Source organism: Lucilia sericata, unplaced genomic scaffold (assembly GCF_015586225.1).
Source record: "Lucilia sericata isolate MDLA Ls3-8-SP2 unplaced genomic scaffold, ASM1558622v1 Contig001339F_arrow, whole genome shotgun sequence".
NCBI lineage: Eukaryota > Metazoa > Arthropoda > Insecta > Diptera > Calliphoridae > Lucilia > Lucilia sericata.
In genome coordinates this window covers 1-137,875 of record NW_023995283.1, presented here as the reverse complement: position 1 = coordinate 137,875, position 137,875 = coordinate 1, and the positions used below count along the sequence as shown (strand labels likewise).

At 28.5% G+C, this 137,875-nt stretch overlaps 3 protein-coding genes across 4 annotated transcripts; 1 reads left to right on the top strand and 2 right to left on the bottom strand.

Annotated features, from left to right (window-relative positions):
* Window positions 1–58,398: 58,398 nt before the first annotated feature.
* LOC119611014 (nucleolysin TIA-1) lies at window positions 58,399–115,990 on the bottom strand (the record flags this gene model as incomplete). Its single annotated transcript, XM_037966460.1, has 7 exons — window positions 58,399–58,560; window positions 70,198–70,357; window positions 72,081–72,458; window positions 72,532–72,721; window positions 105,670–105,766; window positions 105,953–106,028; window positions 115,903–115,990. Coding segments are annotated over 7 exons (1,031 nt in total), but the record flags the coding sequence as incomplete, so codon positions are not given.
* On the top strand, window positions 91,884–92,956 carry LOC119611017. Its single transcript, XM_037966463.1, has 2 exons — window positions 91,884–92,521; window positions 92,584–92,956. The coding sequence occupies exons 1-2, from the start codon at window positions 92,089–92,091 to the stop codon at window positions 92,883–92,885; spliced, it is 735 nt and encodes a 244-aa protein (XP_037822391.1). The 5' UTR covers window positions 91,884–92,088; the 3' UTR covers window positions 92,886–92,956.
* On the bottom strand, window positions 94,809–96,735 carry LOC119611016. Of its 2 annotated transcripts, XM_037966462.1 has the most exons (5): window positions 96,269–96,735; window positions 96,111–96,213; window positions 95,995–96,047; window positions 95,789–95,936; window positions 94,809–95,724 (listed from the first exon to the last, which is right to left on the bottom strand). In XM_037966462.1, exons 1-5 carry the CDS (start codon window positions 96,488–96,490, stop codon window positions 95,066–95,068), a joined length of 1,185 nt encoding a protein of 394 aa, XP_037822390.1. In that variant the 5' UTR covers window positions 96,491–96,735; the 3' UTR covers window positions 94,809–95,065. The 2 variants fall into 2 exon arrangements, with proteins under 2 accessions (XP_037822390.1, XP_037822389.1); XM_037966461.1 differs by having other exon boundaries at window positions 94,815–95,724; window positions 95,995–96,213.
* Window positions 115,991–137,875: the final 21,885 nt, after the last annotated feature.

Sequence of the window (137,875 nt, the reverse complement as noted above, 5' to 3'; positions counted from 1 at the left end):
TAGTTAGTAGTTAGTTAGTTAGTTAGTTGTTACGTTAGTTAGTTAGTTAGTTAGGTTAGTTAGTTCGTTAGTTTAGTTAGTTAGTTAGTAGTTAGTTGTAGTTTAGTAGTAGTTAGTTAGTTCAGTTAGGTAGTTAGTTAGTAGTAGTTAGTTAGTAGTAGTTTATTAGTTAACCAAATATAACCTGAATTATGTAATAATACGTTTAAAAATATGTATTTTTGTCTATTATAATAACAAATTATTGTGATTTCGACCCTCCCACATAGGCTTCTGTAGTCGCAATTTTTTGCAAAATATACATACATATATATATATTAAATGTATGTAATCTTATACATGCAAAAGATTCATAACTTTCATAATTGATGTATGCATATGAATATACATAGTAAGTATATAGGAAAGTGTGATTGTTCTAACAAATTATTGTTTAGAATTTTAGTTTCTGCAGTCGTTCATCCAAATAATATGCAAACACTTAGACAGAATCATGTACAGTGGAATAAAAGCTGTAATTTAGCATTAAAAGTAAAACATTACTAATTATGTTTCATTCCAGTATACTGCAATCACAAGTAAAATTATTTTAGTTACGTTTATATGAATAAATGTATGAATGTATATGTACATGTACATAAATCGGCAGTAACATGTAGACTATGCAAAACAGTTCCCATTTTTTGTAGTGATATTATAAATTTTACATAAATTTGAGTTCAAGTGTTCCATTCGGTTGGTAAGGTTGTATGGGCGACAGGTGAAATAATGGACCGATTTCAAAAATGTTTGGGCTTTCGTGCAACAAAAGATCATTTTGTTGAATTATCTTCAAAAATGTAAAAGTAAACAATTATATTAAATATTTTTATATAAAATTTGTCAACCCACTGTGTTTTTTGTTCATTTAGTTGTCAGTATATACATACATAGTCACATATATGTATGTATGTGCTTATATACATTTGTTGGTCATAAAAAGTTTTCTGTATACTTTCTCTATACATATTCTTGCTATGGCTACTATGAATGTTGCACAGTGGTATAGGAAAAAAAAAAGAGGGAAATAATTCGGTAACTTCTAAACGGTTAATCCGATTTTAATGAAATTTGGTGTGCACAAAGAGGAGGTGTTGTCGAGTTTAGGTTTTGAATTTGGACCTTATAGGCCAACCAGGGGCCCGGCGGGGGGTCCTCAAATTAGGACACCTCGGCTATGTTAAATTTTTAAAACGATCCTATTTCTTCATTTGAGTTCCGATTTAAAAAAAATTTCGTATATAGAATCTCCTCATCGAGCACTATAAAAAATGTTGTCATAGCAGTAAATTATCTCTTATAGTTTAGGAGATATTCGCATTTGAAAATTAAAATTTTACAATTTTTACCGTCCTTACTTTAGTTTTTTTTGATAATAGCAGGTCCAAATATTCCCGATTTTCGCCATTTTGTTTTATTCGCTTAACAACAAGTTTATATATCAAGCAGTGAAAGAATTATGTAAAAATCATGACTGAGTCCAAAGTTATAGGCATTTTAATTTAAAAAATTAAAAAAAGGCGATTTTATGTCATTTTTTTGGGAAAAAAGTATCTTTTTCTTTTTAAGTTATCTAAAAAGTTTCTAAGAAGATGTATATAGAATTTATACTTTTTGGAAAGCTGACTTTACATAAAGTACGATAAATGAAACAAAACCTAAAAATTTTTGATACCGAGGGGACCAGGTCCATCCAAAAAAAACCCTATTTTTTATGGAAAATTAAATTTTGAGCAAAAATTCTCAAATCACATAGTCGATATCAAATTATAGTGACCTGTTTTATATGACCCAATAAGTTCTTAATCATTTTGTAACGGGTTTCGATAACCCCGCCCCTGGTATGGATATAATAGGCAAAAAACCAAAAAATCCCATTTTTGGGATTTTTTAAAACTTTTTTGGGAATTCCGGGATTTCTAATAAGAAAATTCGAAATTTTTATTTAATTTTGGATTTTGAGTAAAAAAATCTACCTAACTGTAAAATTTCATCAAAAAATATTCATAAATAAAATTTTTATTGCAATTTGAAAAATTTGTATCTTCGCAAAAACTGAATAAAAAACATTTTTTAATTTTTTTTAAAAAAGTATTCCGCGAATTTTTTAATTTTCAAAAATTATATACAGTTTTGAAAAATAGACAAAATTACCTTTCCATTGATATATAACATGCCTACCTAATGTTTTTTAAGTGACAAATTAATTAGGGAAAACTCAACATCTTTTAGAAAATTTACCTAGCACTATTATTTTCATCCATATATGTAACAAATTTAAGAGTTAACCTTATGGATGAAAATAATAGTGCTAGGCAAATTTTCTAAAAGATGTTGAGTTTTCCCTAATTAATTTGTCACTTAAAAAACATTAGGTAGGCATGTTATATATCAATGGAAAGGTAATTTTGTCTATTTTTCAAAACTGTATATAATTTTTGAAAATTAAAAAATTCGCGGAATACTTTTTTAAAAAAAAATTAAAAAATGTTTTTTATTCAGTTTTTGCGAAGATACAAATTTTTCAAATTGCAATAAAAATTTTATTTATGAATATTTTTTGATGAAATTTTACAGTTAGGTAGATTTTTTTACTCAAAATCCAAAATTAAATAAAAATTTCGAATTTTCTTATTAGAAATCCCGGAATTCCCAAAAAAGTTTTAAAAAATCCCAAAAATGGGATTTTTTGGTTTTTTGCCTATTATATCCATACCAGGGGCGGGGTTATCGAAACCCGTTACAAAATGATTAAGAACTTATTGGGTCATATAAAACAGGTCACTATAATTTGATATCGACTATGTGATTTGAGAATTTTTGCTCAAAATTTAATTTTCCATAAAAAATAGGGTTTTTTTGGATGGACCTGGTCCCCTCGGTATCAAAAATTTTTAGGTTTTGTTTCATTTATCGTACTTTATGTAAAGTCAGCTTTCCAAAAAGTATAAATTCTATATACATCTTCTTAGAAACTTTTTAGATAACTTAAAAAGAAAAAGATACTTTTTTCCCAAAAAAATGACATAAAATCGCCTTTTTTTAATTTTTTAAATTAAAATGCCTATAACTTTGGACTCAGTCATGATTTTTACATAATTCTTTCACTGCTTGATATATAAACTTGTTGTTAAGCGAATAAAACAAAATGGCGAAAATCGGGAATATTTGGACCTGCTATTATCAAAAAAAACTAAAGTAAGGACGGTAAAAATTGTAAAATTTTAATTTTCAAATGCGAATATCTCCTAAACTATAAGAGATAATTTACTGCTATGACAACATTTTTTATAGTGCTCGATGAGGAGATTCTATATACGAAATTTTTTTTAAATCGGAACTCAAATGAAGAAATAGGATCGTTTTAAAAATTTAACATAGCCGAGGTGTCCTAATTTGAGGACCCCCCGCCGGGCCCCTGGTTGGCCTATAAGGTCCAAATTCAAAACCTAAACTCGACAACACCTCCTCTTTGTGCATACCAAATTTCATTAAAATCGGATTAACCGTTTAGAAGTTACCGAATTATTTCCCTCTTTTTTTTTCCTATACCACTGTGTGTTGTTAAAAATACCGAAATGACAAAACTGCTTTAAAATCAGTCTGAATTTCATTTGGTTTATCCTTCCGTTTCCTTTTCGTATGCAACTAACAACAACAATTCATCTCTATCAAAAATTTGCCACTTCAAATAGCAAAATAACATCAGAATTTATTCACAGTGACTATTACTACTACTCATATCATGATGATAGTTCTGTTTTTTTTTTTTTTTTTTTGTTCTTTATTTTTTTTTTTTTGGCCACAATAAGTTAAGGAAATTTTGACAGGTACCATTATTAGTTTGGCAGGGAAATTTCCGTTTTTTTTATCTCTACATTTTGATGATTTCTACAATCACCACTAATGGTGTGTGGCAAAAGGGAATATGAGTAAAAGTGTAAGAATCTTATAGAGGTTTGTTGGTTGTCATAGTGATAGTTTTGATGTTAAAATTAAAACTAACATCAATAGACATGAATTAGCTGTCAAGAAGTTTTGTCAGAGTTACTATCTTGGCTTGACATTTTGGAGCTTTTCCCCCTGTAGGACATTTATTACTTGGACAAATGAATGAGGCAGAGTATATTGCAAAATCTTTCTTTGTTTGTTTTTTGAATGTTGATGATAAATACAAAATAAGGATTATTGTTATCTCATTTGTATCATTGTTCATTTTACTGAAAATGGTTGTAGATTCTATTCATGTGGCAACCTTTTGGAGAGACTAATAAAAAAATTTAGAAAAATTAAAAATTAAATTTTTTATAAATGTACTTAGTTTATTTCATTCAGAACTAAACACACTAACTTCGGTTGAAAAAAGTCTCTAACAACTAGGATTATGGAAATAGATGGCATAGACAATTTTCTTGTTACTTGTTCTATTTAACTGGCGTGGAGTGTACATTTGTCTTGCCTCATGCATTCTCATAATACTCTTCCTTAAACTTACAATTTCTTTCGGTGTAAAAAAAAATGTTCAATTTAATTTTTAATACAATCCGTTAAAGAAAATTACACATACATTTTAATTTGGCAAATAGAATTTCTACAGTCTACATATTATAAGCCGTATACGTAAATAAGTCTAATACATACTTTATTATTATCATCATTAAATTTTATTGTGTATTAAAGCGCATTAGAATACAGGTCGTCAATGTCAAAAATACAACATTCAGTTATCACCGACATCATTATCCATATCGTCTTCATCTTCATCAGCAACAGCAGCAAACTAGAAGCGACAAGGTGGTGGCAGTTAGACAGTAGAGGTGGTGGTAAAGGTGTGGTAAACAGTAGCAAAAGCATGTAACTTAACGTCTTCGTTGTTGTTGTTGTTGTTCTTTTTATTATTGTATGTTGCGCCTTAAAGTCAGATGTGTAATTATAATATTTTTATTAGCTTATCTGATCCTTAAAAAAGGAAATAACATAAATTTCAAAATTTTCTTTATTTTTACTTCGCTTTAATATTTTTTATTTATTTTTGCCAGAGTAACATCAACCTACTACCAACAAACACATCCATGTTATAGGTATGTATGTGAGTTTGTTTTTTTTAATGATTGTTGTTGGATGTTGTGTCTGTCCGGAATGGTCGTCTATATGGGTAAGAGGAGTATATTTAATACGATGCATGCATATAGACATTATATTCTCTACAGGATAATGTTGATGTTCGTTTTGGTTGCTGTTGTAGCTGTTTATGTTTTATTGTATAGCTACTGCTGCTGCTGGTAATGTTGTTGTATCGGTGCTTGTTGTGCTTTGTTGTTGCGGTTGTGTTTATTATAAACATCTTTTTTTTTTTTATTTAGATGATATGCGAAGTATATTTGACTTTGCTGGAACAACACGAGCAACAAACAAAAAATAACAACAAGAATACAAACATGGGTTACACAGCAGCAGGTACTTTATTTTGTGTCGTGGTTGTTTGGTCGGTGTCTGTTTCACAGTTGTAAGTGAAATGTAAGCAGCACATGAGATGTTTAGAAGCTACAATCCTTGTTATTAAAAATTATTATTTATGAAATGTTTCCTCAAATATTGTAGTTATGTACTTTGTTATCATCCAATTACTAAGGTACAGTAAATCTGTTTTTATATTAATCAATAAAACCAAAAGGATCAAAATGATTACTATTTTTATTTGCTGGAATGAAATTTTTAAAGTTAATTTTTGAATAGTATCTCATAAGCCCACCATCAAACCGTATGCCGTAAAAGGAATGCTCTCCTATAAACATCAGGGTGATATTTGGGATATGGATTAAGTCAATTATGGACCGAGCTCTTTTGAACTAACAAAATATTAATGTTTAAAAACAAAATATTTTTCTTGAATTTTTAAACCATGAGCGTATGAGTAATTTTCTGAAGAGGACCTTATATGCATCAATTATGAACCAATACTCATAAAATTTTGTACATAGGATTTGTTTTGTATATAACTTGTTTATGTCAAATTTCATTGTCATATTTTTAAATAAGGAAAACTCGTATTTTAATAAGAAAAACAATTTCCTGAAGATAACCTTTTATAGGGGCTAGGGTCAGTTATAGCTCAATCCTCATTTAATTCGGAATGAAGAATTATGTTCCTAAGTATAAATTTTTTTATTTAGATTTTTGTCGATGTACTCATAATTTACAGCATCCTCCTCTCCAAAATTTTCTGAAGAGGATCTTATATATATATCTTATATCCTCATAACTTTTTGTAGACCGATTTTGGTTCACATAAAACTTGTTCACATAGAGAGTTTTTGGATCGTACAAAACTTACGTGTGTCGAATTTCACCGCTTTATTCTTATTTCTAAGACAGTAATGGGAGTTAAACTCATTCGTATTTATATTAGGGTGAAAAGAGCCCCAGTTCCCCACCAGCGATTGAAAATTATAATCCCGAAATGTTTTAAAAAAGTTCCGTAATTTGAGCTTATCGCGTGAAAAATAATTAAAATTATTGTGAGAGTATTTTTGGTCCGCAAAACTACTCTTAGTACATTATAAGGGGCATATAAATTACAAAATATTCTAAAGAATTCGGAAATGGACCAAACAAAAGCTAAATATTTTTCTGTATATTTTGATATTGATATAATATGCCTTCCAAACCCATTAGAAATCATTTTATGGACCAATAACACTCTAAAAGAATTAAAATTATATTTTCCGACAAATAGAGAAAAAATTCGTTAGACGTAAACCGGATGATATAGTACGTCTGAAACTATAAATTTAATTTTGTGATCCTGTGTCCTTTTTAAAGGACTTCAAAGTTTTAAAGAAGTACATTTTTCAACAAATATTTAAAAATACTTCTACTGATTAAACAATTCCAAATCAAATGCCGAAAGAACAAGAACAGTTTGGATATATTTTATAGTTTAAGGATAAAAGGATGACAAAAGTTTCTTTTAAAATTTTTATCCTTTAATATCTATTTAGTTTTTCAATATTATTTTTGAAAAAATATTTTTAAGCACATTTTTTTTAACAGGTTAATAAGACAACAGAATTTCATTATTAAAAATTTTTTTGAGAAATAAAGTTTTTTTCGATGAACTTAAAATTTTAAAACAACGTTAATTGTTCTTAACAATTATGTGAGGATCGGAGCATTATTGAACTCGTTGCCATACTACAACTTTAAAATTTTGTATCAGTCTATAACATTTCATGATATTTTATTGCTATGCTAACGATCTATCCTCTATTGTACTTAGTGTTAATACTAAAAGAAGATAGTGTAAGAAGTGTGGAGGCTGGATTCGACCACCTAATTGTACTAACTAGTCTCAACAAAAAATACATAAACACAAAAAATTCACTATTTATAGGCGGCGGGACATTGGTTGTTGTTTATGTATATTTGGTTTTATTGTACTTGTAGTTGTTCTTGTTGAACTACAACGTCCAACGTGTAGTGTTTGCCGGTAGCAGGAGTGTGCTTGTGTTTAAGTATTAAATATAATGTATTTCAAATGTTTATGAGTATAAATTTTTACATGAGTATGAGTCCACTGTGTGTGTTTGTTAGTGTCTGTGTATTATTATAATAATATAAATGGAAAAACGAAAGGTCGACATTTATTATGAGGTTTATCAGCAAAGGACATTTGTCCTGTTTTGTGTTAAAAAATGCTATGCTGTTGATGCTGTCTATATACTATATTTATTTTATTTGTTCTACTTTTACCTTTCCTATGGCATTTTTACCTTCTTTTTCTTCTTTTTTGTCATCCCTGTTGTTTGCTTTTGTTGGTTTGTGTCTGCTTTGTCTATTTTTTTTGTTTTCGTATCATATTTTAAGAAGTTTTTGTTATTATATTATGTTTATATAGCTAATACGGTGTATTTGTATGTGGTTTATGTTGTTTTAGTTGTTGTCTTTCTGCTTATATTTGATATTGATGCTGTTTGTTGTTGTTACAACCGATCAGATGTTATATATTATTATGTACGTTTGTATTTTGTTATTACTATTCATATTTTTGTTGGGTTATTATTACCTTCATCTTTTCTTATTAAGAAAGTTGCTTGTATATGTGTGCACGTTGTAGTTATGTATCTTTAAATACATAACATCTGTAGTAGTGGTATTGCATCCTCGCAGTTCTTGGTGACGGTACCTTTTATATATGATAAATTAATTTAACATTTGTTGGTTCTTGCAAATAGTATCTTAAATTTTGTACATCATTGCAATTAAAAATGGAGAGAAATTAAAGTGGGAGAAATAAGTACGTTTTTTTCTAAGCAAAATAAAGAAAATAAAGTTTAATATATCTTCTCTTTAGCACTTAAACTGCTGGGTAATAGTGTTATTGAGTGTGTGTGTGAGACTGCGGAGTTGTGGTAGTAGTTGATGCAGGGTAGTTATTTGTGTTAAATAAAGTCAACTACAAAAATGCTCTTTACCTCAGTTGCTTGTACATGTATGTAAGTTATGTAAATGTAAATGTGTAAATACAGTGAAGCTGAAATCTTCATTGATTTGCGATATTACCATATCAATATTATTTTATATTTCGAGGGATAGGTGAAATGATTGATCGATATTGCAAATGTTCAAGAAACGACATATTTGTGGAAATTTTCACCCTCTGCTGCCATTCGAACGCTACAGTGGTTACAACGGACGGACGGACGGACAGACAGACGGATTAACAGACAATGCCAGATCGCCTTTACATTTGTTTTACGCTAATATTTATATTTATTACAAACAGAACATATACTTTAAACATTCAATCTTGAATTGAATATGCCTATAAAATTATTTTTATAAAACCCGGGCAACTGCGTTTTTAAACATCTGATATTCATATTTTACCATATTTTGTCTTTCACTGTATTTACGCCTTAAACGCAAAATAAACTTACGTACAAATGTATATGAATATAAATGTCAGTTATAGGCAATTTTATAATAAACCCACAATTCTACTGCAAGCACGTGTCCTTCTTATTAACAAAAATGCTATCAGTAAACAATGTGGGAGACAGACAGAAGTGTATGCTATAAAAACCAAAAAAGGACAAATATTTTATTTACATTTAAAGTCAAAAAATATTTTCTTTATGTATGATCTTATCATAATTTTTATTTTATATAATTTTTTTTTTGCCATATATAAGTAATATAAGAAAAGCATTTTGTATTTTCTTTAAAATATGTATAACAAAATTTATTCCTGTAAAGACATGTACATACGTACCTGATGTAAATTCATCTGTAAGTCAATAAATTTAAATGAAATCAAAATTTATAGATCTGCTTTATATGTTTATAAATTGTTGATTTTTATGTTGCGGTTTATATAGAAAGGGTTAAGAGAATTCGTCAAGTTATTGTAAACTGAAACTATCAACATACGATTTAATATTTATCTATGTTTTCTTGCAACCACAGAAATACTTATGTATATAAGTAAGGGTTGTAATCTTGCCTTGTAGTTTGGTTGAGAAATTTATTACCGTAATTATAAATTATTACTTGCAAAATAAAGAGGGTAGTTTAAATATATTAAGAGGGTTTACAATATTAATGCTATTTTATCAGTGAAATGTTTATTAAAAAATCCATAAAGACATGCTCACATGCTCAAAAAAACATTTGATTAAAAGGCATGATCAGTTTTAGATGTAACTCTCCGAAGAAGACTTCTTAGCGGAACATGTCGTCTGGTAATTTTTTCAAATTCGGCCCCTTTAGGGAATAAACGGGTAAAAACTGTATTTTAGTACTTTTTTCACCGTATGTATCTTTTAAATTAGTGAACATTCAAACAATATTTTTGGCTCCTTCATAAATTGATGAAAAAAATAAAAATATGAATTTAGTACTTTTTGGATATTCGGACGTTTAAGGGGTGAAAATTGTACCTATTTTTGGTACTTTTTTCATAAAACATTGTTTTTGGTTTATTAACTTATACATACATATGAATATATAATAACGGGCTCCCACTACAATGTTGCAACTTTTTGGAATAGAATTATTGTTTCGTTAATGGGGAGAAAAATACCAAAAGGAATAAAAACGGGATATTTGTTTTCATTCAAACACAATGATCCAATTTAGATAAAATTTTAGATCTAGAGACACTAAATATATATATGCTAATGGGATGTTATTTTCAACCCCGGTACCAAGTGATATTTTTGGTACTTTTTCATTCTCCAACTGGTACTTTTTGAGTTTTCTATGATATTGAAATCGAAACATGAAATTAATGATACCTTTCGTTCTACACTGGTACTTTTTTGAGTTTTCTGTAAAATTAAACCTAGAAACATGAAATTAAGTATGTAGAGCTCGGAGTAAATAAGAATCTATAAAAGGGGACTTTTTGGTACTTTTTCGTCCTTCGATTGGTACTTTTTGAGTTTTCTATAAAATTTAACCTAGAAACATGAAGTTAAATTTGTAGAACCCGGAGTAAATGAGAACTTATAAAAGTGGACTTTTTGGTACTTTTCGTTCCTCAAAAGGTACTTTTTGAATTTTCTATAATATTGATCCTAGAAACATGAAATTAAGCACGTGGAGCCCGGAATTAATGAGAATCTATAAAAGGGTGCCCTTTGGAAATTTTTCGTTCTTCAAATGGTACTTTTTGAGTTTTCTATTATAATGGACCTAGAAACATAAAACTAAACAAAATTTAAAAAGGATACTTTCAGGTACTTATTGAAATCGAAACATGAAATTAATGATAAAGAGACTTTTCGGTACCTTTTCGTTCTATACAGGTACTTTATTGAGTTTTCTGTAAAATTAAACCTAGAAACATGAAATTAAGCATGTAGAGCTCGGAATAAATAAGAATCTATAAATGGGAACTTTTTGGTACTTTTTCGTCCTTCGATTGGTACTTTTCGAATTTTCTATAATATTGAACCTAAAATTGGACACGCAGCTTTCTGATTGTATAAAAATCTGTATGCGAGGAATTTCTGATTTAATGAAAATCTATAAAAAGGCACTGTCTGGTCCTTTATCATTCCTCAAAGTTTTTTTTTAATTTTCTGTAATATTGAGATTACAATCATAAACTCAAACTTATAGAGTTCTCTAAAAGGGGACTTTTTGATATTGCAGATATATATACATTTACAATAATGATATTTAGTTTGTTCCATTACGATGAGGGTAGCGTAGCACACTGGGTATAGCTAGTGATATTATAAATTTCGAAAATAAAATTGTAAAATTAATTCATTACAATTTATCCAGGGTAAAACAAATTTTTATACAAAATGGCGTTGTAAAGCTAAATAAAAAAAAAAAGTTTTAAGTAGTTAATCGTTTTTATATAAGTAATTTGCAAAAAGCGGCAATTATTTTAAATAAATTTATCTTTTTGATATTTTAAATGATTTCTATACAAGTCATATTCTGCCATATACATAGTAATTAAATGTCTATTGAACCCAAATATTAAAATTTAAAGAATATTATTAGAAAAGATTTGTATGTATGTATGTATATTGTTGGACTTTTGCGTAATTGGTTTTTTAAATTGATAACGGATGCATACACAAATTCTTGGATATGTTATGTTAAGTTACAATTAAATGGTAAGAATACTTGATGTAATATAAACCAACAACATATTTAACTTACACATAAATACGTACAGTATCAAACAGCGATATTTGTCGGAATTATGTCTGATATGAAAGCGGAAGGATATTTTTAGATTTAGTGATTTTGCTATATGTAACATGTTTTATTACAGATAAAATATTTCCCCGAACAATATTAACCCATAAACTGTGAAGATAATAAAATTTTGCAGTATTTAGGATTTTCTTTCTGTTTTAAGTGTTTATAAAATGTTCAATGTAAGAGCTTATTTTTCTCGATGATTGCTGAGAAACGATAATATAAATGTACGATTTTGAATTGAATTGATCCCTGAATTGTTATGTCATGTTGTTGGCAATAAAATGCAACAATAAGAATGAATAGCCGTATCCAAGAATATTCACTTATCTGACATTTTCACCGCTTTTAGAAACTACAATCCCAACTTTGATGATTTTTGACATACGGAAGACTTACAATATCATACAGCGATATTTGTCGGAATTAGGTCTGATATGTTTTCTCGCAGAAACTGTGAAGATATTAAAATGTTGACGAGATTTGAACAGTGAAAAAGCACTTCAGAACATATTGTGATCGTATGCTGCTTGATAAACTGATTTCAGCATAAATCATGTAATGATTCCAAGCATTTTTAATACCACATGAATATGAATTTATATTTTATATCAAAATATTTTAATTAAGAAAAAAATGGTTTACTGGGTTATCAAAGATTTTTTATTTCTGTCCTCTCGACTTATATAGTATAAAAATATCTGCCTGGTCAGCTTTTCATACTTTTAGGCATACTTGCGTTTGCTTTTTTATTTCTGTCAGTAATGAAAGTTACTGTTACTACGATACATACTCAACATGCTGTTACATCTTTTATTTACAAGATAAAAAAAAGAAAAGAAGAAAAATTGACTAGTTTTTATTTTTACAACGAATTGAAATGTAACATGTCCATTAATATATTTTATTGCATTTTTCAAATATCAGCATAATACAAATCGTATAGACTTTTTTTGTGCAAAGATAACACATGTGTGGGGTTGACAAATACATATGTACAAACATACATACATATTTATGTATGTACATTAGGGTGACCCTAAAATCGAAACACCGACTTTATTGACATAAAATTTTAAAGGGTGTGACAACAAATTAGTAATTGCAATAACCCTGTAGCTCAATGAACTGGTTCCACAACGGCTATATCAGCCACTAAGAACTGTTCTAGTTCAAATACTCCAACAAAGACGAAAAAAAAGAAAACTTTAATTCTGAAACTGGAGTTAAACTTGAAGTCTTTCGATTTGTAGCTAAAAGCTCTCATCATATGAACAGATCTCTTGTTCTCATGAGAGTGTTATATTTGGCTGTGCCGAATCTCATATACCCACCATCAAACCGTATGCCCTAAAAGGAATGCTCTTCCATAAACATCAAGTTGATATTAGTAATATGGCTTAAGTCTCCATAATATGGCTTAAATCTCCATAATTGACATAATTTACCGAGCTATTTTGAACTAACAAAATATTCATTTTTAAAACCAATATATTTTTGTTCTATTTTTAAGCTGTGAGCGTATGAGTAATTTTCTGAAGAGAACCTTATATGGGACAATTATGAACCGATACTGATAAAATTTTGTACATAGATTTTGTTTCATATAGAAATTGTTTATGTCAAATTTCATCCAGAAGGGAACCCTTTATAGGGGCTAGGGTCAGTTATAGATCAATCCTCATTAAATTCGGAATAAAGAGTTATGATCCTACCCATAAAATTTATGTAAATTTTCATCGCTGTACTCGCAATTTTCTGAACACTCCTCATTAAATTTTCTGAAGGGGACCTTATATAAGGGATACGGTCAATTATTGACCGATTCTCATAACTTTTTGTAGACTGATTTTGGTTCTTATAAAACTTGTTTACATTGAATATCATCGCTGTACTCGCATTTTTATGCCAGTTATTAGCGTTAAAGTAATTTTCTGAAGGCGGCTTATATGGGGGGTAGGATGAGTTACCGACACATTTCGTATGAAATTCGGTAGCAATATTAACGTTTGTATAAAAGTTTTTTATGTCGAATTTCATAACTCGTATTTTTAAGCCAGCAATGATCGTTAAAGTCATTTCCTGAAGGGGACCTGGGGGGTAGGGTCAATTATGGACCGATCCTCAAAAGATTTGGTAGATAGATTTTAGTTCATATGAAACTTATTTATGTCTAATTTCATAGCTATACTCGTATTTCTAAAACAGTTATGCACGTTAAAGCTGTTTTTGGGGGTCCACTTGATAGGGGCTATTCGAAAACGTGGGCCGATATTACCCATTTTCAATATCAAACAAACTTTATTAATATTTATGCAAAATTTCAACAGTCTAGCTCCTCCCTTGTGGCCCCTATCGGATTTCAACAGACAGACGAACGGACATGGCTTGATAGTCTTAAAATTTAATAAGGACCCAGAACATATCGATGTATTACAAACGGAATGACAAAATCAATATACCCCCATCATTTTTGATTGTGGGTATAAAAATTCCCGGAAAATTATAAAATGAAAATACAATTTTTAAAGGCCTTTCGCGTGATATAAATACTATTGATATTTATACCATTCCTCTGCATGAGACATTAAACAAATTGGAAACCCCTTAAAAAGGTTAATTTTTCGAAATTGTATCTTAGAATGAACCAATCTTTTGTTTCCGGTGGGAGCATCAGGACCTTATTTTTCTCCATACAAACGGGGCCACTCTAATGTACATACATACCTCCATATGTCGTATATTTACACATGTATTTGTAAAATATGGTTTACAGCAATCGAATACAAAAAGAAGTAGGTATGTAAAAGTTTACAGATGTATGTATGTGCTAGCATACGCACATAAAGGGTGATACATTTTTAATTATGAATAAAAAAAAATTTTCTAGATATAGAAAGTACTAGTACCTCAATTACTAGTACTTCAATTATAAACAATTGATGAATATATTGACGGTTTCCGTTTGTAAATAGGATCGACGATATTTGTTATAAGGCACTAATAGTTTATTTTTAAATATCTATTTATGGTCCACCCTTTATATATAAAATATACCACATTTTGGTAATATACATTTCATAAATTTTATGTTGCAGTATTGCAGTTTCTATATTACATTTGATTTTTCTAAGTTCTTAAAAGAATGAAATATATTTTACACCTAAACATATACATGTTTGTATTTTTGATGCATACAAGAACGTGTGTATTTCAATTCCTTTACTTATTTATAATTTCATTTAGCTCGTATCTGTTCATTTAAATTTTTGTGATATTTTAATAATTCCCATGCATGAGTTGTCAGTGTATTATTCAGGAATAAACATACTTTTCTAAACAGGATATTCACATGCATTGACTAAATTATTCGTATTCTACTTGCACATGTATAAGTAAACTTTAAAAGAATATTGAGAAATTTTTAACATACACATATACTTACAATATAAACGAGGATCACTATTTATTTTACAAGCATAATTTTTAAGTAACATATTTATTTTATTTGTGTGTTTATAGTGCAAATATTCAACCTCGTATGTTTGCATATAAAATTTATTTAGTTAAATCAAGCTGTTTGATGGGTTTATGCTGCAGCAAAAGGATAAAACGGAAACAGGAAATGCACAAATAGCTACTTAAGATCTTACATACATATATTTAAAATGCAATGTAGCTTCTTACTAAAGTACAATAAGAATGTACCTATCTGCCAGAGCCGGTAATAATAGATATTTTTGATATTTTTTCTTATTTCTTAGCTCTGTTTTCATTCATCTTCTACGACTTAGAGAAATCTCCGTAAAGGAAACAAAATATCTAATATATTTTTATTATATTAATAAAAAAAATAAATAACTAGTAGTGATAAAAAAATGTTGGAAGAATAGAGGGAAATTTTAGAAAATATTTTTGAAATGGTAATGTAGTATTAGAGATCCTATTAGGGATATTTTCTTCTGGTTTTGCTATTGTGAAGATTTTATAAATCTGTATTTTATAAATCTGTATTTAGATTATTTCAACATTTTAGCTATTTTCTTCCTAAAAAAAGACCTTTTTCGTAAAAGTATTTAGTACTTAGAAAGTAAAAAGTTATAAACCATCGAATATTAATCAACATTCTTTTCGGAAAAGTGCACTAATACTGCCAAATATGATCGCAGACAAGTTATGTCGTTTTAGAAGAGAAAGTTGTTTACATTATCATATTTGCATATTTCTAAACTTAGTACTAAACCTTTTATATTCACTACTAGTATACCCTAAGTGCTTCGCTACCCTAACCAAAATAAAATACATATAAATTTTTTTTTTACTTTTATAGAAAAAAATTAAAATTGATAAAATTTTTTTTAATGTTTTTGTTTTTTACGTTCAATATCACTTGAATAAATTCGCATTCAGGAAGAAGCTTGTATAATGAGTTTCATTCGTTAGATTCCACATTATAGAAAATTTTGAAAGTACTATTTGAAAAAAAGTACTATAGAATACCTCTTATAGATTCTCATTTAATAAAAAATTGTATGTTTCTGTGTTCAATATTATATACAATTCCAAAAAATATAATTTGATAAATGAAAAAGTACCAAAAGTCCCTTCCAGTAGATTCTCATTCACTAAGATCCCTACATTTTATATTTTCATGATTAATATCGTAAAAATATCAAAAAGTACCATCGGAAAAACAAAAAAGTACAAATATCCCTCTCAATAAATTTTCTTTTAATAAGGGCCGTGTGTCATGTATTCCGGTTAACCATTATAAAGAATCCAAAAGGTAACATTTGAAGATTGGAAAAGTGCCAAAGAGCTCCCACTTACAGAATATTATTCAGTCAAGACCATGTATGTTAAAATTTATGTTCCTAGGTTGAATATTTTAGAAAATTCAAAAAGTACCATTTATGAGAAAAAAAAAGTACTAAAAAGTTCTCTCTTAAAGAATCTTATTCAATGAAGAGCGTGTATGTTTAATAATCATGTATATGTTTAATAATTTTATAGAACATACAAAGAGTATCATTTGAAAAAAGAAAAAGTACCAAAGTGGAATAAATTCTACCTTAGTAGAAAGTACTAATAAAAAGAGTACAATTTTTGAATTAAGTTTACAAAACAAATATCACAGATACAACTCAAAGGATTCAAATCTTCATTCATTTGGTCCAGAAAAAATCAGCTTTCAAAAATTACCAAACAATTTTCTCGAATTTGGTCCTATATATAGATAGCCCTTAGTACTCGAATTCCAAAATAATATACCAATAGCTTATTATGTGTGAGTAAAAAAACTACTTTTTCAAATGTTATAAAAATTGGCTCAATGAGTTTGAATAAAAGTAAATTTCCCGTTTTTCCCTTTTTGGTACTTTTTTCCCAGTGAAATAGCAAAAATTTTGTTTCAATAAATATTACAGAGTTAGGCCGTAATTTAATAGGAATACTTAAATAAATCGTAAAAGTTTTCTTAATGTGCTAAAAAAAGTACCAAAAATACAGTTTTCTCCGTTTTATACCTAAAAAGGACTGAATTATAAAAAAGTACGAAACAGGTGTCTCCTAATTTTGGGAGATATATTCAAAATATTTACAAAAATGTTTTTTTTTTTTTTTGTTTATTAGTTAAAAAGTTATAAAGGGCTAAAATCAAAGGGCCAAAGTCACCTTTGTTACACATTTTCATCTCTTAAAAGTACGAATTTCAAAAAAGTACCAGACACCCGACTGCTTATTTTAAGAGTAGATATAAGTGCATTTAAAATTTTTCTTGTATCACTAATTAAGAAAACCTGTTTTACCCGTTTTTCCCCTTTTTTATCCGTAAATGTACAAATTTCCAAAAATCCCTGCTTAGTGGATCTATATAACCAAAAATACATCTACTGTCAAAATTTCGTAATTCTAGATTCAGCCGTTTGGACTGTGCGATGATGATTCAGTCAGTCAGTAACACTACTCTTTTATATATATAGATAACATACATCTCATATTGAGCTTTCAAAAATCACTGGAGTGTGGTATTATATTATCGGAAATTTACTTACTTATTTCTAGAAATTTTTGTAAGAACTACCTACGTATATTGAAAGCGTCACAGCATACATACATACGTGATGAACCCATTGTCACCAGTCATAAGTCCATCTTAGCCCCTCAAGAAAATTTCTTTTTCAAAATAGCTTAATAAGAAAAGCAATATATTATTATATTTGCACAAGTTTAAGAGATAATACATAGTTTTTCTTCATTGACGCCATAAAAAACGTGAAGCAGCTAGTTATGAAGAGTAATATGTAAATACATTTCCATTCACTTTTCCATTTAACTTGATTTTTAATTAAATATTTCCTTTTTTAAATAACAAAATAACAAATGTTTAAAAAATATTATATACTTATATTCCATTCTTTAAAAGACAATTATTTAATATTTTGAAGAAGAAAAAAAAAAATAAAGTATATTTTGAGTGGCAGGATATGGTGTAGATAAGCTTCAAGAGTAGCATAATTTAAAACAATAACATGACATTAAACATGCACCAAAGTGTATGATACATTTTTTTATGCAAAAAAACACACTCCAATATATTTGTGTATTGTTTTTTTATAAAACACAAAAAATATACAAAAATAACATACAGACATACACATGTATGCATAAACATGCCTTACATGTATTTATATTCATGTTTTATGCATACTCCTTCATATATGAATATGTATGTATGTAAGCACATTTTAATATAAACATATATAACTATTTTTGTATATAGTACTACGTTTATTTCAACTTTTTTACCCTTTTTCCTGCTTTCCCATTGTTTTTATCCATTCTTCCCCATGAGAAGTACAAGTAAATAAGCACAAGTAGAAAACATTAAGGATTACAAGATCACGACAGGTAGTAAAATACGAACTTTGGTCTAATATACTTGTAGTATAATATAAAATATAGAAAAAATATACATACATGCACTCAAAACATAGATTTAAACCATCACACATACATATACATATTTTTATATAAATATTATACATGCATGTTTGAATGCAGTAACAGTCATTTAAGGAGAGATTTCCACTTGTATATTTTGTATGCATTTCCATTTTTTGCTTTGTTAATTTTCATCGCCTTATTAGATACTGAGTACTGCAGTAAACAAAAACTTTAAAAAATGATGCCAATGTTGTGTATTTTATTTTAATGCATTTCATTATTGTTTGCATATATTTCTTTCATTATTTAGAAAATTTAAAGATTAAATTTAATGATTTTTTAAGCATATTTTTTATATTTTGGATTTTTATTATTCTTTTTATACCCACCATCAAAAAAGATGGGGGGTATATTGATTTTGTCATTCCGTTTGTAACACATCGAAATATTGGTCATAGACCCATAAAAGTATATATATATTCTGGGTCCTTAAATTAAAGACGATTAAATTCTAAGACGATATAGCCATGTCCGTCCGTCCGTCTGTCTGGTGAAATCACGATAGGGACCACACGGGAGGAGCTAGACAGTTAAAATGTTGCATAAATATTTTCTATTGCTAAGGTTTGTTTGGTATTGAAAGCAATATCGGTCCACGTTTTCGGATGCCCCCCATACAAGTGGACCTCCAAAAAACAGCTTTAACGGGCATAACTGTTTTATAAGTATAAGCTTAATGTGAGCCAAAATTTTTCTACCAAATTTTTCTAGGGTCGGTCCATAATTGACCCTACTCCCCATATACTGTCCCCTTCAGAAAATGACTGTAATACTCATTACTGGACTAAACATTCGAGTATAGCAATGAAATTCGACAAAAATTAGTTTCATATGAGCCAAAATCTTTCTACAAATTTTTTTAAGGGTCGGTCCATAATTGACCCTACCCCCATATAAGGTCCCCTTCAGAAAATGACTTTAACAATCATTTCTGGCCTAAACATTCAAGTATGGCGATGAAATTCGGTATAAGTAAGTTTCATATGAGCCAAAATCTTCCAACCAATTTTTTTGAGGCTCGGTCCATAATTAACTCTACCCCCCATATAAGGTCCCCTTCAGAAAGTGACTTTAGCACTCATCACTGAACAACCACTCGAGTATAGCGATGAAATTCTGTATAAGTAAGTTTCTTACGGACCGAAACCTCTCTACCAACTTTTTTTAGGATCGGCCCATAAATGACCCTACCCCCCATATAAGGTCCCCTTCTGAAAATGACTTTAACGCTCATTAATCGCTTTAAAATATGAATATAGTGACGAAATTCGACACACATAAATTTTATGCGAGCTAAAATCTCTCTACCAAATTTAGTGGGGATCGGTCCATAATTCACCATACAAGATCCCCTTCAGAAAATGAATTAAACGCTCATTACTGGTTAAGAAATACGAGTATAGCGATAAAATTTGTAAGTAAGTTCCTCGCGAGCCAAAATCGCTTTAACAAATTGTATGTAGATCGGTCCATAATTGACCCTACCCCCCATATAAGGTCCCCTTCAGAAAACTGGCTTAAAAATACGAGTTATGAAATACGGTTATGAAATTCGACATAAGAAACGTTTAAACGAGCGTTAATCTTACTGCCGAATTTCATCCGGAATGTGGCGGTAATTAACCCTACCCCGCATACATATAAGCCCTTTTAGAAAATTGCATTAACGCTAATTACTGGCTTAAAAATGCGAGTACATCGATGACATACAATGTAAACAAGTTGTATATGAACAAAAATCGGTCTACAAAAAGTTATGAAAAATCGCTTTTTGAAGGAAAATATGAGTGATAATAAGCTTATTTTTTCATTTCAACGTGTTTTAACGAAGTTATAAGCGATTTTAGTTTTCTTAACATTTTTGCTGAATAAATGGGTTTTTGAAGGGAAATATAAGTGATCACAAAATAAGCTTATTTTTCAATTTAAACGTATTTTAACGAAGTTATAAGCGATTTTCGCTTTCTTAAGAACTATGCTAAAAGATCTATTTTTGAAGGAAAATATGAGTGATAATATAATTAGCTTATTTTTTAATTTCAACGTGTTTTAACGAAGTTATAAGCGATTTTAGTTTACTTAAGTTTTTTACCCAAAAAATCGACTTAAAAGAAAAACAAAATAAGCTTATTTATCCATTTAAACGTGTTTCAACGAAGTTATAAGCCATATTAGTTTTCGTAAGATTTTTGGCAAACAAATCGATTTTTAAAAGAAAATATGAGTGATCACAAAATAAGCTTATTTTTCCAATTAAACGTGTTTTAACGAAGTTATAAGCGATTTTAGTTTTCTTAAGTTTTTTCACCAAAAATTCGATTTTTGATGGAAAATATGAGTGTTCACAATATTAGCTTATTTTTCAATTTCAACGTGTTTTAACGAAGTTATAAGCGATTTTAGTTTTCTAAAGTTTTTTCACCAAAAAATCTATTTTTGAAGGAAAATATGAGTGATCACAAAATAAGCTTATTTTTCCATTTAAACGTGTTCTAAAGAAGTTATAATCGATTTTAGTTTTCTTAATTTTTTTTGACCAAAAAATCGATTTTTAAAAGTTTATTCTCCAATAAAACGTGTTTTAACGAAATTATATGCGATTATAGTTTTCTTAAGCTTTTTTTACAAAAAAATCGATTTTTGAAGGAAAATATGAGTGATCACAAAATAAGCTTATTATTCCATTTAAATGTGTTTTAAAGAAGTTATAAGCGATTTTAGTTTTCTTAAGTTTTTTCACCAAAAAAATCGATTTTTGAAGGAATATATGAGTGATCACAAAATAAGCTTATTTTTCCATTTAAACGTGTTTTAACGATGTTATAAGCGATTTTAGTTTTCTTAAAAAAAATCTATTTTTAAAAGAGTGATCACAAAATAAGCTTATTTTTCCAATTAAACGTGTTTTAACGAAGTTACATGCGATTATAGTTTTCGTAAGATTTTTGGCAAAAAAATCGATTTTTAAAAGAGTGATCACAAAATAAGCTTATTTTTCCAATTAGACGTGTTTTAACGAAGTTATATGCGATTATAGTTTTCTTTAGTTTTTTACCACAAAATCTATTTTTGAAGGAAAATATGAGTGATCACAAAATTAGCTTATTTTTCAATTTAAACGTGTTTTAACGAAGTTGTAAGCGATTTTAGTTTTCTTAAGTTTTTTGACCAAAAAATCGATTTTTGAAGGAAAATATGAGTGATCACAAAATTAGCATATTTTTCCATTTGAACGTGTTTTAACGATGTTAGAGGCTATTTTAGTATTCTCATGTTGTTTGACCAAAATATCGATTTTAGAAGGAAAATATGAGTGATCACAAAATTAGCTTATTTTTCCATTTAAACGTGTTTTAACGATGTTATAAGCGATTTTCGTTTTCTTAAGAATTATGCTAAAAAATCGATTTTTGAAGGAAAATATGAGTGATCACAAAATAAGCTTATTTTTCCGTTTAAACGTGTTTTGACGAAGTTATAAGCGATTTTAGTTTTCGTAAGATTTTTGGCAAAAAATCGATTTTTAAAAGAAAATATGAGTGATCACCAAATAAACTTATTTTTCAATTTAAACGTGTTTTAACGAAGTTATAAGTGATTTTAGTTTTCTTAAATCGATTTTTGAAGGAAAATATGAGTGATCACAAAATAAGCTTATTTTTCCATTTAAACGTGTTTTAAAGAAGTTATAAGCGATTTTAGTTTTCTTAAGTTTTTTGACCAAAAAATCGATTTTTGAAGGAAAATATGAGTGATCACAAAATTAGCTTATTTTTCCATTTAAACGTGTTTTAACGATGTTAGAGGCGATTTTAGTTTTCTCATGTTGTTTGACAAAAAAATTGATTTTTGAAGGAAAATATGAGTGATCACAAAATAAGCTTATTTTTCCATTTAAACGTGTTTTAAAGAAGTTATAAGCGATTTTAGTTTTCTTAAGTTTTTTGACCAAAAAATCGATTTTTAAAAGCTTATTCTCCAATAAAACGTGTTTTAACGAAATTATATGCGATTATAGTTTTCTTAAGCTTTTTTTACAAAAAAATCGATTTTTGAAGGAAAATATGAGTGATCACAAAATAAGCTTATTATTCCATTTAAATGTGTTTTAAAGAAGTTATAAGCGATTTTAGTTTTCTTAAGTTTTTTCACCAAAAAATTCGATTTTTGAAGGAAAATATGAGTGATCACCAAATAAACTTATTTTTCAATTTAAACGTGTTTTAACGATGTTAGAGGCGATTTTAGTTTTCTCATGTTGTTTGACCAAAATATCGATTTTTGAAGGCAAATACGAGTGATCACAAAATAAGCTTATTTTGCCATGTAAACGTGCTTTAACGAAGTTATAAGCGATTTTAGTTTTCGTAAGATTTTTGCCAAAAAAATCGATTTTTAAAAGAAAATATGAGTGATCACAAAATAAGCTTATTTTTTCAATTAAACGTGTTTTAACGAAGTTATATGCGATTATAGCTTTTTAATTTTTTTCACCAAAAAATCGATTTTTGAAAGAAAATATGAGTGATCGCAAAATAAGCTTATTTTTCCATTTCAACGTGTTTTAACGAAGTTATAAGCGATTTTAGTTTTCTAAAGTTTTTTGACCAAAAAGTCGACTTTTAAGGAAAAACATGAGTGACAACAAAATAAGCTTATTTTTCCATTTAAACGTGTTTCAATGAAGATATAAGCGATTTTGGTTTGCGTAATATTTTTAAAAGAAAGTATGAGTGATTACAAAATAAGCTTATTTTTCCAATTAAACATGTTTTAACGAAGTTATATGCGATTTTCTTTTTCTTAAGATTTATGCTAAAAAATCGATTTTTGAAGGAAAATATGAGTGATCGCAAAATAAGCTTATTTTTATACCCACCATCAAAAAATATGGGGGTATATTATTTTTGTCATTCCGTTTGTAATACATCGAAATATTGGTCACAGACCCACAAAAGTATATATATTTTGCGTCCTTGTTAAATTCTAAGACGATCTAGCCATGTCCGTCCATCTGTCTGTTGAAAGCACAATAGAGTCGGAACGAGAAGAGCGAAGGAGCTGAAATTTTGCATAAATATTTTTTATTGATGCAGTTTATTTCATATTGAAAATGGGTCATATCGGTCCATGTTTTCGCATAGCCCCCATACATGTGGCCCCCCGAAAAGCATAATACGTATTTCAATGAAATTTTACATAATTAAGTTTTATATGAGCCAAAATCTTCCTACCAAATTTTATGAGAATCGTTCCATAATTGACCCTACCCCCCATATAAGGTCCCTCTCAGAAAACAACTATAACGGTCATAACTTGCTTCAAAATTATAGCAATATAACGAAATTCGACACATACAAGTTTTAGGGGAACAGAAATTACTTTGCTAAATTTTTTGGAAATCGGCCCATAATTGACCTTACCATCCATATAAGCTCCCCTTCAGAAAATGACTTTAACTCTTATAACTTACTTCAAAATGATAGTTATGCAACGAAATTAAACGTTAACAAGTTTTTGGGGAACGAAAATATCTCCCCCATATATTATTGATCCTACCCCCATATAAGGTTCCCCTCAGAAAATTACTTTAAAGCTCATAATTTTGTTAACAACCCCAGTAAATCAACGAAAGACGACATAAATAAGTTTTAGAGGAACTAAAATCTATCTGCCAAATTATATAAAGATTGGTTCATAATTGACCTACCCCCGATAAAAGGTTCCCTCATAAAATAGCAATAACGCTCATCACATGCTGTATTTTTTTTTTATTTTTATAGAAAATTACTTTAAAATTCATAACTTGCTTTAAAATTTTATGGAAACCACGAAATTCAGGATCGGTTCAAAATTGACCATTAGTAAATTTACAGGAAATCAAATCTTTAAAAAAATTTATTAAAAAAATAAGTACTACCATCACCCTAACTATATTACTATGTATTTATATATGATAAAACAGTTCAGAAAAAATCCAATAGATGTTTTAATTGTGGTAGCAAAAACATCGATTTATACAGTATAGGTAGGTCCATTTTCCGAAATTCACTTTAAATTTAAGACACATGACTGATGGTGGGTATATAAGATTCGGCACGGCCGAATATAGCACTCTTACTTGTTTTAAATATACTTTGTTTAAATCTAGCGATGTTTTATATAAGGTTTGTAATTAAAATAGGCTACGCAACGTATGAGTGATTTAATAATCATACGTCAACCTGTGGTTTGTCATATTACTTATGTTTAATGTTTTTAAAATAATATGTTATCACATTACTAATATTTTTAAGTGATTTGTGATCTTAATTAATCAAAAACATTTTGGGATTTCATAGATAATTTAGAGCAAGTAAGAAAGTAGAGTCGACCATGACTTGTTGTGAATATATTTAAAATGTGATTTATTACACCCGTCACCTTCGTGAAAAGGGTATGAGTTAAAATCCGGGATAACCTCTGAAAATTTCATCGAAAAATTATCATTTTATGCATTCTTCGGCAAAAAGGAATAAAAACAACAACACATGGTCAATTTTGTTCTTGTACTTAATTTGCTTGTTTATAAAAACAAAACATAACTGAATGAAACTGTATGTTGTTATTGTCTAGAAACATGAAATTGAGCATGTATAGGTCGGAGAAAGTCTGAATCTATAAAAGGAGACTTTTTTAGTACTTCAAAATGTACTTTTTGGATGAACCTAGAAACATGAATTTAAGCATGTAAAGCCCGGACTTCATGACATCCTATAAATGGGAAAATACCATTTTCGTTCTACAAAAAGAACTTTTCTATAGCATTGAAACATGAAATTAAAACCCCCCCCCCCAATATTATAAAACAAAACTACAAACGTTCAAAACATTTTTTATGAAAAAAAGTAAATTTTTCTTCGTACAAATTTTTTACTTCAACGAAAGTTTAGTTTTATAAAATGAGGGGTAAGTATATAGGGCTCGGAGTAAATGGTAACCTATAAAATGGGAAATTTTGGTACTTTTTCGATCTTCAATTGATGCGGGTATATTGTTTTTGTCATTCCGTTTGTAACACATCGAAATATTCATCTAATACCCATAAAAGTATATATATTCTGGGTCCTTATTACATTCTAAGACGATATAGTCATGTCCGTCTGTTGTCTGTCCTTCTGTCTGTTGAAAACACGATAGAGTCCAAATGGAAGTAGCTAGCGAGCTGAAATTTTGAATAGATATTTTATATTTATGTAGTTTGCTTAGTAGTGAAAATAGGGAATATCGGTCCACGATTTCGCCTAGACTCTATATAAAGTGTCCTCAAAAAAGACTTTAACGCTCATAACTGGCTAAAAGAAGCATCTATAACGATAATATTCGGCACAAGCATGTCGTATAGGAACCTTTATTTTTTCGTAAAATTTTAAAAGGATCCGCCCATAACTGACCCTACATCCCATATAAGGTCTCCCTCAGAAAATGACTTAAACGCACATAACAGTCTAATAGAACCACCTATAGCGATGAAATTCGAAATTTTATGTGAGCCAAAATTTCTCTACCAAATTCTATGAGGATCGGTTCATAATTGACCCTACCCCTCATAAAAGGTCCCCTTCAGGAAATTACTTTAACGCTTATTTATGGCTTAAATATGCGAGTAAGTATAGCGATGAATCTCGACATCAATAAGTTTTGTGCGAGAAATCCGTCCATAAATATCGGAGATATGAGCAAATATCCAAGACAACTTCTGAAAATTTCATTAAAAAAAATACATGCTTTGAAAAAAAAAAAACAACAACAACATAATATTAAAAAAATGTATCTTTGGATGTGTGTTGGTTTCAGTGCCTTGTGTATTTTGTTTTATTGTTTTGTGTGTTTTATTTCGTTTAGCGTTCTTGTTGTTGTTTCTTTTGTTTTGCTATTGCTAAAGTAATGATAGAGTCGGGAAAAATTAAATAATTTGAAATTTTATAAATTTAATCTGTTTTTAAACCTAGTTATATAAATAGTTTTATTCAACAAATTCTAAGAAATTCCTGTAATAGAGTCCAGTATTAAATCTAAATAAATTTTTAATTATTTAATATGTTTTATTATTAAATAAAAACATTAAAATTTTAGCCAAATGTGCTTATATTTATTTTTATTAGAATTTAAATACAATTTGTTAAAGTCTGAAAAAGCATGAATCAATTCTAGTCATGTCAAAATCATATAAACTTTCTAAATCTCTTTGAAAACAGCCCTTTTGGCAAATAAAGCGAATATTATTTTGGTAATTTTTAATGTTCTTACATTTAAACTCGTTTATTTTATTAAACCATTAAGGCGAAAATATATGAGAGGAGAAAAAAAAAACCTTTAATACTTGTAATTACCAACATTTTTGAACTAAATTTTGTTAAAATTCAACCCTCTCAATTTCGTTTTGTTTTGTTTTGCTGTGCTTTGTTTTTTTTACGATGATTCCCAATTGCAATTGTTGTTATTTTCTTTTTGATTTTTTCCATCTTTCACTCAGCTTTTTACGAGTATTATGGCAATTTTCTTATAAAGAAAAAAACTTCTTTTGTTTCCCAGACTTTTGTTTTGTTTTTGCTTTAACATTTTTACATTCGTGTTAAGTATCAAAATGTTATTTATGAAAATTGAAAAAATATTTTTTTTGCAGCTCCTCTTCGCTTTTATTAGATTTAGTTTATAAAGTAAGTGTGTGAGTATATACTTTCGTATGTTTGAGTATGAGTTTTTTTATTTAAAATTACTATAAAATTGCATGTGTTGTATTTTACAACATTTTTTTATGGCTGAAAAGAGAAACATGGGGATTTTCATCTATAATTTATAATATTTTATATACAATATACAAATATGTATGTATATTCATTTACTCATATAGAAATACTAACAATATAGCGTTTCCAAATGTATTTTAAAAAATTACCTTATCTTGATACTAGCCCAGCAAAAACTAGATAATGACTTTCAATTGTAATTACTAACCTAACAGCATACTTTTCATAATATCCAAAAGCAATGTGACAGAAAGTCCATGGATTTCAAAGGGTCCATTTATCAAAAAAGGCTTAAATTAGCGAAGCCGGTATTCGAAATACCCCAGAATTTAAAATTTCTGCGTCAGGCCGAAGGCCGGCAATCCAGGACACTTTTTAAAAGGAATCCAAAATGCAACATATACCAAATTTAGGAGCAATTCTTTGCGGAATAAGTGTGCCCCTTTCCTAAATTGTAAACAAATTTTCCTATACATTTCTGTTTTAAAAGTTTCACCATCTCCATGGACATTATGACATTTTAAAAAAGTGATATAATGTCCATGGACATTATGTCGCTTTATGGTGTGTCATAAGGTCTATGGACATTATAACACTGGACATTATGACACGCCACCTTCCTAAATTCTAAACAAATTTTCCTATACATTTCTGTTTCCATGGACATTATGTCTCTTTATGGTCTATGGACATTATGACACGCCATCTACTTATTGCCTGGATTACATAGAAGTGGTCTAATAATACGTTATAAAAATACTTTCTAATTTATCAGTCCTCTTGCCTGTGAAGTTATAGAAGCTGTACAAGTTTTTTCAATAGATTTATAACGACTAATTTTTCTAATTACTTGTAAGCGTTTGTTGTAAGTGCTTGCCTCCAATAACATCACCGTGTTATAATAATTACTTAAAATGCTATTGTGTAAGTATATTTTAGCATTTTAACCCCTTGCATGGTAGAGAGAGTTTTATAAGTAACTCAGTAAAAACTTTCACTACCAAGCAAGGGTAGCTAATGAATTAGAATTATTAGTAAGACCTTATTAGACTACTTCTATGTAATCCAGATGATATGTAGTAGTCATTGAAAAGTATGTTATTAGGTAAGTAATTACAATTGAAAGCCATTACTTAGTTTTTGCTGGGAAATTATTGACTTTCAAGTCCTTTTTTGAAGGAGACTTTGTTGGGCCGATTTAACATAATTTTGAGGTCAATAGCCCAATTTGGGAGTACGGACCGATTTCAAACATTTTCAATAGCCTTATCTTTGGGCCAAGAGAAATATTTTGAAATTTGCGAGCTGTAGCATGCGCACTAGGACACACACAGACGGACGGACATAGCTTAATCGATTCAGAAAGTGATTATGAGCCGTTTGGTATACCTTAAGATAGGATCTTTGGGTGTTGTAATCATCAGCACAAACGTATAATAGTGGTGTAGGGCATAATTAATTAGTTCTAGGCTTGTTCTAAAGCTCCAAAACTTCCCTTTAAACTCTTTCCGAGCGTGACAAATTCGAGCAAAATACTTGAAGAAAGAACTGGGTCATTCATAATTTCATATAACCAGTTCCGAAGGTGACAATTTCGAATAAAAATCATTGGTTTGAAGGCCAAAGTAGATCGAGTATAAGTTATATACATGAGTTTTAAAACTTGTTGTGCAACAAATAAAATTTTTCTTGTATTTATTATTGCAAATAGGAATTTTATTTAGAATTTAGAAGATTTCGTATGTACAAATGGATATGGTGTAGTATATGTATGTATGTAAGTATGTATTTAAAATATATCTCCATATAAATGTGTATATTAAATAAAAAGGAAATCAGGTTAGAAAATATTGTTACGGTATGTGTTAGTTTTTATCATTTCTAGCCATGTTACGTTGTGTATAAATAAATATTTATATTTTTGATTTGATCTGATGACATTGTTCTATATAACGTTGACATTGTATTTTATTAATACTAAATAAATACAACAAAAAAACAGTATGTATAAAATAAAACAAAAATTTAGAAAAAGCTCATTCGAGTGATGTTGTACAATAAAATATTGCGGTAATTGAAAAAACAAATACCCAGATCTTTATAAAATAGCATTTTTATGTGGTGTTCTAGGACGGAGACTTATAGGGAACTTTTCTCATTTGTGGGTAAAGACATGCTTATGTCTTTAAGGATCTACATACATCCAATTTTAAGAGATTTTTATGTGGAAAAAAAATATCAGCATCAATTTACAATTAATTCGATTAAATACATTTTAGTAAATATATTTGTGGCAAATAGCTTTTAGCTGATATTGCAACATTAATCTAAGATATGATTTCTTACTTTCTATACATTTTGAAAAATTCTTTGAAAAATCAGCAGCTGTAGTGAAAAAAATTATAATCTAATATTTTTGTTAATTATAAATATTTGAAATAAAACTACAAATTAAGTGCACTTATCAATTTTAATATAAAACATTTCTTATAATTATCCTTTAAAAATGCAAAAGAAATTCTAAACAACTCAAGCTAATTACATTTTATTTATTTCCTTTTTTAAGAAATAATAAAAACATATTCGAAAAAAGAAAACAGAATATTAATTTAACATTTTAACTAAAAATATCTTCAAACATACACACACATAAACATATTTACATACATAGGTATATATGTATGTGTAAGCGTACTTGTAGATCTTTAAAGTAGGCAACAACAACATCAGCATTTAGGCTTAAGAATTCATACCAAATTCTATGAATACAAAAATGCATACAAATACAGTTGGTGCTGACCTAATTTTTTGCTTGAATTACCAATCTACCAATTATAAGAGAAAATTAGTTTTGCTGTTTTTATTTTAAGTTTTTTTTTTGAGTTTTTATTTTCTTTTAATTCTGCACTCAACTTGTATTTTATTTTTCATTTTATTTTATTTAAAAGGGTACACTATGTATTTTAATTTTTTCCCAAAAAGAAATTGTACCCCATTTGCATTTGTTGTTGTGTGAAATTTTAACTAGAGTTTCATTCTATGTTGCTAGTGTCATCTTTAGAACAAAATTTTTCATTAGTTTTTAGATTTTTAGACCCTTAAAAAATGTTAAACAAATAAAAAGATTTAAAATTGACAACAACTTTTTGTTGTTTTTGCCAACGCTGTATGGATTAATGTTGCAGATGAAATTACATTTTTGATGTTACTGAAAAGCTACAACGAATAGCAAGTAGTCTTCAGTTATTACAGTTTTAATACAATATAAAATATTTATGTAAATATGAAACACTGAACAACTGCTTAACAAAATTATTTTCACATAATCAATAATCATTTTTAATAGGTAAATTTATTTTATTTTGTCAAAATTATATATAAGTAAATTGATTCATGTGGTTTGTTAAAATTTGAGTTGATCTAAATGATATGCATACGTAGATATCATAGGGTACACTTTGCAAACATTAAAAGGCTTTTTAATATTTTAATGCATCGTCATAAACGAAATGATGTTATTATTGGTGGCCAACCTTAATGCGTCGTTAGTCAGTTAGTTTGTTTGTTAGTTAGTTAGTTAGTTAGTTAGTTAGTTAGTTAGTTAGTTAGTTAGTTAGTTAGTTAGTTAGTTAGTTAGTTAGTTAGTTAGTAGTTAGTTAGTTAGTTAGTTAGTTAGTTAGTTAGTTAGTTAGTTAGCTAGCTAGTTAGTTAGTTAGTTAGTTAGTTAGTTAGTTAGTTAGTTAGTTAGTTAGTTAGTTAGTTAGTAGTTAGTTAGTTAGTTAGTTAGTTAGTTAGTTAGTTAGTTTAGTTAGTTAGTTAGTTAGTTAGTTAGTTAGTTAGTTAGTTAGTTAGTTAGTTAGTTAGTTAGTTAGTTAGTTAGTTAGTTAGTTAGTTAGTTAGTTAGTTAGTTAGTTAGTTAGTTAGTTAGTTAGTTAGTTAGTTAGTAGTTAGTTAGTTAGTTAGTTAGTTAGTTAGTTAGTTAGTTAGTTAGTTAGTTAGTTAGTTAGTTAGTTAGTTAGTTAGTTAGTTAGTTAGTTAGTTAGTTAGTTAGTTAGTTAGTTAGTTAGTTAGTTAGTTAGTTAGTTAGTTAGTTAGTTAGTTAGTTAGTTAGTTAGTTAGTTAGTTAGTTAGTTAGTTAGTAGTTAGTTAGTTAGTTAGTTAGTTAGTTAGTTAGTTAGTTAGTTAGTTAGTTAGTTAGTTAGTTAGTTAGTTAGTTAGTTAGTTAGTTAGTTAGTTAGTTAGTTAGTTAGTTAGTTAGTTAGTTAGTTAGTTATACTTTACACCCACCGACCATCAAAAAAATGCGGGTATATTGTTTTTGAAATTTCGTTTGGAATACATTGGAATATTGGTCGTAGACCACCATAACTATATTTGTATATTCCGAGTCCTTATTTAATTCTAAGACAGTTCGGACGAAGAGGGCTAGGGCGCTGTACACATATACATTTCTTATTAATGAAGATTGTTGAGTTTTGAAAATGGGACATATCGGTCGATAATTTCACATAGCTCTGGTTTAGAAAGAGCAGTATTGCGATGAATTTCCACATAAACAAGTTTCGTACGAGCCAAAAGTTTCATAACAAATTTTATGAGGACCGGTTCATAACTGACCCTACTTCCCATATAATATCCTCATCAAAGAATGGCTTCAGGGATCATGGCGTAAACATATGAGTATAGCAATGGAATTTGACATAAATGTGTTTTATACGGATCAAAATCTATCTAATAAATTTTATGACCATCGGTCAATAATTGACCCTACCACCCCTATAAGGTCCTCTTTAGAAAATGACTTTGTCGCTCATCACCGACTTACAAATTCCAGTACAGCGGTTAAATTCGATATACTAAACATGTTTTATACAAACATAAATCTCTCTTCAAAAAATTATAAGAATAGTTGACCCTATCCCCCTTAAGGAAATTACCTTAACGGCTTGGAAATACGATAACAACCAGGAAATTCAACATAAATAAGTTATAATATAAATTGAAATCGTCTTAAATAAATTTTATAGGAACCAAAATATTATTAACAATATTTATGTTGTCTACCGCAATATAGATGCTACCCCAATAGAAGTCACTATCCCGAAAAAAGCATTGGTGTTCATGTAACTATTAATACACATAATAAAATGCAGTATAATTCAGTATTAATGATTAAATCGTGGTCAAATAACTGAAGGCCCAAATTAAAATCGCCATATATAAGACTTACTTCCGAAAATCACTTACAATTTATGGCACATGTTTTGATGGTGGGTATATAAGATTCAGTATAGCCTTAACTTAATTTAAATTATTTATGTCTGAGTACAAAGAAAATTAATCCAGATAACTTTGTTGACATCGGGAATCACTAAGTTCATATATAAAAGTTTCAAAACTGAAATATACATGCTGTATTTTGTCTTTCTATTAACCACCTTTACAATCACAATTAAGGCAATCAATTAATTTTTAAATAGTTTGAGATTGTGTATATTTCAAAATTTGAGAAATGTTGTTTTGTTTGAAAAGTTGTTATGAACAAAATCATTGAAACGTAGAAAATGTAAACAAATGTAATGAAAACAATAGTAAATATTTACACATCTATATGTTTATGTATTTTATTATTTAAAAAGGAGAATAAACACAGAATATATAATTGCATAGTGTTGTTATTGTTCTTCTCAAATATTGTATTTTGTTTTGTCAATGATATTATTGTTACATGTACATATTATTAAATGAACATTGTAGGTATGTCGAAAGAAAGGACAACACAAATATGCAAATTATTATAACCAACACTACTATTGTAGAAAGAAATCACTTTGAATATACGCATTGATGAGTAGGTATATATAATAATAATAGTAGATAATGTGCTACTATAATTTTTTACTATTTTAATAATTAACGCAACTTTAATTGTAGAAAAAAATTGTTAATGCTCATGTATATTTTTGTAAGCTTTAAAACATTTTAGCAAAAACAAAAAATGATCGTATAAATCCTGCTAACAAACCTAAGTTTAATAGTTTGGACATTACAGTTTCAAATAACGTTGCATTCATCACATCATTCATCATCGGTGTTTCTTTTTCGTGCTAATTCTATTTTTTGTTTTATTATTTCTTAGCCTTTTAAAATTGCCTAAAATGAAAATTAAATTATAACTGGAACTTGTGCTTGTTAGCTTCGTTTTTTTTTCGAGAGCAAAAATAAAAGAATTAAATAAAAAAAAGCAAAGAAAATTAATTAATTTTACATAAAATAAAAATAACTCACCAAGTTGTATTTTATTTTTTTTTTTAATTTTTCTGTTCATTTCGATGCACCATTCTATGTGTTTATCCTTGATGTGAGAGTGCAGCAATTCGAGCAGAAAACGACTAAATGAATGTAGGGCAAGTGGGTTGCTTGCTTGATGCTTGTGGTCTTTTATGAACCAACCTCATTTGTATACTTCCGAAGAACCTCTTTCCCATCCAAAAGCTTTCTTTCTTTATTTCTTTTAATGTTAATTTAAGTGAAATTAGATTTTTCCTCTAGTTAATGATACAGCTGGCCTTTTCTGCAACGACTTTATGCATCTAGTCGTAGTGGTTTAACCAAAAAAGGGAAATATGAGTATAAACAAAAAATTATATAAAAAAGCAGAAAAAATATACCAAACATTTAAACAAAATAACTATAACAAATACCAATTAGTTTCAATATTTTAATATACAAGAGTTAAGAAAATTTTTTCCAGAGAACGAAAATTGTTACACTGATTTCAACTTTTTTTCTTAAAACCAACTGTCTTGTTTATATTTTAACTGAAAACAAGAAATCAAACTAGAACTCACTAGAACTGAACTAGAACTCACTAGAACTGAACTAGAACTGAACTAGAACTGAACTAGAACTGAACTAGAACTGAACTAGAACTGAACTAGAACTGAACTAGAACTGAACTAGAACTGAACTAGAACTGAACTAGAACTGAACTAGAACTGAACTAGAACTGAACTAGAACTGAACTAAACTGAACTAGAACTGAACTAGAACTGAACTAGAACTGAACTAGAACTGAACTAGAACTGAACTAGAACTGAACTAGAACTGAACTAGAACTGAACTAGAACTGAACTGAACTAGAACTGAACTAGAACTGAACTAGAACTGAACTAAACTGAACTAGAACTGAACTAGAACTGAACTAGAACTGAACTAGAACTGAACTAGAACTGAACTAGAACTGAACTAGAACGAACTAGAACTGAACTAGAACTGAACTAGAACTGAACTAGAACTGAACTAGAACTGAACTAGAATGAACTAGAACTGAACTAGAACTGAACTAGAACTGAACTAGAACTGAACTAGAACTGAACTAGAACTGAACTAGAACTGAACTAGAACTGAACTAGAACTGAACTAGAAATGAACTAGAACTGAACTAGAACTGAACTAGAACTGAACTAGAACTGAACTAGAACTGAACTAGAACTGAACTAGAACTGAACTAGAACTGAACTAGAACTGAACTAGAACTGAACTAGAACTGAACTAGAACTGAACTAGAACTGAACTAGAACTGAACTAGAACTGACTAGAACTGAACTAGAACTGAACTAAACTGAACTAGAACTGAACTAGAACTGAACTAGAACTGAACTAGAACTGAACTAGAACTGAACTAGAACTGAACTAGAACTGAACTAGAACTGAACTAGAACTGAACTAGAACTGAACTAGAACTGAACTAGAACTGAACTAGAACTGAACTAGAACTGAACTAGAACTGAACTAGAACTGAACTAGAACTGAACTAGAACTGAACTAGAACTGAACTAGAACTGAACTAGAACTGAACTAGAACTGAACTAGAACTGAACTAGAACTGAACTAGAACTGAACTAGACTAGAACTGATAGAACTGAACTAGAACTGAACTAGAACTGAACTAGAACTGAACTAGAACTGAACTAGAACTGAACTAACTGAACTAGAACTGAACTAGAACTGAACTAGAACTGAACTAGAACTGAACTAGAACTGAACTAGAACTGAACTAGAACTGAACTAGAACTCTAGAACTAGAACTGAACTAGAACTGAACTAGAACTGAACTAGAACTGAACTAGAACTGAACTAGAACTGAACTAGAACTGAACTAGAACTGAACTAGAACTGAACTAGAACTGAACTAGAACTGAACTAGAACTGAACTAGAACTGAACTAGAACTGAACTAGAACTGAACTAGAACTGAACTAGAACTGAACTAGAACTGAACTAGAACTGAACTAGAACTGAACTAGAACTGAACTAGAACTGAACTAGAACTGAACTAGAACTGAACTAGAACTGAACTAGAACTGAACTAGAACTGAACTAGAACTGAACTAGAACTGAACTAGAACTGAACTAGAACTGAACTAGAACTGAACTAGAACTGAACTAGAACTGAACTAGAACTGAACTAGAACTGAACTAGAACTGAACTAGAACTGAACTAGAACTGAACTAGAACTGAACTAGAACTGAACTAGAACTGAACTAGAACTGAACTAGAACTGAACTAGAACTGAACTAGAACTGAACTAGAACTGAACTAGAGGACTGAACTAGAACTCTCGAACTAGAACTGAACTAGAAACTGAACTAGAACTGAACTAGACTGAACTAGAACTGAACTAGAACTGTAACTAGAACTGAACTAGAACTGAACTAGAACTGTAACCTAGAATGAACTAGCACTGAACTAGAACTGAACTAACTGAACTCGAACTGAACTAGAACTGGAACTAGAAACTGAACTAGAACTGCACTAGACTGAACTAGAACTGAACTAGAAGCTGACTAGAACTGAACTAGAAACTGAACTAGGAACTGAACTAGACTGAACTAGAACTGAAGAACTGAACTAGAACTGAACTAGAAGCTGAACTAGAACTGAACTAGAATCTGAACGAGAACTTGAACTGAGAACTGAACTAGAACTGAAGAACTGAACTAGAACTGAACTAGAAATGACCTAGAACTGAACTAGAACTGAACTAGAACTGAACTAGAACCTGAAGAACTGAACTAGAACTGAACTAGAACTGAACTAGAACTGAACTAGAACTTGAACTAGAACTGAACTAGAACTGAACTAGAACTGACTAGAACTGAACTAGACTGAACTCGAATGACTAGAACTGAACTAGAACTGAACTAGAACTGAACTAGAACTGAACTAGAACTGAACTAGAACTGAACTAGAACTGAACTAGAACTGAACTAGAACTGAACTAGAACTGAACTAGAACTGAACTGAACTGAACTAGAAACTGAACTAGAACGACTAGAACTGAACTAGAACTGAACTAGAACCTGAACTAGAACTGAACTAGAACTGAACTAGAACTGAACTAGACTGAACTAGAACTGAACTAGAACTGAACTAGAAACTGAACTAGAACTGAACTAGAACTGAGAACTAGAACTAACTAGGAACTGCACTAGAACTGAACTAGAACTGAACTAGAACTGAACTAGAACTGAACTAGAACTGAACCTAGAACTGAACTAGACTGAACTAGAACTGAACTAGAACTGAACTAGAAATGAACTAGAACTGAACTAGAACTGAACTAGAACTGAACTAGAACTGAACTAGAACTGAACTAGAACTAACTAGAACTGAACTAGAACTGCACTAGAACTGAACTAGAACTGAACTAGAACTGAACTAGAACTGAACTAGAACTGAACTAGAACTGAACTAGAACTGAACTAGAACTGAACTAGAACTGAACTAGAACTGAACTAGAACTGAACTAGAACTGAACTAGAACTGAACTAGAACTGAACTAGAACTGAACTAGAACTGAACTAGAACTGAACTAGAACTGAACTAGAACTGAACTAGAACTGAACTAGAACTGAACTAGAACTGAACTAGAACTGAACTAGAACTGAACTAGAACTGAACTAGAACTGAACTAGAACTGAACTAGAACTGAACTAGAACTGAACTAGAACTGAACTAGAACTGAACTAGAACTGAACTAGAACTGAACTAGAACTGAACTAGAACTGAACTAGAACTGAACTAGAACTGAACTAGAACTGAACTAGAACTGAACTAAACTGAACTAGAACTGAACTAGAACTGAACTAGAATTGAACTAGAACTGAACTAAACTGAACTAGAACTGAACTAGAACTGAACTAGAACTGAACTGGAACTGAACTAGAACTGAACTAGAACTGAACTAGAACTGAACTAGAATGAACTAGAACTGAACTAGAACTGAACTAGAACTGAACTAGAAACTGAACTAGAACTGAACTAGAACTGAACTATAACTGAACTAGAACTAGAACTGAACTAGAACTGAACTAGAACTGAACTAGAACTGAACTAGAACTGAACTAGAACTGAACTAGAACTGAACTAGAACTGAACTAGAACTGAACTAGAACTGAACTAGAACTGAACTAGAACTGAACTATAACTAAACTATAACTGAACTAGAACTAAACTACAATATGGTCCAACATATTTGTTATTGTTTTCGGGGTAAAATTGGGCCAATCGAACTACTTTAATTGGTTGCACAGCGGTTTTGTATTATTTAAATGGAAACTTTAACTGTTGTTCTAATGTTAAATACTGTAAACAAAAATTGGTTCATAATTGTGTAAGTTCCCAGCAAAAACTCCGTAACTTTTTAATGATTAATACATACCGTCTGTATAACTTTTAAGTTCTCCTATAATGACTTTCTTATAATCAGATATGTAAGTACTTTATTTTGAGTTTTGCCGTTTTATTTGCACATTTCATTGGATCGCGCCCTATCAACTTTTTTTTAACATACAAACAAAGAAAATTTGTTTTTCTGTGTTAAAACCATTATTTGGTTTTAACAAAGAGTCAATCCATACGAAAAAGACAGTAATTTCCACTAATAGTTAACCACCTGGATGATCGTAATTCGTATGTTTTGGGTCATTCGTCACGAATGTACCCTTTGTAATCGAGAATGAAGACAGTCGTCACTTTGTCCTCTTTGTAAGCGGGAGCGGAGACAGTCGTCTCTTTACTGTCCTCAAGTAACCTAGAGATTATACTCTTAAAAGTTGTTTTTTTTTTTTTTTTTGTACTTCCGAAAGTAGTTATTTTAACCATCTTTTAGAGAAATGATTGTTACTTTCTACCAATGTGCCACCATCTGGTTGACTCAAATTTATACCTTTCGGGTCAATCGTCACATTATTGTCCCATAGTATTCTAGAGAGTAGACACTTGAAATTTTTAAATTTTAGTTCCATTAATATCTTACCACCTCCAATTCGTATGTTTTTGGTCTTTCGTCACAAATAAACTCTTTGTAAACGAGAATGAAGACAGTCGTCACTTTAGGGTCCCCTTTGTAAGCGAGAGCGGAGGCAATCGTCTCTTTACTGTATCTTTGTAGGGTGTAGAGTGACGATTGACTTCCTCGTAGGACAAGCCCATGTTAAAATGGTTGGTCACCTGGGTAGTCAGGTGGCTAGGGGCCACCACAAGTGGTAGGTTAAGTGGTCAGTTCGGGACTATCCCGTCGAACTGCTGGGTAAGCAGTGGTTTTTGTGTGTAAGACGATTGACTTCCTCGTAAGACAAGCCCATATTAAAATGGTTGGTCACCTGGGTAGTCAGGTGGCTAGGGGCCACCACAAGTGGTCAGTTCGGGACTATCCCGTCGAACTGCTGGGTAAGCAGTGGTTTTTGTGTGTGAGCAAAGGAACAAGAAGCCCAGGTTCGTACTCTGTGTGAGCTATATATTTGTTTAAACAAAACAACTTTTTAATTCCTTATTTGTAAGACCATACTTAAGTAGCGAGTGTGGTAAGTACTTGCCACCAATATCATCACCGTCTTAAAATAATAAGTTAAAATGCTATTTAATAAGTATTGAAATGAGTTGTTTAGCTTTTTAACTCATAAGTTTTAAATATAAGCTTTTGCTGGGTTATTAATAATTCTTTTGGAAAGGGGATTAAGTATAAAAACTTTCTCTGAAAATATCTGTACGATATTTACAACCATTAATTTTTTTTTACACAAAACAAAAATATGTTCCCTTCTGAAAAGTTTGTATTAATGGACAGTTATAATTGTATTAAAGTAGTCTAAAGCGTGTATTCACGTGTATGATATAGTCTCAATATACATATGTATGTATGTAGTATAAGTATAGTTTTTCTTCATTATCATACATATATATTTGTTTTTTGATACTTGAAGCGATTTTTCTAATTTCTAAAAAACCAAAACAAATAAGAGCTTTTTTCAAAATAAGATTTAATTTAAAATCATAGTACGTACTTGAAATACATTTCTAAAACAAATATTTATGTACATAATTTGCGTTTTTTATTGGTTTTGTTTTCAGAAGTGCTCATATCCAAGTATTTTGTAACAAAACAAAACAACAATTCCACCCTTGTTATTTCTACCATGTGTTTGCTTGAAACAAACTTCCCTCGCTGTCTCCAACCCCTTAGTAATATATTGTCTAAATACACATGCTTTCTTTTGTTTTCTTCATAAACATCTGGTGGTATGGTGTGGGGTTGTAAGTATAAATGAATTTGTGTGCGTGTTTTGGATTTGATTCAGGTTCGTGTAAACGTTTGTGTTTGTTTATTAACTGTTATGATTGTATATTAAAATGTTTACTTATGCAACAGGCACTCACTTCATTTTTGCTTACTTACATGAATATTTTGTTTAGCAAATGAAATCCTAAATAAAAACAATGCATACATATGTATGTATATATTTTTAAACTTACCTAACACAAAAACCTCTATGCACACGTTTTTCTTGAGGGGTAAAAATTTTCAGCTATTGATGTATGGTAGCACTTGTTATTAGGAATTGTGGCAGATGGTAATTATAAACACCAAATAAGTACTATATTGAATTCCCCCTGTTAATTATTTAACATTAACCAGGCGGTATTTATTGTACATACACCTGATCAATTACATACTGTATATTTTAAAAATAGGCAAATAATTTACTGGTTTGGTTTGTTTTGTATACTCTTTAACTACAAAACTAATGATGCTATGTACATTAAATTCAGATTTCTGCACACTTTTTGTAAAACAATAGTAATAACAAATTTGCATTAAAATATAAGTAAGCTATTAATAAGATTAAAATTAAATTTAGTTCTTAAAAAGTACAAAAAATATTAATTTATTCCGAAATTGCACTAATTTATACATTTTTAAAAGAGGTAAAATTTGAAAAACTGGCAAAAATAATTGTTCAAATTTGCGCAAACTTTTATCTAGATACTGAAAATAGAGTTTTTTATTGCGGAATAGAATAATTTGTGAACGCTTATTACTTTCAGTTTTAAAAATCTTATCTATTTTTTTGGGAAAAGAGTGATTTTTTAAATCTTTGAGCGAATTTTTCAACATAAATATATAAGTTATTGTTTGTACTTGAAACATTTAAAATAACATTTTATCACGATCTTAACCCATTAATGCCCACAGTTACATATACGTAACGCAAATTAATTCGAATTTGGACTCGAAATGCACAGAAATGGAAAATGCAAGATTACTTTTTTGTGATGGATAGGTTAACTTAAAATATTCTTAACGATTATAAATCGAATTTGAGTAATTTTTGCTTATAGAAATGTATTTTTGGGTTATTTTGTAAAGTGCCTATTTCGTAAACCTGCAAAAAGTCATATTTTTCGAGTAATGAATTCTTAGAATGTTAATAACTACTATGTAGTTAGTTTTTAAAAAAAGTTTTTGACGTAAACTTATAAAGAAATAATTAATGTTTATTACCTAATTGTTTATAAACATATACCATGTCTTTGCGGAGACTTATAAAGAGGATAATAAAGGTGTTACGTATATGTAACAGTGGGCAGTTCTCAGTACTTTTTGTCCCACTCTACATACGATATCAATAATGAACAACTTGCTTACTTTTTTATGAAATCTGCCTCAAAAATAGTTTTTTATCAGAAGAATGGGTTTTTAACGTAATAAAAAACAATATATTTTCTTGAAATATTGATATTTGATGACAAGCAATATATTTTTAATGTAAATGTTTCTATTAAATAGTTCTTTCGTGGATATTTTAAATTTTTTAAGAATTTCTGTAAAAAATATGCCATTTGACCGCATTAGAACTTGTTCAAGGCACAGTTGGCGAATATTAAATATATATTTTTACAAGAAAAACGGAATATAATTGCAATTATCCTTCAAAAATTAAACATGGGTTGAAAATTATGACCATTTTCTTGGATTATTAGGGAAATTGCAAGGATACAAGCGCCAAGGACCTTTGGTAAATGTATGCAAAATGTGTAACGTTAGTCAATATATCTGTTGCTGCAAGAAAATATACAAATTACTTTAAATTCATTACAGAAATTACAAAATTCTACAAATTAAAATTTTATACTTTTAAATAATTTTTTATTTTATATGAAAAAATTTTGTATGATACACCAAATTAGCTAATCCAAGCTTAAAACTTAATAATTAACCAGTTCTTTTACGATTTTTTGGTAAAAATATGTAACTTTTACTTAAAATACTTGAGGGACAAAAATTCGTGGGTAATGTCCACTGTTACGTATACGTAACGTCTTCTAAAATCCAAACAAGGCAAGATAGAAAAAATTTTTAAATTGAAATCGGTTTATATACACAAGTAAACTGTCATATCAAAATTTCACATTTCTACCTTCGTAGATCGCCGTGGGCATTAATGGGTTAAGGCAAAAGCAATTCAATCTGAAACCTCTGTTCGTTTAATTTAATTTTGTATTAATGTTTTAGGAATACGATATGTTTAAATCTTCAGTTCTAGTTCAGTCTAGTTCTTCTAGCAGTTCTAGTTCAGTTTCTAGTTCAGTTTTCTAGTTCAGTGCTAGTTCAGTTCCTAGTTCAGTTCTAGTTCAGTTCAGTTCTAGTTCAGTTTCTAGTTCTAGTTCAGTTCTAGTTCAGTTCTAGTTCAGTTCTAGTTCAGTTCTAGTTTCCGTTCTAGTTTCAGGTCTAGTTTCAGTTCTAGTTCAGTTCTAGTTGTCAGTTCTAGTTCAGTTCTAGTTCAGTTCTAGTCAGTTCTAGTTCAGTTCTAGTTCAGTTTCTAGTTCAGTTCTAGTTCTTTCAGTTCTAGTTCAGTTTCTAGTTCCGTTCTAGTTCAGTTCTAGTTCAGTTTCTAGTTCAGTTTCTAGTTCAGTTCTAGTTCAGTCTAGTTCAGTTCAGTTCTAGTTCAGTTCTAGTTCAGTTCTAGTTCAGTTCTAGTTTCAGTTCTAGTTCAGTTCTAGTTCAGTTCTAGTTCAGTTCTAGTTTCAGTTCTAGTTCAGTTCTAGTTCAGTTCTAGTTCAGTTCTAGTTCGTCAGTTCTAGTTCAGTCTAGTTCAGTTCTAGTTCAGTTCTAGTTCAGTTCTAGTTTCAGTTCTAGTTCAGTTCTAGTTCAGTTCTAGTTCAGTTCTAGTTCAGTTCTAGTTCAGTTCTAGTTCAGTTCTAGTTCAGTTCTAGTTCAGTTTCTAGTTCAGTTCTAGTTCAGTTTCTAGTTCAGTTCTAGTTCAGTTCTTTCAGTTCTAGTTCAGTTCTAGTTCAGTTCTAGTTCAGTTCTAGTTCAGTTCTAGTTCAGTTCTAGTTTCAGTTCTAGTTCAGTTCTAGTTCAGTTCTAGTTCAGTTCTAGTTTCAGTTCTAGTTCAGTTCTAGTTCAGTTCTAGTTCAGTTCTAGTTCAGTTCTAGTTCAGTTCTAGTTCAGTTCTAGTTCAGTTCTAGTCAGTTTCTAGTTCAGTTCTAGTTCAGTTCTAGTTCAGTTCTAGTTCAGTTCTAGTTCAGTTCTAGTTCAGTTCTAGTTCAGTTCTAGTTCAGTTCTAGTTCAGTTCTAGTTCAGTTCTAGTTCAGTTCTAGTTCAGTTCTAGTTTCAGTTAGTTCAGTTCTAGTTCAGTTTCTAGTTCAGTTTCTAGTTCAGTTCTAGTTCAGTTCTGTTCAGTTCTAGTTCAGTTCTAGGTCAATTCTAGTTCAGTTCTAGTTCAGTTCTATTCAGTTTTTTCTATTTTTTTCAGTTCTAGTTCGTTCTAGTTCAGTTCTAGTTCAGTTCTAGTTCAGTTTCTAGTTCAGTTTCTAGTTCAGTTCTAGTTCAGTTCTAGTTCAGTTTCTAGTTCAGTTCGAGTTACAGTTCTAGTTCAGTTCTAGTTCAGTTCTAGTTCAGTTCTAGTTCAGTTCTAGTTCAGTTCTAGTTCAGTTCTAGTTCGTTCTAGTTCAGTTCTAGTTCAGTTCTAGTTCAGTTTCTACTTCCTTTAATGTACATTATTATTACCAAATTTTTATAGTAGATTTACTCACTTTATATGTAGTAGTTTGACCAACCTTTATCATATTTATATGATACATTTCCATTTTAAATAATAAAACAATTTTATGCATAAATTTTATTTTTAAAAAAATTTTATTTGTGTCTTTTTTCATCATTTTTTGTTTTTTAATATTTCATTTTTATGTATATAATATAATATATTCTTTGCTGTTTTTTTTTTGACCTTACGTAATAATTCATATATATATTTTTTACTTTTTATGTTATTTTACTTTATATTTTATTTTTTTAATTACTTCAATTTGATCTCCTTTAAATCAATTGTGACATTTATATTTATGTTTTCTATTTGTTAATTCTTGCTTTTTATCATTTTTATTTTGTTTTGATTTTTATCATTTTGACATTCATAATTTAATGGGTGTGTTTTGTATGACTGTGAGTGTTTAGTTGTAAATGGGTATGTATTTTGAATTATGGGAGTGTGTGTATGTTGATGTTATTTTGCTGCATGCAACATACACAATTTTTGTTTTAATTTTTATTTTGATTTATTTTTTTTATATACAATTACATAAATATTTTTTAATTTATTTTATTTTCTACGAATTTCTAGGTTTTTCTGTTTTTGTTTTTCATGTCTGTATATATAAATGTAATTGTTGTTTTTATTTCATTTTTTTTTTTAATATTTTATCTAAATTAATGTTGTTGCCGTTGTTTTTGTGTATTTAGATAAACTTCATATTTTAATTCATTTTATTTTTTATTTCTGCTGCATTTTTTTCGGTTGTTGTAATTTTTTTCATAATATAATATAGACACATGGTTTTTGTTTTTTTGTTAAATATCTATTTTTTTTTATTTATATATATATTTTTTTATTATTTTTTATAAATTATATATAATTTTTTGTGTGTAAGTGTATATTGTTTGTATAGAACATTATTTTTTCTTGTTTGTTTTTAATTGTTTTAAATATATTTTATAACCATGCTTAAATCTCTACAAAATATTTGCAATACTGCAGTCATGTTTTTTGTTTGTTTTTATTTTAATTAAAATAGTTTTTGTATTTTTTTCTTCTTTAATTTTATTTTAGCTTTTAATATTTGCTGACATTTATGTGTAATTGTATTTTATTTTAATATTTTTATTTTTATTTTTCGAAAATTATAAGCAATTTTATTTAACAGTAGATGAGAAAAGAATAGATTAATACACGTATGAAAGAAGGTTTATTATTATACTTTTTTATCAGACATATCGGGAATATCATAAAATTAATTTCAAACTTTTCTTTAAAACTTGATTAGCTTTCATGATAACGTTGCACTCACTTTGAGCTTATTGGCATTTGGTAAATCTGGATCAATCAGAAAGTGCTTCTAGCCCTTGCAACAGTGATGGCTCAGATGGCTAAACTTGTTACGACAGTTGAAATCGGTGAAGCTATTACTCAGCGACTTCAACAAATTAATTAATCTTAACAGACTCATTCCTGGGCGTTATCAGAACATTATAAAGAGTATCAAGAGTCTCGTAAGTCCGAAATCCCTTACATAGTTTTTATAACAAAATAAATTATTTCCTTTCAATTTAAAACTTTTCAAAAGTATTTTTTTTTTAATGTTTATAAATTACTCACGAAACGTGATACCTGCAAAAATTATTGGAGTAGGATAATCCAAAACTTCTCGCTTTTAAACATTATTGCAGTACATGATCCGTTTAGTAGTCCTATGTAATGCAGGCATGGATCATGTTTATTATTTTTGAAAACAACATGGTCTATGGCCTGCATTACATAGGATCATGTTGCGGATCATATACTCAGCATGTGATTTAAATGTCGAATTAAATGTCGAATATTTGTTAAAATAGACTTAAATGTTGCTTGTAAGCAACTTTGATGACGAAATCTATCGTCCAAATTAATTGAAAAAAATCCTAATTTTATAGTTTGCTTTTCTATCTCATAAAACATACACTTCTGTAAAGGCAGAATGTTACTTTATAAGAGTAATATTGCTCATTTTGATTAATAAAGAGTAGGATTCTAGCACCTACAATACACATATGAAATACATAATTGTTCTATTCACAATCGACGTTGTATAGTGCTAAGAGTTGTAAGTCATCACAATCTGCAATAGTCATAACAATGTTGTTGGTATTTCAATGCAAAAGCTCTATAAAATAACTTCAAATTTTTTTCATATGTTTTTCTTAAGCATAGACTTATAACTTGATCGCAAAGTTGTGTTGACAATCACTATTGCTATATATTAACACTTATAACTTACAACTTGATAGTGAATTGAACAAATATTTTTAAAATAAACCACTGCATACCCATTCTTTTGATACCTACTGTTAAGGCTATTACAATATTATTTTTTTTATTGATTGTTTGCTGTAACTGCAGTTAAATTAAGGATGTTGATTTGATTTGTGTGTATCAATGTGTTTGTGAATTGTATTTTTAAGATTTTTTTATTTTTCATTTAGAAATTTATTATTTTTATTTTATCTGTAAAACTTTGTTATAATTGTTGTTTTTTAGGATATTTCATCTGTTTTTTCTTGTTATTATTTACCAGTGAAGGGTGTTTTTATGCCTTTTTTTCTTAATTTGCTTTTAATTTATTACATATTTATCTATTACATATACATTGAATTTTTCTTTATATACCTTTTTTTATATGTAAGTGTATATGTTTTTCAGTTTTCAATCATATTATATGCTGTCATTGTTTTTTTTTTTTTTTTTGTATTGCTATTTATTTTCATTTGTTATTTGTTTTTTTTTTATTACAATAATTTATTAACTATTTTAACTTAAATTTAATACTTTCATTTGATTGGTTTTGGTTTCAGAATTTGTATAAATTTGATTTGACATTTTTTGGGTTTATATTTGTTGTCTCTTTGTTTTATATATTTTTCTTCACATAATATGTGTGTTTGTTGTTGTATTTATTAATATTTTTCATATATATAAATTTAATATTTTTATTTTGTTATTTTTAAAATTGACTAATGCATTGTTTAAGTTCTTTTCATATATTTTTATTTACTTCTTTGTTATAAAAAAATTTTAACATAATTGAAAATTTGTTTCAAAAGAAATGTGAAAGTATGTTGCTTGAATCTTAGGAAATGTGTTGCAAAATCTGCAACTACTACTACTTATATTTCACAAAAATTATATTTGTTTAAAATAGAAAATTCAATAAAATTCAACATTATTTTTTTTTCTAATTTTTAGAAAGCAATCGAACTGGAGCAAAACATTTAAAACTAAAGAATAATCTTCCTAATTTTAGGATGAATTTATTAATAGCAGTATTTTAATAAATTTTTAGTTTTACCTTAATAAAATTCGTTCAATTCAATGGACCACTTTTGATGAAGTTTTTAAAATTTGGTAAAATATACATATTTCGTAAGTTCTTAACAAAAAATGGAAATTGCTGAATTAAGGAGTAAAAATGTTGAAATTAAAACTGATTCATTACCGAGCGAGCATTCGGAAATGAAATATAGTGTTGTATTTTCAATTGCCTGTAATGGTACCTTTTGTACAGATTTATTCAAGTATATGTCTTTTTTCGATTTTACATTGAAATATTAATTTTATTAATTAGGCACAAAAAGTGCTAATTTGAACGGTAGTTCAATTGCAAAGCTTTTGCTGGAATAGGATACAGAATAAATAATTCCCAGTAAATTAATTTACTGATTGATAAAACCTTTTGACTGTTTCCAAAACAATTTATGTAAGAACGATTTAAGACGTTTACAAAAAATATTCGGCTCATTATTAGGATTTACTCGAAAGTATAACGAGAAAAAAAGCTTTAATTTGTGTTAGCTTGCAATTTAGTGTAGGAGTCTATTTGGAAATATATGATTTCATATTTTGAGACTACCTAGATCACGAAATAGTCTATCGTAAACCCTTTTGACTGTTTTCAAAACAATTTATGTATGTAAGAACGATTTATAGAAAAAAATGTTGAGCCCATTATAAGGACTTACTCGAAAGTATAACGAGAGAAAAGCTTTAATTTTGAAAAGTTTGTGACACATAGACACATATGGCAACACTTTTGAGACTATCTAGATCACGAAATAGCCTATGCTATTACATATCGTCAGCTAAAATACAAAACAATGTATTATCAAAAAAGCTTAATTAGAATATCTGATTTGTAACGATCAATAACTTTAAAAAACTTAACTAGAAAGAAATAAAGTTAGAAAAATATATATGAGAAAATCAGGTTAAGTTCAAAAGTAGTTTTAATCGCTCAGCTATTTTTTCCTCTCACCTCTAAAATTTTTAAAATGATGATAGGTTATTTTGTAATTTATATGACGATATTTTAAAGAAGGTAAAGTTTGATTTGTCGAAGATGGTCGAAGAAAATTGTTCATAAAACAAACACAGTTATAAAATTAAATATACGCTAAGCTAATATAATACGTATATATATATAAATGAAAGCAAGTCTTCCATATTTAAAGTTTGTAAATCCAAGAGAAAATTATTTATAATTTTATTTAAACTGTCATTGTCATATAAATTATGAAAGCGAATTTATTCGAGGCCTTTGTAAGGTTTTTAGATGATTATGCTAATTTAGTACATTAGTCCATTTTAGCCTTAACAGAAGAATTCATTGGTTTAAAATTTGCATTCTCAATGGTCGCAGTAAAATTTAAAATTAAAAATTTTCTTAAAACCTAAATCGAATCACAATCGGCCCTCTTTCAGAAAACCAGCTTATTGTTAAGAAATAATCAGATAAGTAAAATTCTACTTTTTAAAAAAATGAAACATTTCATAAAATTCTGTCCATACTTGATTCAAGACTTCGTAGAAAGTTGTGTTCAGTAAATCACTTTGTTATTAATTAATTAATTAATTAATTAATTAGTTAATTAAGAGTCTTGCTTTTAAATAGCTAAGTGGCAGAGGTAGAAGATGATTTCTGTAATTTAATCCTGAAATCAGTTTTCCCAAAAACCATTATAACTCCAATCTTGACTAAAAATGGATATATTCTGATTCTGATAAATTGTAAATAGTTAAAATAGTTAGGACCGTTCCCTACACCTGTATGGGACACCTTTGCCTGAAGATTTTTCCCCAATGTAGATCGTAATGTAGAGTTAACTACCACAATAAATAGTTATTTCCAAATCAATATAAGAACATTTCTAAAATTTGATATCATTACATAGTAAAAAGGATAATATCCTTTAAAAACTTTATAGTCATAGTAAGCTGTGTAGTGCGTTCATATCAATTAAAAGTCTATCGGTTTAGTTTTGGCCGTGAAATATAACATTTTCTGCATCATTATTAAGGGACTAAAATTAACATATTAGAGGTCAAAGGTCACATTTTTTTAATATCCCTCTTTTATTGGATTCTGCAATTTGTTTTGATAATAGCATTACTAATGATTTCAAAATTGTCTTTCAGACAACACATAAGATATTTTATTTTCTTCCAAAAATATATTTTTTGACCTCCAATAACTACCGATCGAAAGCAGCATCTTAAGTCTTGTATACGCGGTTGTTAGATCTTACAACGTTGACTGTAAAATGTGCATAAAATGTCTAACAATAGTGTCAATTTATAAATTTTGTCTTGCAACATTGTCAGTAATGCTTTTTCTGACAACGTTGGAAAAGAAAAATTGTATGTTCACACAACGTTGTAAGATCTGACAACCTTGTATCACAGCTTTTAATATCAAAACTGACTTTTGACCAAGATAAATGACATTTCGTTCTCCTAGTGAAGATCTTTTGATTTCTAATAACTTACTCAGCATTCATGGAATTTAGCCCCTTTATTTGAACCAATGCTGTGTCAACTTTTATTTGGTTATCAGTTTGCACATTTTTTCGGCAAATTTATCAGGACTATAATTGAATAACTTAATACAAAATTCAACTTAACACAAAATTCTTAAATATAACAAAAAAAGGAACTGACAGAACAGATTTGGAAGCTATAAAAAGACTTACACAATTTTTGATTTGATTTTTAATCTCTTTTTCAGAATTTCTATTCTAAAAGTTTTCATTTTCTGTTGGATGTTTATCTCATTTGTTTAGATTTCATTAGGTCTTTGTTAAACAGGTTTTGAATCTCCTATAATCTTTGAAAATGCCTTTAAAATTATTGCAACACATTTTCACATTTCTTTACATTAAAAAAATTCTACAAAATTGAAAAAAATCTTAAAAAAGTTCTTCAAAATTATGAAAATATACTATTAATTAAACTACTAAATCCTTAAAGAACTTTTTGCAGAGAAGTTAAAAATACAAGTTAACCTCTGATGAACACTTTTCAAATCATTGAATAAAAAATATAGTCCTTTTCCGCGTACACATATCTGTAAAAAATTATATTAAACATGATCTTTTTTTCAATAAATATGCACCTTTTTTGTGCCGAATATAAAAAATACTAAATAAAGTTTAAATAAAAATGTTGTTTTCTATCATCAAGTGTATAAAAAATCCATCCAATTTAGTTTTGTTTTTTTCTCATTTATTTATACTTTATTTGTTTTATTCATTTATATATATAATTTTCTTAGTTTTTTTTTTGTATATGATAAAATATATAATATGTATAATATATATATATAGTATATAGTTTATGTATATATTATATATATTTTGCTAAATAATTGTAATAGTACTACAGCTTACATTTTGTTTTGGTTGTTTATTTTGTTATTATTTACTTTATATTTTAGATTTTTGTATGTATTTTGTTGTTTTGAATTCAGAAGTTCTCTTTTCAGATGTCATTTACACACATACAAAAAAAGTAAGAAAAAAAACATTGTTTTTTTTTTGTAAAGTTTTTTTTTTTCGTTTTAGATTTACTTTTGTATTTAATTTTTTTTTAATTTTACTTGTAACTTTACCTTTTTTATGTCATAATTTTAAATATTTTATATTTTACTTTATGTATAATTTTCATATTTTTTTAAGTTTTGTTTTAATACACCATATATAAATATGACTTCTTAAAATAGTTTTTTTTTATTTTTTTAATTTTCCTCTAGCTTTTTGGTTTTTTTCTTATTTAATTATTTTTTTTTTATTTTTTGTGTTCATACTTTACTGATATGTAGCTCAAACATCAACAAACAAATCAACTAGTTTTTTTATTTTTATCCATACTTTTTACTTAATTATTAAGTTATTTTATATTTTTATTATAGCTAATATTTTTGTTACTTATTTTCTAAATACTTTGTATGTATCTTATTCAGTGTAATTCTATTTATCGTTATCTTTAATTTTTTTTATATATTTTTTGTAGTTTTTTATTCAAATATATAATTTTATTAATTTTTTTTTTTTGGTCAACAATATTTTTTAGATTAATTTTCTTTTACACATGGCTAAAGTCAAAGAATTGTTGCAGATTATTTTTTGCATGCAAAATGGGGAAATGAAATGAAATACATTTTAAATTTTTACAGAATTTTTATGTAGAAAAAGGAGCTATTTTTAAATTAATAATATATCCTACCCCTGTAAATTAGTAGGCAGATTGTTTTATGTAAAACTTTCCATGTGTTCGTTAACGTATGTACATCGCTGGAAATCTTTAAATTTAATTAACATTTCAGCAAATCATTCGATTTTTGCATGTTAAACTGTTGTTTCAATACCCAGCAGTTATACAAAGAGTCAATTCGTCCGACAATGACAGTTATTTCTACTAACGTCTAACCACCTGGTTCACTCTAATTCGTCTTTCGTCACGGATTTACTCTTTGTAAACGAGGGTGAAGATAATCGTCACTTTAGTGTCCCCTTTGTAAGTGAGAGAGTTGTCACTTAAAAACAAACTTAAGCTTTTTGTCTGTGTCTTCGTTATCTGCGGGGTACCGATTGTCTTCCTCGTAGGACAAGCACATGTTTAAATATCTAGTCACCTGGGCAGTCGGTGGCTAGGGGTAACCCTAAGTAGTAGGTTAAATTGGTAGTTCGGGACTGTCAGACCAAACTGCTGAGTTACTAAACATACTATAGAATTTATTTGTGGTTAAGCTATCACTCTTAATTTTGTTGGGTTTTCAAAAGATCATGCCAGCATTAAGATAACGGAGAAGCCTCAAAACCATTTATTTTCCCTACTATTCAAATTCCAATTCATTCAATTTTCATAATTCTGCAGTATATAAGTTTCATTAGCATTCAATATTTGTATAATGGATCTGGTTTAAAGAAGTTGATATCAGAAGTTGATTACATAAAAGCCAAATTTATCGATTTATAATGTCGCAACTGCAGAACTATTTCAGAAGTTTTGTTTTTGGTATTCTAGTCTATTAGGACTTGTCACTTCATACCGAAATATAAGCCCTGATTTAGACTCGGCAATTTTACTTGTGCAAGATTTTTATTTTGTATGGACTAAAGCGCTCTGAAAGATCGATCCATTTCTATGATTACAATCATCTTTAAAATATTTAATATACTAATAGTAAACCCACCTTAATAGAGTCAAAGAGTTTTAAAATGTAATATTTTGAAACAAATTTCTCTAAATACAAAAAGTAAGAATTTATAGTCGAGCTTAGACGACCATATGTTACCCTACAACAGTAATCATGTTAAAAATGTTGATTTTTTAATAATAAAGTGTTTAATTTGATTTTCAGCTTAATTCAGAAATATTTTAACAATTTGTTGACAAACAAAGGATTTTCTAAATGAGGGGTTATTTGGGAGCAGAGGGTTAATATGGTATGGATATTTATGCAGTATATCATCATGATATTAGTGTTTATAAGTGAATTTTGACCATCAAGTCATTTTCTGGAGGGAACTTTGTATGGGGGATAGGGTCAAATGAAGCTCGATCATTACGAATTATATAATATAATTACGAATTATATAAAAATTATATAAAAAGTTTTGCCGATTTTTTAAGTGATACAAGAACATTAAACATATGAGCTCAAAAGCCCTATTCGGTTGCTATGGTTGTATGGGCGCTATATGAAACACTGGACCTATTTTAACCATTTTCAACAGCTTTCGTCCTTAGGTCAAAAGAAGAGTTTGTGTCAAATTTTTATCAAATTATCATTTGAAATAATTTTTTTAACAAGGTGATGTTATTGGAGGCAAGTACTTACCACAAACGATTACAAGTAATTAGAAAAAGTAATTATTGTAAATCGCATTAAAAAAACGTATACAGCTTCTATATATTTACTGGCAAGATTACTAATGAATTAGTAAATATTTATATAACATATTATTAGTAAGACATTATTAGACTACTTCTATGTAATTCAAACGATATGTAGTAGTCATTGAAAAGTATATTGATAGGTAAGTAATTACAACTCAAAGCCATTACCCAGTTTTTGCTAGGTAAGTGTAGGGCCAATATTTTTAGGTGTTACAAACATCAGTAAAAACGTATAATATCCTTCCCACTATAGTGGTGTAGGGTATAAAAATAATTCCTTAAGGAATTAGTTGAATGCTATACACAATTCAAAAGAAACCACACCTTATTATGAACTGAAATTATTCCTTATATATATTTTTCTTAAAAAAATCTTACTTTAAAATTGATCATTTGCAATTAAAGCACTGAAAATACTAAAAAGATTTTTACGAAAATTTCAAAAAACCTTGCATAGAGAAATAATATTGCTTTATCAAAAAGATTTTATCATTTCCATTAGACAGCTGGTCTACTTAAAGTAAAGTAAATTCTGTCCTTAATATCTACAACAAATTCTAGCCTTTCCTTCTGCATACATGTGTTAATTAAGCACATATAATAATTTAATTATTATTTTGTTTTTTTTATGTAAATAACATATTTTAGTTTTTCTTTTATATTAAATTTATATTTATAAACTAATGCTTGTTTCTTAATTTAAATTTAAGTTTTTTTTTAGAATTTCCCTTGTAACAAAAAATCAAAATCCTTTAACATAAAAATAAAAAGTCAGTTTTTGAATTTTGGTTTTTGTTTTTTTTTTAGCTTTCATATTTCATTTCACTTCTTTATATAAATTAACATTACAAAAATCTTAGTTTTACATTTAGTTTTTTATATATAAATATTTTTTATTTTTTTGTTAAAACACATTTAATTTTACTTTTGTTTTACTAAAACTACTTTATGATTAATTTTTATATACTTAATTTATTTTTATATTTATATAATAACATACACACACAAGTGTTAAAGTATTTTTTTTTTATTTTTTTTTTTTTTTTATTATTTAGCTCTTTTTTGCTTTTAGATATTTATACATATTTTATTTGCATTTTAATTTTGTTGTTGTATGTAACTAATATTTTATTGCACATATGCCTTTTTATGTTTTTATATATATTTTTTTTTTTTTTTGGTTAAAATAATTTATGTATATATTTTGTTTTATTTTTGTTTTAAAACTAATTTTTTTTCTTGAAGTATTTTTAACACATCTATGTATAGCACTCGTTAATTTTATGTTTTTTTTTTCATTACACTACAAATATATTTTGTTTATTTTCTTAGTTTAAATTTTCTTCACAATAAAACCTTTTATCTAAATATATTGTATGTTTTATAGTTGATTTGGCTTAAATATATAAAAAACTAAATCATTTGTGTGTGTTTTTTTTAATCTGAAATCAACAACAGTTTTAACAGTTTCAATACAAAATTCTTTTTTTTTCTAAAAAATGCTCAGATTTTCTTTTTTTTATATATATTAGAAATATATACGTAAAAAAGAAATTATAAAAAAGGTATAAAAGTAACAAAAATTTTTTATATAGTGGCAGTGAACTAAAAAAATAATAACATAATTAACACTACTACAATGCTTGCTTTAATGGAGAGAGGGAGAAAACAAATTAACAAGGATCATATATAATTTTGGAAATTATTTGTAAATAATTACGAAGTTGCAATATATGCCTTTTTAATGTAAACATTTTTTTAAGATTTTCTTTATACATAGTGAGCGTATGTGGAATATTTAATTCGGTATTTTAGCTAAATATGTATTAAGTATACGTAGTGTGGTTGCAGGTTTAATAACAAATAGTTAGAAGTCCTTTAAATTAATCTTTAAATTTTTATCTAAATTCATTTAAATCTTTCTGCATTCCAAAAACTTCTTCGAGGCGTATGTGGAATATTTAATTCCTTGTATTAATTAAATATCACCTATACGTTGTGTATGGAAAGCTTTAACTTATTACTTGTAAATTGTTAATATTTCATAATAATCGCATTGAATTTTCAAATTGCGAAGCTTTTAAATATAAATCCATTAATGTGGTTCTCGATAAGATTTTTTTTTAATCTTCATATCTTATTCTATTCTTTTACAGAATAAACTGTAAAATATGTCCATTTTATACAGCTGAAATTATAACGATATAAAGAATTGTTAAAAAAATGTAAAGGATAAACTAGAAATTTGCCCAAGAGCACGGTTTCATCATTAAATGAACTCTTTCTAAGAAAGCACAATTGGTGGTCTAAGACTGCAACAAAATAAGGGTTGAACAGAACACAAAACCTTTTCCACAACAGTTCAAGCGAATATAACAATTGCTTGAAAAAGATTTCTAACACTCCTTGTTTTTTTTTTCATGGCAACGGTCAATATTATAAAATGACTTGGCCCAGAAGCAATATTTTCATTAAACCATTTCCTAGAAATTACAATAACTTAATACTAGGAAATATTAAGATAAAGAAGGGTTGAAAAAATCTTTCTCTACATCACTTGAATAAGAATTGTTTTGATATATTACAATTGAGATTAATATCTATATAAATATACAGTTTAAAGTGACTCATAGGGTATTGCTGTAGTTTTTATAAAATTTATATATTTTATCGATCTTACACTGTGTATTTTTGAAAGGATCCTAATTGCTTCCGCCTGTTTGTTTAAACTAAAGGTCACAATTTTTAAAATAACTCGTCGAAATTGAATACACATATTAGTTAACCAAGGACGGGAGTAGTCAGTTTTGAATGACAATTGCTGTACTATTAGGTAATTGGGATTACTAGCTATATAAATACTTAAGCACCCTTCACTCATTTTACTTTTTCATTAGACTTTACGTAAAGTGTGATCGTGTGAAGCACCCTTCACACGATAACAAAGACATTGCAGAAGTATTAGTCTAGTCTTTGAAACAGTTATTATATAAGCCTATCTTTGACTACCTAATATATCAGCCATTCTCTAGAGTCGGAGACTTATAAAGTTTTCTTTACGATGTTTGTAACATTAAACGAGAGTTTATCAGACTATTCGTTCATCTGTCTCTTGGTCTGCCTATAGTAAAGTTCACAATTTCCACAATAATTGGACAAAACTTAAAACTAGTGTTACTTTTAGATCAAGGGAAAACCCAGTTAATTTTGGTTCAAATCTACTCTTTTTTCAAAATGAAAATTGGGGTAATATTCTGTAAACCTGCATTCTCGTAATAAAGTTTGGCATACTCATGTACACTAGGATTATAATTTTTATAAAATTTTTGGAAATTTCAAATCGGCCCTATCCATTCCACATAGAGCATAAAAATATACGTCGAAAAACTATATTACTTTTTCTCGAGCGTTAATAACGTTTCCGTGGCAATACTTTGAAGTTTTCGACATATACGGAGAAAATTCATGGATAGAGGCTGCAGGTTACCCCCCTTTCAAAATTAGCTTCAAAATATGCATAGTATACTATTAAAAATACATGAAAATATGTTTGTGAATGGTTTCAGAAAATCGATATGCCTCGGAAGGTTTTTGCACCAAAATGTCCTGAGAAACAGGTTTTCGTTTTCAGAACACTACTGGCTACTACGTAGTGATAGGGCCTAATTTTGGTTATAACCCTAATGTACACTTTAACAATTTTGTGATGATCAGTATATATGTATTTGACTAAAGCTTCCAAAGAGATTAATCACTTTTCCGTATCGAAATTTGACGGTTGTTCCATTACAAGACTAAGAAAATTTACTAATAAATAAATAAATTCTTTCGAAAAAACTTTTCATTTTCTATTTTTATATATTAAATAAATAAAAATCAATTTATCTTTAAATAATTATACATGATCCTTGGTAAGTAATTTTCTTAAGCTAAAGATTTTAGCTTAAATTTTTAGGAAAATAACGACATTGTTAATTTTTTTTTGTAGAAATATAAATATGTGTGTTGTTTTCATGCAACAGCAAGTAATTATATGTAAAAAGCCATACCTGTGTTTCTAAGGACATGTTGATGTAAATGTATGTAAGTACGTATGTGTTGTATTTTTGTTTTATGTCTGTATGTGTGTATACATTTGAAAATATGTATTTATGTATATTTAATATTCATGTCAATGTTGTTGATGTTGTCATTATTAATATTAATAATATTATTGTTATTTTCATTTGTTTTGTTATTAACATCTGTACAAATATCTAATGTGTGTGTTGATTTTGTATATATGTCACTTGAATTCTAGGTATATAAACGCTAGAGTTGTTGTAGGGTTTTTTTTATAATAAATGTATATATTTATATATATATAGCTATATTATGTATAAGTTATATTTATATATATTCTATAAGTGAATATTACTTATAAACTAAATTTAATTTATAATTATTATTTTTTTTTTCTTTGCATGGGTTTTTTTGCTGTTGTTGTTTTTATGTTGTTTGCCTTTAATTTGTTGGGGACATGGGGTTGCTGTTGTTTTAATTAATATTTTATTAATTTCTTGTTTTTTGTTTTGCTTACATTTTTGTTTAATATCATTATCAATTTTTAATATCATTCGATGGAATGTTGATTGTTTTAAAATATATTTTTTTTTAAATTGTCTTTATATGTAGTTATGTATGTTTGTCTGTTTATGTATGTTTATGATTTAAAATATTTTGTTATAATTCCTAAAGTATACATATCTATGTATATCATGTATAACTTTAATACATACTATATATATATTTTTTTTTCTTTTAGTATATGGGCTAAATAACTACATCTAAAATGTGGTTATTGGTTGCTGTTGTTGGTTGATTTTTTTTTTGTAATTTCTCTAACTTTAAATTTGTAAGTTGTTGTAATTTAAATTTATTTATATTTTTTGTTATATTTGCCATTATTTTTGCATGTGTATGTTTGTGATTTTTTTTGTTTAAAATACATTTTTCCCTATTTACTTTTGCATTTTCTAAATATTTTCATTTAATTTTCTATTAAATTGTAATTGTTGGTTTTCTGTAATATTTTGTATGTATTTATAAATATTGCAAATATTTTCTTTTCTGACTATTTTAAAATGTATTTTTCTGCTTTATTTTTTTTTTGTTGTAATTGTTGTTGTTGTTCTTTTAAACTATATCAATTTCCATTTTTTTTTTTTCAATATTTAAATTAAGTTTTAATTCTTTGTTGTTTTTTTGCTATCTTTTAAATATATATATGTATATATGTTTTTATATTATTTGTATGTCTGTCTGTCTGTGTTTTATTGTTTAACTTTAAAAATCTTTATTTAAAACTAACATAATAAATTTGCTGCTAACCATTCATCTTCTGGTAACTGAAATTAAGAAGAAGAAAAGAAAAAAATACATAAAAATTTTAATTATCTTAAATTTCACAAAATTTTTGTTTGTAGACAAAACATATACAATTTTTCAAAATATCAAGAATTTATACATTTTGTAAAGAAATGTTTTTTTAAAAAAATGTATGTTTATAAAAAAAATATATAAGAGAAATGGTGAAAAAATTTAAGTGATTGTTACTGGTTTGTCTGTATTTGATTTAAATATTTTATGGTGTTTAAAGCATTAAAAAAATCTTTATTACAAAGTGATACAAAAATAAATTTAAATATTTAGGAAAAATTTTAGTTTTTTTTTTTATTATTTATAAAATAAAGCAGAAAATTTATTTTGTTATTTTACAAGTAGTTTTTTGTTGTTGTTGCTTAAATTTTTGGTTTCAATTATAAGTTACGCATAAATGTAGGAAGGCAAACATTTTTTTTAAGTTTAGGAAGTTTATGTTAATGCTATTGAAAATTTTATAGGATTAAAATAAGTTATACATAAAAATCATTAATTTTGTTTAAAAATAAGAGAAATTAAAAAAATATACAAAAACACAGATTATAAATAGGCATTTTAAATCATTATACGTTTAACTTGACGTTTTGTAAGCAATTTCCTTATGTGTTGAACTGCATGACGTATAAGTGTTATTGAATTTTTAAATATAACGTATACGCAATGGTAGATAGAATGAAATTGTCTTATGAAAACACACACTTTTTATGAAGTGGGAGAATTTTTTTTAATTCAACTATTAGTTAAAGGCAGACATGGGGGATAATGACTATATTTTTAATTACAATTACATTGTAATTGAAGATTCACCAATTACAATTATTTGTAATTGTAGTTGAAGTTTCGCCAATTACAATTACTTGTAATTGTAATTGAAGTTTTGCCAATTACAATTAGTTCTATAGTAATTGAAGAGTTTGCAGTTACAATTACTTGTAATTATAAATTTTGCTCTTTATAATTACATGTAATTTTGTAATTAGTAATAACCAAAATACAATTACAAGTAATTTTAATTGGAAACTTCAATTGCAATTTCAAGTATGTAATTGCAATTGGCAAAACTTCAATTACAATTACAAGTAATTGTAATTGGTTATTGGTCAATTACACTTTACAAGTAATTGTAATTGGAAAAACTTCAATTACAATTACAAATAATTATAATTGGTTATTTCTCAATTACACATTACAAATAATTGTAATTGACCATGTAGTGAATTACTTTGTGTAATCATAACCCCACATGCCTGGTTAATGGTATCGAAAACACTATTTAATTTTTAAAGTAACTGCTTACTTAACTTAACTTAATTTCTAGCAATAAGAATGGTTTACATACTTTTGATTAAATTTACCAAACAAGTCTGAAATGCTCATACGAAGAAACTGCCAAATTAAAGAACCTATATATGGTCATATGACTGGAGAATGTGTGAATAGCTTTGAAGCTAACATAGCTTTAAAGCTAACAATGACTTGAATTCCATAATTCTCTTATTATTAATATTACGATGCAATTCAGCATAAATAACTTTTATGTAAAGATAAATCCACAAAATTTTACGAAGATCGGGCGATATTTAACCCTATACTCCACATATAAAGCATCCTTCAGAAAATCAGTTGTTGACAAATTTTGAATTAAGAACAAGTAAGAGTGTTATATTCGACCATGCCGAATCTTATATACCCATCATCAAATCACTGCCGAAAAGAATTGCTTCCTTATAAATAAACTTTGAATTTATGAATCGATTCTTTAATTTTCTGAATAGGGTGGGGTCAATTATTGACCGATCCTCAGAAAATTTGGTAGAAAGATTTTGGTTCTTACAAAATATTTTATGCTGAATTTCATCGTTGTACTCGTATTTTTAAGCTAGTAATGAGCCGTAAAGTCATTTTCCTAAGGGGAATTTATATGGGGGATAGGGTCAAATATAGACCGATCTACATAAAATTTGGTAGAGAGATTTTGGTTCATATATGTCGAATTTCATGTTATAACGGTGTTAACAGTTATGACTGTTAAAACTGTTTTGACATTGAAAATCATTTAATTTCATGAAAAAATTATGTATATGATTTAAAAACACCCATTAAATTAAAAAACATTGCGATATTAAAAAAAATATTTTTAAATTTAAAACAATAAAAATTCGTTTACTATTCTTTGTTAATAGCTTTGCTTAAAAATAAAAAAATAAGTAAGTATAAGTATTTCTTAATGCTGTTGTTTTTATATAATTTTTAGGAACTTTTTAAATATTAAAATAATATTTAATGTAAATATGTAGATAAGATATATGTATGTATGTCAGTATGTATTAATGTAACAATATATAGTATGTAGGTAAATTTATAGTTTAATGTTTATGTATGTACGAATGCATGTATTTGGTTGTTTTTGTTGCGTTTAACTTGTTTACATATATAAATACTTATTACTGGCTAATTACCGTTGTCTATTTTTAGGTATTAAGTGTTTTTTTTAATAGAAACTACAGGATTTTATTAAATAGCTTTGCACTAATAATTTTAGGAAATTTTTGGTTTTGATGCTTGTTTTTTATGCATGAGTTTTACTATAATTGAATTTACGTGACACTATAGTGCCAGAGAGAGAGAGAGAGTGTTTGAAAGAGTACTGGCTGGATGAGTGTGGGTGCTGTATAAGTATGCGTTTGTGTTATTATGGTGATGACTTGGTGTTGGTTTTAATATGTTGCTAGGAATTTTTTTAATTATTTGAATTTTTATACTCATAAATATTCACTAGTTTTTTTTCCTAGTTAATCTCATTGCACTTTTTTTCGCTAAAACTTATCAAAAGTATCTAACGTTTTTCGTTTCTTTTTTGACACATAAACATATAACTTTTTTTTTGAAGAATTTTGTTTTTCTTCACCAAAACGTAAGTGTGCGTTTTTAATTTTATAAATATAATTTAAATTTAGGTTTAGTTTTTTTTTATTCATTTGTGAAATAAAAATTCAAATGTTTTTTTTAAGATTTTTAGGCACTAGTGCTATTTTTATTAGGTTTTCTTTTATATATGTATTATACATATATAAGTATGTATGTATATATGTAAGTATATAAAAACTCATCTTAAAAGTTCAGTTGTTCGTTAGTTAGTTAGCTAAGTTTAACTTTGTTGTTTTTTTTTTTTCATATTATTTTTTTTTTGGAGGGTTGAGGAATAAAATTGTTATGTTATTTTCTATATATTATACGAGTACTTTTACGTTTAACTTTGCAGAAGTATGTATAGTATAATTTTGTGTATAATGTTCTTATATGTGTGTATGTGTGTTTGTCGGTTTGGAGTGCTAGTTTTTGTTTGTTCTCAATTGTATTTTATATAGTTTTGACATTTTTAAAGTCAAAATAAAAAAAAAATATAATAATAATGTGCACTATTGTTGCTTAGTATTATTTTGTTTTGTTTGTTATCTGTATGTCTTTGTGGAAGCATTTGAAATTGCTTAGACAAAGTTAGTTTGCTATTTTAGCTGCAAAAGTAACAAAACTTATAAAAAGGAAAACTTAATATTAGCTGGGGATATTAAAAAAAGCAAAATTGCTTTGCTATATGTTAGTTGTGTGTATTTTTTTTTTTAGTTTAAACTTGTGTTTTTTTTTTCGTCCTTTTGGAAACAAATTATTTTGGAATTAACGAAAACCACTTTTGAAAAAATGTTGTGTCTTTTATTACAAGAGAAGTTTGGAAAAAAAAACTTTGCAATTGCAACATATTTGCTTAACATGCTATCTTTAAGTTATTTATAAGTTTTGTTTAAATAAGAAACAATTGAGGTCTTGTTTAAAAAGTAGTAAGAATATCATTGATAATTAAATTGATCTAAGAAGAGTGTATAAAAGCTTGTGCTTTTTCAAAAAGCTCTTTTAAAACTTTTTCACCAAAAAAAGCTTTTGTAAAATTTTTACACAGAGAAGAATAAGAAGCTTTTTTAAACTTCTCGCAATAAAAATTATTTTAACTATTGATATTTTTTTTTTTTTTTTCAAAAAAAGCTTTCTTGAACAAAAAACTTTTTGTATTATTTTTAGTAAAAAATCATTTTTTTAATAAGAAGTTATTTGACAATTTTAACCATTTCACAAAAAAGCTTTTCGAACTCTCTTAAAATTATTTTATTTTAAAAATTTTGGAGCCATCATTAAACTTTCTCACATAAAAAGCTTTTTTAAACTTTTCACAATAAAACTTATTTTAACTATAATTTTTTTTTTAAAGCTTTCTTGAACAAAACAATTTTGTATTATTTTTAACAATAAATCCTTTTTTTAATAAAACGTTTTTTTGACCATTTTAAACTTTTCACAAAAAAGCTTTTCGAACTTTCTTAAAATTATTTTTTTTTTAAATTGATTTTTATAAAAAGAGCCTTTTGGAAAATATTTTGGAACCATTAAAAAAAGGTTTTAGAAAAATTTTTCGCTAGAAAACTTCTCACTAAACTTTTTCACATAAAAAGCTTTTTTAAACTTTTCACAATATAAATTATTTTACCCATTGATATTTAAAAAAAAGCTTTCTTGAATAAAAAGCTTTTTGTATTATTTTTAACAAAAAATATGTTTTTTAATAAGAAGTTTTTTTTGACTATTTTAATCTTTTCATAAAAAAGCTTTTTTAACTTTTTTAAAATTGTTTTTTTTTTTTTCAAAATCAGCGTTTTGGAAAACATTTTGGAACCATTAAAAAAGCTTTTTTTGTAAAATTTTTACACAAAAAAGCTTTTTGAAATTTTTTTCGCTAGAAACATTTTAATTAAACTTTTTCACATAAAAAGCTTTTTTAAACTTCTCACAATAAAAATTATTTTAACTATTGATATTTCTTTAAAAAAAAAGCTTTCTTGAAGAAAAAATTTTTGTATTATTTTTAATAAAAAATACTTTTTATAATAAGAAGTTGTTTTGACTATAACCTTTAACCTTTTCATAAAAAAGCTTTTCGAACTTTCTTAAAATAATTTTTTTAATTTTTTTTTTTTATTTTGAAAAATATTTTGAAACCATTAAAGAAAAGCTTTTTTGGAACATTTTATAGTGTATTTCCCAAGTTACTAAAATTAAGCCATTTCGAGCTTTGTATAACAAAGCTTTTAAACGTTTTTTTACACAACATAATACAGCCATAGTCGTATATATTTACACACACTAAAAAAATTAAGTAAGCTAGGATAAAATCAAAATTTTGCGGCCTTGTAAATAAAATTGGAAAAAAAAAGATTTCTATCACAATCCATAGACTTTATAGATAATGATAGCTAAGAAATTTTATAAATAAATCTACCAATTAGTGGTTCAAATCGAAAAAGAAGTTCATACCATTAGTTTTCAAAATTATTTACTCATATTTATTTCCTTTCAAAATTATTTACACATCATTAAAAATAAGATAAAACAACAAAAAAGTAACGTTTTTTTTTAATAACCAGATAAATTTCCATCCGCGTCTATAACAGCTTGTAGTCTATCTGGAATTGAATCAACTAATTTTCGCACAAAGCAGGCTATTCCATATACATTTCACTTCTTCAATTGTTTCCTCTCGTTTACGGCCATTTTTCAATGTTCTCCTCCTTTTTATGGCTGCCCAGACATTCTCAATTATATTTAGGTCAGGACTCTGTGGTGGCCACGGAAGAACATCTTGTCCAACCCTATTTAAAAAGGTAGTTGGTAACCATGCTTTGTGGCATGGAGCATTATCATGCTGAAGAATCCAATTTTCACTAGCAAACAGTCTTCGTGCGGATGGAAACACATGGTCATTTAATATATCCAGGTATCCCGATTGGTTTAGTGTCTCTTTAATTGGTATTAGATCCCCATATCCATTATAAGAGACACATCCCCAAAACATTACCGAGCCACCACCAAATCTATTAAAAGGTTGCAATGCTTTTTGCCTTGATCCCTTTGAAAGATGCATATATGTTCTTCCAAATGAACCTTCAAATTGGAAAGAAGATTCGTCTGTCCATAATACATTTTGCCAAAACTCCTTTGGCTTATGGATATACTCCTTAGCAAACTCTAGACGTTTTATTTTGTTTTTGGGAGATATATCTATTATTTTTCGGACAACATAAGTCCTTATATCATAATTCTTTAATCTTCTTCGTATTGTACTGTCACTTATATGTTTTCCAATAATGTTTTCTGACTCCTCAGCAACTTTAATTGGACTTGCATCTGGATTTTCAGCGAATACTTTCACAATTGAACAATCTTCCTCTTTGTTTGTTCTCATTTTTCGACCACTTCTACTTCTATTTTGAAGACTTCCGTATGTATTTTTCTTTTTTACTAAATTATATACTGTTTTCCGACATATTCCATACTCTTTTTCTAATTCCAACGCCGATACACCCATTCTAAATTTGGTTACAATTTCAGTTCGCATCTCGAGGGGAATTTCCCTTATTTTCACCATTTTGAATGCTTTTTATAGACTTTTTTTAAGAACATTTGAATTTAACTAATAACAAAAACTGACTAGCAAAAACCATGACGTTTTTTCCAAGACTATAGAGGTTTTAGTCGCTTTTAAGGAATGTGTAAATACTTTTGAAAAAGAATAAATTTGTGTAAATATTTTTGAAAACTGAAGGTTAGGTCTACTTTTGCGAATTTAAGCAATAACTAGGACCTTTCTTCGTAATATTTTTCAACGAACGTGATCTACACCCTTTAAGGATTGTAGTAATGAACATTTTTTTCTTCAAATGTATCTTTAAAGTACCAAAATGTAGTTTTATTTCGAAGAATACTTAAATTTTCAGTGTGTGTAAATAGATACGACTATGGCTGTATTTACATTGACGATATATAATAATCATCTCAATTCCAATTGCATAGCATTACAATTGCTATTTCAAACTTTAAAACAAACTGATGAATCTTTTTAGTCCTAGAATTCTCATAAACTTAAATCTTAAGTAATTTTCTATCCTTCAAAATAATTTTTTTACCAAGTTAAAAAATCAACACAAGTTTTAATAGGGGATTGGATATTTCGCTTAAATTATACGAATAACACAGATCTATACGAAATTATCTAATTGACTACAAAAACAATAAAACTATATAGCGTTATAGACATGTAGACTTTAAAACTACAAATATAAATTCACTTACTTTTGTAAGATTTATTAAACATTTTGTTTTGTTTTTTTTTTCAACTACATAGTATATTTAATTGCTATTCATACGTCAGTGGTGTGGAGTGGTAGGATGCCTGTTATCCAGTATATATTCTAATACTACGTGCTTTTGTTACTAAATGCAAAAACCCCAATATAATTTTGTGTAAGACTAAATATTAAATTACTCCCCTACAATGTCATTGGAAACTCTAAGTACTTTAAATCCATATACTAAGTATATATTTACTACATGTAAAGTATATAAATAGTTGTATGTGTTTTAGTTAAGTGTAAAAATGTATGTGACTGTGTATTTGTGAGTGTTTAGATGTTGGTTTTGGTTTGTGGGATTTTTTTTTTGCAAGTATAATTTATGGCATATTTATAATTATTATGCCGCTCATTATTATGTTAATTTAAATGTTTTGTTCCTCTCATATGTTTCATTATTTTCTTTAATTTTCTGTTTATTTTTTATTACTTTATTTAATTTTTATATTTCCTTTGTCTAAATTAATATTCTTTTGTTTGTTTGTTGTTGTTGCCTTTTTGTTGGTTAATTTACATATAATTGTATTCAATTGTGTATTTTGTTTGTTTTTTCTTCTTTTTTTGCATTTGTTATTTAATTTTAATTACTAATTTTTTTTAATTGGTATAAATATGTTTTTATGTATAAATTTATTTTTTTTTTCTTTTTTGTATATTTTTTATTAATTTTTTATTTTAGTTTTTTTTTTAACCATATACATATGTATTTATAAATATATATTGCAGCTTAAATTGTTTTTTGGTTTCTATTTACAGCTTAGAATTTTTATGTCAAATTCATTGTTTCATTTTAATGTTTTTTATTTTTAATTTTGAATTGTAGTGAGGATTTACTGTGCCTGCAAAAGTAAAGGATAAACCTTAAAAAATAATATGGGTGTTAGTAAAAATTGGAAAAAAGTAGTAAAAAAGACAATTTATAAAAAAAAGAATTTGTATGACAAAATTTTTATTTGCATGAAACGTTCTTCTTTTTTTTTTAAATGGAATAAAATGTAATTGAAAAAAATTGTGCAACAAGCAAAATACTATTATAGATAACACATACATGCAAAATAAATTTAATAATTTCAGATTTTTACCAAACCTTTTTTCTACATTTTAAAAATCGAAACGAAAAACTTGTCATTATAACTAACAAAATCAAAAAGATAGTCTTACAATTTAAGTAAAAGAGAATAGAATATAGGTATCTTAACGAATCTTTAATCACTACACTACTACATAGAAGAGCGATCGTTGCCAACATATCATGTTTTTAAGTGCACCTTAAAGTATGAATGATTTTGAGGTATGATCCGAACATATTCGTGTCCATGTAAACATTTTTAGTGTAATTAAACCACTTCTAACATATGCTTCAATAATCTGATGCACTTGTTTGGATAAAAAGTGTAAATAGTATAGGGAGTTCTGCGTACATGAGTTCTACGTCAGCTATGGATCTGAAAACGCTGCTAAATATTCCACCTATTGTACCAAATATTAGGTATGAGATGGCTAAGGCTCTGAATATTCCGCCTATTGAAACATATACATAGGTATGAGGTGGCACTTATAGCCGGGCGGCTCATATCTTTTCGCGGTGGATACAATCATCAGATATGTCCAATCACGTACTAGACACAGAATATGTCGGAAACATTCAAACACTGATCCCAGATAGAATATCTTGGTCAAGCGGAACATTAGAGCAAATACCCTTAGGAATTCATTCCTACACAGATGACTCCGATTTAGGGGACAAAGCGGGGTTCTTTCTATATTGAAACAAAAATATACTATTTACAAAACAAACAAAAATATTTCTTTACCTAACCTCAACACTACCTTCCAGGCAGAAGTCCGAGAAATGCGTAAATTTGAGTAGAATAAATATGACGCCAGCAGATCTGGGCTAAATCGGGTGATCAAGTTAAATCTATTGGATTGAAAGAAAGCTTTAAACGATAACTTTCCCAGAGTTAAGGGAGAGCAGGGTTACCAGGCCACTCGGTAGTAGTCGGCAACGAAAGAGCGAAAGAACTAGCTTTAAAGGGAAGGGAGCTCGAGATAGTTAACCTGACGATCGCAGAACCATTCGAAGCAACGAGGGCTACATTAAAAATATGGGTGAGAAAATCTCACAAGGCTTTTTAGCATAAAGAAAAAAGGTGATTAGAACCACAAATATCCTTTGACCCTAACAAGAGTAGGACGAGAGAACTCCTTAAAATGACCAAGTCTGAGGTATGTATTCTGTGCGGACACACAGAATTACGGATGACATGCGGATTCAGATGCATGTAGAGCATGTAGAGAGGACAGTGAAACAATGAAGCATTTCTTTTGCCATTGTCAGGCTTTCATCGAAATTAGATCGAAATATCTTGGGAGTGATATTACTCCTGACATAACATCCCTCACGAACACTGCTTGGAAAATTCTGAAGAATTACGTCCTGGAAATCGAGTTCCACAACATCAGACGATGAATCATTGAGTGAATACTATGTTTTCATCAACAAAAACTTTACTGTGAAAAGGATCGCACAACAGGGCCGATAGTGTCCTAGGTGTATTTTTTCGGATTTGATGAAGTGTATATGGTCCTACAAACCTAGCCCCCCTAATGATATTTGGCACAAAATTTGTGTTGCCCCAAGGACTAAGCCTAAGGAAACTGATTGAAACCGATCTATTAATTTAGCTTACAGTTTTATATACATATGTTATAATTATACTGTCGACTGTCCCCACACAAAGTTCCTCTCCAACACAATTCGTAATCACTATGAAATTTAATACTTAGTAGTTTTGTATAAATGCAAATCCATTTTCCAATTTAAATAAAGTTTGATTACATTTGCCCACATACTGAAGTTTGTCCCCATAATGAATTTCGATTATATTTGTCCATATACAAAGCCTATTCTAAAGAAAACATTATTGATTGGAAGATATCAAGACGAAAATGGAAGTGTATATGCAGAAGGAAAAAAAGACGTTTTAAAATTATACATGCCTGGTACCAAATTGACACCAAAGTGCTACATCTATTGTCAAAGTATGTGCGGATACTTTTCAAACCAACCAAAAAAAAAAATTATAATGTGTTATCAAAATGACAACTATATGTTGTCAAAAAGAACGAAATGACACCGATTCGTTGTCGAAATCACAACGATGCATTGCCGAAATGACACAAAGCGTAATCGAAATGACAACAATGTGTTGTTGAAATGACAACGAAGCGTTGTCAAAATTACAACGGTGGTTATCAAAATTATAGTTGGGTTTTATTTAATTTTATACACATCCATTGTCTAAATGTTAACTGACGTGGTAAGCTCACTTTTGACAACTGATTATATCAATTTTGGTACTTCTCTAACGGGTTTTTTTCTCTGTGTGGTCCATATTCTAGCAAACATTTCAATATTACTTAAGTAAAGTTTGGAATGCATAGAGGAAGAAATATATACATACCTAAAAAATACATACATATGCAAATGTAAATATTAGAACTATCAAACTAAGTAATTGCGTTTCGAGACCTTTAAACGATTCTACGAGCTTTATTCTTACTTTTTCCATTACCTCTAAAAGAATTCATGTTTCAATGTTTTATTAGCTACGATTTTTTTTTCTAAAAAGGTTCAGTTTTTTTAATTAATATCTAAAATAAAACTATTTTACAAACATGCGAATTACACTCAGAAAATATAGAATTTTGTCTGAAATATACTTTAAAAAACTATTGGTACTGATATTGAGAATTAAATATAAATATATTTAAATCTAACTGATTTCTTTAGGTTTTATTTCAGGTCTTAATGTTATGCCCAATAGATAGCCTGATGGGCTATAAAATATCAACGAATTATTAAATCATGACATTTTTAGGTATATTTCGATTTATTAAAAAAAATGTATTTCTGCATGTCAAACAATTCAAAAAAAAGTCATTTATTCCGTAAGTTTTATATTCGAATCTTGATGATTTTAGTTTTATTTTCAAAACCGAGATATAAATAGTAAACATTTTTCTGAGTGTAATAACATTTAAAATCCACTACTACTAAATTAATAAAAATTTAAATAAAAATGCAATAAATTGAGTAAAAAAAAACGGTAAATTAATAAATAAAAATCACAAACAGTTACTAAAGCATGCTAAAAAGAAGAAAACAGAGCAAAAAAATGTGGAAAAAAAGTTAAATTCTATAACACATTGTAAATGCTTTTGTAACATTTTCTAAAGGTGCAAAAATTTTCATAATTATGTCGGAAACATTTCTTGTACTTCATCTACTCTACTATCTACTCTATATATATATAAATATTTTTGTATGTATTTACACATTTATAAACATTTCACATTACCAACCTGTGGGCTAACTTGAAATTGTTGTATGGGATAAGCAACTACACCGGCTGCCTGTGGTATGGCAGCACCGGCAACACCCGCCGTCGCCAATTGTTGAGCAGGAGATATTTGTGCTTGTGTAGCAACACCTTGCCAAGTAGCTGGAATTTGTACGCCCATGCTGTAATTGTAATAATATAGAATTTATTATAAAATTAATTATGTATTGTAATAGTATATAAAGCATTTAAATTAAATAGATTTTTGTTTACTTAGTAAAACTAATGGTTATCTGTATATAAATATAAACTAGCTGATTAATTACAAATATGGTTCTAAAGAATTTTAGTTTCTTGAAACCATAACTTATCTATGATTTACTACAAGACTGTTAGAACTCAGTTATAAAAAATGTGATTTTTTGCAATTTTAATAGTTTGACATACATTAACATTATTTAATAATTTAAAAAAATAATAATAATGAAAATGTCGATATATTTATATAATTATTTATATCGACAGCAATTATTTTTATTTGTTTGTGAGTATGAAAATTTAATGAACATGTCTAGCAATTAGTAAATGAATTCACTCTTTAGTCATTCATTTAGTTATAACAGTTTGCTCAGTCAGTAAACCAGTCATTCATCATGTTATCATTATCCCAAGTGGCATTTCAATCATTTAAATATCTAAATGTTTATTTGTTCTATCATATGTATGTATGTGTGTGTATTAGGTTATATTTATTTACTAAGTATACACATGTACATATGTATTTGTATGAAGTATATATAGGTATGTATGTATGTATGTATGTAGTTATAAGCGATGTTATGCATTTGATGTGTGTAACCTCATTTTGTGTTAAAATTGTGTTTACATTAACAACGACAATTCCAACAAAAACATTAGCAAAAATAGACAAATAACATACCTACAACAATTGTCACAGATCTTTGTACATATTAACACGCACACAATATACACTCATATATGTAAGTGTGTACGTATGAATATACACCTATTTTAATGCATTGTCAAATGAAAGTGAGTTTGTATTGAATGTTGTTGACATATGCACAATATACAGTTTAAGGACAGTTACAATAAAATAATTACATACACAGTATGTGTATGTGTGTTGGAATATTTGAACAATCATGATGTTATCTATTTTGCTTTTTTATTATCGTGTACTTTTTGTATTTTTTTTTTTTTTTTTGTGAATAAATTTATCGATTTAATAATTTTAATTAATTAGTTTTAATCTGCATGAAAGATTATGAAATAGGTAAAGTAATTTATTTGAAAGCTATTAAAAATGTAAGTGCTCCATTTATAGTCGTAATTTATTAACAAGTAATCGATCATAATAATGCATTTCGGTGGAAATATTAGTAGCAAAGTTATATTGCTAACACTAATTCATTGAGACAAGTGACACGAGTACGAAAGTTAGCAGTATCATTAAGACTTATATAAAACTAAGTTTGTCCGATAATTTTAGACTTCTTCCATGGGTCAAGAAGAGTATGTGCCAAATTTCATAAAATTATCTTGAAAACTGTGACCTGTAGCGTGCGCACAAGGTTTACATGGACACACAGACGAACAGACAGACATACGGACAGACGGACATATCTAAATCGACTCAGAAAGTGATTCTGAGCCGATTGGTATACTTTAAGGTGTGTGTACGACCAATATTTTTGGCTATTACAAACATCAGCACAAACCCACAATAACCTCCCCACTATAGTGATGTAGGGTATAAAAAGCTAAAAGTATCTTAACGTAATAATTGTATGATTACTATTAACATTTTATTAACTCTCCCTTTGTGTCTTAAATTATAAACTGAACTAGTTCTATAGTCTATAATAACGTTCATTAACTTACCCCATATAACCCTGCTGATAGCCACCATACTGTCCAAAATGATAACCCTGGATACCTTGCAGAAATTGATTTTGTACCGCAGCCGAAGCAGCAGGCGTTACAGCAGCTGTGGCCGATGAAGCAGGATACGTGGGTGTGGGAGAATACCAACAACCCGTAGCAGCTAGTTGTTGACCATAAGCCGCAGCGGCGGCAGCAGCAGCACCCACGCCATAAGGAAATCCAGCAGCAGCAGGATTCAGAGCTTGACTGGCAATAGTTTGGGCATTATTAGGATCACCGCTTTCCTTGCCCCACGAACATTTAACGGGCTGGGCATTGATTTCAGTATTATGAACACCAACAATGGCATGAGTAGCAGCTTCTTTGGTGGAGAATCTGTAAAGTTAAAAAAGTAAAATTATTATTAATATATTTTTTTTCTATGTATTTGTTAATAGAAATGACTCACCTAACAAACGCATAGCCTTTATCTTTGAAAACTCTTATTTCTTGTATTGATCCATAAGGTGAAAAAGTCTTTTGTAAAATTTCCTCACTCAATGCTGTTAGAGAACTGTTAACACCACCCACATAGACGGTGCAATTTGAGGGGCTGCTTTGATTGTAGACTTCGTCAAAGGTCAAGGGTTTAATGTTTTCTGGAAATTAAACATAAATAAATTACTTATTAATAACAATATCGAACTTATAAATATGAATAATCAAAATATTCTTTAATTAAAATTTTAGGAAATAAATATGTAACTGAAATATTGATTCCAGACAGATACACATTTTCCTCTAAAACCAGTAACAAATGTAATGCCAGCCTTTTGTAAGACAATGCTAAATTATTTGCTCATCGCCTTAATAATATTTGACACGACTGTTTCATTTTCTACTTCCCTCTGACCCCACAATCTCCTCTAAATTTGATTCATTTAATTCTAGTACATGTTTTTAAAATGTAATTTACATGTTTTGTTTTCATTTTCCTTAAATTCATACAAGTAGTGTTTATACATTCAGTCATTGTAGGCATTTGTTTGCCGTACTGCTGCTACAATTAAAATATTAGTTGTTGTTGTTGCTACTTTTCACTTACAGCAAGCAGGTATTGTGTTTTACTAATTACTTTTTTCTGTTGCTTTATTTTATATTCATTATTATTTTTTTTTTTTTTGTTATACTTGTTGTTGTTGTTGTTTTTTTCTTTTTAATTCAGGTTAAAATAAAATTTGCAACTTTTAAAAAATAATGTCAGCATTGCGTGTTTATGTCTTTGTTTAGTTTACAAAAGTATGAGTGAATAGTTGGTTGCTTGCAAGGATAAATAAGTGAACGACTGAATGAATGAATAAATGAATGGCTGACTAGCTGGTCGTTTTGGTCGGTTGTTTAATTTATCCGTTTAGTTTACATGTTTCAACGTTGCATGTATGGATATGTTGGTAAAATGTACATATTTATATTTTAAGGACTAATATTTAAATATATTTATACTAGATGTATGTATGATATGTATACAATAAGAGGGTAGTTTGTAAAGCTGTTGAAATGTCCTACCATGATGCCAGTTTTCTATAAGATTTCTATAAGGACACTGAGGAATGTTTGAGAACCTGTTTAATGAATGATTAAAATTTCAGATTGATTTGATGAAAGGGTCTTAAAAACTATTTGAGAGGTATTCGGAATACCTCTCAATTAGGGTGTCCTAATCGTGGACCGCTTTTTTGTAGGAAAACCTCTTAAAGGAGGCGTATTAATGTACTAAACATGAGAAAAAAGTATATTTTTTTGAAATTGTCCTCAGTTCCATGCCTAAAAAAGCTCATAAACTTGCTGAACAATGCGCTTAAAAGAATTCTAAATTGTCCTTCATATTTCTTTATATTCACCTGTGTGTTAGTATATTTTTATAATTGTATGAATTACAATAATAAATATATAGCAGGTTGTTGTTTTTGTTGTTTCTATTGCTGTTGTTATTTTATTTATTTATTATTGTTGTAGAATTTTGTTTTTAGTTTCCAACATATGCATGTACAATTTTACATGTTTTAAATCAGTTTGGCTAAATGTTACATATGGCCTGTATTTTTTTAAGTTAAAATACATTTTATATATGTATTTTTTAGCTTTGAAAAAATGTCTGGATAAACTCTTGAATAATTAAAAAGCTTCATTTTTAATTTATTTTGTGTTTATAAAACTCTAGATATAATATACTACAATACACTAAACATTCGTGAGAGAAAAATATAAAAACTAGTAAAATAAACATGTTGAAAACAGTTAGCAAAAAAAAAAAAAATCAACAAAATATTTATAATAATTAAAATAGCTAAACAAACTTAAATTAAAAACTAAAATTTATAGCTTTAAACTTAAATAAACGTTTAAACTATAGTAAATCCGATATATGTATAAATCTTTGAATTTAACATGCAAACTATGCCGGAAACCAAATACAGTCTTTATTTATTTAAATAACAAATTAAATTTGTTAAAGCATATCAAAAGCACACATTTTGTAAATAATTAAAAAGTTTAAACTGTAATTTAATAGTTAATAAAACAAATTGAATATTAATTTTTTTATGTTAAAAAATCTATACTTTTTCTATGATAAAAATGATCTACAATTGTTATTGGCTTAATTTAGTTTTGGTGAAACTATTGAGCTATATTTACATTTTCATTTACAAATTTGTCATAATCATGTAGGTTCAAAAGTCAACAAGGTTATGGTAACCTTAGGCACGCTTATTAGCAGCATGAAAATTTTCTAACATGGTAAGAAATGCTGCTGTTAACATTGTTGTCGTTTTATGTCAATCGAAATTTTTCTATGTGTACTTAAAATATATACATATGCACATTTACATATAGATATGTATATATATTAAGTTGGCCCCGTTTGTAAGGAGGAAAAATAAGGTGTCAATGTTCCCAACTAAAAAGAAAGTTTCATTGATTTTAAGATACCGTTGCTCAAAATTGTTCTCCTGGCGTCAATATTTGGTGAGCTGATCAAAGAATAAAAAGGTCCTTTTTGAGGTTTTCATGATTTTTTTCATATTTCTTCCAAACGAATGTTATGAAATTTTGGTATCATAAGAAAGGTCCTTGAGAGACGCATTCAACATATAAAAATCATATTGTGTAACAGCAAAAGTTTTAAAATTTTTCGGAAAATTTTCAAATTTTAACACAGACGAATTTAATATAGTGCGTTGAAATGAATACATAATAATCCTCAATAAAATTTGCCGAAACGGTGTGTTTCTGTTTGTCAAAATTCAATCTAGATCGAATTTTATTTGAATTTATCAAAGCCTATGTATGCTCCCAAAACATTGCAAAATAATGTTAACAACGACATACAAACCGTTGTCATCATAGATTTTTAGGATAAATTGTGTTAATATTTTATTTAAACTAAAAAATTTGATTTATAACACCCTGTAAAAAAATCTTTCTCACATAGAAAAGTTGATATGCATATGAAACTAGACTCAATTTAGAGCAATTCTGCGTACTCCGATTTTTATAATCAGCTCTTATGTCCTTATAAAAGGACAAAACGGATATATTAATTGTTTATATGTATTGTATGATGCTAATATTAGTATTAAATGAAAGCTGGGAATCTGTACATTATATCAATATTATTTATTTGACTCACTAAGACAAAAATTTAAAAATAAATAAAATTAAAAAAGGTATCATGTTCGAAACTAAAATTTTTAACTACTTTTTTGTGGCAAATTTTCTTTGAGCTTCCATTTCCTTTTCAATCCTGATGAAATGAAAAAAATAATATTATTTTGAAGCAGAGATTTTCAGATTCATTTGATATTAATATTAATACCAAATTTCCATCTTTTGAAATCGTATGTTCTTTAAATATTAAGGTCTTTTTACAGGGGAATAAAAGCTGATTATGAAAATCTAATTACACAGAGTTAATACTAATGGTCCACAGCTTCCCGTACACATAGATTTTTCGTCATATGTGAAAAGGAATGTTGCACGGTGTAATAGAATTATGAAATTAAATTATAATCGTTATATACCAATGTAAAGCTAATAAAATTACGCCTTTTATGATATAAATATTAAGTACGTTAGATAAATATAGCTAGTAAAATACCGGGGAGAAAATAGGCTTTAAAATTTTTAAATATACAGAAAATGTCGAAAAAACCGTTTGGGTGAAATAATATGAGGTTTATAATGTAATAATTTCAATTAATTTCATTAAATAATTCTATGTAAAAATTTAAAAAAACTAAAAATTTTCCGAAAAATTACAACATTTTTAATAATTTAGGAGGCTTATACAAAATTGTGTTATGTCGTTGAAATCGTCTCTCAAATATATAGTTTCTTTGCCATAAATATGAAAAAATCAGAAAAACCTTAAAAAAGATCTTTCTTATCCTTTGATCCAGCTCACCAAATATTGACGTCAGGACAAACATTGAGAATTGATATCTTAGAATGAATTAAATTTTCATTTTCGGTAGGAATATCATCAACTTAAATTTTGGGGCCACCCTAATGTATATATGAGGAATTTTGAGTCAAGTGACCCAACTTTAAAAATCGATATCTTCCGATTTGGATGAAATTTCCACCAAGGTTAGTACTATGGGATACTACACCGGCTCTTAAAGGAAATGGTCTAACCCTGTATGACCAAAATGTCCAACTTTAACCCCCTCTAAGTCCGGCAGTTCTTGACGGATAGATCTGAAAATTTGTGTCTGACCTACTATCTAATTGTACTAACTTTAGTGCAAATTTCGTCGAAATCGATTTTTTTAATTGAGTCACTTGACATAAAATTCCCCATATGTATATACGAATATATGAAATTTTTATACGAGCAAATATTTACATGTGCAAAAGCTATAATATGTTTTGCAAATATGCAATGAAACGAGAAAATCTCTAAATATGAAAGCAGTGAATGATAATAATAAAAATTAAATAAGAAACAAAACATCTTCGTACTAAAAGCCAATTTACGAAATTGTTATACAGTATGATCAATAATCCTTTACTTTTTTAAATGTGTTTGTACTTAACTCAAATATCGCTAAAAAAAAGAAATTTATACATTTTCAAATTAAAACTGCTTAAAGATCCTTTCATTTTCAATATCAATCAATCAATAAATTAAGTTTTTCTCTCACTAGAAAGCCAGTACGTATTATAAATATAGAAAGATGTGTTAAAAATATCACGTATACGCCACTGTTAAAATATCTGTAAGAAATTCATCGCATTGACCAATAAATTATAATTTTGCAGATTTACATAATTAATGAAATTTATTGAAAGTAAATTAAATTTTCAAATACTTTTTAAAATTAAAAATATTTTTTTTAATATTTAGAAAATCCTAAAAAAATCTTCAAAATTAAAAATGTTATTCAAAAATTTGAAACAAATTTAATTCTAAAATTTAGAAAATTTTGTAATATATTTTAAAAATTATTAATTTTTTAAATTAAGAAAATTGATAAAGGTTTCAATAATTAAAATTTATTTAAAATATTGAAAAAAAATTTCTAAATTTCTTAAATAGAGAAAATAGGTAAAATTTTCAAAAACTTTGTAAAAAAGATTATGCTTTTCCTTAAGTTAAGCATTTTGCAAAATTAAAATGGCTCAATAAAAATAGCAAAATTATTCAATAATTGTTTATCACTAAATAAATTTAAATTTCTACATTTAATAAATTTCACACACATGTGAAAGGAAACACTATAGAGAATTGCTACAAAAATCTAAAATGTTATGTCACACAAAGCAAACAACAACAGCAGCAGAAAAATAGCTGATTTTACCTCCACTTAAAATACATTTGATTTATCTATTTTTTGTAACGAACAAACTAAAAAAATAAAATTAAATGCAAAAACTAACGATACAAAGCTTTTGTTTTTTTTGCTGATCTCTTTGCCGCAACATGGGTAGCTGAGGTAAATATGTAGCAAGAATAAATATAATGCAGAAAAATTTACAACAACAACTTTTTATCTGCAAAATACTATGGGCGCCCTAATTTACACTTTATTTTATATTCAATTCCACAAAACCTCTCGGGAATAACAAAGGCTTACAATAAGCAAAGCGAAAATACATACATATATACATACATACTTACATGCATATGTAACTATTTGTATAGAAGGGCTTTGTCATGTATCATTTTGCATTTTCAAATTGCAACCTTACTGCTACTTAGTGCAGACAAACATATATACATACATACATATATATGTATATGTATGTGAGTATATACAAGTGTTCTAATTTGTTGGCACATCGTATCTACCTGCCACCAGCTCTGTAGAGAATGAGATTTCTCGAGCTGAGTACCGCTTGTATTTATTTGATTTTTTTTTGCAGTTGTTGTTCTGTTTCTTTTTTCATTAAATACATGTAATTAAATTTAAAAATACACATACATTTATGTACAAAAATAAATGACAACAACAATGTGTACAGCGGCAATGGAAACAAAAACAAAATAAGTTTGTAATCACAATAATGACAAGTAATGTCCCTTTAGTTAGTAGTTAGTTGCCAACAGTAGTACGTCTACTTAATTGGATGGGGAACAAAAAAAAAAAAATAATAAATAAATAAAATGAAAACAGCACACAACAACAGAAAATGTTGCAAATGGTGTTGGTATTGTATACTTAAATTCTCAATTAACGGGAGCAGACCGAAAAGGACTTTAATAATCTTAAATTTTTAACAATTAAAAGATTTAAGATTCAGAATTTATGAACTACTCATTACCAACAGGACCAAAACTAAAAAGCGTCTGCTTCCAATATTAAGAACTGCTACTGGAACTCTGTATTATATAATCTCATTCTCAAGTATTTATATCCAGTGATAAGCGATACAGCATGATGTCGTTTAGTTCTGTTAGACCAAAATATTGATGATACGAGTTTGATATAAATATAATTTTTCAGCTACAATAAACGTTTCAGCCTGCCTTCCTAAAATGTTAAATGTTTCATTGTAGTCATCGTAGTACGAGTACCTCAATTGTAGTTGTTGTTGTTGTTCCATATTACAACCGTGTACGAATACGTGCTTTGCCTGAGGCAACACTTTTGTAATGTTGGCTACCGGTTCTCATTTTTTTTTGTTGCTGCCACTGCTGCTGCTGCTGATTTCGTTGTTGCTATTATTTCGTTACTCTGTGTGTTGACTTGGCTTTTATAGATTTATTGGATGGTTGCAGTACATGGCAACACCGGTTGAACGCCTTTTTTCTATTGCTATCGTTGTAGTTGTTGGTTTTTGGTTAAAAGACCGATTTCATGTTTGGTGCAAATGAAACGGATGTGGTGGTATGACATAATATGGCAGATATGCAAATTTTCTGTGTCGCTATAAATGTATACAATTGTATGGGTGTTTATAAGAGAGAGGAAAAACGTGAGTAAGGGACAATGAGTGCTTGTGTTGATGTGTATGTTTAAGAGAGTTTTTTAGCTGATGGCGACGAACTATTTGATTGTATGTATTTAAAAAAATTACAGGGTGTCTATAAGTAAAGCATGTTATTAATTAGAGAATTGTGTTTATATAATGGCAAATGCTTCTTTTGTAGTAATTAAGATGGAAATTAATTAGAGACATAAAACCAATGTCAAAGGACTGATAAAATAATTTACTTATGTAGATTTAATAAAAGCTTTATAATTCAGTTTAAAACTTTATGTCTACTTTTGAAAATACATACTGCTGTATTTTGCTTATTTGAGTATTTAGTTTATGTGAGAGTTTAGTTTATCTTTAGAAATTTTCTTTAAAATCGACATCTTCAACTTAACACCCTGTTTCATTTTATTATCATATACCATATTGTTATCGTTATGCCGATTATTTTAAATAATTCTTTTTTTTATTTGAAGGCTTAATTTAAAAAATGCCTTTCATGTCTTTACTATCACAATAATTAAAATATTACAAACGGTAAATATAAAAATATTAATACATACAACAACAAATAACTCGAACAAAACAATAAAAACAACATCACAATTATTAAACAACGAAACCCATTAGACGCCACTACTACATGCTGCTGCTTGCTACTTGTAGTGCCAGCAACGACATCAAACGCAACAAAAAAAAATCATGAATATACAACACCAACAGAGTGACTAGTAATAAAGCCTACATTAAACAAGTATGAATGTATAGACGGGCAGGACCAACGACCGCACCAGTGAGTATGTTAAAAATGTGGATTATTTTTTAAGAAATAAAGCATTTAATTTGTTTTTTACCTTAATTCCAGAATATTTTAATTTTTTGTTGACCAAAAAGAGATTTTTTACAAGAGGGTTTATATGGCGATAGGGGTAAATATGGTTTTTATGTTGAAATTCATCGTGTTATTAGTGTTTCTAAGTGAATTTTCACCTTCAAGTCATTTTCTGAAGGGGAGTTTGTATGGGGGTTAGGGTCAAATGAGATCCGATCATTACGAAAATTAGCAATGTTATTTTATAAAAATAAGTTTTGCCGTTTATTGTTGATATACTAGAACATTTAACATAATTATGAGCTCAAAAACCCAATTCGGGGGGTACGGTTATATGGGAGCTGGGCGAAATAATGAACCGATTTTAACAATTTTCAATAAGCTTTGTCCTTGGGCCAAAAGTATCAAATTTCATCAAATTATCTTGGAAATTGCGACCTGTAGCGTGCGCAAAACTTTACATGGACACGCATGCAGACGGACAGACAGACAGAAGGATAGACAGACAGAAGGACAGACGGACATAGCTAAATCGACTCAGAAAGTGACACTCTGAACCGATTTGTATACATTAAGGTGGGTGTAGCTGCAATAATTTTGAGTGTTATAAACATCAGCACAAATGCATAATACCCTCCCCACTATAGTGGTATAAGGTATAAAAATTAACATAAACTCTCATTTCTTTCAAGGCTTAAAAGTATAAGAGTTTTTAGATTTTGTATGATTTTTTTGTCATCACTCTGTCAAAATAAATATATTCACAATTATTATATGTCATAATATTGTAACACATAAATCGTTGTTGTGATTAATATGCATAAATGTGAATTTAAAATTCAGTTTTTAATACAAAAACTTACAGGCCTGATAAAAGTCTTTTAAAGTAATGCAAAAATTTATTTAGAACAAATATGTATATAATAACTACACAATTTAACATACTAATTCAAGGATTTATTATAAAAAAATAACTGGAGTTTCAAATAGAAATTTATAAAATATTATATTATTTTAAAAATAAATAAATTTAACTTAAAGACCAACTGGTTGTTTTACAAAACAACTAAATGAAATTGATCCCAATTTAGGTTGAAAGGTGGCTAAATTTAATATGTTATCATAGACAAATAATAATCGAATAAAACTTCATCGCTATCCTCTGCGAAAGAATCCAAATAAATCAATTGCTCTTCGAGGACAAGAATTACAATTTTACATTTAAAAGATTCCACAGGTTGTTCCTGCATGATAGTCTCACAGAGATGAGACGATTATCACTTAATATTTTTAATAAAAGAAACTAAAAATAAAATCTTCAAAAGAAGCCATTAATTAAAAGAAGCATATCGATTGATGACCACTTTGTGGCTTCAACACAATACATAGCTCAAGATTCATGAAAACTTATTAAGAACTTACAAGGCATTTTCAAAGCAAAGTCAATATTATTACTTCTTCTGTCATTGCAAATAAAACTCTGATCACTGTGACTGAAAATTAAAGAGCCAGAAAGACATATGAACTTCCGAGGAGAAGAGATTATTAAAAAATCCCTGCTATAAAACACTTAAACATCCATGCTCCAAATCCCAGCTTTCATTTAAGTATATAAAAAAAAACTAATTTACTGCTAATAAAATAACCACATCTAGCCATAATAAAACTCAAACCCACTTCACTTTATTAAATAAAAGTCTACCTCATTACTATACAGTAATATACACTTGAAATTCAATTGTCGTTTCATAATGAAATTATTGTAAGCTCTGAAATTCCTAATATTTAAATAACATTTAGGTTAATTATCAATTATCCCACATAAATACAATATACTACATTTGTAAATGTATTTATTAAAGCAACAAAAGAAAATCAACCAAAAAAAATAAAACAATAACAGCAACAACTACAAATATTAACCAGAAATAAAATGCAATTAAATAAATAATAACCTCACATTCATTAAATAATAATACAATAAAAAAAATTAAAACAAAAACACATGTACACAACCACTATATGAATGTGTACACTAATACAATATCAGTAGCAAGGCAAAAGGCTACAACAATCATATAATACGACAGTCATAATAATATAGTTTTTTAAATGGCAAAAACAACACCAACAATTACATTTGTACAATATATGTATATTTACTCAAATATATGTATATGTATTTGTCAACGAGAGTAAGCTTGAAAGTTTTTTTTTATATATATATGGATGTAATTTTTATTTGTGTTGAATATACTACATATCGCTCATACAGTTCAAAAGTGACTCAATTCAAAAAAAAAAATTTAGAAAAGGTAAACAATGTTTTACAAATTCTGAAATTCTGTTTCAACTTTCTGCGGCTTTAATTTCCTTCCTATTTTAATAGTTGTTAGTATATGCTCTACTATGTAGAAATGTTAATACTCATCAAAATTAGATCTTTTAGAGATCCTCTCATAGTCCCATTATGATTATACCCTGCACCGCTATAGTGGGGAGGCTATTATGTGTTTGTGCTGATGTTTGCAAGACCCAAAAATATTGGTCCTACACCCACCCTATATCAATCGACTTAGAATCACTTTGTAAGTCGATTAAGCCATCCGTCTGTCTGTTCACATGTCCGTCCGTCTATGTGTTTATATACACTTTATGCGCACGCTACAGATCACAATTTTTAAGAACATTAGTTATTTGGCACATGCTTTCCTCTTGACCCAAGGGCGAAGATTGAAAATGATTAAAATCAGTCCATTATTTTACCTAGCGCCCATACAATCGTATTCCCCAATAGGGCTCATTATTATATTAAGTGTTCTAGTTTCTTTATCTTGCCCTCATAATACGCCTTTCAAAGAATCACTTTTTTCAACAGTGGGAACTTCAGCATCTTCCATTTTGGAGCCACTCTAATGTATATACAAACATATATGCATATTTACTTCTTAATAGAATATGAAATAAGAGGAAAAAAAACGTTTTTTGAATATAATTTTTGTTTATAAAATGATTTTTAAGTCTACCTTCGTATAATTTATATAAAACAATAATAACGATGTAAAAACTATAACAACGAATAAATATTTTTTACCTGTAAAATTTATGAAATTTAACGTTAAGTATTATATAATAGTAAACAAACAATTGTGTTTACAAACACACAATCAAGCAAGCCTTAAGTGGTTGTATTTGTGTTTGTTTAAACACATATTTAAATATAATTACATAAGTGTGTGTTTGTAAATTTAAAGAAGTTTCTGGGAAAAAAAATATTTATTGAGCTTATTCGTTGAAATTGTTTTAATTTATTATTTTGAAATATTTCTCTAAGATCACATTTAAGCTTTTTTTCACTATTTGCCAATTTACAATAGAGTTTCTGACTGTTTTGTCATTTAAATCAAAAATAGAGAGTAATGATCATAATATCTCGATAATTTTACATGGCTCGGAGTCTTTACTTATGATTTTAAAAACATCGACACACACGTACAAATTTCAAACAAAACATAAACCCTATGACTTAAATTTTTCATATAAATAGTTAAATATGTATGTATTTATGTTAGAACATTTGCATTTATAGGTGTATATAATTTGTGCTTAAATTATGACTTGTGTTTTTATTATTATTTGTTCTTCCTTTTTTTTTGTTCTTGTAACATAGAATGAACTACAAATAGCAACAACTATACCGGATAAATACAGTCACAGTTTACAAACATTTAAATGCTATTATTGAAAGGAAGTCGCTTTGAATTTCCGTAAAATTTTATTTTATACCGGAAGTCGTGTAAAAAGAGAAGAACAAGTATAGAGTGCAGAGAAAATGCAGCTGAAATGTGAATAAAATGTCTTTTTCTTCGCAACAACATTGTAGAAAATTAAAACAATGTATTATTTATGTGAATTTTTAATATTTCATAAAAACAAATGGGTTGATTGTAATAATTGTAAACTTAACATATAAAATAAATGATGCTATAGTTAAAATGTTGTAAAAATAAAAAGTTGCTAATAAAAGTGTACGAATTTTAGTATCCACATCATTATAGGACAATCTAGTAAATAGTTCTGTTATATTGTAGAAAGCTGGTAGCATTTTTAATACAATTAGCTATGCTTTAAGGCCTTAAGTCTCTTTAGTTTTAACAAATCTCTATAGTTTTAACACTTTATATTACAACAATAAGTGACCTGTTCCCGTAACTGATGTATGTTTTTAATAGTATTTTGTATATTTAAATTCTATAAAAATAAATTATTTAAAACCATAAATTTCACTATTATAATTGTTATAAAATAAAAAATAATAATTTTTTTAAATAATATTGCGCCTAAAACCTTTAAAATTTTTCAATTTATATTTCAGCTCAATCCTTGACAAACAAAATAAATTGAAAATGTTAAAAATATCCTTCCTTATTGTTTGCAATTCTTTTTTCTTTTTAAATATTTGGTTATAAAGTCATACATACGTATGTATTAGGGTAAGCAAGTAAAACATTTTCTAGTTCATAGTCTAGTCTATAGTCTAGTCTATAGTCTAGTCTATAGTCTAGTCTATAGTCTAGTCTATAGTCTAGTCCATAGTCTAGTCTATAGTCTAGTCTATAGTCTAGTCTATAGTCTAGTCTATAGTCTAGTCTATAGTCTAGTCTATAGTCTAGTCTATAGTCTAGTCTATAGTCTATAGTCTAGTCTATAGTCTAGTCTATAGTCTAGTCTATAGTCTAGTCTATAGTCTAGTCTATAGTCTAGTCTATAGTCTAGTCTATAGTCTAGTCTATAGTCTAGTCTATAGTCTAGTCTATAGTCTAGTCTATAGTCTAGTCTATAGTCTAGTCTATAGTCTAGTCTATAGTCTAGTCTATAGTCTAGTCTATAGTCTAGTCTATAGTCCTAGTCTATAGTCTAGTCTATAGTCTAGTCTATAGTCTAGTCTATAGTCTAGTCTATAGTCTAGTCTATAGTCTAGTCTATAGTCTAGTCTATAGTCTAGTCTATAGTCTAGTCTATAGTCTAGTCTATAGTCTAGTCTATAGTCTAGTCTATAGTCTAGTCTATAGTCTAGTCTATAGTCTAGTCTATAGTCTAGTCTATAGTCTAGTCTATAGTCTAGTCTATAGTCTAGTCTATAGTCTAGTCTATAGTCTAGTCTATAGTCTAGTCTATAGTCTAGTCTATAGTCTAGTCTATAGTCTAGTCTATAGTCTAGTCTATAGTCTAGTCTATAGTCTAGTCTATAGTCTAGTCTATAGTCTAGTCTATAGTCTAGTCTATAGTCTAGTCTATAGTCTAGTCTATAGTCTAGTCTATAGTCTAGTCTATAGTCTAGTCTATAGTCTAGTCTATAGTCTAGTCTATAGTCTAGTCTATAGTCTAGTCTATAGTCTAGTCTATAGTCTAGTCTATAGTCTAGTCTATAGTCTAGTCTATAGTCTAGTCTATAGTCTAGTCTATAGTCTAGTCTATAGTCTAGTCTATAGTCTAGTCTATAGTCTAGTCTATAGTCTAGTCTATAGTCTAGTCTATAGTCTAGTCTAGTCTAGTCTATAGTCTAGTCTATAGTCTAGTCTATAGTCTAGTCTATAGTCTAGTCTATAGTCTAGTCTATAGTCTAGTCTATAGTCTGGTCTATAGTCTAGTCTATAGTCTAGTCTATAGTCTAGTCTATAGTCTAGTCTATAGTCTAGTCTATAGTCTAGTCTATAGTCTAGATAGTCTAGTCTAGTCTAGTCTATAGTCTGGTCTATAGTCTAGTCTATAGTCTCGTCTATAGTCTAGTCTATAGTCTAGTCTATAGTCTAGTCTATAGTCTAGTCTATAGTCTAGTCTATAGTCTAGTCTATAGTCTAGTCTATAGTCTAGTCTATAGTCTAGTCTACAGTCTAGTCTACAGTCTAGTCAATAGTCTAGTTTATAGTCTAATCTATAGTCTAGTCTATGGTTTAAGTTTTATTCGAATAGGAACTAAATCCGAATACTTTGGACAGCCAGCCTATTACACATACACCAAAAGTATACCACAGCAAGTATAACAAGAAAAAAATTCGCTGCAGATAATAAATATTTTATACAGTATTAAAATGTTTGCCTCTCCAAAGAGGCGTATACTTTCTTGCTTAACACTGAGCTGTTTTAGTTATATTTCTTTTTTTCTTCATTTCAAAAATGGATCATGAAAAAACTACGATACCACATCTGTCAAAAAAGGCGTATTATTTGTTTTTCCTTCAAAAATATTGTATATGTATGTATTCTCAACATTACCACAGGCAAGAACAAAAAAGAAAACCTTTATATGTAAGTATGTCTGTATATTAAATATCATGATATTTTTTTATGTCTGTTTATACAGACATCTGGAAAGTCAAATATTTTAACATTTCAGTATTGCATTTATTTACTCATGCCTTCATTTATTTATTTTATTATTTTGTACCTCCTCAACATAATGGTATAATAAGAGATGGTGGATTTTAGATATGAAATAAATTTTAAAAGTGATAACTGGGTGAGTTTTTCATACTTTAAAGAAAGCTAAGAAGTTTTGTTGGAGAAAGTAAGTCTAAGTCGATTGCAAAGCTTTTGATGGCTGAGGAAAATCTATTGCTATTATTTAATAATATATGTATATGCTCTAGCATGTATCTAAATTGTAAATAATACTACCTTTCGCTGCTAATTGTAGTACCTCACAATAACTCTTTACATACCATCTTATGTATACTTAAAAATTAATTACATTTCTGTTAATACTTAAATATCTTAACACATTATTTATTTAAACTACAGCAGAGATGTTAATAAAACCACAGCAGTATATCAAATTAAAATTAATTAACATTTTACCGGAAATTTAAAAGTCATTTCGGTTTTTTAGCTTTACCCCAAAAAAAAATGGTACTTTCTTTATTTGCTGTAATAATAAATATTACATGCTATATTATGTACTTATATTTTTTGCCCACAATTGTATAAGTTTGTAAATGTATACAATATTTTGTGTATATTATTGCCCAGCTGAAATTTACGACCAGTGTTTTATTTTTTTCTTACTTTCTGTTAAAAGCTGTATTTAAACCTTGAGTATTGTAAACTTAACTCACATATACACATATGTGTAGTTACCCACATATACATATATAACATTAGGGCGGTTCATTTTTTATGTATTTCCTAGTAGCCTAGTGATGCTTAAATTAGAAACAAGTAGAAAAAATTCATCTCTAATACTACATGTTTTCTAAAATAAGCATTTTTTGTATTCGTTATTGGAGAGTCCTACTAATATCTATTTGTAAATCTTCCATAAGTATTGTTTTGTGTACATATGTGTTTATTACATAGTATGGGAAAATTTACGATTATAGAGCGTGCTAAAAGTTATGTGACAGCTAGGAAAATTTTTATAACGTTTTCACTTACAGCTTTTCATTATCATATTTTTTTTTTTGGGGGGGGGGGGGTATTTAACGAACTAAGATTTGTTACAAAATCCTAATGTAAGCAAAAGGAAATATGTTAGTGTTTAATATATAAATTAAATAAAAAATTCATATGTTTAGGACTCTCTTAAAAACAGAAAATTTAATACTTAAATTCGACTTGACCATGAAAAATTTTTAGCGATATGGTTCAAACGCTACAGCCAATCTGTACATATTAGGGAGACATTCTTAGAATTTTCATTGTCATCGATTAACATGATAATGAGGATTATATAAGAAATCTTAAGCGGAAAATCTGAATAAATGCTACGATAATTATGATATACTTACTATGTCAATCATTCCCTGAAGAGTTAGTATCACGAATAATCAACAAAAAATCGAACCAATTTGTCCAAAACAAAAATCCTTATTAGTTTATGCAATCTATATACTATATATAAAAGAGTTGAGTTACTGACTGATCGATCATCGCACAGCCTAAACGGCTGAACCTAGAAACATGCTATTTTGACTCTAAATGTATTTTTGGTCATGTAGATCTACTAAGAAGGTATTTTTGGAAATTCAAATTTTTAGGGGGTAAAAAGGGTAAAAACGGTTAAATTTGGTAACTTAATATCTCCTAAACTAAAAGAGATACAACAAAAACGTTACACTTATCGTTGTTTATTCAAAAAATAAGCGGACAGGTGTCTGATACTTTTTCGAAATTCGGTTCATTTTAGGAGTATATCGGTAAAAACTGTATTTTGGTACTTTTTTTAATCTTATGTACCTTTTTAACCAGTGAACATAGAAATAAAATGTATATCACATTCGTACCTTATTGAAAAATTACGAATATAAGTTTGGAACTTTTGGGAAATTCGGACGTTTAATGGGTAAAAATCTTACTTATTTTTGGTACTTTTTTGTAAAACATTGTTTTCTATTTATTAGTTTGTACATAATTAGTTTGAAAGTAGGATGTCTATATATCAAATTCGAAGATATACACCTAGGCCTCTATTGGGCCTGTTGTGCGCTCCTTTACTAATGCCTCAGGTGTGAATTGAACCCACGATCTCCGGTCTACCAGACTAGAACTTAAACCACTAACCTCCCGATTAAAAGAATATATATGTATATGTCGGAACTTTTTGGAACTTTTTTGTTGTTTAACTGATACTTTTTTAATTTTATGTTTTATTGAACATATAAAAATAAAATTTAACATGCAGAGTCCTAAATGAATGATAATCTGTAAGAAGTACATTTTTTATTATTCAACGAATTTTCTATAATATTGAACTAAAATGAAACACGAAGCATCAAGAACGTAGGGCCCTGATTGAAAAAATCTGTATAAGATACCTTCTTGGTTGGGTTTGGTTGTTCAATTTTCGATAAAATTGAACCTATAGATTCTATAGGTATAGTATAGAAACATAAACTTAAACACACATCGTTCTTATTGAATTATAACATATAAAAAAGAACATTTGGGTACTTTTTCGTTCATCAATTGGTACCTTATAGACAAATTATTGAACTTAAAAACATAAAATTAAATAAACAAGGTTCTAAAAATCTGTAAGATATTTATTTTTTGAATTTTCTATAATATAGAACCAAAGAACATGGAAGTAAAACTACACAGTCTGACAATCTATAAGAGATAATTTTTTGTACTATTTCTTTCATAAAATTGTTGATCCTTTTATACTTTTGTAATCTAAATTTTATTTTAATTTAACTTCGAATAGGGTAGCGAAGAACCCAGGGTATGCTAGTGTTTCATAAATTTACGTTAAACTCTTTAAATGGAAAAAAAGAGAAATTTCTCTTATATGAAAGCTACTCCCAAACTTAAGGTTAATTAAAACAACCAAAACTTTTACAAGTAATAAATAAGTTTTATACCATAAAAGTCCCTTCATTTATTGACAAAACTTATTTATATATTAAGTTTCAAAAAAAAAAACCTCTATGAGTTCCTTATAAATTAGGCCTCTCTATTAGTTTGTTAGAAATTTCAAACAACAAATTTAATTTAAAGATAAAAATCTTCTTCATCATTTTCATGCACCATGTATTCTATTCAATTAAAAACAATAATAACTAAATGAATAAAGGTAAGTTCACATTTATGAAATATTTGACGATTTTTAACAAATATTTCTTTGCACTAATGTGAACAACAAATATTTTTGATTATTAAACACAAAAACAGCTGATTTGTAACAAACAAAATTGTTTGGCGGTGATCAAATATGTTATTAATGTGAACATAATGTGAACACCATGCATAAAATATTTTCATCGATTTTCAGCAAATAATTGTTTGGTCTTGCAAGTGAAATGTAAGAACAAACAGCATTAAATAACAGCTGTTATGAGTTATTTTGGCTAAAAAATGAGTGTTGTCTAGTAAATAAATAAAAACTGAAAATTTTTCCTATAATAATTATTGGATTTGAAAAATTTATTTTTTAATGTTTAAAAAAGTATATATATATATATATGTATATATATATATTTATATATATATTTGGTATAAATCTAGCGTTCTAATTCAGATGATTTTAAAACATACCACATAATAGTAACATAACAAAGGCAAAAAAACTCTTCGCTCTATTAGGGTCCGGGAGTTACGGGCCTCCAAAGTTTTGATATATAATCGGATATATCTCGATTACTGATTAAACGATATGGTCGATATGGCTGTCAGTGGAAAGGTCTCTGAAATACCTTTCAATTGATGTATAGTATGGCATATATCATTAACCCATTGAGAGCCAAGTTCAAATTTTATGTTTTTTCTTTTGACTTTTTTACAAAAGTAACGTTATCTCAAATATATATGGATATAAGCGTACCTCATCTCACATTAAATTTTCATATTTATACATACTCTTACATTTTTAGCACATGTATATTTTACACTTTTAGCTAGGGGAAACTTTAAAAACTTTAACTATTTTTAAAAAATGAAAAATTATTTTAAAAAAATCGAGCCATATTTTAGAAAATTCACCAATTTTACCAAAAAGAGAAACATTATTTTAAAAAATCAAGCGTCATAACAAATCCTAGCAATATCACCAAAAAGTGAAAAATTATTTTAAAAAAATTGAGCGATTTTTTTTTAATTTTTAAAATAACCTAATACTAAATAAAAGACATACATTTCTAACTAATTTTATAGAAATAATAAATAATAAATAAACTAAATATTTTCACTTACATACGACAAAAATGTTTAAACTTGCATAACTTTTGCATTTCATGGATTATAGCTCTCAAACATATGTATATCATAGGAAATGTCAAAATATTGTCTACAAAATTTCATGTGAGATGAGGTATTTTTATATCTATATATTTTTTTGTTAAAAAAGTCAAAATTAAAAAAAAAAAAAATTTGACCCTGGCTCTCAATGGGTTAATGATACATATTATACATCAATGGAAAGCTATTTCAAAGGCATTTCCAATGATACCCATATCGAACATATTGGTAATGTTGATGTTTGCTTAAATATGATTAAAATTTAAATTTTCTAAAAATATTAATTTTCAAACTAACATAACTCTTGCATTTCATGGGTTATAGCTTTCAAACATATATCATAGGAAAGCCCCAAACGTTGTCTACAAAATTTCATGTGAGATGAGGTACCGTTATGTCGATAAATTTATGAGATAACGGCACATCTGTAAAAAAAATTCAAAAGAAAAAACATAAAATTTGACTCTGGCTCTCAATGGGTTAATGATATATATCATTTTATACATCAATGGAAAGTTCTTTCAAAGACCTTTCCAATGATACCCATATCGACCATATCGGTTAATTAGTAATCAAGAATTATCCAATTATATATCAAAACTTTGGAGGTCCATAACTCCCGGCCCCTAAGAGGGTGCAGATTTTTTTTTTTCATCTCTGTAGTCAGAAGAAAAAAGACTACCAGGTATTGAAAAAATCTCTTAAAATCAGCTGAATTAGAACGCTTGATGAATTCCTTAAATATATACAACCAATAATATAATATTGTAAAAGCACTTGCAGTTTTTAGCGATTTAATATTTAAATAGCATTGACCACATTAAAATAAAAGTAAACAAGCAGCTGTGCTGACTTTTATTAAAAAAAATTGTGCACAGTTAAATTAAATTAAATAAAAACAAAAAAGAAATACATACTTAAATAAATTTCAAAGGCATTAAAATTTACTTTATGTTGAATTAAAAATCATAGAATATGCAAAATTTTGCAGACATGGATGTTAAAGAACCAGTAGCCAAAAAAGCCCGTACAAAACCAAAATCTTTTAAAGATTGGGAAGAAAATTATATTTTTAAATTAATTTCATTGGTAGAGGCTGAGCCCTGTTTGTGGAACGCCTCAATGGATGGATACCACAATAAAGCCATTCGCGACATTGGCTGGCTAAATATTGCCGATAACTTTGAACCCGCATATTCGGTAGTGGATGTAACCACCAAATGGACAAATTTGCGAATTCAATATAGGGGGTATGCCGCCCGTTCTAAAACAAAGTCAGGACAGGGCACAATGGAAATGCCTAAATGGAAATATTTTAATGCTATGGCTTTCGTAGGCCGAGCCGAGGATCACCAAACACAACCAACAATTTCCAATTTAAATATTGCCCATGGTACCGATAATAATAGTAAGTGTATATTTTAAAAAAATATGTACCTCAATAACAAAAAACTTGTAACTTATATCCAGTTGATAGCGACACCCCCACTACGTCAACACCACCATTATCTACCCCAACAATTACCCGTCGCACACAACCCTCAAATCAACAATCGGCAGCAACACAAATTGCAGAAACAATGCGTGATGCGGTTAATGTAATGAAAGAGCGTAAAGAAAATGCATCAGACCCAAATACGTCTTTCGCTAATTACATTCTAAGCGAGTTAAAAACTTTAAATAGCACAGAAGCTGCGACTGTGAGAAAAAAGGTTACTCTTTTCTTTATTCAATGCCTGGATGAGGAAAAAAATAGTAATAGTAAAAATTAAATAATGTATTATAGTTAATGTTTATATTTCGTTTATTTTTGTTATTAAATTTACATATTTTTGTTATTGTATTTATATGAAACAAACATTGTTGTTATTATATTATAAACTTAAAAATTGTTTATGATTCTTTAATATAATCCATTCTAGTATGTCCTATTGATTTATATATATATATATATATAGTCTATAGTCTAGACCATTGACTAGTCTATAGTCTAGACTATTGACTAGCCTACAGTCTACACTATTGACTAGACTACAGTCTACACTATTGACTAGACTATTGACTAGTCTATAGTCTACACTATAGACTAGTCTATAGTCTAGACTATTGACTATCTATATATATAAAAATGAAAGTGTGTTTGTATGTATGTAAGTTTGTTTGTTTGTTTGTGCTTTATAGACTGCTAAACGGCTGGACCGATTTTCCTGAAATTTTCACAGTTTCTTCCTGTATGTCTGGAAGGAACTATAGGCTACTTTTTATGTTGAAATTTCATGTGGGCGACGTGCCACGCCCATATTAAGAAAATATTAAATTAGTATATCTGAGATAATATAATAGTTAGAGTCTTCAAATTTTGTCGGAGCAACTTTAGTATCAATATAATTATTTAAGACAAAAAGTGGGCGGATTAGCATTAGGGGGCGTGGCACCTCCCATATAAATTTAATACAAAAATTCGTTTATCTTGGAAACTATTATAGTTAGAATATTAAAAATTTGCACGAGTAACTTTAACATCCATGTAAACATTTTGGGAAATAAATTGGCGGACTACCCATGAGGGGATCAGCACCTCCCATATTAATAAAATACAAAAATTGGTTTATCTGGGAAACTAATAGAACTAAATTCTTCAAATTTTGCACTAAGAACTTAAGTATTCATCTGAACATTTTGGAGAAAAAAGAGCGGACTTTCGTCATGGGGGGCTTGGAGGCCCCATATAAATTAAATAGGAAAATTATTATATCTGAGAAACTATTAGAGCTAGAATCTTCAAATTTTAATTGAAGAACTTTTACATTCATGTGAACATTCAGAGAATAACGGGCGGACTTTCAATGGGGGCTTGGCACCTCACATATGAATTAAATACAAAATTTCGCTTATCTGGGAAACTAATAGAACAAGATTCTTCAAATATTGCAAGAAGAACTTTATTATACATATGAACATTTTGGAGAAAAAAAGGGCGGACTTTCATCTGGGGGCTGTGAGTTCCCATGTGAATTAAATAGAAAAATTCGTATATCTGAGAAACTATTAGAGCTAGAATCTTCAAATTCTACATGAAGATCTTTGACATTAATGTGAACATTTAGAGAATAACGGGCGGACTTTCAATGGGGTCTTGGCACCTCCTATATGAATTAAATAAAAAATTTCGTATATCTGGGAAAATATTAGATTTTTTTTTAATTTGTCATCGATTACATCAAAATCTTAATTTACGTTCGGAACAAATGTATCTCTGGAAAACATTACAGTTAGAATCTTCAAAATTATTAAGAAGATTTTTTATTTACATATATTGCTTTTAGGGTAGCAAAGCACACTGGGTATAGCTAGTAGTCTATAATCTAGGCAATTGACTAGTCTAGTCTATAGTCTAGACTATTGATTAGCCTACAGTCTACACTATTGACTAGCCTACAGTCTACACTATTGACTAGTCTATAGTCTAGACTATTGTCTAGTCTATAGTCTAGACTATTGACTATAGTCTATAATCTAGGCAATTGACTAGTCTATAGACTAGATTATTGACAAGTCTATAGATTTGTATTGATATAGTCGAGACTATTGTCTAGTCTAGTTTATAAACTAAACTATAGACTAGACTATATTGTAGACTATAGACTGGACTATAGCCTAGACTATAAGCTAGAATAGTCTGTAGGCTGGACTATAGAATATACTAGTTTATAATGTAGTCTATAGTCTAGACTTTAGACTTGGTTATAGGCTAGACTGGACTGAATCATAGTTTTAATATTATTATTTATTTGATTTTTTCTGTAAACTATTTACAAGTAGAAATTTATAACCGATTTAGAAATTTAAATTAAGAAAATCATATTTTTTTTTATAAATTTTCTTTATTATCGTGGTAATATTAATAACTGAATTAGCTATATAAAAAACCAACAGTCTTTCTGTAGAATTTTTATATATGTTTATATTGAAACGGAACTTCTCCCTCTTCAATAAAATATTGGGAGAATTCTTCTCGAATTACTGAGGTTTCTTGATTAACATATGAGCGGTGTGGTCGGAGGTTTGGTAAATTTTGGTCGATGTCATTCCGCCATTCACCAGGGATTAGAGTGCCATCCTCGGAATAGTGGTCAACCAATTTCGGATTGAAATATACGGTTTTTTTTTGGGTCATCAAAAAATTGTGCAGAGCACAGCAAGCACAAGTTATTGTGCGTACTTTCGTGGGTTCAAGCATTATTGCGCTTCGTAATATTCTAAAACGAGCAGATAGAATTCCGAAAGCATTTTCTATAACCCTTCTCGCTCTTGACAATCTATAATTATAAATTCTTTGTGTTGCCGTTAATGTTCGCAAGCTATAGGGTTTTAACAAGTGTGGTGAGATAGCGAATGCATCATCAGCAACAAGCACATATGGTACCGGAATATTTCTAGATGGAAGTGGTTCAGAAGGTGGCAAATTAAGTTTATTATTGGTCATAGCTTCATTGAAGGAACTTTTGCGAAAAACGCCACCATCTGATATCCGACCATTTGATCCAACATCAATATACAGGAATTTATAAGATGCATCCGAAATCCCCATTAGGACTATGCTATGTGTGCCTTTACAAAATAGCGGATAGGAATTTAAATAAGTCATATTTTATTGTTTAGGAATTCATTTTACCTTTATAATTGTAATAAATACTTCCTGAATGTGCTGGTGCTTTCATAACCACGTGCTTTCCGTCTAAAGCTCCTATGCAATTGGGAAAATTCCACTTATGCAAAAACTCCTCAGATATAGCTTTCCATTCTTCGATGGTTGATGGTGTCTATATTTTGATAATTAAAGAAATTAGTGTATTCCAAATAACCGTCAGTTAATGGTACCTTTAAATATTCCGGCTGAAGTACATTGTAAATTGCATTACAAACTCCTGGAACTATAACCGAGATTGTATTAAACGGTATCCGAAATACAAACTGGAGAGATCTAAAACTCTCACCTGTTGCCAAGTAACGAAGAGTAACCGCTAAACGTTCGGTGGCAGAAATGGGTTCCCGGAATCTTGTAGTCTGCTTCGTTATTAGAGGCTTAACTAGATTTAACTAAGGAAGCTATTAAAAGGTAATTAGGAATTTATATTACAACATAGAAACTTGCCAAATAATCAAAATCTTTTGCCTTCATTCTTAAAAAGTTGTGATACAGTGTTGGAGTTTCCAAGCGAAGCTCTTTCAACAACTTTGCGCAACACCCTTCCTCTTTTCGCCTTCGCACCCACTCACGAACCCATACTCTTTCTTGTTTTTCTTTTTTCCCTTCCAAAAGAATTACTGATACAACACCACAGCATAAAAGAAGAAAAGTATCTTCATTATTCATTTCAAACAAATAAATTTCTGTTTGTTTACTATTTCACTAAACAATTATTTCACACAAATATTTTGTTCAATCTGAACGGGCGGCAAACAAGTTTTTTCTGTTTATATTTTTAGCTATTTGACAGCTGTTTCATGAAACAAAAAACGGCAAATATTTTGTCACAATGTGAACATAAAACCAACTCTGTTTTTATTTCATATGTTTTACAACAAACAAGTGAAAAAATATTTTATGCAAATATTTCATAGGTGTGAACGTACCTTAAGAAGGAGGAGGGTGTATATGAATATAAAACAAATAGTGGAAAATTTAATTATGATTTTCTGGGAATGTAGATTTTTTTCATTCCTTTAAGCTGACTTAAATGACTTTTTTGTTTAGTGTATTTGTTAGGATTATTTTTCGTTTTTGTTTCATTTCGTACATTATATAAAATAATTTTAGACGAAATATGGCGTTTCCTGTTCTGGTTGAGCAACCCCTTACACTTGGAATTTTTTCATACATTGGGGAGGAAAAAGCCTAATAACTAACAGTATGTACTACTACTATTGTAACTTTTTTTTGTACCTGTTAACATGGCATTACGGCTGTCACTACTACTTGAACCTGCTGCTGCCTACTGCTCTAGATGTTTGGTTGTTGCCACCACTTCATTACATTTTGAGAACTTAATTAAGTTCTTTTAACTTAATTCATAACAACAATGTTTTATATAAAAAAAATATATATACAAAAAACCCCTTTCTTACCACTTCAAAGTCTATTTCTATACCCGCCTCCCATAAAAGGCTGAAACAACAACGAGCCTACCAAACAAACAACGAACAAACGTAGAACTAACTAACTTATGGCAAAATGACAAATTTCCACGGTAACTATTTTCACAGTTGACTTTTAACTTAAAGCAGTCGACCTTAAAAACGAGTGAATAAATATATTTTGTGCTAGATTGAGTTTCTGTTATAAATCAAACTTTTCATAAAGTTGTACACAATTAGGCAATTTACTAACTATTACACACATACATATATACATACATACAAACAGACACTTGAACCTATACATTTCTACTTACATACATAAATATATTTATAGCTGTAATAAACCGTTATAAAGGAAGTGCCACAATTATGGTAGTTAGGGGTTATATTTTCAACTTAGTAATTGTATGCGTGTGCGGTTTATTTATACAAATTTTTGTATAAGTATGTATGTATATAGTAGTATTTCTGTTATTTTAAGCTTTTGATTTAATAAAGATGAAATTTATTAGTAACAGGTTGTAGTCTTTTTGAAATATTTCTAGTTAATTAAGTAGTAGTCATAGGAAGATAAAAAAACTATTGAAATAAAAATTCTTTATTTAAGTTTCAATTACAATTTAAAAAGTTTTTAAGAAGTTGCTTGCTTTTATTAATAAAACTGAATTTGTTATCTATGTATTTACAAGATATGCTTGTAAAAAAAATATTTGAAATTTCAATTAGCCGTTAAGGTAATATCCATAAATCTTTGTGGTTTTAATTAAATGGGATGTTTAGAAAATTTCAGTTTAGGTTATGTCATAAAAGAAAAAAATTGTTAATAGAAGTACTGTATTCTTCGTTGTAAATCGAACAATTTTATTTAATTGAATTCTATTACTTATAATTAAGTGCGTTAAAGTAATATTAATTATTATTTTAACGATGATTTAGTCTAAGTATAGTCCAGAATTTGGCCTTAATTATCGTCTGGTCATTATTATAGCCTATAGTGTGAACTAATATCTAGACTATAGTCTTAATAAAATTATTGTCTATTTTCTAGTCTATAGTCTTAACTGCAATCCAGTCTATAATCTATATATATAAAAATTAATGTGTGTTTGTTTAGCCTAAACGGCTAAACCGATTTTCTGGGAATTTTCACAGTGTGTTCCTGTATGCCTGGAAAGAAAAATGGGCTACCTTTTATTTCGAAATTTCAAGTGGGCGAGGTGCCACGCCTACTTACTAAATAACTATTAAAAGTCGTATATCTTGGAAACTGGTACAATTACAGTCCTCAAATTTTGCACGGGCAACTCTGACATCCATGAGAATATTTTTTAGCAGCAGGGGGCGTGGCACCACCCATATTAATTAAATACAAAAATTCGTTTATCTTGGAAACTATTACAGTTAAAAGCTTCAAATTTTGCACGAAGAATTTTAGTATCCATGTAAATATTTTCGATAATAAATTGGCGGACTAACAAAGGGGGGAGCGGCACCTCTCATATGAATTAAATGCAACAAATTATTTTAGCTAACAAACTAATAGAACTAGATTCCTAAAATTTTGTACAAAGGACTTTTATATTCATCTGAACATTTTGGGAAAAAAGCGGACTTTCATCAGGGGGTTGCTTGGAACTCCCATACGAATTATATAGAAAAATTTGTATATCTGAGATACTCTAGAAGCTAGAATCTTCAAATTTTACATGAAGAACTTTGACATTCATTTGAACATTTAGAGAAAAATGGGCGGACTTTCAATGGGGAGATTCGCCCCTCCCATATTAAATACAATACAATATTATTCACATTTTTCATAGCTTACATTAAAATCCTTATTAGCGTTGGGAAAAATTGGCGAACTTTTACTAGTCAAGTGTGAATATTCTTGTTTAATGTGTCTTCTATAGTCTTGACCTTGACCTTACTCCAGTATTGTCTATACTCTACACAGATGGAAAAAGAAGTTTTAAAATTATACATGCCGGCACCGAATTATTTATAATTTTTCAATAACATCCGTTGTCAAAGTATGTACGGATAGTTGTCAAACCAACAACAAAAATATAAAAATACACGACGTTAACAAATCAACAAAGACAACGATTCGTTGTCGAAGTAAAGAAGAAAGCGCAATCGAAATGACAACAATAAGTTGTTGCAATGACAACGATACGTTGACAAAATTAAAACAGTGGTTGTCAAAATGATAACTGGGTGTTGTTTAAAGTTTATGAACATCCGTTGTCGAAATGTTAACAAACGTGGTAAGCTCACTTTTAACAACGGATGGTATCAATTATGGTGCTTTTACACCGGTTTTTCCCTCTGTGTAGTCTATAGTCTTGACCACATTTTTGACTGTAGTTTAGTTATAGTATGCAGCCTAAAATGTCGTTTAGTCTGTGTAGGCCATATAACTGTTATCAAGTCTGAATATCTTCTATAGTCTGGACTAATGGCTAGTTCCAGGTCTTAACATTACTTTATAGTATATTGTGTGGTCTATCTAACTATGATGACTAGTCCAGTGTGAATATTCTTGTTTAAAGTGTCGTCTGAAGACTTGGCTTTACTCCAATAGACTAAAGTCTATAGTCTTGACTATGTAGTAGTATATAGTTGACTTTATTGTAGGTTATCTTGATGACTATGATCCAGTCTGTAGTCTTGACTATAATATAGTCTATAGTGTAATCTGGTATAAAAAAACTTTAAGAAATCCCCACTCTCTTAAAATGTCAAATTATAAATTATGATTTTTAATATTCTTTGACGCCTTCAGTTTGTCTTTTCTCCCTTACTTTTAGTAAACGTTAAGTGAAATAGCAAATAATTTTGCCATTTAACTAAACACTAATAATAACCGTGACTGATACATATTAACTGAAACATCCCTTCTCTAAATACAAACATAACGAAACAACTTCCGCCCCATCCTTAAAAGAAAAATGGTAATAAAAAATAAAAGAAAATTATTTAAAGATTTCATAAATTTATATAACTACCACAAAAAAAAAGTTCCAAACCATAAAATGCCATTTAATTGCCAACATATTTAATCCATAAACAAATACTTCTGACTAAACGTGTTGCTTGAAAGGCTTCCGAAATTTGAATAATACTTTTCCTCGCATTTGACCGTATAGTAAATATATTGGAAGGGGATATAAAAGAAAACCTTTAAGAATAAGGAATAAAAGAAACTAAACTAAAAAAAAATTACATGTATATTTATACAAAATTATACCAAAATATACAGCCTTCAATAATTGAGGCAAACGTGCCATAAAACCATAAACTGGAAATGGAAGAGTAGTGAAATAAAAACGTATTCAGACTCAAATTTTTGTGTCTATTACAAGGCGTCTTTTATGACAACAATATAAATATAAACAACAAAGAAATGCTAAAAAGCAACCAATATAATAATAACAAGAAAGAGAGATATCAAGAAATCTAACATAAACCATGAAAAATTGTTAACCATCAAAATTTCTTTTATATTGAACAAAAAAAAATCTGCCAAAGAAAAAGTGAAATAGTATGGGTATAAAAAAGAACCCTTACAAAGTCTACCCACAATCAAGCATAGCAGATAGCATTTACATACACGAGTTTAACAACTCTTACAAATTTGGCGTTTGAAATAAACGTTTTAACTAAATAAGCGAAATCTAAACACGAATATTAGTAATTCATACATGTTTACGTGGCTAGTGTGTTAAGTTAGTAAAAAGGTTTTAATTCGAATTTACAATAAATTAAACTATGCACTAATCTTTGGTCAAAATTAGAACTTAAATAAAAAATTAAGATTTAAGTCCAAAATTTTAGCAGATTTTTAACTATATTTTAAAGAATGCAAAAATTATATATAAATAAGTCTATAGACTATTCTATAAGCGAGACATTAGATTAGTTAAACTATCACATGACAAAAGATAATCTTTTTTTATATATAAAAGAGTAGCGTTACTGACTGACTGATTTTGGTGATTTTGGTACCTTTTTTGGCCCTTTATAACTTTTTAACTAATAAACAAAATAACATTTTTGTAAATATTTTGAATATATCTCCCAAAATTAGGAGGCACATGTTTCGTACTTTTTTAAAATTCAGCCCTTTTTGGGTGTAAAAGAGAGAAAACAGTATTTTCGGTACTTTTTTTAGCACATTAAGAAAACTTTTTCGATTTATTGAAGTATTCCTATTAAATTACGGACTAACTCTGGAATATTTATTGAAACAAAATATTTGCTATTTCAATGGGGAAAAAAAGTACCAAAAAGGGGAAAAACGGGAAATTTAATTTTTTTTTAAAAATCATTGAGCCAATTTTTATAAAATTTGAAAAAGTAGTTTATTTACTAACACAAAATAAGCTATTGGTATATTATTTTGGAATTCGAGTACTAAGGCCTATGTGGGACCAAATTCGTGTAAATTGTTTGGTACCTTTTTGAAAGCACAATTTTTCTGGAACAAATGAATGCAGATTTGAATCGTTTGAGTTTTATCTGTGATATATAGATTTAAATACGGAACATTTTGTAAACTTAATTCTCAAAAAAGTATATTTCTAAGCGAAAAGGGGAAAAATTGTACTATTTTTATTAGTACTTTCCACAAAGGTAGAATTTATTCCACTTTTGGTACTTTTTCTTTCTTCAAATGATACTCTGTATGTTTTATAATATGAATTCAAAACATATTATTATTATTATTAAACATATACGGTCCTCATTGAATAAGATTCTTTAAGAGAGAACTTTTTATTACTTTTTAGTTCATAAATTGTACTTTTTGAATTTTCTAAAATATTCAACCTAGGAACATAAATTTTAACATACATGATCTTGACTGAATAATATTCTATAAGTGGGTACTCTTTGGTACTTTTCCATTCTTCAAATGGTACCTTTTGGTTTCTCTATAATGGTTAGCCGGAACACATGCTTATTAAATAAGAATTTATTGAGAGAGATTTTTGTACTCTTTCGTTTTTCCGATGGTATTTTTTGATTTTTTTACAATTGAACATAGAAATTTAAAATATAGGTACCTTAGTGAATTAGAATCTATTGAAAGGGACTTTTGGTACTTTTTCATGCATCAAATTATATTTTTTAAATTGTCTATAATATTGAACACAGAAACATAACATTTTTGATTAAATAATAGGTATTTTATAGTACTTTTTTTCAAATAGTAATTTCGATTCTTCCTGAATGTGAATTTATTCACGTGATATTGAACGTAAAAAACTGAAACATTTAAAAATTTTTAAATCAATTTTAATTTTCTATAAAAGTAAACAAAATTTTGTATATGTATTTAATTTTGGTTAGGGTAGCGAAGCACCCAGGGTATGCTAGTATAACCATAATAACAAAAACTTTGATGAAAAATTATCGCACTACCCACCTACTGTTATACAAATATAAATGGATATTTTACAATACTTTTTATTCCCTTTCTATTCACCATATTTTCTATACGACTATTTTATTTGGTTTATGTGATTTTTTTTCTGATTCTTTTGTTTACTTTTTTATGATAATAGTTTCGTGTTGAAAAACTTAAATAAAAAAAAAACTAAAATCCTAGAAACTTATAGTCGTAACAGCGACAAAATTTATAACCTTGATTTGGCAATTTAACTGTGTGTAATATCAAAAAAAAAAACTAAAAGGTGAATGAGTGATAAAGACGACATTATCGTTTTTGTTGTTGCTGTTGATGATGATGACTGTCAGAGTTCTAATGGCTGGAGTAGTGGGTGGTTATATTATGTTTTCTTTTTTTATATTTGTATTTATTAGTGAATATTTAAGGGTCTTTGGTAAACAATAAAAAAAAGGAAGAAAAACTAAAAGTAGTAAAAGGTAATAAAATAATAACAAATAAAAATTATGTTAAAACATGCAAATATGTGTTAACTTTGATTTATAACCGACTATTGTGTATACAATTACTACAAAATACACAAAACACACACTTAAGCATTTATGAAAAGTTATAATTTTATCGAAATATTATAGAAAAGTTGTTTTTATTTTAATAGTACAGTCAGCTGTTAACAGTTTAGAGAAGGTGTAAAGTAGGGATGCCAAACGGGACTGGCTTTTACAAATCCCGGGATTCGGGATTTTGAAAATTGCAATCCCGGGATCCCGGGATATTTCGGGATCCCGGGATTTTTCGGGATCCCGGGATTTTTCGGTATTTCGGGATTTTACGGGATTTCGGGATTACATGAATTTAATTATTTTATATATGAAAATCTTTAAATCATCATATTTGTAAAGAAAATTGTTTAATTTTGTGGAAATTTAACAGACAGAAGATTTAAATTAAAACAATCCAATTAATTCCAATTTTTAAATAAAAACTTTCAGAATTGCATAATTTCAGAAACTTTTTAAATACATACTTACTTCCTAAATAAAAATAAATATCAAGTTCCGAAATTAGACATAAGCTCTTTTTAAAACCTCATACTGTTCCATGTGAACTAATAATTATAACAGATACCAATTCAATTATTCGAACATCAATTTAGAACCTATTCTTTGAAAAATATTTGGAATTTTACTCAAAATACATATTAGTTTTGGAACATATTATTATATTCGTAATATTAATTTAAAATTTTAGGTGCATTCAGAACAAGGTAATTTACCTTTACCGGTATCATTCAGATTTGTAGAAAGTTAGAAATGTAAAATCCTCTAGTATTGAAAAATAAAGTTTGTATTCGACTGTGCCGAAATTAAATACCCACCATCAAAATATTGTAATGTATTGATATTAATATCAGCATCAATGTGATTTTCAGAGGAGGTCCAATTAGGTTTTTTTGTGTCAATTTTGGTCCAAATTTGCAGCCCAAATAGAATGAGTCTTCTAACTCGTGTTTTCAGCTTACAGACACAGAATGTGTATACTTTTTGGGTCGGTCTACGACCAACATTGCAATGTGCTAACAAGTAAAAAGTTATAGTTGGGCGAAGCCTACCATACCCTACACCAGTTATAAAAATAAAATGTGATTTATTGTTCATAATAAAGCATCTAAGTTGAATTGTACCTTGCCTCAGATATAATTTAGCTATTTTTTGTTGAATAAAATTGTGTACATTTAAGTCATATTTCGAAGGGGGCTTTGCATAGGGGCTAGGGTCAAATGAGGCCGCATCATCAAAAAATACATCAGGGTCATGAAGGCTAGTATAGAACTTGGTTTTGCAGCTTTTTGTCGAGTTACGAGTATATTGAACATAATTATGAACTTAAAAACCCTATTTGGGGGGTTCAGTTGTATGGGGGCTAGGTCAAATATTGGACCGATGTTATCCATTTTCAATAGGATCCGTCTCTAGTACAATAGAAGATCATGCAAAATTTCATTGAATTATCTTCAAAATTGCTGTAGTTTGATTACAAGGTTTACACGGACGGACGGACAGACGGAAGGACATAGCTAAATCGACTCAGAAAATAATTCTGAGCCGATTGGTATACTTTAAGGTATAGGACCAATATTATTGTGTGTAACAAACATCAGCACAAACCCAATATACCCTCCCCACTAAAGTGGTGTAAGGTATAAAAACGAAGTGAATAAATAAATTTATATGTGCTATGTGTACGGACTCATACCACTTTAAAAAATAAAAGGTTCAAATATGTATAAAATTAGCTCTGCGGAATTTTGTTTTGCATGAGTCAAAAATAAGAAAAAAAGATCGTAATTTTCAAATTAATGAAAATTATGGCTCAAAAAAAGAAAATAAAAACAGTTTTTTGACACAAATCCTAATCCCGAAAAAATCCCGGGATTTATTTTCCAAATCCCGGGATTCGGGATTTGCCAATCCCGAAAAATCCCGGGATTTTCGGGATCGGGATTTCGGGATTGGCATCCCTAGTGTAAAGTATTTCAAAACAAATAGTTAAACATTTATTGTTTGATATGTTTTCAACGCTATATGAATCAAATTATATATATTTATTTGAGACCAATGATCAATGAATGGCTTGTTTAGGTTTCTGTTAAGCGTACAGTTTTTTCGCCTCTACTGTATTTATAATGTCAAAATACATTAACATTATTTGTCTATGTTTACAATGTACAAAATGTACACATGTATGTGTATCTGTCTGAAATGTGTTACAGATAATGTAAATTTTCTCGTAAAAATATAAAATATGGTTTAAATATGATAATAGTATTTATTTCTTTTTTTTTTTTCTTACAAAAATTATTTGTATTACAAAAGATAATTACATATTAATAAAGTATTAAAGGCGGAGTTTATAATAAATCATCTATGAAATTTGTTCATTTTATATTCCTTTGTATATTTTATGAATTATAATTTATATAATTTTTTTTTGTTAAATTTTACCTTTACTCGCGGGCGGTTTTCTGGTAGCCCAATTTGTTCTAATTGAACGTGAGCCCAGCCATTGTCCGTTCATGGCCGTTATGGCACTTTCAGCTTCCTACAAAGAAACAAAAATTGTATAGAAAATAAAATGAGAAAAAATTAAAATGAATTTAATAACACTAAAAAGGTTGCTGCTTTCTTCAGTGTTTCTTCTTTTTATTATTATTTTTTATCTTTTTATTAAATATTTAATTTAGCATAACGTAAAAAAGGCTTTTTTTTAATTTTTCTTTTTACTTACCGATTTTTTGACAAAGGATACAAAACCATAACCCTTTGATTTTAAGGTTTGAGGATCGCGTACAACACGACAATCGCTGAAAAAAAATAAAGTGAAATATTTTTAAAAATATATAAAGTTTTAAGTTTTGTTCTTAAAAGTAGTTAAAAAAAATGTTGAGGAAGATTAGTTTATTAATTTAAATGTTTAAATATTAAAAGTGAAAACGGGTATTGTAAATATATGAAAAAGTTATCAATTGTCTTAATTAACTAAGTAACTAACTAACTAACAACTAACTAACTAACTAACTAACTAACTAACTAACTAACTAACTAACTAACTAACTAACTAACTAACTAACTAACTAACTAACTAACTAACTAACTAACTAACTACTACTAACTAACTAACTAACTAACTAACTACTAACTAACTAACTACTAACTAACTACTAACTAACTAACTAACTAACTACTAACTAACTAACTAACTAACTACTAACTAACTAACTAACTAACTAACTAACTAACTAACTACTAACTAACTAACTAACTAACTAACTAACTAACTAACTAACTAACTAACTAACTAACTAACTAACTAACTAACTAACTAACTACTAACTAACTAACTAACTAACTAACTAACTAACTAACTAACTAACTACTAACTAACTAACTAACTAACTACTAACTAACTAACTAACTAACTACTAACTAACTAACTAACTAACTAACTAACTACTACTAACTAACTAACTAACTAACTAACTAACTAACTAACTAACTAACTAACTAACTAACTAACTAACTAACTAACTAACTAACTAACTAACTACTAACTAACTAACTAACTACTAACTAACTAACTAACTAACTAACTACTAACTAACTAACTAACTAACTAACTAACTAATAACTAACTAACTAAACTAACTAACTAACTAACTAACTAACTAACTAACTAACTACTAACTAACTAACTAACTACACTAACTAACTAACTAACTAACTAACTAACTAACTAACTAACTAACTACTAACTAACTAACTAACTAACTAACTAACTAACTAACTAACTAACTAACTAACTAACTACTACTAACTACTAACTAACTAACTAACTAACGAACTAACTAACTAACTAACTACTAACTAACTAACTAACTAACTAACTAACTAACTAACTAACTAACTAACTAACTAACTAACTAACTAACTAACTAACTAACTAACTAACTAACTAACTAACTAACTAACTAACTAACTAACTAACTAACTAACTAACTAACTAACTAACTAGCTAACTAACTAACTACTAACTAACTAACTAACTAACTAACTAACTAACTAACTAACTACTAACTACTAACTAACTAACTAACTAACTACTAACTAACTAACTAACTAACTAACTACTAACTAACTAACTAACTAACTACTAACTAACTAACTAACTAACTAACTACTAACTAACTAACTAACTAACTAACTAACTAACTAACTAACTACTAACTAACTAACTAACTAACTAACTAACTAACTAACTACTAACTAGCTAACTAACTAACTAACTAACTAACTAACTAACTAAATAAAACTAGCTAACTACTAACTAACTAACTAACTAACTAACTACTACTAACGACCTAACTAATAACTAACTAACTAACACTAACTACTAACGACTAACTACTAACTAACTAACTAACTAACGAAACTAACTAACTAACTACCTAACTAACTAACTACTAACTAACGAACTAACTAACTAACTAACTAACTACTACTTGAACTAACGAACTAACTACTAACGAACTAACTAACTAACTAACTCAACTACTAACTAACACTAACTAACTAACTAACTAACTAACTAACTAACTAACTAACTAACTAACTAACTAACTAACTAACTAACTAACTAACTAACTAACTAACTAACTAACTAACTAACTAACTAACTAACTACTAACTAACTAACTAACTAACTAACTAACTAACTAACTAACTAACTAACTACTAACTAACTAACTACTAACTAACTAACTAACTAACTAACTAACTAACTAACTAACTAACTAACTAACTAACTAACTAACTAACTAACTAACTAACTAACTAACTAACTAACTAACTAACTAACTAACTAACTAACTACTAACTAACTAACTAACTAACTAACTAACTAACTAACTAACTAACTAACTACTAACTAACTAACTAACTAACTAACTAACTAACTAAGTAACTAACTAACTAAGTAACTAAGTAACTAACTAACTAACTAACTACTAACTAACTAACTAACTAACTAACTAACTACTAACTAACTAACTTACTAACTACCTAACTAACATAGTTCCATATTTGTAGACCATATAGACTAGATTTCATTTGAAATATCTCTGTAAATCATAATTAAAGTCTAGCCGATACTTTTGATTACAGCTGAGACTATATTTGAAAATTTTGCAAACCGCGTTTCTCTTTTTTTCCTTTAAAATGTTTCCTCTCAAATAATTTCGCTAATAAATACTCGGTTTCATTGTAGGTATTACAGCTCTCTAGTGTATTGTATTCATTTATTTAACATTTTCTGGTTCATACTTTATTCATTACAAAAAAAACTTTATGATTTCTATTTGACTGAATTTTTTTCTTATGAGTCTATTATATGCAGTGTATTTGTTGCCCTGTTACCAATGTAATTTATTTAAATTAAGCTGTAGATTATAAGTCTTAAACAAAATATCTTTATTATATTTGCCCAACTTACATACACATACATTTGAAAAACAAAAATGTAAAAATTTTAAACAATTTATGCAAATTTTTGTTTCAAATTATTTTTTTTTCTGCTCATTGTTGGTAAACAAAAAAAATTTTTGTTTTAAAGGAAATCAACAGTAAAATATTTAAACTTTATGGAAATACGCCCACTTTAACAATGAAACAAAATGTTTGGAAAAACAAAAACTAACAATAGGAGGAACAACATTTCTCAGCTTCAGAAAAAAAAGGGAAAGAATTTCTAGCTAAAAATGCAAAAGAAACAATAAAGACTTTATGCCACCTGTTCTAATTTAAAATTCATGTACTACTTTATTTTTGGTTGGGGGAAGTTTGAGGCTGTTGCTACTGATGCTGTCAAAAGAAATTTTTAAACATTATTTTACTGAAAATAAAACCTGTAAAAGAAATAGGTTATTAACATATTTTTTTGTAGAATGTATGTCGAAAAGAAAACAGTGACAAACAAAAATTGCAGTTTGCGACAGTAACGAGGAAATTGATCTCCATCGGTCTGTAGCTGGCTCCTTTCCAAGTACCTACGGTGGGGATTGAACGCAAAGCATCCGGTCTAACAGACTGCAAAACTTACTACTAACCTATCGGTGACACATAACAGCCATAAAACTAGTTTCATTTTGTTGAATAGTTTATCTAAATAAACTTTCTAGTAAAATCTTGTTTTTTTAACATTAATTATTTCCAAAAATAATTCACTTGTCCTATACTTGTGTATATTTATGCCCTACACAACTCTAGTGGAGAGGGTATTATGCGTTTGTGCTGCTGTTTGTAACACCGAAAAATATTGGTCCTACACCCACCCTAAAGTATACCAATATGTCAGTCTGTCAGTATGTCTGTCTGTCTGTCTGTCTGTCTGTCTGTCTGTCTGTCTGTCTGTCTGTCTGTCTGTCTGTCTGTCTGTCTGTCCGTCTGTCCGTCTGTCCGTCTGTCTGTCTGTTCGTCTGTCTGTTTGTCTGTTCGTCTGTCTGTCTGTCTGTTCGTCTGTCTATCTGTTCGTCTGTCCGTCTGTGTGTCCATGTAAAGCTTGAACGCTAGGTACAGGTCGCTATTTTCAAAATAATTTGATGGAATTTAGAGCATGCTCTTCTTTGGAACCAAAGACGAAGCCTATTGGAAATATGTCCATTATTTCGCCTATCCCCCATACAATCGTAACCTCCCTCCTCCCCAATAGGACTTTTGAGCTTATAATTATGTTAAATCTTGTAGAATCTCTACAAAAATCGTCAAATTTAGTTTTATATAAGTTCAAATGATTTTCTCCCTCACTGTTTTACAAATAAAAACATTTTTTTCATTCATAGAAAATTCTTAAGCAAATAATCATGATTTGTTAGAAGAACAAAATAGGTAAACATAAAAATAAAATTTAGAAATCTGACCTTGTTTAACATCATTTCATTTTTTCATTATTATTTATATTTTTTACTTTTACAATTTCAGTTTCAAACATTTAATTTAGTATGTCTTTCTTTCCACAATTCATTCTTTCAATTTACACCCTCTTTTTTATGCAACTGACACATACGTACATCATCATCATCATGAATAACATCTTTGTAAAAGTGTATGTGATCAATGGTGGGTGTACGAGTGGGTGTATAAAAGTTGATTGTTTGTAAAGGAATGAATACATTAACCGCAAGTATGATGCCTTAAATCTATGAAGAATTTTTACATATTTTTTGTATTCCCTTTATATTTGTTCGCATTTTTCAGTTATTACTCAGCCAGACAATATACTTGGTGGCATGGCCTGAATAAAAAGTGTGGCAACCAAATGGTCGCGGATGTTTTGTTTTCTTCCTTTTTTTTTTGTTAGTATTGTCTTGTTATAAAATATTCACACGCGCAAAGTATTTAACAAACCTTAACTGTTGGGAAATGTTTTCAAAGAATTTAATTTGGTTAAAGAAAAAAAGCTTCAAAATAAGAACGTCTTTATGAAAGGGAGGTAGGTCTCAGCGGATTTTTTGTGTATATGTAAATATTAACTTTTGCAAAGAAACCCAAAGGGAGGAACTTTGTTATTGTTTGACTAAAGAAGCTGGACATTTCCTGTATATTTTGCTAGAAAATAGAAAATTATTTCAGTTTTTTTAGCGGAAGTAGCTCAGTAGAAATTTAATTTTATTTTAAAGGTATTATTTGGGTATAAAACTTCAAAGGGAATACATATTTACGAAATGAATTTTTTATAGCTTCATGGTGTATGTTGAAATTTAAATTTGCTTAAAATGAATTTCTTTGTTTAAAGAAGTTTATTTAGATTTCAGTGTTTAACGCAAAGTGGCCGGAAACAGAGTAACCGTAATGCCAAAGAAATCATGTATAAAAACAGGACATAGTAGAATAAACAAACAATTATTCAATTTATAATTGTGCTGAAAGTTTTTATTACTTTTTGCTCGGCTTTCATATTTTTAAAAAAATTCTGTGGTAATAGATTTTTTTAAATCCTCTTCTCCTAAAACTTTTGACAAATTTTCCAAAACAAAAAATTTTGTTTAATTATTTCTCCATTTATATATAATTTTCTAATACGTGTTTTAATATGGATTTTCTTACAACAAAAATAATTGAATAATTGATCAAATATAAAAACTATAAATATGAATGATTAAATATAAAACCAAGAAAATAAAAATATTATGACAAAAAAGTTATCTGTTTAATGTAAATAACTTCCTGTTCATCTTAGAAAATTCTTAGAAATATATAATTGAAATTTTTGAAGTAATTATGATATTAAACTTAAACTTTGATCACACAAAAACTCTAGTATTCTTTCGTTTAATTCAATTTAATAACATAAAAGACAACTTTTATCTAAATAAAGCAATCGTAAATAAGATTAACCAACAAAAAAAATAAAGCAAAAAAAGTACGATGAAAAAAAAAAAATTAATCAATTTTAAATAACCCCTATTTGTGTATCCTTTCACCTGCGCCTTAATATGACAAACATAAACAAATAGACACAACGACTGGCATATAGACAGACAATCATCTTATACAAAAATTCAAATACTAAAAAAAATTTAAATGAAAAAGAAAAATAAATCCGCAAAAATGAAAACAAGTGAATTGAAACCTAAAAAACCAAAAATATATACCGCCACAATCTTAACAAATTCATTTACCAACTTCTACATGTAATGTTTATTTCAAGTTTTTATTCCGTTCCCATACTTTCATCCTCTACCATTTTTTGCTTTTATTTTAACCATTAAAAGAAGTAAAGAAGAAAAAAGTTGAAATAAAGAAAATGCCATAGAACGAACATCTTGTTCTGTATTCAATCTCAGTCAAAATAGACTTTTATTCACAAACAAAATGATTGAAGAGAGAAAGAGCGAAAAAAACACGTTAAACAGCCAGTTTAGAATATAAATGGTAAAGGTGGTTTAAAAAATCCGCTATATTCAAATAAAAATCACTTAAAGTTTTTTTCTACAGCTCTTTGCAAATTTTCTTAAGAACAAAAAAATACACAAAATTGAGAGGGGAGCCTGAATGAAAAAAGTTAAATTACAATTTTCTAAAAATACTTAAGTACATGGTATACAAATGATAGAAAAACTTAATACAAATAAAATAAATGGAATAGAGTTCAGAAAATGTTATGGGGTTGAGAAAACAATCCTTAAATACTGTTTAAAACTTAATAGATCTTCAAAATTAAAGTAGATTTCTTTATTTTTTGCTCTGTTATTTGGTGGTGAGGTGTCATGAAGAAAGCTAAATAAATAGGAAAATATATTTATTTAAAGTCAAGCAAGTTAGATGGTTTTATGTACTTGTAATTCAAAAAAGAATTTTCTGATACTGCTGTTATAATGGATTTACTTTTAGTTATTGAAATCGGGTAGGCTATGTCTTCTAACATAAAAATATAACGTATAGAAATATTGGTTCTACATCCACTTTAATATAAATCAATCGGCTCAGAACTACTTTCTATTTTATCCGCTCGTTGAATGGGTAGAAAAATACACAAAAATAGAAAAATTTTATAAAAACTTTGGAAGAGCGATATTAAAAATTTATTTTTGTAATTGATAAAGTGCGAATCAAACTACTTATAATAGATTTTCCCCAATACTAAGCAATACATTAGTAGGCATATGTAAGATCTAAAAACCTTTTAGGTATAAAAATGGTGAAAGGTTGACACAACCTGACTTACACTTTCTCAATATAGTGATCTGTTCCTTTATACTGATCTGTTCCTTTATACTGATCTGTTCCTTTATACTGATGATGATTACCACAATTATCTTTTGTTGAAAAAAATGAACTGAACTAGAACTGAACTAGAACTGAACTAGAACTGAACTAGAACTGAACTAGAACTGAACTAGAACTGAAACTAGAACTGAACTAGAACTGAACTAGAACTGAACTAGAACTGAACTAGAACTGAACTAGAACTGAACTAGAACTGAACTAGAACTGAACTAGAACTGAACTAGAACTGAACTAGAACTGAAACTAGAACTGAACTAGAACTGAACTAGAACTGAACTAGAACTGAACTAGAACTGAACTAGAAATAGAACTGAACTAGAACTGAACTAGAACTGAACTAGAACTGAACTAGAACTGAACTAGAACTGAACTAGAACTGAACTAGAACTGAACTAGAACTGAACTAGAACTGAACTAGAACTGAACTAGAACTGAACTAGAACTGAACTAGAACTGAACTAGAACTGAACTAGAACTGAACTAGAACTGAACTAGAACTGAACTAGAACTGAACTAGAACTGAACTAGAACTGAACTAGAACTGAACTAGAACTGAACTAGAACTGAACTAGAACTGAACTAGAACTGAACTAGAACTGAACTAGAACTGAACTAGAACTGAACTAGAACTGAACTAGAACTGAACTAGAACTGAACTAGAACTGAACTAGAACTGAACTAGAACTGAACTAGAACTGAACTAGAACTGAACTAGAACTGAACTAGAACTGAACTAGAACTGAACTAGAAACTGAACTAGAACTGAACTAGAACTGAACTAGAACTGAACTAGAACTGAACTAGAACTGAACTAGAACTGAACTAGAACTGAACTAGAACTGAACTAGAACTGAACTAGAACTGAACTAGAACTGAACTAGAACTGAACTAGAACTGAACTAGAATTGAACTAGAACTGAACTAGAACTGAACTAGAACTGAACTAGAACTGAACTAGAACTGAACTAGAACTGAACTAGAACTGAACTAGAACTGAACTAGAACTGAACTAGAACTGAACTAGAACTGAACTAGAACTGAACTAGAACTGAACTAGAACTGAACTAGAACTGAACTAGAACTGAACTAGAACTGAACTAGAACTGAACTAGAACTGAACTAGAACTGAACTAGAACTGAACTAGAACTGAACTAGAACTGAACTAGAACTGAACTAGAACTGAACTAGAACTGAACTAGAACTGAACTAGAACTGAACTAGAACTGAACTAGAACTGAACTAGAACTGAACTAGAACTGAACTAGAACTGAACTAGAACTGAACTAGAACTGAACTAGAACTGAACTAGAACTGAACTAGAACTGAACTAGAACTGAACTAGAACTGAACTAACTAGAACTGAACTAGAACTGAACTAGAACTGAACTAGAACTGAACTAGAACTGAACTAGAACTGAACTAGAACTGAACTAGAACTGAACTAGAACTGAACTAGAACTGAACTAGAACTGAACTAGAACTGAACTAGAACTGAACTAGAACTGAACTAGAACTGAACTAGAACTGAACTAGAACTGAACTAGAACTGAACTAGAACTGAACTAGAACTGAACTAGAACTGAACTAGAACTGAACTAGAACTGAACTAGAACTGTACTAGAACTGAACTAGAACTGAATTAAGTTGTCCAAAAATCGTAACCATCGATTATATGTGATTATTTCTTTACTAGTTATCTTAGGTTAGGTTAGGTTAGGTTAAGAAGGGTTATACACCGTAAAAACGGTGTATATCCACTCGGAGACCATAAGGTCCATTGTGATTCCCACTACTACTAGTTATCTTAACTTCTACTAAATTTTCACAATACCCTCGTTAAATATCGAAAAATGTATGTAGGTATGCATCTAAATTTTCAACAGTTTACATGTGAATAGATTTTCCTAATCAACGAAAAGAAACAAATATTAAATGAATTCTTATGATTATACTTATATACATATGTATGTATATAAATATGAATTCCTCGTTTTCGTTTTTTCTCACACATTTTTACTGTTCACATCATTATTCCACAAACATCTTCATTCATACTCTGAACAACTAAAAATTGTCTAAATATTTCCTTTAGCCTGGGACGGTTAGCTGTTAAACTCTGTAGATGAGAATGGATGGATAGATGAATGTATGTATTTATGCGGATGGTGTTAACGAAGGTGTTGATTATGATAATGTTGGCAACGGATTGTCTAGTTGCTGGCGTCTCCATTCACGCTTTATTTACTTTCACCATGATGAGTAGGATGTGTAATGTCGTTTCGTTTCATTTTACTTGTTGTTTTCTTTGTCTAAATGTGCTGTTGAATAAATACATATAAAATCTAAATATTTTATTTTTTTTTTCGGAGGGTTGATATTTTGTGTAATTGAATGTAAAGAAACAAGAGAGTAAGGCGTTTTGTTGAAAGGATATTGGGTGGGTGGAAAGCGGGTGGTTAGATATAATGAAAAGGTTTATATTTGATAATTTTTAAAGATTTCGTTTCTTTACTTTTATCAATAAATAGAAGTTGTTTAATTTAATGTATAGCATCATAATCATAATTTTTGTATGTAAAAAATCAAGACTTAGAAATTAAGACTACAAGGGGAGATATATTGGGTTAATTGAATTGGAAGCAGGTAATATTAAGCTATTTGCATTACGGAGGAATTGGGTGTATTGTTAATTAAAGTTTAAATTTGATTTAAAGCCTATACTATATATTTACCGGAAAGGAATTTATTTTAATTCCCTAGAGTATTGTACATAGTAATAAAATTGTATAAATAGGAAAAAGTTACACATATTTAGGAAAATATAGACATTAACCTAAATTGAAAAATTATAATTTAACAATTTCCCTAAATATTTTTTGTTTTCATTCAATACTTACGATATTTCTCCAAATGGTGTAAAAGCTTCACGTAACTGTTGAGTTTCAATTTCTGAACTTAGATCACCAACGAAAATGTGAAATTGTTCTGCAAATAAATAGAAAATAAACAAAATTTATTAACATTATTAAAATAACTTAAAGCAAAAATTATTAGTTAAAACAATGACAAAATTTAATAATATAATTTTTTTATACCAATAAATACCTAAGAGACTTAAAGTTGGATTAAACACTGGCAACAAAAAGTAACGGGTAAAAGAAAATCTATGTCTACAGTAGAGAAGTTAAGAAAACTTTATAAACATTCCTGTTACAGCAAAACTTAACAAATGCAATACACGCACAATATGTGTCCTTTGTACATACATATACATATGAAAGTGTGTATGTTCTTCCTTACAACACTCAACAATCATAAACATTCTTATAAAAATGTATGTATATTTTTACGTATATATGTATATATGTACGTCTAAACCATAAACATAAATATTAAAGTTTCCAAACACAATTCCTTTCCTGAATAGTGCTAATTATTTAGGGTAAGGATTTAACAGCAACATCAGCAAAAATATTTCATTTTGTTTGCTTTTGTATACATACATACTATAAATGTTTGTGTAGTTTAACATAGAAATTATAGTAGTCTACCGACAGCAACAACAACCTAAAGAAAATTTTAGTAAAAATATCAGAATTCAAACCATAACGTCGCGTCTTAAATATAGACAAAAGAAGCTTAAATTGAATGGTTGTTCTGGCAGCCACAATTTTCAAAATATATACACACACACACATACACTATAATGTAAAATACTTTTCTATGAAGTACTTATACGAGGTAGATCTGAATATAAAAAAACAAAAATTTTGAAAACGTAGTGCTTCAATATACATATTTTATACTTTAAGAAAATCTTTGACAGATTTTTACTTTGTTTATTTTTTTCTGGAATTCAAGATATCGTGTCCTTAAGTTTAAAAAAAATCAATATTTGGCCCTTTTTAAGAAGTTATAACAGAGCTAAGACAACGAGCAAAAATACTGGATCCACATCTATCAGAGAATGTTTCAATCAACTCAAAACCACTTTCTAGTTTGATTTAACGATGTCTATCCATCAACCAACTTCAACGTATGATATTTCAGCAGATTATTAAGCAATTCAAAAAGTATTTTTATAAGAGCAAATTTTAAAAATCTGTTGAAATCTGGCCAGACTTTGATAGGAAATATACAGCGAAAAATGCCCTGACTTGAAAACGTATATTTCACGGACTGTTGAAATCTGGCCAGGCTTTGATAGGAAATATGCAGCGAAAAATGTCCTGACTTGAAAACGTATATTTCACGGACTGTTGAAATCTGGCCAGACTTTGATAGGAAATAGGCAGCGAAAAATTCCCTGACTTGAAAACGTATATTTCACGGACTGTTGAAATCTGGCTAAGCTTTGATAGAAAATCATGACAACATTGGGTTACGTGCTGCAATATCTATTTGAAACTTGTATTTAGAATGAAGGTATAGGATTCAGCTCGGTTGAATGCTTTAGAAAAGTAAAACTTGGTCTCAGGGTTTTGACTGTTGAAATCTGGCTAGAATATGATAGAAAAATTTTGTGATAAATACCCAGACATGAAAACCTCTTGTTCCACGGACTGTTGAAATCTGACCAGACTTTGGTAGGAAATCATGACAACGTTAGGTAGCGTATTGCAATATCTATTAAAGCTATAGGATGTTTTGCCTAATTCGCCTTATTGTCCAGACCTTGCTCCGTTCGACTTTTATTTGTTTCGAAAAATTCTTTTAATGTGAAATTTCGAAAAATTTGTGTTTATTTAGAATTTTGATAGATTTTTTATATATTTTGTGCCATTCCAATTCAGGGGGTTTCCTATAAAACTCGATTCGAAAGCGAAAATTTTCGAATTTTTATGTTAAACACATGGTGTTTTGAAAGCTTTTTCTTTCGAATCGAAATAAGGAGTTTTGATTAATATATTTGAAAATTATTAGAATATTTTTTATTAAAATTAATTTTAAATTAATTTTCATTCCTATCACGTACATGCCTAAGTATGTTTAATATTTATTCCAGCATATGAATACATTTGATTTCCATTTCCATAATAATACAGATATACTGTTTAGTACAAATAAATACATCCTTTAACACATGTATACATCTATAATATTGTATATGTATTAAACTATAATTAATGAATATGAAAAGTTGGAAGGAGTTAAAATAAAAGTAGGTGGTTTAGATGAAATTTGTTATATTTTATGTTTATTTATGAATACAAATTTCTATGTAACTATTTTCATTAACGAAGATATTAGATAGCTGCAGAAAAATTGGTTTATGAAAAGATCTAAGATATAGAATTAAGTATATATATAAAGTGGATGCCTCCGTAGGCAGTAGGTAGTGTTTCGATTCCCTCTAGAGAGTCTGGTAAAGCAATACATCTAGTGGCCTAGATGTATTTTTTCGGTATTATTCCTGCGAAAATATTTATGGACTTTAAAATCATCTGTAATCCTTAATATATTATAGACTCTTTATTCTAAATATTAGTGCTTCTGTTAAAATTCATATTAAAATCTGTTTATGTTTTTTAACTCCATCAAAATTTAAGGCGGTCTAACGTATGTTCATGTATGTTTTTCTAGTTATATGTATATGTATGTATAAGCAAATGCTTGTTAGTATCTATTCATGTTCTATATTTTATGCAATTTGCTGTATTTGCTGCTGTTATATGTTTTATATTTTATTTATTTATTTTACATTTAGTTAAATAAGCGAAGCGAAAATTGTATTTACAACAAAAACTATAAGAAAAATAAAATAATATAAAAGTATTTTCCATTTAAAGAGAAATGTTAATCAAGAACTTTTTGGCATGCTTGAATATTTTGCAAAACTATATGCAAACGGAAGATTAACAGTAGCGTTTGTGGTTTGAAAGTTTTCGCTAAAAGGGCTCAATAAAATTTTTGTGAGTTTCTTGTAGAGGAATCGTAACAAGACTCGAAATGATAATAGATAAGAGATAACAATTTATTTGTGTATTAGTAGAGAAAACGAACAAGATTCGAATATAAGAATCTCGTCAAACTTTGGTATTAAATAGATAATGAATAGTAACAGAAGCCTAACGACAGTCTAAGTATTAGTATCCTAGTATTGTTATAAGTATAAGAGCTCATCGTCTAAGGATGTTGACTTATCGTGCTACTTATTTACACACAGAGGAAAAAAATATACACGCAACTTTGTCAACATTGCAACAATTCGTTGTCGCAATCTAAACTTTATGCACATCCGTTGTCTAAATGTTAACAAACGTAGTATGCTCACTATTTACAACGCATATTGAGCTTACCACGTTTGTTAACTTTTAGACAACGAATGTGCATAAAGTTTAGATTGCGACAATGAATTTTTGCAATGTTGACAAAGTTGCGTGGTCTACATTACATGTTGTTGTTGTATTTATATACTTGACAACGGATGTTATTGAAAAATTTGGTGTAAATTTGGTACCAGGCGTGTATAGATATAAGATAAAGAAAATTCTCCCATTAGTTTGAAATCACGTTATATGAATTTGATGCAAGTGGCAACAAAACCAAAAACATGAAATTTGAATATGCGTTTTTCCTAATAACATTTTTAAGGTCATTCTTTCAAACAAACAAACAGTAAAACGAAAACGAATTAGGTTGAAAGTTCGAATGAAAACTATAGATCAATTTATGCTTTTACAAGCATGTTCTTAGTTTCAGTGTTCTTAATTGCCAAATTTTGATCTACGCTCCTGTTATTTAGCAATCATACATCATAAAACCAAAAAGAAACATATCGTGGTTTTTCTTCTTTCAAGTACACGTTTTCTACACATATATTCAAAAACCATACTCTTACTTCTGCTTTGACACACACATATATACTTTGGAACACAACAACATTTTGCAGCACACACTTGCAGTGTCCCAACGGTTTTTAAAGGAGTCAAAGTAACTCTCTTAGACGGAATTCCTTTCTTATTTGGTGGATACAAAATTAAATATTTATTTTTGGCTTATGTTTATTTTCTAATGCAGAGATAAAAAGTAAACTAGATCTAATATGATAGTCTCTTCAGTATCTTATAGTTTTGAACCTTTTTATTAGCACAAAACCTTAACAAGTAATTTAAACTTTTGAAATGACACAGAATATGTGATATGTAAATATATGTGTTGTTTCCAGATAACGTGCGTGATCTTTTAGAGAAAATTTTACTTGTAATTTAATTGCAATAGAAATAAAATGTTGTCGTACAATCTAGTGCCATACTCCGTTTGAGGGATCAGTTAAAATAGGGAGATATTGTTTGAAGAGCCATAGATATGCAATTAATACAACTATGACAATACATATACAGCTAATTCTGTAAACCCAAATAATACCAAATAATATTAAAAATCACTGTTCTGGGACAGTCATCTCGAACAACAGGAACACTTGCAATATTACACATACATACATTCAAACATACATATGTACCCAACTACAAAAGTGTAATAAAATTCAGTTGAATTGTAAAAACAAAAGAAAATATTTGAACATTTGTTAAACTCGAGAGAGAGCGAGAGAGAGAGTGAGGAAGCGTGTGTGTGCGTTTGCATAGAAAATTAAAAGGAAACTTTCAACGTTTATGCGTTTAAACTAAACGTTTCATGGAAATGAAAATATTCACACACACACACAAGTACACTTCATTCCTTTAACTTACAATAATTCACAATCACTACTCTGACTGTGCAATTCATAAGGGTAAAGAATTCTATTGCAAATATGTCGTAAATATAACGCAACACACTAAAGCAAGGAAAGACAAAAAACGAGTGAAGGGAATATTGGTAGCGCATATAAAGTTATGAAGGGTTTTGGTAAATATGGTTTCAAAGTCATTCATGCATTTCACCAGTTACTAGTTTCTAAAAAGACAAAAATTCTTATATGGCAGTGGAAAGGAGAAGCATAGTATGTAAGTGAAAGAAAATAAAATATTGAATTGCCTGAATTGTGCATACATACATACATACATATGTATATGATGGAAATGTGTTACATTGCTGTACACAGAAGGAACTGTGTGCAAATATACGCATGTGTTTGGAGTAGGGTATGTAAAAAAGTTTGTGTGCATCATGTAATTTTTACATATTTTACATTTGCCACAATGTTGCTCAACTGTGCGTAGTTGTTTTAAAATTTCTTTCAACTCTTGATTTTATACTATACGGTTTTGTATGTTTTGTTGCGGAAGTTTAAGGTTTTTTCTTTTTCTCTGGTACATTAAATGTAGTAGTTATACTTTTTCCTATACACTATAGTGGGAAGAATTCTCACAGCTAAACATGAGTCTTAATCTAGAATAAAAAGCATAATATTGTCTCACTATCAGATCCTAGTACTAAAAAATATCAATTAATTCGTAATGTGGACTACTAGTGGTATGAGTGATATTTTTGTTAATACATGTTGAAATGTCATGAAATTTATTTTACATTGACTGTGTTCATATGTATATGTAATTATACATGTATGTATATATTTTTCATTTAACTATGTTTTTTTTAGCAATTTTAAAGGAAAACGTTCATAACATTCTGTAGGTTTTGTTTCACTTGCCAAAGTGTATAATTTATTATATTTTATAATTTGTATAACTTTGTCTTTGCTTTCTCAGTTAAAATTACATATAATTTTTGCTTTATATTTTAACCATGACATTAGTTCAGAAATTATTATTTTTCAACATTAAAAGTTGCAGAAATAAGTTAATTTCTTGTTAGCAGTACTTACCTATTTGTAATTTATGAAAATTAAAAAAATAGGCTTTGAATTATTGCAATTGAATTTAGTTAACTGTAGGTTGGAGGGAAATTGTATTTTGAATATTTAGCAAGGACATGTACATATAAATGAATAATTTATGTTAAATTTACTAATTAATGAATTTAAAATACTTTTTATTTGTAATCTTTATAAAGCAAACGATTTTTTTTTTAAATAGAAAATACATGCTTTTATTTGCAGAAGAGTTTTTAATAACAATTTTTTCACAAACAAAAATTTTAAGAGTAATTCACCTTAAACAGAGAGTTTTGTGAAAGCTTTATATAAGCAAATAATTAAAGGGGAATTTTTTATGAATTAATATAGGAAAGTTCTGCAAATAGATAACACAGTCCGACAAAGAAACCAAAGTAGCTCAATCCTTTAGATAGCTTAAGGATTGAGCTGCGCTGCATCCGAATTTTGCCTCATAATTTCTTCATCACATCTGGGATTCGAGATATTGTGTTCTGAAATTAGAAAACAACGGAATTTTTTTACCTGTCGAGACGTTATAACATAGTTTCTTCTTTATTCAGGATATCTTCACCAAAACTTTATACATTGATACATACCTGAATTGCTTAAACTTCTGCTGTAATTGTTGAGATATCATCCGTTGATGGACAGATATCATTAAATCGAATCGGAAAGTGATTTTGATTGGATTGAAACATCGTCAAGCAGGTTTAGATCCAATATTTTGTTCATTATAAACAATATTTACAAATCATAATAGTAGTATATAGTAGTGTAGGGTATAAATACCATGAATATATCGAAAAACATGAGTTTTCAAGCTTTAGATAAAGAAATATCGAAGAAGAAAGAAGATATGACGGATGGTATTTTAAAGTTGACAGAATCCCATACAACATTTACAACTAAAGTCGTTTTGGCGCTATTAAAACGTCTCATAATGAGCCAGAATTGGGTCAAGATCTCGACTTTTTTCAAATTTTGTCGTCCTGTGTAATTTATCGAAAATTGTTCCATCTTCTTTTTAAACAATTCATGTAAAGAGATAAAGTGTTTTTGTATTATGCCAGTCTTGTAGCACCGTGCAACAGTCATTTTCACACACGAAAAAATCTACATGTACAAGAAACTGTGGACCATTAGTATTAACTAGGGATGCCAATCCCGAAATCCCGATCCCGAAAATCCCGGGATTTTTCGGGATTGGCAAATCCCGAATCCCGGGATTTGGAAGATAAATCCCGGGATTTTTTCGGGATTAGGATTTGTTTCAAAAAACTGTTTTTATTTTCTTTTTTTGAGCCATAATTTTCATTAATTTGAAAATTACGATCTTATTTTATTTTTGACTCATGCAAAACAAAATTCCGCAGAGCTAATTTTATACATATTTGAACCTTTTATTTTTTAAAGTGGTATGAGTCCATACACATAGCACATATAAATTTATTTATTCACTTCGTTTTTATACCTTACACCACTTTAGTGGAGAGGGTATATTGGGTTTGTGCTGATGTGTGTTACACACAATAATATTGGTCCTATACCTTAAAGTATACCAATCGGCTCAGAATCATTTTCTGAGTCGATTTAGCTATGTCCGTCCGTCTGTCCGTCCGTCCGTGTAAACCTTGTAATCAAACTACAGCAATTTTGAAGATAATTCAATGAAATTTTGCATGATCTTCTATTGTACTAGAGACGGATCCTATTGAAAATGAATAAAATCGGTCCAATATTTGACCTAGCCCCCATACAACTGAACCCCCCAAATAGGGTTTTTAAGTTCATAATTATGTTCAATATACTCGTAACTCAACAAAAAGCTGCAAAACCAAGTTCTATACTAGCCTTCATGACCCTGATGTATTTTTTGATGATGCGGCCTCATTTGACCCTAGCCCCTATGCAAAGCCCCCTTCGAAATATGACTTAAATGTACACAATTTTATTCAACAAAAAATAGCTAAATTATATCTGAGGCAAGGTACAATTCAACTTAGATGCTTTATTATGAACAATAAATCACATTTTATTTTTATAACTGGTGTAGGGTATGGTAGGCTTCGCCCAACTATAACTTTTTACTTGTTAGCACATTGCAATGTTGGTCGTAGACCGACCCAAAAAGTATACACATTCTGTGTCTGTAAGCTGAAAACACGAGTTAGAAGACTCATTCTATTTGGGCTGCAAATTTGGAACAAAATTGACACAAAAAAACCTAATTGGACCTCCTCTGAAAATCACATTGATGCTGATATTAATATCAATACATTACAATATTTTGATGGTGGGTATTTAATTTCGGCACAGTCGAATACAAACTTTATTTTTCAATACTAGAGGATTTTACATTTCTAACTTTCTACAAATCTGAATGATACCGGTAAAGGTAAATTACCTTATTCTGAATGCACCTAAAATTTTAAATTAATACTACGAATATAATAATATGTTCGAAAACTAATATGTATTTTGAGTAAAATTCCAAATATTTTTCAAAGAATAGGTTCTAAATTGATGTTCGAATAATTGAATTGGTATCTGTTATAATTATTAGTTCACATGGAACAGTATGAGGTTTTAAAAAGTGCTTATGTCTAATTTCGGAACTTGATATTTATTTTTATTTAGGAAGTAAGTATGTATTTAAAAAGTTTCAGAAATTATTCAATTCTGAAAGTTTTTATTTAAAAATTGGAATTAATTGGATTGTTTTAATTTAAATATATCTTCTGTCTGTTAAATTTCCACAAAATTAAACAATTTTCTTTACAAATATGATGATTTAAAGATTTTCATATATAAAATAATTAAATTCATGTAATCCCGAAATCCCGTAAAATCCCGAAATACCGAAAAATCCCGGGATCCCGAAAAATCCCGGGATCCCGAAATATCCCGGGATCCCGGGATTGCAATTTTCAAAATCCCGAATCCCGGGATTTGTAAAAGCCAGTCCCGTTTGGCATCCCTAGTATTAACTCAGTGCATTCAGTTTTTCATAATCAGCTCTTATGCCTCTGTAAAAGGACTTTAAAGTTTAAAGGACATACGATTTCAAAAGATGGAATTCCAAATTTATATAAAAAATATGGTATAATTATTAATATCTAATTAAGCTGAGAACTTAAGATTCAAAATAATACTATTTATTTCAATTCATCAAGATAACAAAAGAAATGGAAGCTTAAAGAAAATTTTGCACAAAAAAGCTGTTAAAAATTTTTGTTTCAAAAATGAGACGTTTTTTAATTTTTTTTTTTTTTTCGATTTTTTGTCCAAGTGAGTCAAACAAATAATATAGATAAAATGTGCAGATTCCCAGCTTCCGTTTGACACCAATATTAGCATCATACAATACATATAAATATTAAAATGTTCGTTTGTAATTGTAAGTCCTTTAAGCTTTAAAGTCCTTTTATAAGGATATAAGAGCTAATTATAAACATCGGAGTACGCAGAATTGCTATAAATGAAATCTAGTTTCACATGCATATCAACTTTTCTATGTGTGAACGCTTTTTTTCCAAATTGTTACAGCGTGTAGTAAATGAGAGATATATTTTGGATCCTTATAGATAACGGAGTGGAAATGAAATTCGATGTCTTTGGCAAAACTAAAATATAAACAAATTTAGCAGTTTTTTAAAAATTTGCTCAATGGTAATGATTTTCTATTAACCAACTCACTCATACATGCTATTCGAATTACAAATAAAATTTCAATTAACAACTCCACAACCCTTAACATTTGAAAACTCATTAAAAGAGCCTAGACACACACTTTGCGGCTTTTATAAATTTTTTTACAATTTCTATTAAATAAAATTTCCGCAAATCAATATCTTAATATTTTAAAAACCCCATACAGCAAACTATACGTCCTTCAAACACATTTAAAATATATCCGGACAAAACATTAAGAATCATTTAAAATAAAATATATATTTATGTATACAATTTATAATGTCTACATAAATAAATAAATTGTACTTTATTTGCCAATAAAGCCATTACATAGTTAAGACTTCGTTAGTTCTTTAGTTTGTATGTATATCGTAGTAACAAACGTCGTCACATTTTATGACCACTTTATGATCACTGAAGCATAAATGGCAGCCATTATTGTAAATCAATCGAGTTGATGTTGATTTCATAGTAGCTGCGGTTTTTATTGTTTCCTCAGTTACAATTTCAATTTCCTCTCTCCGACTTGTAGGTTAATTTCTGTTACATTATTTTCTAAAGAAAGTTTTGTAAGGCCAAAGTAGAAAAATAAGTTTGCTATAACGACGTTTCATTTCAATAATATAGCTTAATGTTTAGACTTATATGTAGTTTGTGCTCTCCTCCTCTCCTTTTTGATAAGTAATCTACAGCAAGTGTAAAATAGTGATTTTGTAATATTTTCATTATAATACATACAAACTTTACAATAATTTTAACATACCTATTTATATACAAATACATGTAGATATGCACATACTTATATACATACATGCGTGTAATAAAATCGTACATAAACCACATTTTTCTTACAAATAAATAATTTATTTTGTTAATAACTAAAAAAGTAAGTGATAGATAATGTAAATGCGTAGCTGTCATTAATACATAAGCATATTTTTTTGTCAAATTTATATGTATAAGTACATCAAAATTTTTCTTAGAAAATAAGAATTTACATAATTTAAAAAATGGGAAATCTGAAATTTTAAGCCATTTAAATAAAGACGATCACCTGCCCTTGCTTTCAATAAATTTAATAGAGTTGTAGTTTATGCACAAAAAAAACTTTTTGATTGCATAATATCGACATGATATTTACATGAGGACACATACATAGTTACACATACATCCATATATACATATAATGTTCATATGTATGTATATATGCATAATGTTCTACATAAGAATTAATGATAACAACTGCGTCACTAATTGAAGCCAAAATAGCAATTGTTTAAAAATGTGCGATATAATGAAAGCAGCATAAAAAACTTAACGTACATACATACATATGTACGTCTGTAAAGTCACAAGGAAAAACGCAAAAGCGGAAATAAGGTAAAATGTAAAATAAAACTCAGAAACAATCATGCATACATACAGACATATAAACATACATATTTGTGCAAATACACGTATAATGCCTTAAGTCAGGAGAAAAAGTTGTAGGTAAAATGGGAGAAAAAATGTCATAAATACGCGGATTATAAAAAGAGCTTTAAATGTTAAAAGGGGTTCGACATAAAGCTTTGCTATAACGTAACACTCAGTTACATACCTATAAAAATATGTACAAGGATATGAGAAAAGTATTCCAGCTCAGGCACATTAACTCACTTACGTTTAATGTTGTATCTATATAAATAAAAATCTGTTAAACATATAAAAAACATTTGAGGGTGCACTGTGAAAGACTTTTAAACCAAAGTGAGTCTATAATTTGATAACATGCCCAGTGTCATAGTATCCATGGATATTATGACACTTGTTGTATTAGAAAGAGTTGCTATATTCTCGGATAGAAGCGATCTTAACTTTAGTATATATTATATTTGTTATATAGCCGTCCTTCTACAGAGCGCATGGATATACTGGTTTCGTTGACCTTAAGCCAGGGACTTTATGTCAATATGCTCTTGGATATTGTTGCACTTTTTATACATATTCCGTTTATAACACATCGAAATATTCGTCATAGACCCTCAAAAGTATAAATATTTTGAGTCCTTATTAAATTCTAACATGATCTAACCATGTCTGTCCGTCCGTCCGTCTGTCTGTCTGTCTCTTGAAAGCACGATAGAGCTAGAGGATTTTCCACAAATATTCCCTCTGTAATTTCAGAATCAGAATCAGTTTTCCACAAAACACAAATCCAAAAAAATGCAGTTTATGTATGCATTTTTTCACCAGACCTCGTATATGTATATATACAGTACACAATACAATTTGCACCTTTACTTACATCTACTTATATTTATTTATATTTATATGTATATACGGATTTATTTATACATCTACACATATACAAATATAAATGTTATATAAAATTAAACAACAACAACATCAAGAAAAGTGAAAAAAAACACAACACTTCCTTTAATATCCTTTTTGTATATGCTATTATAAAAGAATGAAGGAAAACAAAACAAAAAACAAAGTTGAAAAAAAACCTTTACCCTTTTTAGTTGTTTTACATCCTTTTGGCTTATACACAGAGGGAGACGCGCGTATAACTTAAACAAAAAGAGTAAAAATAAAAAGAAAAAAAAACTAGAATTTTTAATGAGTTAATTAAGTTTTGCTACTACTACAACTACTATTACACTACAGTATACTTAAACAGATACCGAATGAAATACTTGGGCATGAAGGTTTGTGTATCTTTTAGATATATGAAGACATCTAGATTGTAGCCTGTAATAACGATTTTAACGTCTTGTATATATTAATCATAAATCCAGTATAACAATATATATGTACATGTTTGTGTTTATATATAAGCTTGTTTTTATATAACTTTTCAATAACCCAACAAACTTTTTTATGTAAATTCTGTAACAGATATAATTTAAATCATAGTTTTATTATACTTATTACCAATTTTTGATGATATTCGCATTCAAGAGTTATATTTGGCTGTGGAGTCTGAGATAAGTTAACATCTAACAAGATTCAGATCTTCTTGAGACCCTTAACTGCGGGATTTATTAAATATTTTTACTGATTATATTTTTATGCATTTCTTCACAACTTTTACTGTTTTTTTTTTTCTGCCAATATACATGTAGACATATACATGTATTTTTAATTTTTAAATTCTTCCTCTACCGACAATCTGTAATTTGATGCTTCCTTTAAATGTTGAATAATTTATACTACCGCACTACTACTGACTACTATTTACATACAACTCTATTTTGTTTTGTATCCTCTAGATTAAGTGTGTTGTCTATACAAAGTCTAAGTAGAACAAGTACTTACGCTTAATATGGCATAAATAGAAAAACTAAAGTATTTAAAACTGATTTTCTTTTCAATATGTTGTTTTTATTTTGTTATAAATTTACATATGAGTTATTATTAAATACATACTGTGTATTTGTAACTATGGTTATAGAAGTATGTTATTTCTTGCAAAGAGTTTTATTTAATGTTGAAATTGCAAAGTTAAGTAGTTTAAATAATTAAAGTTGTAGCAAAATAAATATTTTATAAAGTTTTTAAAGATTTAAAAAGAAGTAGTAAAAATATAATAAACTATTTTTTAATAATTTTTACATCCACAGAAAGTAGCAGATGGTCAGTTTGTGTTTGCGATATCTGAATGCTGTCTCCAAAACCACGCCCTTCATAGTTTGAGCATTATTATTAGGGTAACGAGGTCCCCTCACTCTAGACTTTGATGTGTACTTTAACAAATCCAACTAAATCTGACTCATATTGAGGGTCTCATCACTTAATAACTAAACATACCCCATTCCCCTATTGCAACGACTAAGGTCATGATTCACTAAAAGCTAATAGTGCTACTAAAAAATGATTGATTTTTGATCCAATTGATTAATTTGCACTCAAAAGGTAGAAAATTCCAGAACATGTCTCTAAACACTACAGATCCGTGCGCACTTCAATAACAGATCCAACCAGCAATCAAATTAAGGATCAACGTCTGCTCACAGAAGCCAACCCAAATTAATAATAATTAAGGTCTTCTCCTCTAAAATATATTTTCTTAAAATAATAATTGCCCCAAGTGAAAAACCTGCTAAAAAACACACACACACATTTTCATATGTCATTTACATATATTAACGCTTTCGCTTGTCGTCAAAAATCTGTCTAGACCCATTTAATTTTATATATTTTTCCCTTCTTCAAAATAAAGTTTGTCTTAACTTTGCCTTAAACAATGTTTGACCACTTTAAGTTAAACATCTTTAATTCAACGACCTCGTACTTAAAACAAGAAACTCAAAAACAGCAACTTTTGCACAAAATTTACATTTCTATGAAAATATAACAAAAATAGAAAAAAAAAACTTAAGAATAAAAATTGCTAAATTTGTGAAAACAAAATACTTAATGAAGCAGTAAAAGCTAGAAAACTTAAAAACAATATGTGTATGTATGAGAGTTTGTATAAATAAGAAAAATTGTAAAAAAAAAGACGAAAACAAAAGTTGACGACGAAAGCAGAGAAAACTAACTTTAACACAAATAGAAAAATAACAACAATAAAAACAAAATAGCAAAAAGGAAAACTAACTGAAAAAGGCAAAACAACAAAAAAAAAAAGGAAAAGAAAAATACAAATGAAAAGAAAACCCTTTTTAATGGTTACTGAATCTCATTAGAATTTAGATGAGCCTTAATGAGTCATTGTTTTACACGTTTGTGGGGTTCGAGAGAGTATGTGTGAGTGTTCAGGGATGTCTGTGAATGTATAAACGACATAATCAAAAGGACAAAGACATTTACGGATACCGAAGCACTAAACAAATGTTAGACAAAAACATAAAAGCTTAGCAGGCAAAAAGCACAAATATGTATAAACCAACTACTCACAGACATACATACATACATCTGTCTATAAAAGAGAAATATTCGCACTAACATTAATAAATGAAATAAAAGTATTTTTAGATTTCTTTTTCTATTTCAAATACAGTTTTCTTATGAGTAGAGTACTACATACAAACATACATAGCACATACTCACATATGTATGTATATCTAAATACAATCATCATAAACACATGCAACCATTACCACCTATACACATCTTTATATTTCAAAAGTACTTGCGACATACATTCTAACATTTAACGGAAATGAGCCTTTAAGTATATTAAGTACGAGGGTGGTTTGAAAAAGTTTTTATTTCTATGTAATTTTCATATATAAATAAGTAATTTTTCGTTATCAATTAGATCAAAATAGAAAGAATTCAATGCGAATTTTATATAAATGTAGAACTGAGGAAAACTTTCTATAAACATAATGGTGTTTACCAAGTAGAGATTACAGCAAAAGTAAAGTAAAGAATATAACGAAAATTTTCTCTACATAAATTTAACACCATTTAAGCAATTGATTTAAAGGTAATTTTCAAGTCTGCCTTAGTTTATGTCTGTATAGACCAATTTATATTTTCATTAAGTATTTATCAACCCGCATTTATATTTATACCTACTTATGTATTACTTTTTCATATATATGTAAGTCTCTATATACATATATTTATAACGACCACATATGAGAAAACAAATATACATATAAAAAGCTACTACATTAACAAGAAAGGTAAAATCATTAAATTATCAAAGATTTTCTTAAGAAAATTATATTAGAACTTTTAAATAAAAACATTTTTATGTACAAAACCATTAATTTGTATAATACTCGTATATCTGTGTGATTTTTGTATTTAACTTCAAGGTAGTCAATTCTCCTAATACCCACCCAAGAATGTTTGTCAGTGTTTATAATCCTTTAGCTAGATGGCACGTGTATGCGGGTCATACAGTTGTGTGAAAAATTATAGAAATACTAGTGGTGAAATTGTTTATAAATTTTATAAAAAAAGCGAAAATTATTTTAGTATCTTCTATATATATAAAAATCAATGTATGTTTGTTTATTTGTTTATTTGTGCCTTATAGGAGGCTAAACCACTGAAGCGATCTTCTGTATGTTCTCTATATTTGGAAGGAACAATAGGCTACTTTTTATTTTTAAATTGCAAGTGGGAGAAGTGCCCCCTTCCTCAAAACACGAATATCTCGGAATATGGTACGACTAGAATCCTCAAAATTTGTGTGGACAATTTTGACACCCATAAAGATATTTGAAGGAAACATGAGAGGACTAGCATTAGGGGGCGTGGCACCTCCCATATGAATTAAATACAAAAATGTTTATATCTAGGAATCGCTTAAAGCTAGAATCCTCAAATTTTGCACTAACAAATTTGTCATCCATGTGAACATTTGGGTAATAAATTGGCGGAGTAGGAATAGGGGCGTGGCACCTCCCATATGAATACAATAAAAAAATTCGTATATCTGGGAAAGTATTGGAGCTAGAATTCTAAAAGTTTGTATAGGCAACATTGAAATCCATATAAATAATTAGAAGGAAAAATGGGAAGCCTAAAACTAGGGGGCGTGAAACCTCTCATAAGAATTAAATACAAAAATGTGAATATCTGGAAAACGCTTAGAGCTAGAATTCTTGAATTTTTAACGATCAACTTTGTCATCCATGTGTTGGGTAATAAATTGGCAAATTAGAAATAGGGGGCGTGGCACCTCTCATATGAATTAAATACAAAAAAATAATATATTTATATTATGTCATTGGAGCTTGAATTCTCAAATTTCGCACGAACAACTTTGTCATCCATGTTAACATTTGAGGAATAAATTTGTGGACTAGCAATAAGGGGTGTGGCACCCTTAATATGAATAAAACACACAAATTCATATTTCTGGAAAATTATAAGAGCTAGAATCCTCAAATTTTGCACGAACAACTTTGTCATCCATGTGAACATTTGGGTAATAAATTGGAGAATTACAAAAAGTGGGCGTGGAACCTCCCATATAAATTAAAACTAAAATTCGTATATCTGCGAATCTATAAAAGCTAGAACACTAAAATTGTATATGGGAAAATTGGCTTAAAAATACCACTATAGCGAGTCATGAACTAGTTTTATAGGATCTATCTTTCTCTCAAATAATGTGAGCATCGTACCATATTGGGTCAAAGCATTCATATAAGTCTTAGAAAGCATTAATATTCGACATAACAAGTTTAATTGAAACCAAAATCTTTGTAAAATATTAAGTGGATCGGTCTAAAATTGACCATAAGAAATTTCTATCAATTCTTTCTTTATAGAAATTTCTATAGATTCTTTCATAAAATAATGGAAATACTTAGAAGATTTTCCCTTACCAAACTAAAGGAATTTAACTCTTAAATTACATTAAATAACTTTTCCTCAACCAACTAAACTAAATTCCTAACTTAAATGTTGTCACACCACACATCCTTCCGTTGTCACAATTAATTCCTTAATTTCAATTCATGTTTTTTTGAAATTGCTCAAAAAAAAAATTCACCACACAACTGTATTTAATTCGTTCTTTTTTATCGTTGTATCGTCTTCATACATTAACGAAATGTTGACTCTATTGTCACTAAAAATTTATATTATAACGAAGCTAAAGCAAATACTAAGTATATACATGATACCAGGTAAAATGAGCATAGTTTGAAGGTATTGTATGTATGTACGAGCTGGTTAAAGACTTATCATAATACCCCGCTACTTCGTGCTAGTACCAGTGCCGATAGTTGTTGGTGGTTATATCTTTTTAACTAAGCAAATCATACTATACAACATCGGAAGTTAACGCCATTATTACGTCTACTAGATTGTAAACATGTTTACATAGTTACATTTTATGAGCCACTGCGCTTAAGCATACAAAACGTTGTTTAGCATGAATATCATACTGCTTGCTACTTGTCTTTTTACTTTTTCTTCGCGTTGTTTTTTTTTTCTTTCTTTTGCTATTTTGTGCTAAACATTTTCATTAAAAATAACTAAATGGCAAAAATGTTTTTTATATAGACTACAAAAGAAAGTTAATTCAAACCACTAAACGGAAAAAGGAAAACTGGGGAAATGAAGAGGCAAAGCAGCGTACAAAGAGCGAAAAAGTAGCAAATACTACCAAGACAAAATGATGAACAGAAAAGAAAACGACAGACGAAGAGACTGACACCAGCAGTTCAAAGACAGTAGATAGATATAACAATTAAATTATTAAAATTATTTTGAAGAGATAGTGTACACGACGAGTTTTGAATTTAAAATAAGAAAGGAAACTGTTTTCTTTTGCGCCAAAGAGATTTTGATTATACCCATAAACTTAATTGGAATTTTGAAGGAAAAAAAATGTGTTGTATGTGAGAAATATAAACAATTATTTCACTAAAATATTAGATTGTTGAACAAACCTTTTTCTAGAAAATTTTATTTATAATCATAACTCTTTGTGTTATTTGTTATAATTTATCAAAGGTTTATAAAACAAATTTTCATATAAAATAAAAGTACGAAAAATTAGGATTGACATTTAATGATATTTCGACTAATAGAAAGCTAAATTTAACATCAGTTTGTAGGTTGATTAGTTTTTCCAAGTCTTAGTTCATATCCCATCCCATTAACTCTCTTGAAACTGCCAACGTTTGCACAAAATTTAAAAATTTATAGGTTTTTAAACAGAATATTCATAGATCAATCTTGATCAATATGATGACTATTATATGCTAAATATCATACTACTAAAACACTAACTATTAAATTGCCCCAAAATAATAGAAATCCCAAATACAAACCGGTCATTCAAAACAAAAATATGTACATGAGTGTATATGTATGTATTCAAATCAAAATAAAATGAAATAAAATAAAAACGAATGTTTTTGTATGTATATTTTATATTAATTCTATTGGATTTCTATTGCTTAAAATAAGGCAATTTCATGAATGACCACATAAATCGAAAGGATAAAAGCACCCCTAGGACAAGATTTCAACAGCTCATACTTCAAGTTCTATGCTTCTTTTTTTTCATATATTAAGCTTTAACTGAACTGTATAATGAAAAAACATATACCATTGAGTAATGCCCAATGTTTGGCTATATATGAACAAAAAAAATCAGTAAAATAGGAAATGGAAATAAAATAAAAACCCATAACCAGTCAAGCCCTCATATGTACCTACTATACATATTTACATACATATGTATGTATATGTTTGCATATAACTATGTATGTAGAAAGAAATAAGCACAATTTGCGATACATACATAAGGAATCATAAAAGACCAATCAGCATAAAAAAGCTGGCATGAATAAACTTTTTAAAAGACATTTCTATTTGGTAACAACCAAAAATAAAATGGAAAAAAATCACAAATAAAATATAAAGCAACATCAAAATAAACGAGTGTGTTAACTTTTGAAAATATCATAAATAAATCATAGTCCTTCTCCAGCACATGGTCATATTATAATACAAATTTTTCTTTTCTTCTTCATATTTTTGGTCTGTATGAGATGAACTATGGTTGAGTTCAGTGTGATTACTTTTGAGGGAATACCCAAAAAACCATTAAAGTATTAATGTATAGAAAATGAAATATTTTTTAAATTAAAGCTTTTGTTAAGAATAGAGTTTTTGTGTAAAAATTGTGTTTTTGTGCAAAAAATAAGTTTTTGTGTAAAATCGAATTTATGTGTAAAATCTTAATTTTGCATAAAAAAATCTTTTTCATTATAAATCAGGATTTTGGAATAAAAACATAGTTTTTGTATAATAATTGTGTTTTTGTGCTAAAACTAAGATTTTGTGTAAAAGCACAGTTTTTTTTTTCAAAAATGAGTTTTTGTGTAAAATCTGAGTTTTCTGTAAAACAAAATTTTCTTTTTAAAAAACTCAGTTTTTGTGTAAAGTCACAGTTTTTCTGATTTTGTTTTTAAACAGAATCGTTTTTGTGTAAAAGCAAAATTTTTGTGCAAAAACAAAATTTTTGGGTAAAACAAAGTTTTTGTAGAAAAACAAAGTTTTTGTAGAAAAACACAGTTTTTGTTGAAAACACAGTTTTTGTGGAAAAACACAGTTTTTGTGGAAAAACACAGTTTTTGTGGAAGAACACAGTTTTTGTGGAAAAACACAGTTTTTTGGAAAAACACATTTTTTGTCGAAAAACACAGTTTTTGTAGAAAAACTCAGTTTTGTGTAAAAGCAAAGTTTTGTGCAAAAACAAAATTTTTGGGTAAAACAAAGTTTTTGTAGAAAAACACAGTTTTTGTTGAAAACACAGTTTTTGTTGAAAACACAGTTTTTGTGGAAAAACACAGTTTTTGTGGAAAAACACAGTTTTTGTAGAAAAACACAGTTTTTGTAGAAAAACTCAGTTTTGTGGAAAAACACAGTTTTTGTAGAAAATCACAGTTTTTGTAGAAAAACAAAATTTTTGGGTAAAACACAGTTTTTGTAGAAAAACACAGTTTTTATAGAAAACACAGTTTTTGTAGAAAAACACAGTTTTTGTAGAAAAACACAGTTTTTGTAGAAAAACACAGTTTTTGTAGAAAAACACAGTTTTATGGAAAAACACAGTTTTTGTGGAAAAACACAGTATTTGTAAAAAAACACAGTTTTTGTAGAAAAACACAGTTTTTGTGGAAAAACGCATTTTTGTGGAAAAAACCATTTTTTGTGTAAAAACAAAGTTTTTATGGAAAAACAAAGTTCTTATGGAAAAACACAGTTTTTGTGGAAAAACACAGGTTTAGTATAAAACAAGCAAGAATGTACAGTCGGGAATGGCCGACTGCATGATACCCTACACCAGTGCGTGTTACGTTTACACTAAAGTTATTTATGCAGAATTTCATCGTGATACTAGTGTTTATAAGTGAATTTTGACTTTCAAGTGATTTTCCGAAGGGGACTTGGAAAATATATATGGGTCAAATATGGACCGATCATTACGAAAATCGGGAGTGTAATTTAGACGTATATAAAACCACGTTACGCTGATTTATGTAGAGATAATAAAACATTTAACATATTTATGAGCTGAAAAAACATATTTGGAGGCTACGGTTGTATGGGGGCTATGCGATATAATGGACCGATTTTAACCATTTTCAATACACTTCATCTCTGGGTCGAAAAAAGAGCATATTTTATCAAATTATCTAGAAAATTGCGTGTAGCGTGCACACTAGGCTTACATGGACACACAGACGGACAGACAGAGAGACAGACGGACATAGGTTAATCGACTCACAAAGTGAAAGGTGGGTATAGTACCAGTATTTTATTGTGTGTTACAAATATCCGCACAAACACATAATACTCTCCCCAATATAGTGGTGTAGGGTATAAACACAGTTTTAGTATAAAATCTCAGTTTTTCAAATATTGTTCAAATACTGAGTTTTTAAAAAAAACTGTGAAAAATCAGCTTTTCTTAAAACATGTAATAAAGAAAACAATGTTTTTGTGCATAAACAGCACTTTTTGTACACAGTTTTTGTAGAAAACCATAGTTTTTATAAAAAAACACAATTTTAATTGCAAAAAGTTTTTGTGGAAAAACACATTTTTTTTTTTTTTTTTTTTTTTTTTTTTTGGAAAAACACAGTTTTTCTGGAAAATCACAGTTTTTCTAGAAAATCACAGGTTTTGTGAAAAAAATTCAGTTTTTGTGAAAAAATAGATTTTTATAAAAAAAGCGAAAAAATCAAATTTGTTTAAATCATGGAATAAAGGATAACAAACTTATCAAATATTTGTCATTCTTATGTGTACTGGGCGTTATTATCATAATATCACACAAATATGTAAAAACGTCTGCCTCCGAATGACTTTTTGAAAAAATATTTTGTATATATTCCTTTTCGCACGATTGCATTTCTTAAAGAATGAAATATATTTTATACTTAAATTTACCCAATTGTTATGGTTGAGGTATTTATACACCATTACTTAGACACTCATGATTCTTCCCCTAATAAATTTATACACAAAAAATTATATATTTGGAATAGCATCTAGAGTTACAGTGACTAGCTTATAAACATGATTTCAATATTATAATCATTATCATATATATATAACAATAAGAAAAATAGGAGTTTTATATACATGACAAATAAATTTTATTTTATTTGATTTCATATCATACATTGTGTATTTGTCTAATATATATAATAAAAAAAATTAAAATAATGCATGAATTTAACAGATTTATCATGTTATACTCAAACGATGCGTATATTTTATTGATGTCCCTTTGGAATTTTATATAAATAGACAATATTATCGTTTAGACAATATATACAACAAAAACAACAACAACAACAACATAATAAAGTATTGTATTGAAATTGTCCCAATTGACTGGTTTTGGTACCAACCAAAGAAAAAAAAGGACAGAAATGCAAAAAAGGAAAAGAATAGAGGTGATTTGA

What these genes read in the sequence shown, in the direction of transcription:
- LOC119611017 (XM_037966463.1), top strand. Translation starts at nt 92,089, where the DNA reads ATGCAAAATTTTGCAGACATGGATGTTAAAGAACCAGTAGCCAAAAAA. An exon ending in CCATGGTACCGATAATAATA is followed by an intron (nt 92,522 to 92,583) that starts GTAAGTGTATAT and finishes ACTTATATCCAG; the next exon opens with TTGATAGCGACACCCCCACT.
- LOC119611016 (XM_037966461.1), bottom strand. Translation starts at nt 96,490, where the DNA reads ATGAATAATGAAGATACTTTTCTTCTTTTATGCTGTGGTGTTGTATCA. An exon ending in TTCAGCCGGAATATTTAAAG is followed by an intron (nt 95,937 to 95,994) that starts GTACCATTAACT and finishes ATCAAAATATAG; the next exon opens with ACACCATCAACCATCGAAGA. An exon ending in TATTTATTACAATTATAAAG is followed by an intron (nt 95,725 to 95,788) that starts GTAAAATGAATT and finishes TATTTTGTAAAG; the next exon opens with GCACACATAGCATAGTCCTA.